This window comes from Acipenser ruthenus, chromosome 19 (genome assembly GCF_902713425.1).
Source record: "Acipenser ruthenus chromosome 19, fAciRut3.2 maternal haplotype, whole genome shotgun sequence".
In the NCBI taxonomy this organism is placed as follows: Eukaryota; Metazoa; Chordata; class Actinopteri; order Acipenseriformes; family Acipenseridae; genus Acipenser; species Acipenser ruthenus.
This window is the reverse complement of record NC_081207.1, coordinates 25,988,555-26,098,089: the sequence shown is the minus strand read 5'-3', so window position 1 is coordinate 26,098,089 and position 109,535 is coordinate 25,988,555. Positions and strand designations below refer to the sequence as shown.

General features: G+C 38.7%; 6 protein-coding genes and 1 non-coding gene across 10 annotated transcripts; 3 read left to right on the top strand and 4 right to left on the bottom strand.

Annotated features, from left to right (window-relative positions):
- Nucleotides 1-835: 835 nt before the first annotated feature.
- On the bottom strand, nucleotides 836-24,601 carry LOC117424666 (cytoplasmic dynein 1 light intermediate chain 2-like). Of its 2 annotated transcripts, none has more exons than XM_034041266.3 (13): nucleotides 24,430-24,601; nucleotides 23,640-23,713; nucleotides 22,544-22,660; nucleotides 19,610-19,840; nucleotides 11,574-11,743; nucleotides 9,015-9,108; nucleotides 8,762-8,897; nucleotides 8,522-8,633; nucleotides 8,352-8,411; nucleotides 7,373-7,414; nucleotides 6,365-6,482; nucleotides 5,063-5,179; nucleotides 836-4,173 (listed from the first exon to the last, which is right to left on the bottom strand). In XM_034041266.3, the coding sequence occupies exons 1-13, from the start codon at nucleotides 24,522-24,524 to the stop codon at nucleotides 4,157-4,159; spliced, it is 1,383 nt and encodes a 460-aa protein (XP_033897157.3). In that variant the 5' UTR covers nucleotides 24,525-24,601; the 3' UTR covers nucleotides 836-4,156. The 2 variants fall into 2 exon arrangements, with proteins under 2 accessions (XP_033897157.3, XP_033897156.3); XM_034041265.3 differs by having other exon boundaries at nucleotides 836-4,178; nucleotides 24,430-24,598.
- LOC117424858 (small nucleolar RNA SNORA84) lies at nucleotides 10,884-11,016 on the bottom strand. The gene has a single exon (XR_004547940.1). It is a non-coding gene; the product is annotated as a small nucleolar RNA SNORA84 (small nucleolar RNA).
- Nucleotides 24,602-29,605: 5,004 nt separating the features above from the next.
- Nucleotides 29,606-43,796, top strand: LOC117974077 (mucin-2-like). 2 transcript variants are annotated; one of them, XM_058992695.1, is made up of 3 exons: nucleotides 29,606-29,916; nucleotides 33,028-39,095; nucleotides 39,126-43,796. In XM_058992695.1, the coding sequence occupies exons 2-3, from the start codon at nucleotides 33,036-33,038 to the stop codon at nucleotides 42,432-42,434; spliced, it is 9,369 nt and encodes a 3,122-aa protein (XP_058848678.1). In that variant the 5' UTR covers nucleotides 29,606-29,916; nucleotides 33,028-33,035; the 3' UTR covers nucleotides 42,435-43,796. The 2 variants fall into 2 exon arrangements, with proteins under 2 accessions (XP_058848678.1, XP_058848677.1); XM_058992694.1 differs by having other exon boundaries at nucleotides 33,028-43,796.
- A 1,125-nt stretch (nucleotides 43,797-44,921) lies between these two features.
- Nucleotides 44,922-68,142, bottom strand: LOC117424480 (telomere repeats-binding bouquet formation protein 1-like). Of its 2 annotated transcripts, XM_058992696.1 has the most exons (21): nucleotides 68,089-68,142; nucleotides 66,807-66,890; nucleotides 66,239-66,349; nucleotides 64,523-64,651; nucleotides 64,077-64,205; nucleotides 63,859-63,919; nucleotides 63,339-63,454; nucleotides 62,740-62,862; nucleotides 62,074-62,226; nucleotides 61,597-61,728; nucleotides 60,579-60,704; nucleotides 59,904-60,058; nucleotides 59,095-59,445; nucleotides 57,749-58,113; nucleotides 54,724-54,800; nucleotides 52,118-52,216; nucleotides 51,515-51,697; nucleotides 48,633-48,716; nucleotides 48,444-48,542; nucleotides 45,736-45,830; nucleotides 44,922-45,472 (listed from the first exon to the last, which is right to left on the bottom strand). In XM_058992696.1, the coding sequence occupies exons 2-21, from the start codon at nucleotides 66,844-66,846 to the stop codon at nucleotides 45,239-45,241; spliced, it is 2,862 nt and encodes a 953-aa protein (XP_058848679.1). In that variant the 5' UTR covers nucleotides 66,847-66,890; nucleotides 68,089-68,142; the 3' UTR covers nucleotides 44,922-45,238. The 2 variants fall into 2 exon arrangements, with proteins under 2 accessions (XP_058848679.1, XP_058848681.1); XM_058992698.1 differs by lacking the exon at nucleotides 48,444-48,542.
- Nucleotides 68,143-72,593: 4,451 nt separating this feature from the next.
- On the bottom strand, nucleotides 72,594-80,557 carry LOC117424665 (NEDD8-activating enzyme E1 regulatory subunit-like). The gene is made up of 20 exons (XM_034041263.3): nucleotides 80,398-80,557; nucleotides 79,846-79,949; nucleotides 79,397-79,457; nucleotides 78,728-78,758; nucleotides 78,558-78,629; nucleotides 78,297-78,376; nucleotides 77,983-78,092; nucleotides 77,606-77,715; nucleotides 77,040-77,102; nucleotides 76,755-76,818; nucleotides 76,228-76,319; nucleotides 76,029-76,088; nucleotides 75,427-75,560; nucleotides 75,192-75,267; nucleotides 74,605-74,644; nucleotides 74,374-74,460; nucleotides 74,192-74,284; nucleotides 73,694-73,808; nucleotides 73,356-73,405; nucleotides 72,594-72,818 (listed from the first exon to the last, which is right to left on the bottom strand). The coding sequence occupies exons 1-20, from the start codon at nucleotides 80,454-80,456 to the stop codon at nucleotides 72,709-72,711; spliced, it is 1,611 nt and encodes a 536-aa protein (XP_033897154.1). The 5' UTR covers nucleotides 80,457-80,557; the 3' UTR covers nucleotides 72,594-72,708.
- A 3,109-nt stretch (nucleotides 80,558-83,666) lies between these two features.
- On the top strand, nucleotides 83,667-91,485 carry LOC117424670 (carbonic anhydrase 7-like). The gene is made up of 7 exons (XM_034041274.3): nucleotides 83,667-83,870; nucleotides 84,766-84,963; nucleotides 86,590-86,708; nucleotides 87,119-87,214; nucleotides 88,269-88,331; nucleotides 88,621-88,776; nucleotides 90,008-91,485. The coding sequence occupies exons 1-7, from the start codon at nucleotides 83,834-83,836 to the stop codon at nucleotides 90,125-90,127; spliced, it is 789 nt and encodes a 262-aa protein (XP_033897165.1). The 5' UTR covers nucleotides 83,667-83,833; the 3' UTR covers nucleotides 90,128-91,485.
- Nucleotides 91,486-100,659: 9,174 nt separating this feature from the next.
- On the top strand, nucleotides 100,660-105,715 carry LOC117424663 (pyruvate dehydrogenase [acetyl-transferring]-phosphatase 2, mitochondrial-like). The gene is made up of 2 exons (XM_034041262.3): nucleotides 100,660-100,750; nucleotides 102,100-105,715. Exon 2 carries the CDS (start codon nucleotides 102,171-102,173, stop codon nucleotides 103,785-103,787), a length of 1,617 nt encoding a protein of 538 aa, XP_033897153.3. The 5' UTR covers nucleotides 100,660-100,750; nucleotides 102,100-102,170; the 3' UTR covers nucleotides 103,788-105,715.
- Nucleotides 105,716-109,535: the final 3,820 nt, after the last annotated feature.

Below are 109,535 nucleotides of genomic sequence, written 5' to 3'. Positions count from 1 at the left end.
CCCCAACAACATAATCCTTCATAGAAAATAAATAAACCCGATATAAAAAGGCATATTGCTAGAAATACTTTTGGTATGCAAGTATTATTGCTCTCTAAAAATACATTTAAAAAATATCCTTTGTTAAAATAAGTTCTTAAATACAAAATACGTATTTTAAATCAAACCAAATAAAACAAGGTTTAAGAGAATGGGACCTAAAATCAATCTACTCCCTACCTATAAAAATAACTAGTTGTTAAATTCTTTACTGAAAACACATTACAAAAACAGAGAATCTCTTCCTACAGTGGAATGCCTAAAGTTATATTTTGCAAACATCTTCATCCATATTTTGTTTAACGGACCATTAAGTATGCCACCAATTACATCGTTGTGTCCAATACCTATTCACTCTATCAACGACCATCATATTTTGAAATCCTAATTGTTAATCATCTACCTGTATTTTGGCATGCAAACAAATTTGCACAATAGCTGCAAAAACTCGCCTTGTGCCAAGTCCACAAAAGGAAATCACGATACTGCCATCTAGTGAGAGCCAGAGAATATACATTTGTTGTAACACAAGACAAAGACAACACCACACAGCACGGTATGTAGTCCGGATTCATGTTTATTGAAGCCAGCACTTAAAGACACGTGTTCTTATTTTTGCCGGCACTAGAAGCGAGATTCCACATGACTGCATCTTGTTAAAGCCATACAATCAGACTTTTAATATGTTCAGGGTACATTTGCAGTCATAAATGCAATAGAAAAAACAACCAAAGAAAAAAAAAATCCTGCATATATATATATATATATATATAAAAAAAAAAAGACTAAGCTAAGCTTTATTTTTTCCTTTCCTTTTTATTTTTTTTGTTTTTTTACAAGCATGTATATTTTGTTAGTTATGATGTACAGAGCAGTCACTTTTAACTTAGTTAAATTAAATACAATTCTATACAAAAAGTCTTCATTTTGTACAATGCCAATTAAAAAAAAAAAATCAAGTGCAAATTTGAATTCAAGCAGCATTAAAAGTTATTTTTATTTGATGTTTATGCCAAATACACAGCTTCCTTTATTATAGCCAGATCTTCCTAATAGTAATCATCTTTCACTGGGAAAGATTATACTGTTCTTAAATAATAAAAAAATAATTAACTTAGAATGTACAGGTATCTTTACTTCAGGGCTAAGCAGAACTACTGTCTGCTATGCAATTACAACCCTGTAGATAAAATGACAATGTCCTAAATGAACTTGGAAAATTAAAAGGCCTTAAACATTTTTTTGCACTTTAGTTTCTAATGCTTCCAAATACTGGTAACCAAACTGTGCAGTGTTCCAAAGCTGGTGAGACGTTGGTAATGCATTATCATGGACTGATATATAAAAATTAGACAGTTTTAACCAGTGAATAACTAGGAGCATCCACTCATTAAGGGGTTTAAAAAATGGTGGGACAGCAGGACAATTAATTTCTTAATCTCCCTCCCCTTCAAACATAACATGTGGTCCCTTGAAATAGGATGGGGGGGGGGGGGGGGGGGGGGGGGAGAGAACAAATATTTTTAGGATTCCTTGGGACACGTGGAAATGAGCACGATTAACAAGACACATTCCAGTTTTTGTTTGGTTACAAATGAGTCAATTTTAACAAAATAACCTGTTATACATATCCAATTAAATACATTGATTGGAAAATGCCAGGATATTCCTGATAAATATTAAATGAAATAAATGTAAACAATTATTTGGGGTAACATTACAAGTGCTGGCTTGATAAATCAGGAGACTGCTCATTTAAAATGCAAGATAATACTCCTAGTTTTCTTGAGTATTGTGTTTTGACTTAAAGCCACAGCCTTTACACATTAGGCTAAGTTATGCCCAGCATCAGTGGTATACATTACTGCTTACATTTGCTAAATAACAGATCCAGACATATTTCTTTTTTAGTACAACAAATTCGTTCATGCAACAGAAAGCAGACTCTACACAACTTGACTTGTGGTTTTCCCTTAAGAGCAAAATTATTACACAGTGAATTCAACACTAGTAGTGTTTACACATTAAATGCATGTGCCATTTCAATAAACATAGAATCAGCTGTGGAATGATGGCTACTCCAGAGCTTGACCAGGGATATTTCTATTTGATGAAACGATGGGCCATTTCCACTCAGACGTCTTTGGTTCCAGGTTCCAATTTTCATTTTTTTAAGGAACTGTATTTGCTTTTATTGAAAAGCATTCAGCTGCTTTACCTGACTCAAGAATCCAGATTGGGCAAGGGTGGATGTACAACATAGAGCAGTTTGTGAAAGACTCCAAATCAAATACTTAATTATTCTTGCATCTAGCTACATTACAAGGGGAATTTGCCGAAAGTGATTTTTTCGGATGTTACAGATTTTTTTTGCAAACTACACACACATATACCCAAAGAGAAATCGGTATAAAAACAGCTTGACACCTTCACAACATGGTTATTTTTGTAATCCTAAACATTCTGATATTTTACATAGTGTCAGTAAAACCTAATACTTGGAATCCATAGCCAAAAAAAAAAAAAAAAAATCTAAAGTTATTTAGATTCACACAAATTGAGATTTACAACTAAACCCAACTGAGAAAGTGGGGAGGTTTAAAGGAGTGCCAAAAGCTGTATGGGGAACTTCTGTTTAACCAGTTTTAATTGACCTTAACACCTGGACAAAAATGTAGTCATCTCTGTTGATACCCATCTATATTCAGAAGAAAAAAAGGGTCAGGTTTTGAAGTACTGCACCAGACTCATCTAAAAATGGGAATGTTAGAATTAATGGCACACTACCATTACATGAATTGTCAGGAGAATGAATTTGTATGAAAAAATACTTAAATAATGACTAAAAGTTCAAATGACACTTTACAGGGAAAATATATACCCCCCAAATTTTCATGGGCCTAATATTCTGTTCTTTCCACTGTTACTGAGCTAAATCCTATTAGGTCAAGCTATGTTTCACCTAGTTCTATGCAAGCTAACTGTTTTACCACTCAACTTAGAATACTGGGTTAATACCCTAAAGAGCTGAAGACCCGATCAGCCCACAAAACTAATCTACAACAGTCCTTTCACAGGTGAATGACCTCATCTGAGTGTTTTATGGTTAACTCTTCACTTCATTTAAAAGAAGACACCACTGAAAAACCATTAAAATGATAGCCAACTTTTATAAAATAAAAAAATAAATGCATTGGATTGGTATAACAAAACAAAATAAATAAGGAAAAAAAGATCCAGTTTAAAAAAAAAAAAAAAAAGTGACCATCTGTACTACAGTGCACATTTGATTCAATCACCTACTATGACATTTACAGTAAACTGTGCCAGGCACTTGTAGCTATAGCAGGTAATTCCCTCCTGTCAACAGCAGACTGAATGTCCATCATACAATCTAATCGTTATAAACATTACAATGCATTTTTTTTTCTTTAATATATTTCTCATGATATTTGTGTTAATTGTTTTTTATTCCGAAGAAAATGAAGCTTACGTTAATTAATGTAATATCTTAATTATATTTACAGAAACTACTTCCCTGCTCTTTCAGTACAGCACAACCTCATATGCCATCAGTCAATGTTTGCCACATTAGTGTCATTAAGTTACTGGAGATTAATAGTGTAACTATATTCAATTTTTTTTTTCCTATAAAACATTTTAATGAAAAACAAATATTTTAGGCCAGTTTTCCTTTTTTTTTTTATGTATTTTCTTCCACAAGGGCCATTGCACCAACAAAACTGCATCCGTTTTCTGGTCACAGGGAGGGTAGAAAGAGCTTTCAGAAGCTATAACGGCATTCAGACACAGGGGATTTTGCTACCTTTCAGTGAGTGCACACATTGTATTACTTGATATGCCTTAATATATGTGATGCCCTTTAAAAACGTTGCCCTAACCTCCTCCCATACTTTCCGGGGGAAAAAAAAATGGCCATCTGCCATATTCGACAAAATCCTTGTCTGTTGTGGACTTGTATACAGTTACAATTTGGTCGTATGTTTTTAGTGGACAATGCGGCAGGTACACTCAGTCTTCATTCTCTGTTGGGGAAGTGTCGTTGGCCGACATGGAATCTGGTTTGCGAGTCATTCTATCCAATTCCGCCTGAACGTCAGTCAAAACTGGCTTCTGCCCTTGAAAAAAAGAAACAAGAAAATTAACAAAGAGTAACTTTATATAGCTGCTGAGGATTGGCACAAAATAAAGCTTGCCATTTTCTTAGCACTGTCAGTTTCAAGCTCCAACTGTAGGCATAGGCAGTTCATTAGCGCAATTATAATTTCAGTAGAGTATGGTGGGTATCATTTTTTTAAAACTAATTTCAATACAAAAAGAGCAATGCAGGTCAAATACTCATATAGGGAGAGAGGGAGTCGACAGTTGCTTAAGCTATCATTACTAAAACTATTTCACGGTCGTGTGTGGTACACTAGAAAGGAATTCTGCAAGCATCTGTTTTTCAGTTCGTAAAGTACTGTGCATGTTAAATGTCAACTGCTAAAGTGAACATAGATTAAGTTTCAATGAGGTTCCCAAGTCAAACGAAAGACAAAAAAATATATAAAAAAGCAGCCCAAATTAAACACACCCATTTAAAATACTAAAAACGAAAAGCGGGTCTGTGGTCAAATATGGTTAAATTTACTTCACCCAAAAAAACAAACAAAACAAAAAAAACAACACACAACTCCTCCTCAAAAGTATCTTCCATTTAAAACTAAACATACTTGTTTTGTATCAGGTGAAGTTAATACAAGTTAATACAATAAATAGGTATTTAATGTGGCCACAGCTGGGTCTGTCTTTTTCCCTTTTTTTTATTTAACAGCAAGCAATTATTTCACCAGCTGCTTTTGTCATTTTTCACATCCTCATTTTTCACAGCTGCCCTCTGACTTCATCCAAAGACCTTTTTGGCAGGGTGGTAAACGCTACCAGTAAATCTGCAGACTAGTGCTCAGTGCAAAGGAAACAACGAGCAGCCATTGGCAATGTGGGAGCCAGTTCTACCCCATACCTGCTTTCTTGGTAGAGCTCTGCACTCCTCCAGCACTGGGGCTCCCAGGAGAGCCTGTCTTTTTACTCAATAAGCTGTTGAAGAAGTTAGCCAGCACACCCTCATTCGCTGCAGCACCTGCAAAACAACCAGCACTTTAAAAGAAACACAAACACAAAAAAAAGACAAGGATGGCAGGTAACAAGTCAGCAATAAAGACTGAGAAATGCTGATTTAATAAAGGTACATCAAAAAGAAAATGACATGAACAAGGTCAGTCAATAGCAACATTAAGAAATGAAACAAAAAGTGCCAGTAACACTGCCACCATGTGGCCCTTAATTTAAAAACAAACAATGTACCAGACACATTCCTATAGCTTCCCATCTCTGTCTGTTAACAGGCTTAACCCTTTGCAGTCCATTTATTAAGTGCGCGTCAGGTCCAATTTATTTTCACACGCGCAGTTAATTTTAGACGCGCTGTTTAAAAGTATTTTTTTTTCACAGTCAAACGGGTTTAAAAGGCCCTGCATATCAACAAAGCACTCACTAGGCATCTCCAGCCCTGCCCCACCCTTTCGTTCGCTATCGCTTTCACATATGCTAAGAAATAAATAATAATAATAGTCGTACATACCGATCAATCATCTCCTGATCACTCGTTTTATCACCAAACTCCTCAATAATGCAATCCAAGTCATTATTTTATTACTATAACATCTCAGAAAAGCTCTGCAAATGTCAGTGATAGTCTCTGTGCGCTGATACAGTAACATCCAGCTTGCTTCCTTATGACCTCCCATATGGGATGCCAATGGCAAGTATGACTATTCATGAGATACGCCTTTTTTTTCTCTTTTTTTTTTTATCCGCTTGTCTCGGCTCCTGTCGCTCCCACTCAGCCATTGAATGGTTTTCTCGGCTTTTCCGGAGAAAAAACGACTAGAAACCCGTTTTTTTGCGTTTTTTTGATGATGTCGGACAGGGTCCAACAATGGACCGGACAGGAATAATTGCAATGTCGGACCAGGTCCGACAATGGACCGCAAAGGGTTAAGCTTACAAAATGTCAGGAATTGTTTTGCAAACTCCTCACCCTCCGAAATAAAGCTCATAAAAACCAGACAAAAATCTTAAGGGGATTAGAAAAGCTGCAGACTTCCTTAGAATGTTTCAAACACAACTATGAAGAGGTTTTATGCCAACAGTGTTATTTTTTGTTGTGTTTTGAAACTTGATATTGCCATTTGTCTTTTAATAGACAAAATCATATGTTCGAGAGATACAAATCCATTAACGTGCACTAATGGTGAATACCTACCTTTCATATTCGGATCTGGTTTTTTCACGGCCGTCATTGGAGACACACTGGCTACGTTGGCAGGTCCAGAGCGGCTTGAGGGTCGAGGAGAGCCAGTTGGAGCTCTTGCCGGAGAGTCCTTTGTGAACAGAAAACAAACATTTGGGTTTGACTTCACACAGATGGCATACAAAAAAGATTAATGCTGTTTGTTGTTTGTCCTTGTTGGCAAAAGCACACATGCAAAAGCCATTGATGCAGCACTGCATGATGCTTAAAAATAAATACAATTTAAAAGAAAGATTTACACACATACATGCCCTGTCGCCAAACTCCTTATGAGTGAAAGAGAACCACTTCAAAAGGAAAACACATAGGAGGTAGCACAACAGTTTTGGATGCATATGGACAGCTGCCGTAGATAAAGCAATCGATGCATTCAAACACACAAAAACATATTTAAGCAGATGCATGCAAGCAGATCTTAAAAGCATAGCAACAAAAATGTCACTGTTTAGAAATAAAATTGTTGTTCCAATGTATGCTTGGAGTAACAGACAGATCCACTCCAAGTTTATATGTAGGTCTCAAATACTGCCACCGAGACAGTTAATTTGAAAAATAAATTTATGAAAAAAATCACACATTTAAAAACAGTGAACAGCAGTCTCGGTGCACTTCTGTCTAAAAACATGCAAACTGCCTGAGAAGATCCTATTTATAAAGAAGTATCTGGCTGGAGACTTTGCTGTGGACCAACATGAAGGAGACTGCAAAAAGCTTTCAAAAAGGTGAAGAAATCTTTTAGAAATAAAACTGTTAAAGTTGAAGAATTTATTTTAAAACCTTAGGTTAATGCCAACTCCAGGCTATGTGTGATGGAAGTGGATAATGATTCTAAAAGAAACTACAATATAGTAAAGGGTCTGTGAATCATATGGAAAAATGCTATATTTCACCAAGCATTTTACCGGTATGTTACTGCAATAATACACACTAAAAACTAAAAGATGATAACACAGTACTTACATTTGCTCTTGTTGGTGTGGCAGGCTGCTTGGCTAACAAGGACTATGGAAAAGAAGAAAAACAAAATTAACTATCCATTTCCAAGACAACCGAGCCAAGCTTCCATCATAACCCCTGGAAGACACGACATCTGCAACAAACTGGCAATGGATTACAGACAATCTTAAAATAGAGCTTTCAAAAATTGATTTTATATTTTAAAAACAGAAAATTAGTACTCTGCCAATTTAAGTGCACCATCCTGCCTACCAGCTTTGGGGGGAGGGGGGTGTCACTCAATGAAACACACACGAGGATCACATAGTACCTACCATGCTTGTATCATACATGTGCAACTAGGGTGTAAACAACTTGGTCCGACATTGCAATTTTCCCTTTCCGGTCCAATATCGGACCCTGTCCGACATCATCAAAAAGACATAAAAAATGGGTTTCTAGGCTTTTTCCGGAGAAAAAACAACGAGAAAACCATTCAATGGCCGAGTGAGACCGATAGGAGCAGAGAAAAAAAAAAAAAAAAAAAGGGGGCATATCTCATGAATACAGATAGCCCCAGCACCACATAGATAACACGAACATAAACAAACAAGATAGCTGCTTCTGCATCCAGCGCTCAAAGAATATCACACACATTTGCAGAGCTTTTTATAGATGTTATAGTAATAAAATAATGACTTGGATCCCATTATTGAGGAGTTTGGTGATAAAAACAAGTGATCAGATGTATAGCGAACAAGGGGTGGGGCGGGGCTGGAGACGCAGTACTGAGTGTCCTGTTGATATGCAGTGCCTTTTAAACCTGTTTCTGTGAAAAAAACAATTTTAAAACAGCTCGTCTAAAATAAACTGCGCATGTGAAAATAAATTGGACCTAACTCGCCTGAGACGCGCTGAATAAATGGACCGCAAAGGGTTAAGCTTGGAAATACTGGAGTTAGATACAGCATCCAGCCTGCCCCCAGTTAAATCTCTACTTTACCTGTTGCTTCATAAGGAAAACCTGCTCATCTTCTGCAGCAACTTCTTTATCATGCACCAGCTATGTGAGAAAAAAAAAAAAAAAAGTAAAGAGGTACAAGTTAGCATGCATGCATTTTTCATAGTTACAAATATGACAAATACTTTTGTTTGCTTCTCACATGCATTTACCTTTCTTACAGGAGGCTTTACAATAAAGTCTTCAAAAGCATCTTCAGGTTTCACCGTTGTGAAATTTTCATGCAAGATAGCTATTTTCTTCTCATTGTCCCATCCAGATGGGCTAGAGTTGATAAAACAAAATACCTTAATTCATAAGACATGCAACTTAGTGGAAAAATCTGTAGTTTTCTGCACGCTGTGCATACTGGGCACAGCCAGGGTTCCAGTGCAGAGACCGATGCTACTTACATGAAAACTGCATCTTTCTCTACCACTAAGGCAGGTGTGGTAAACTGGAAATCATACATTTTGTGAACAATGTATTTATAAAGGAGGTCTAGGTTCTTTTCTTCTTTAACTGAAGTGTAAATCAATGCAGCTCCATCTGAGGGGATTTACTTAAGGAAAAAAAATGTTTCTATGAAAAAGAAAAATAGATCTAAAAAGAAAATCAGATTTGCTGTATAATTCAAAGGCCATTTAGGGACTGTGAAAAGGATACACTGTAAGCAAAACCGTCGGATGTGGGACTGGATGAAGTCAAAATGCTCCTCTCTGTAGTCATGCTCCTTTTCCAGCACGCTGACAGCATCACACTGTAAAGGGAAATCAGAAGCACTTCATTAGTCTGGGTGACATTACAAACCCTGCAAAACAGATACCTAACCTCAACTGGATCAAGGGCAGCAGATATAAAAGGCCCCTTTCAGTTTTAAATGGAAATGCACTTGCATTCAATTACCACAAGGTGTCAGTGTAAACAGGAAAGGCCTTGTTTAACTCTGGAAATGCAGTCATACTCCCTGCAATTAAGTCAACCAATTCACTAACAATAACAGCAGACACTTATATACAGATATATAATATTTGTAAGTAAGTTGTGAGCATGAGTACTGAAATCCTGTTACATCTTGCACATTCTGGTTTGCTTGAGTCTAGGCAGATCCTGTGCTGTATCAAGGGACATAGTACAATGGAGGCGACACACATTATTTATTTATTTCTTAGCAGACACCCTTACCCAGGGCGACTTACAGTTGTATACAAAAAATACATAAAGAATTACAGTACAATTAAGAGCAAGATATAAAATACAATGACTTCAGTCCTAATAAGAGCAAATACAAAACACAGTACAATTTGATATAGGGGCAGTCCTAGAGCAGGTAACAGTGTTGATCGTTACATCAGGGTTGGATACAAGTGCAAGTGAAATACAAGATACTACAGATTGGGTTAAGTGCAGGATTAAATACAGTAAAATAGGGCGCAGATAAGTGCAAGTTAAAGTGCATTAACCCTTGCCTAAATGTTATTATAAATTCTAAATGGCCAATCAGTATGCCTGGCCTTCTGTAGGCTTCAAATGCTTTCCTAATCATAAATGAACTGCCCCACACTACTGTAGAGTGAAACAATTTTCTATAAAGGCATCATTAAAAACATCTGTTGGACAAAATAACTACATTTTAATTATTGGCATAGAAACAAGTCCAAGGTTGGTTGACAGACTTGAGACCATTTCTGAATGGCATCTGGGTGAAGTGCCCTAGGCCAGAAACAAAGGTCAGTTGCTGCAACATTTTAATAATTCACATTGCTTAACACAACAGCACTTAACCTTTCATTTTTATGTTGACCCAGGTCTAGGTCAACTGACCTAGAAAACTGCCTTCAAGATCAGGTGATTTCTTATGAACCTCATTAAGCTTTCAGTCAGCCACAACTGTGCTCCATTAGCATGCCTATACTGTAAAGTTTAGGGCAAAGGTTAGCAGGAATCCAAAAGGAACAATGCTTCTGAAAGCTTTCTAGTAGGATTTGTCCATCAGTCAATAAAAAGCAGCACCGGTAACAAGTTTTACATTTTGGAACATGTGTTTAAATTACCACACATATACATCCCTTGTACCATTGCAAATACAAAATTAGAGGCGAGCCAAACCAGCAAAGCATGCACATGTAAAAATGTAAGCAAAACATACAGACTGACAATCACCCCAGGTTCCAATGTCATTCCCAGGTTTTATCAATTGTTAAAACGGTTCTCTAGATGCAAGTAAAAATGACAAACGATAAAGAAATTTTCTAACTAAGTTTTTGTTCAGAAGCCATCTGTTGAAGCAATTTTATGGCATCACATGAACCATAAGTGAGCCAAGATTTATTATAAAATAAAAGGCATTATAACGAGTTTCATTCATGGACTTCAAAATCTACCTCTTAAGCATAGGCAAAACCGACAACCAAAATCTCTAGATCTGGCAGCATAAAAGCAACAGAAGAGGGCACTTACCTAGGGCAACCCCTTTTCCAGATCACATTAAATTCTACCTTACCATTCTTCATCGTGATAACAAATGTAAAATATATTTGTTTCTGTAACCGGGCTATGGAGGCTGCTAAATAACAGATCCCATGCATACAAATACAGAGTTAATGTTTGCCCTTTTTAAATACCAGCAGTAATGCACAATGTTTGCATTCTCCAGGAACCACAGGGCACCACAAACTTTAGTTTATATATTTTTCTTGGACAGATGTTTCCCTCAACTTAAAATAAACTGGAATACTTAACCACAAAGCATATTTTCTACACTTATATCTTCTACAACGTGTCTACAAAGGCTGTAAACATACTGTGTAATAGAATAAACTTTTACAGTAGTTTTGTGTAGTTGGTTGATTACAATTAAAACTATAAATACTAAAATTAAAAAAGGAGCCTTTTACATTTTACCGTTTTATTTTAAACTCCATTCAGTTTTCATTTACAATGGTTTAACATACATCAATACTGTAAATGAAACTCTGAAAAAACAAATGTCAATGCAAGATCCTCAAAGGAAAGCACACATTACAGATACATATTTAGTAAACACAATGTTTGTTACAGAAGTGTCTTTTTGTTTGTTTGTTTAAAACAGCAATAATCTTTACAGCCTACTGAATGGCTGCTGTCTTTAGTAGACCTACTAAGTAATAGTACAAATATCACTACTAAAACGAGGGTAGCAGCTCATACAACCCTTAGTCCCAACATATTGTTAATTCAACCTACCTTTGTGCAAACTACTAGCACTGGAATGCCCAGGTTGTGCGTGAGTACGTTCTCTCCAAGTGGCAAGACAACTTCCTCATCTTCTGTCCCCGATACTGGGTGCCCTCGTCTCTGTGGAGACCCCTGCGATGCCTCCTCTAGTTCTACATACTCTTGGAAGTGCTTCACCACTGGGGACAACAATGACGCATATCATTATAACATTAGACACCACAGCTATGAACATTTCCCACACAAGCACTGTCGGACACTGCTATTAATTCTGTAACTCATACTGTTAATATTGTATTTATTAATAATGTATTGTTCCTAAAAAATATTTTATTTTGTAGCTGCAGTGACGTGAGCTTCTACCATGATAAAAACGTCATGCAGATTTCAAATAATCAGGACCTACATTATATTCCTGACGGCAGAGAAAATTGTCCAATTATTTTTCACTGCACCGACAAGGAAACTCAGCATGTTACAAGAGCTAAAGAGATTGGATAACTGTTTATGAAAGGCTATACTTATTTATTTATTTATGACCGGACAGGAAACTATGAGGCTCTATTTTTTAATTTCAAGGATAAACTACCAAGAGAGTTAAAGCCTTACCCCATCCTACATATTTTTTTCTGAGTGCGTAGGGACCTAAAATGTGTACGAAAAAAGGCCTTTTTGTATAACTCTGAAATGTACCTGGTTCCTTGATATTGGGTTTACATTTCCTACATGTCATTCGTAATCAGGCTTGCAGTGATGCAAGCCTGATTACGAATGACATGTAGGAAATGTAAACCCAATATCAAGGAACCAGGTACATTTCAGAGTTATACAAAAAGGCCTTTTTCAGGGAACAAGTAATGGATTAACAACTTACAGCTGTTCTGCAGCAATGGAAGTAAATTAAGCCTTGAAAGTTGATGCGAACAATTCCTACAGGTGTCCCAACTTTTGTTGATTACTTACAAACCCTCTGTCTGTATAAAGCAGTGTTGGAACAGACTGTGTTACTACACCCTCTTAAGCATTATTTGGACAGTATTGTACTGCAGGAAGTAGTATATTGCTCTCATAATGGCGAGAAAAAGGCAATTAACAAAGGAAGACAGACAGACCATTATAACCCTTAAAAGTGTAGGTCTTTCCTTTAGAGAAATTGCAAAGAAAGCCAAGGTGTCAGTGAGTACAGTTTCCTACACCATCAAAAGGCACTTGGAAACTGGAGGAAACTGACAGGAAGAGGTCTGGCAGACCCAAAGCCACAACAGAATCAGAAGACAAGTTTCTGAGAGTCAACAGCTTGCGTGATAGGCGGCCCACAGGACAACAGCTTCAAGCACAGCTTAACACTGGTCGAAGTAAGCAAGTCTCAGTTTCAACTGTGAAGAGAAGACTTCGAGCTGCAGGTTTGACAGGTCGAGTGGCAGTAAGAAAGCCATTGCTAAGATGGCAAAATAAGAAGAGGCTTGTCTGGGCCATGAAGCACCGCCCGTGGACTACTGAAGACTGGAAGAAGGTCTTATGGACCGATGAATCAAAATTTGAAATCTTCGGTTCATCACGCAGGGTTTTTGTACGCCGTCGAGTAGGCGAAAGGATGGTTCCTCGGTGTGTGACACAAACTGTCAAACATGGAGGAGGAAGCGTGATGGTCTGGGGCTCTTTTGCTGGATCCAGTCAGCAACTTGCACAGAGTGAGTGGCACCCTGAACCAAAACTGCTACCACAGCATTTTGCAGCGCCATGCAATACCCTCTGGTATACGCCTAGTTGGTCAGGGGTTCATCCTACAGCAAGATAATGACCCAAAACATACCTCCAGGCTATGTCAGAACTACCTTAGAAGAAAAGAACAAGACGGTAGGCTTCAAGTCATGGAATGGCCAGCACAGTCTCCAGACTTAAAGCCCATCGAGCTGGTTTGGGATGAACTGGACAGAAGGGTGAAAGCAAAGCAACCTACAAGTGCAACACATTTGTGGGAACTTCTGCAACAGTGTTGAGAAGAACTTTCTGAACAATATTTGATTTCCATTGTAGAAAGAATGCCACGAGTGTGTTCGGCTGTTATATCTGCAATAGGTGGCTACTTTGATGAGTCAAAAATTTAGATTAAATTTTATATATATTTTTTTTTTACATATTAAACAATATAGTTCTGGGTGCATCCTTTGGAGACCCAAGTCCTATTTTAAGTGACTCTGCAGCAGCAGTTGATGCATAGTTCACCCCCTAGTCTAAGTCGTTTTGGATAAAAGCGTCTGCTACATGACTAATTATCAAGAGATATAATAAATGTAGTCTTTACTGTACTTTGTGGAGAAAAGGTGATATTGAACTTTTGGGAGACAGTGTTAACTTTGATATAAGCCCTACATTAACTTCTGGAAATTACAAAAGTAAGACCCACTGGTTTGTGTGCCCATGGTTTACAGTTTTTGCTGCTGCACAAAACCTTCCTTGGGATATTATCAGTTCATTCACATTAGTAGAAGTCAGCTGCAGCACACATGTTCAAAGTCTGTAATGACCTATTTATTTTTTAAAGCCAGGAAACAGTTGCTCCATGGTTATCTGTGGCTTGACTTTTGAGGTCTAAACTTGGAAATACAAAAACACAGGTTTTAAGAACATTTAAGAAAAGGCTGTTCTATCCATAAAGTTTAGTTCCTTCCTAGCTCACCATTTGGTGCAAGATATTATTTTTAAGTATCTATATAACATCACATGACTGCTGCAAAACTGCTTCAGGCAAGGCATTAACACGACGTATAAATAATCTTATCATTTACAACTCACAGTTGGTCATGGAGAGGTACAATTCCCCCAACCTTTGGAACTACCTGACAGCAAATACATTGCAGAGTAAGTTTACTTAACCAAATTCAATTTAATACAGAACAGATGGTGTCAAATGCAATTACTATACACACAATTTCATGTGTTCACTTTACTTGGCTCCTAACAAAGAAATGCAAATGACTAGAACATTCTTAATTCCGATTCTACATTACCATGCACATCTGTCTATTCCCAATGCTCAATTAGTAGCTGTTTATTTGACTAATATATACAAATAACTTAAATAAACACCTACCTACTGTTTTAAATAGACCGAATATCCCAAACTATCACATAGTACGCTTATATTTAAATCTGAAAGTATTTATTGAAACCACCTTGTAATGGAACTAATGCAATTCCTTGTCAAAATGTATTTTGTTTTACCCTTAAGTTCTACAAGAATGCAACCATACTTATATAAGCATTTGATATGCCATCAGTACGGTTAACCAGGTTATGTTTCATCGGTGCAAATTAAGTGGTACGAAATAATCCTCATCTGTCTTCAGTTGTTGACTGAGATTTCGGTAACTAACAAATCATACAGACCTATAAAACGAAAAAACAAAACATTTGCCACATTATCGTTGAATCCTGCATTGTATGACTTTAAAAATTATAAGGTTACAACCAACCAAGCTGTTTTGAAAATGAAAGCCAATTCCAGCACGGTACTGCTACATTTAAAAGTTTCATGTTACACTAACTGGTTTGTTCATAAATATACTGTATATGCTCCAACCCTGTCTTTTTAAATATAGTACAATTTTTTTTTTTTTTTTTTTTTTTTTAAATTTAGTCGTTGCCAATTAGTTTTTATTATTTTCTCCCCAATTTGAAATGCCCAATTATTTTATTTTATTTATTTTTTTTAGGCTCAGCTCACCGCTACCACCCCTGCGCTGACTCGGGAGGGGCGAAGATGAACACACGCTGTCCTCCGAAGCGTGTGCCGTCAGCCGCCCGCTTCTTTACACACTGCGAACTCGCCGTGCAGCCGCCTCAGAGCTACAGCGTCGGAGGACAACGCAGCTCTGGGCAGCTTACAGGCAAGCCCGCAGGCGCCCGGCCAGACTACAGGGGTCGCTGGTGCGCGGTGAGCCGAGGACACCCTGGCCGACCTAACCCTCCCTCCCCCCGGGCGATGCTCGGCCAATTGAGCGCCGCCCCTGGAAGCTCCCATCCACGGTCGGCTGTGGAATAGCCTGGACTCGAACTCGCAACGTCCAGGCTATAGAGCACATCCTGCACTCTAGCGAGTGCTTTTACTGGATGCGCCACTCGGGAGCCCAATACAGTACAATTTTGAAGAAATTAACTAATAACAGAGTAAAGGGTATCAACCAAAGTTAAAGCACATGTTTCACTAGTTAAACAGGAGAAGTACACAAGGTAGTGATAATCCTATTAAAAAAAAAAAAAAAACACACACACACGATAGCTCAAATGAATGCACCTCAAGATTGTATTTCATCTATTCGTACTGATAAAACAAGGAAGCCATTACTTGGATCATGGTAACGTTATAGCTATTGGCGCCTGTGTGTTTTTTTTTTTTTTCAGTCAGAATTTTGATAAAGTAATAATTATACCTATATATTATGTGTTCATTTTTAGCGTGGGTGAAACCAGGGTTAACATAACAAAACCGGACCTGACATTCTTCATGACAGATTACATTAGCATTTTATACACTGAATAAACTTAATATCCTGTTAGGTCATTGTCTTATCTTTAAAAGAAAAAAGCAAAAAAAATTCTCAATGTTTTTACATTATTTAAATTTTACTCTTGGTCTATAAAATAACCTTCATACCTTGAAATTGTATCCACATTGTGATTAGTGACAGTATTTGTACTCCACTGTCCAATACTATTTGCATTGTGGGCCTCGTGTGTATCTACATGGGGTAGTACAAATCTGTGTCATCTACAAATCAGGAAGCTCTATTGGCAATGTTTTCCTGCTTTACGTAAGATAATGTACATGTTTAAAAAACTAATACCAGTACTTACGTACGTGTTCACTCAGGGTCTGTCATACAAACTGCAATGTAAAGTATCAGGTTAACTTCAAGCGTTGAGAGATTTTATATCTCTCCATCAAGCACATATAAAAGTTAACAATCCCGCAATCCGGTAAATGTGGCACATCAATTAAAGCTGACGACGTGTGGCCAGTGAAAGCAATTATTGTACAGAGATAAATGAGAACCTCTTATTGCAAGACAGAGTACTTTGGAATAAATATTACACTATTTAAAATATTACTTGAGATCACGAGAGAGAGAGAGAGACCACAGCAGTTACAGACACTTGCAAAGTCCTTGCATTTTGTCTTAAAGATTGACCGTCATTTCTTAAAGTAATTAAAGTCTTTTTTCTTTGCTTAACTGAGCATATTTTGCCATTTTCTGCTCCCTTACATTCAGGATATGACAAACTTGTGTGCCTATGCTACCTATATTTATAGTAATCATGGACTCTCACCTGTTAACAATAATTGGTGACAAAAGGTTAATTAGGTAACATGCTAGTTAACTCGGAGAACATCTAACAAAGACACTTTTATACTTAAGCCAGTGTTCTAACACTGTGTTAAACACATTTCAGACTTTTAACTGACTTGGGCTTCAGACTGAAATCCCCTTGCTTTGGGTGACCATTTCATTGAAATTGACAAGATTTACATTTTCATTTAAAAATAAAATTTTTGAATGCAATTCACTTATGATTATCAGATTATACAAGTACACGTATCATATACAACTGTATTAGCCATTGCCACTTTTAGAATTTAAGATGCAAAATAAGCAAATTATGCACAACTGAAATATATTTACCCAAGAGCACCAATTGAAACACTGTATCAAGACATGTTGCTGTCTCTTGCGCAGTACAGTATATCGCTGATTTTTTTTTTTTTTTTTTTTCTAAATCACACTTGTTCTCATTATTTAAAATCAACTGGAGCATGTAGCAGAAATACACACACACACACATTTACAGGGGTTAAAAAACTAGGAGAGCTAATCATTAAATCCTTGGCTGTGTACCATGATAAAAAGCTCCCTCTTCGTAACAGTTGCAATAGCAGTTCTCAGCGTACAGACTGCACCAGAAGCAGCGTGGTCGTAAGGGTAGATTTTTTTTATTTTTTTTTCTATAGCTGCAAACTCCCAAGAGTTCCAACTGTGTAAAGGCTTACTCAGTTAACCAGGGCTCCTTTTGCAAACAAAGCCATTATGTTAATTAACACTCAACAAATCAGTAGCATGTAATTTAACAGAAGACTGAACTGATACAAGACTGGTGGCTTATGATCTCATCGCCTGAACATGCAGTGACGTAATCTATGGTCTCAAGTAAAAAGTACCGACATCCCTCTGGCAGAACTGTAGACTGTGCTGCTTACAGAAAGTTTGGTGCCCCAGAGGATGAGACAATACTGTTAATTTGGATGCCTGGCTTCTGCTTTTTGTGAGCGGTCATCTGGTAGAGGAAAAATCCTCAGCCAAGTTTCAAACTCTGTCCCCGTTTGAATGCAGGATCTGCCTAACTTCTCTATTGCATCTCAGGAAGTGGAATATAAAATACAAATCATATGTGCTTTAATTTGGGAGCTCAAACTACAATAAATATAATTTGTATATATAGTGACCTTCACATGATAGGTCAAAGCACAAGTACTGTAGCACAAAATTCAAAGAAATGTTGAACAAAAAAGGAAGGGAAGTACCGTCAGATTTTTTCAGGCACAGGCTGAGATTTGTTACGACTAGTTTGATAACTTCTTATTCAGATTAGTTCAGAGCAGGTTTAGGAGGAGTCTGATTGCTGGCACCTGATCAACATTGCGAGGGGAAAAAAAAAAAAAAAAAAAAAAAACAATTGGGTGCTGGACAAGTGGATTCCCCATCTCTGGAGTGCTATTTCCATAATTTAATACATTGTAGATGTTTGTCTCAATCCATCATATAATGTACTTCAACTTTCGGTTCCTCGTGTTTTATTATGGATGTTTGCTTTGGCTCAACTGGTTCTTGCATTACCACACCCATTAGTTAAGTCACCATACGTGACGGCTGTTCTGACTAAAGTACTAAAGCCTTAACGAAAATACAGCAAACTTCAATGGCACCTTTGGCTTGCATGGAACTACATGAGAAACATTTCCTTTTAACTAGGCATTCACATTGATTAATGCAATCTTCAGACGTCCTAAATGCATTTTAGTAGATCTGAAAAGACTACACCAAACTTCAAAAAAATGAATCAACTTTGAAAACCAATTAAATTTGCTGGGCATTCGCACCAGTGGATGCAAATAATGTTTGCAAGAAAAAAAAAAAAAAATTAAGTAGACACCATCCAAATATCTCCACTACCAAGGAAATAACTATACGGTGCTGATACAGTTCTAACTGTTACAGCTCCTTCTTGACATTGAAAAATAACTTCGTCATTGAATTTGTTTTTTTATAATATTTCTAAATTTGAGGCTTGTTTACTATACAACAATAATTCCACAACCTTCCCACAAGTGCATCCAAACAATAAACACACTGTATAGATATTAAACAAAAACCAAAAGCCTACTATTACCTTTATTTTAATGCATGCATGTTCATGATAAAACAAAACACCTTACCTCAATAAAATACTTTGCCTTCCCAAAAACTCATTAACAGATTAATCCTTGAAACAAAAAAAACAAAATGTAGCCCCCCCCCCCCCCCCCCCCCCGGCAGACGCTTCAAAAGGTGTGTAAATGAAGAGCATAAAAGCATGATTTGAACAGCGTACAATCTTCCCTTGAAAACACAACACACAGTTTTAGCAGAACTTTTAATTCTTCACTGTAGCTACAGGGGTCATAGTTATATGCATAAGCAGTACAACCATCACATGAATCAATGCTATAAAATAAGCTAGTCAATAGCAATTGTCCGATCATCTACCCCAGCCCTTTGGCAATACAGCACCTAATCAAACTCAATTTCTTAAGGCATTAAAACTACAGTTCAAACATAAGCAGCTGGACAGAAGTTTTGTGATAAAGAAATTCATTTGAATTCTTAGTCCCGAGAAGGTTGCGTATTTCATAATAAATCAAGTGTATATTTTAGGATGAAGACAAAGTTACTATTAGACCAATTAGCTGGAAATGATATACTATGACTTTAGCTGCAGTTTATACTCACATTCCTGCTCCAGCCGCCTCATCTCCTCTGGCACGATCTTGAGTTTGTCAATGTGTTCACGCAGGACACTGGCCCACTTCTGTATCGATTCCATGATGGTCCATGGCCGCGACATGTCTGCCACGAAAATTGCCAGGGTGTCTGTCAGTGACTCAGCAGAGGCGGCAAACTTTAGCAGTCCTTTGTGATACAGGTCACCGTCCAGGATCCACACGTTACACCGGGTCTGATCTGTGCAGAGTAGAGCAGCGAATAATGCCAGTGCAAAGAAATAAAATGGGCACACAAGGTTTACAAATTTAAGATCAAATACATTTTGAAGGACTTAAAGCAGTACTTCCCTAATGTATTTTATTCACCATTAAGCTCACCCTGTATGGGGAGGAGGGCGTATTTCGTGCAAGATTAGTAGTTTGTGCAACATGACTCTTATAAGAAACTTGAGCCTATAAAACTTTTGATGCTCTACAGTTTGTTAACCTCGCACATTAAAACCAAAAACGCAAAATGTGAGACTTCCTCAAACAAAAATAGAAAATATAAATGGTTTGCACTAGCATTATCTAATCAAGGAGCAAATTATTGTAAGCAAGCGGACTCAAATTGAAAACAGATCAATTTATCAGTCCGCATAATAAATGGCACACAAAATACAAAGCTTTGCATGCCATACAGAAAAGGGTAAAACAGTTTAAACAATCCAGGTCCATTAAAACAATAGTACAATATGTTTAATATCCCTCTATGGTACAGACAGATAACACATACATAAGTGGGCTCTTGATAGCATTCACACTTTAAAATTATTTAACAATTAACATATAACTAGTAACGTGTGGCCTTTGCTGCACCTATCCCTAGGCCAACATTGCTTGTTGAGAATAAACAGCAGTACTTGGCCTGCAGGTCAAGTGTCCTGGGAAGATTTCAATGCACCATTTCCTGCCTGTGACGCGCTTGGCCTGGTTTAGTCAGTCATTTTTATCTTTATATATTCAAGAACAGAAAAAATAAATTCAAACCAAAGCAGGCATTAATGGCTAGGTGCGTGTGTGTGAGTGCGAGATAGCCTTTGAAACCTTTGATTACATCTGTGGCACTGCTCATGTAACACGGCCTTATTAGTGGTCTGATTTGGGGAATGTCTGATGGAATCAGGTAACAAACCCCCAGACTGCCACCATTTCATCCGAACAGACCACTATCTGTCACTACTCATCTTCCTCACAAGTACAACGTGTCTGTGGCATTTTAGCCCACTTAAAATCAATCCCAAAGAAAAAAACAAACAAAAAAAACTTCTACAAAATGTGTCATGTCAAAATTACTAAATTGCCATAAACTTAGAAAAATACATTTAGGCCCCTAAAATGTATTAAATTTATATTTAAGTTTCAAGCCAATCAGGTAGTTACACCGAAGGTGTACTGCGAAATAATATATTTGTGGTATCTAAAACCTTTTATTCTACTTAACCAAAGAACATGCCTTCACCTCAAAAGATACAGTACTATAAAAAAAAAAAAAAAAAACTAGAACAGCAATTTTGACACCAAGTCAGACAATTTCAACATATTAAAATGTATTAAAATGAATACTTTAAATATTAAAAACAAACCAGGCGCAAACCAATCTGACAGCTTTGCATAAAACATTGCATAGCTTCACTACAAACCATATTGGACTTTGTATTACGGTCCAATTAAACTCTTACATATGTGGGTCAATAAAGATAAAGCAATGTAAACTGAAAACACACACACAGCCTTGGCATTCTGATTTGTATAAAATCAATCTACATATAGGTAATGAATGAAACATGTAAGGCTGTTGACTGGTTTGAGGTTCCCTGCTAGGGTGCTAAGTCCAAAAAGCAAGATCATCCCAACTTTCATTTAAAATTTCCTAACCCATACTTTATATAAAAACAAGCATCCTAGATGAGTCAGTGATACCCTTTACAAGTTCCAGGGACAAATCACCATAAAGGTTGGTAATGATTACGAAAAACATTGCCGGATTTTATAAACTACTATTAAAAGTAGTAGCTATAGGGCTGCAAGCATCTGTGTGTTGGTTATATCGGCACTCGCAGTGTGTAAACAGACCTCGGATTTCAGCCTCAGTCCGTTCACTTCTACTTGTGTTGATATTACCCACATACCCAGATGTTCGCTGTCCTTTAACCCGATAATAATCTGATCTTGTAATGATAATTTGGAAGTGCCTTGCAATATTGAAATTCAAATAATGCAGTAAGACATCAGATTTTGTGCCATCTGTTGAATGGTTTCATTCAACATTCGAGTCTTGAATAAAAGGTACAAAACAGAGCCTGTACTAGAATGTAAATACTGAGAATATACCTCTTTAGCCAGGTCTTGCTGGTTTTACATTTTATTAAAACACTCACGTTTTGAACGATGTTAGACGTAACTTTCCTAGACCAGTTTGATACAATACTCTTCACTAAAGGCTTAACTAAAAGTGGATGAAAAAAGCAGCCTTAAAGTTTTTACTCAGCAGAACCATTAAGATTTCATGAGGTATAAGTCATAAAAGAACATCTGTCTCTGAACACAATGACAACCCATGCTGTTTGATACTTCCCACATGCTAGGCCTAATTGCTTTCAGAAATGCTGACTGTTAGTTGAATAAATTGTTCTCTTTGGGAATTTAAACTTTATTAATCCAATTGATTAAAAAGAAAGTTGTATTATGGCAAACCCAGGTCCACGTGGTAGCTACAGCCACAGTCCTGCCACTTGTTTATATATTTTTAATGTGGTTAACTGTTTTCTGTTACCAAGTCTATTTACCAGACTGCACCCCATGATTTGCATGGCGGCTACATTACATAACTAACTACAGTACAAAGCAGTTCATTTATCAAATAACTACAAATAAAAGCATTATAACTCATGTAACTTACCATCTCTGTCTTCGTCATGGACACTCAAATACAAAAACTCAAGTCCCCTCCCATTTTTGTTGTGTTCAGCTCCTTGGAGTTTTGCCATAATTGTTGTTTTTCCTGAGCCATCTTCTCCTGCAAAATGCATTACATATAAACCTCAAAATCAGGCAAAGGACAGACTGCTTGCAGGAGGTCAGGGACTGACATACATTAATGGAGCTTTAAGGGGGATGCATACCTGATTGTGACCAAAGCAAGTCACATAATACAATTCAACAATCACTAAACAAAACAAAAAAAGCCCCCCACCCCCCCACCCCCCCACCCCCACCCCCACCCCCACCCCCACCCCCACCCCACACCAGAGCTTACAACTCCATCAGTTCATAACACCAAGTGGCCATTATGGAGCAAACTTCCTACATAGGATTAAATAGGACATCCGGTCAGGCACCCTAGAGCAGGGGTAGGCAACCCTGGTCCTGGAGTGCCACAATCCTGCAGGTTTTGTAGGCATCTCATAATCATCAATTGCTAAATACCTGTAATTCTGAACAATTGGGTAAAACAAAAACCATAAGTGTCTGTGGCACTCCAGGACCAGGGTTGCCTACCCCTGTTTAGAGCATGTCCTTTTCTGTACAAATACGAGTCTACTAAAGAAATCTCTGTATCCGTAACATTTCGGTATATTGAACAGTACATCCTACGACAACACACACTCCTTTTGGAGCTTACCAAGTACAGTTGTATCAATCTGTAGCTTAAAAAACGTTAGCCTTCACATTTCAATTGTCTTATTACTTATTGAGTCACAATTTGCAGCTGAATTTGTTGCAGAGAAGGAGTTCCATTGCTACACAAGTTAACAATTGTTTTCACTGATACAACACAGCAATGGGTGACTTGGGTGTGACAGCACATACCGTTAATTAGAAAAATAGCACTGAATCAAATCAACTGTTTATTAAATCTCAGCTCAAGATACAAAATATGTCATTTTGAGTGACTAACTGTGGGGCAAGTGAAAGTACACTTTACATAACGTAATGCAAGTATCCGTCTCATACTGATGTAACACACCCGTGCAAAACTAAGACATGTCACTTACCAAAAACCAAGATGTTTTTTCCTGACGGTAGCTTGGACAAAGAACGAGTGGATACTTCGCTCAGAATGGAAGACCTATAGAAACACCACCAACACATTAATTATGTATCAATATTTATTCTAGTTTCACGCAACCTCCTACGTCTTGTAAGAATGGCGCTTTCTCTCTCAATGCCGCAAGACAATCAATTCTAGCGAAATAAATAAGTTTGCATAACATAATAAATCCCGTTTCCACAAAGCTATATTCAAACGCCACTATCCCTGGCAAGCAGTTCTAGCAATATGAACACACTCAAATATAAGAGGGCTTGGCTGCACCTCTACTGTCAAAACAATAACAAAATCAGAAATCCCACGAAAAGGGGAGAGTTTTTTTGAGGCAGTAAACTCCATGCGTCCGTTTTGTGTGTGGTTTTTTAATTTTAAAACTTTAAAAAGGCATGCATTTATTTTAGATTAATTTAATTATTTTAACGTTTGTTCTCTGCTTCGTTGGCAGGAACCTACTACGCTGAACGTAGCCTCACAAACAAAACCAAAAAACATGAATAAATGTTTGCATTGTTTTTATTTAAAGAGTAAAATGATAAAAGGTTGTGATAAAACACTCTGGGTATTTCTATCACACATAATACACCAAACCACTGTTACTCTGATTTGAACATCACCGCCCGGTGTTTTGATAGAAACTGCACCAGGGAATGACAAAGCAAATAGACACCAACAGCTTAAAAAATAAACGTTTCAGATTTTTTTTTTTTTTAATTGGAAGGGCTATTCAGACTTGCCATAGGTTCTGTCCCTCTTCATCTTCAATTGTGTTTTCAAGGGTGTCGGACGCCCCGGCGGCACCCAAGAGCTTCTTCTCCTGTACGGGAGCCATCTTGTTTATCAGCCACAAAGAGAGGCATCACCTGGGCGCCTCAGGACCCCGTAACAGTATAGCTCAACGCTTCAAGTTGAACCCTCCTGGCATTCAAGTGTCGTGTTCTATAACAAATAGAAAGGGGTTGCTGACTTAAAGTCACCCCATTGTTAAAATTAACAGTTTGACGTGTTGCTATTCTAATCAGGCAGTGTGGTGGTCAGCTCTATTGATTCACACCCCACCTCTCTGTGCATGATGTCACCTTCCTGTGGAGCCACCCTGGCTGTAGCCACATGGAGCAAATCTTAACTGGCGGAAGCGCTGCGGACATCTAGTGGAAATAAATAGGTAGATACTGCGCTGGCAGTATGCATGTACACATAAATCGTAATCCCACATTAAATTCCATCCCATGGTGCTGTTATTTTTATATTGTTAACCCGTATGTGAACGTTGGGCATTACTATTAAATAATATTTTTCTGGTTACTTGTAATGACAAAAGGTTTACCTTCTGGGTGGACATCAAATCAAAACAAATGTGTGTTAATGCAATATGTAAAACTACATTGCAGTGTTCAGACTTCTTTTAATAAACGTGGTGAATGAAAATCATTTACGTTATGGTTTTGTATTACATTGAGATGAAACAAAATGACATATTTTGTTGTTTTGGACAGCAACGTTAACATATAAAACAAAATCAAATAATTGCATTGTTAGAAACTGGAAGATACGTGTATTGGACGTCTGCCCGTGACTTTGTTACTATGCTTGGATTAAAGAGGCTGTAAACTGCATTTTGATACGGGATTGTTCACAAAATGAAGACTGGTCATCACGACTAATCACTATCCGTTTTTCTTTTTGAATGCTAAACTGGCGGGCTACAGGCCGCAATATATCCAGCAGCCACACCCTATCCAACAGAACAGAGGACTCGAAAAAGGAAATTCAACTCAATTGCTGCCTTCTGCAGAAAAGCGTTTGCTGAGCGTTTTGTGTACAATGTCGACATCTACCGATGATATTTATTATTCATTTGGACATGCCTTTGAATTCGTCGTTTTATAGCGCGCGGAACGGTTCATTGTTTAGTTTTTGCTCCATTCTGAAGTTGCACCCCTGGTTAAAACCCGTCCATATATATATATATATATATATATATATATATATATATATATATATATATATATATATATATATAAGGGCTCCTATACCTAAGTAGTTTCTTACTAGTTTTGCATTACTAAAGGTTTGAGATAATACAAGTATAAAATAAAATGTATAATTAATCCAGTATATTGTTTTATTTCTTAACTATCCTTCAGCACACTAAAGAACATTAAATAGAATAGTTTAATTATTTTTCTCCAGCGTGCACTCATGTGATGATCATGATCTGTGGAATACTGCATCAATTACACAAGGTGAAGGTCTACTTGGGTGAGGAGAGAATGTGATTACCCTTCAAGACCTTGACAATTTGACTGCTTTTATTGCAGCATTTGGAGCTATCGCAGAACTTTAAAATGTCATATTGCTGCTGCAGCACAACAGGTACAGATGCAATCAAAGATTAAGACAAAAACGAAAATAGATAGAGATTTCAGTTACTCCCAGATTGTGGAATAAACTACCATCTCATATAAGAGATGCAGAGTCACTTCATATTTTTAAATCAAGATTAAAAACTCACTTTTTTAGACTAGCATTTTATACAAAATGTTGTTGTTTTTTTCTTTTTATTTCTCTACTAATATTTGTTTTTTAAATTAATTTTACTGTAACTTTTTCATGTTCGGGTTCTTTTTTTCAGTTAATTTTATTGTATTTTTTGTTTTTATTGACTTACTTACAATACTAAGCAGGCAGCAGTGTGGAGTAGTGGTTAGGGCTCTGGACTCCAGACTGGAGGGTCATGGGTTCAATCCCCAGTGGGGGACACTGCTGTTGTACCCTTGAGCAAGGTACTTTACCTAAAAATTGCTCCAGTAAAAACCCAACTGTATAAATGGGTAATTGTATGTAAAAAAATAATGTGATATGTTGTAACAATTGTAAGTTGCCCTGGATAAGTGCGTCTGCTAAGAAATAAATAATAATAATAATACTAAGCAATGTAAATTAAATAATTTGGTGATATGATAGAGTCTCAGATTTCAGTTGCATGTATTGAGTAATTTCCAAGACCCAGGCTTCAGTTTTTACCTTATGAAAAGTTATTATAAAGACTTTAAAAACTGGTTCGGATTAAAAATACACCATCTGGAACACCTAATTCAATATGGACAGCAAGTTTAAAGTATAACCTTTCCTTCGTCTCTGAGTGACATTAGGAGCAAATCATTTAACAGTCCCAAACTTTCTGCATAACAACTGAGTTTGACCCCTGAGCTGAAAAAGCAAGGACCAGTCTTTCACACTTGTCCCTCTTCAACCTCCCTATGTTTCACAGAGTACCTACATATTCACAACTGGGATGATTGGGACAGGTGGTAAAGCATCTTGTGTCCATGCATCTACAAAAGAGCTTTTAAATGCTGCTCAGAAGAAAGAAAAAAACAATACAGCGGTAAATTTCAAACTATACTGAATCCACCCAAGGTTGGTAGTAATCCCCCAAATGAATGCCTTTTGGTTGTTGGGGGTTGGGAAGTATAAAATGTGCAATATAACATGGTCTCAACTGTGTCATAGTCAGCACTAATGTGCAGCTTCGTAGGAAGTCTCCTGGAAAAGCCAAGCAAAACAGCCCAAAAAATGACCGAGGGAATCAAAACCACACTTTTAGGCACTTACAATTCACCATGTGCGCATTACTTGTACCACATGCTGCTGTCTTGATCCAGAGACATGAGCAGCAGAAGTGTCCTTTGTTCTGAGCCCAGGAGGGTCTTACATTTGGCCGTGGGTTGCCACGGCTGCAGACTTAAGGTAGAAAACCAAGAATCCCTTGAGCCCTTAAAGTGACAAAACCCTGACTCAGGCACGTGTCCCTGAAACCTAAGCTTCCATATCTCAAAGTGCTTTACTCAATTGACTCACTATTTGTTGAAACATGCAGGGGGTGCAGTAACTGCATCTTATTTCATGTGGTCCAGCAGACATCACACCTATATTTACCCCTCTATGTGGCTACATTCAGTTCCAGGTACAGTGCTTCTGTGTCTACTGCTTTCTAGGGCTAAAGCTTTGTGGTCCAAGGCTCAAGCAGGTCATATCTCTTGCCCTTGCTTAGCCCATAAAGCAAGTCGCTGTCTGAGCTTTAGGATTTCAAGTTTTCATTACCTGTGGTTTGACTGCCGTGAACTGAACCTGAGGAAAAATGGGGTGTGCTGGCATTGCAATCTCATGGCAGTCAAGTACTGCAGGGATCTCACCTTCATTCAGGCATTTATGTGGATCTTGAAAAGTAAAAGGACCAAATGTTGTTCTAAATGTTACATTGTTAATGAAATGCGTAATGTGGGCCCATGAATTGTTTTATGTGGTAAATCTGCTTCTCATACACACCAGCAGTTTTTATGTCCCTTTATGTGTAATGTGATGCTCAATAATTCACCTGCTTTGACAAAAAGAAAAAAGTAAACTGTTCAGATTAGCATGTCCCATGTAGGTAGACTGTACTGTAATTTATAAACATCCTGTACGAATGAGTTGTAATACCTTTCTTGATGTTTTTAGATTACACATAAATCATAGACAGCATGTTGAGTTCTGTGCTACAATTCTGACTACCCTGTTGTGAGTTATGATTGCAGTGTGTTTGTTTGTGTATGTCTGTGTGTGTTTATGACAGAGAGAAATCAAAAGAAAGGATGCTCTGTGTCTCATGCTGTGTTTCAGATTGAGCAATACATCAGTTATTTGTTTATTGTGGACAGCTGACATGTGTCCATATTTAGAGGAATGGACTGTATGCCTTCAGTCAAATTGGAGTACTATCCGTGTTATAATTGTGCAAATTACACTGTGGAGTAAATTAAAAAAAAAATAAGATAAAAGCATTTTCATTCCGTAAGTGGCCTAGAAACATATACAACAGGTGCTTATTGACATTCTAGAATGTATATGGATTCTGTATCCTAAGGCACAACAGAGAAAACAGATTTAACTTTCCCTACATTTTTTTTTAAGAGTGCAATTAAGTTACTCAGTCACCAGGTGTCACTATTACCTAATTAAAAACCCCACTGATATACATTAATACATAACCACCTTAAGGAAAGGTTATTTTCTGCTTATTATTATTATTATTATTATTATTATTATTATTATAACAGTGTTCCTGGTGAATATTAGAAAAGGTTACATGTCATTTTCATCTCTCAGTAGAGGGTACAGGTGTTTGGGGAAACTGCAGGTTTCTGTATGGATTGTCAAATGCCCCAATACACCCTTCTAAGTGCTTCCACAATTTTCTTATGCCAGACCAATTTATATGTAGCATGTAGTATTGGTTTTAATGGATAAAGCAATTCATTTTTAAAAACTATAGTTCAATGTCAAATTAATGTTTAATCACAGGATTAAACATTAGGATTAAACATGTTTAATCACAGGATTAGAATGTAATATCCCTCCAAGGATAAAGAATAAAGGATGGAGAACATGTAGTTTAGAGACAGGAATTTTATTTTTGCTGTAACTTGATTCAGAGACACTGCAGTTCAGTGTACTTGTCAAAACCATACCCTATGTGAGATATTTCTGTTTGCCATGATTGGTAAAGAACTGTGTAAGTAATTTTAGGTCATCTTCTGTATCTTCTGTATATTGACAGTGAAGTTGGGAGACAAAATCATGTATAAATAAATCATTAACAACCCTTCATTTTACAAAACAAATTTAAGCATTTCTAGTTACTGATATACAGTATAATATATATATATATATATATATATATATATATATATATATATATATATATATATATATATATATATATATATATTATGAGGTAGAGTAGTGTGTTTCATATTGCTACAGGGGTTGGTCTCGAACTACCGATTATGCAAAAGACTCTTGGGATTGAAAACAAGTAAAACAGTTGCTATGACGATTGGTTAAGAAAAATAATTCAAAAACGAGGGTCGTTCTTCTCCAGCAGAATAATGCCCATTTAATCTAAAGCAATATGCACCGAGAGAGGGGGAGAGAGAGCTAGGAAGAGATTTTGATAACGACAGATGTCTAGGAAACAGTAAGCAAAAAGGAGGGGAAGTTTTACCAAAATCCTCACGGTCCCAGATTGTACCTCAGGTAGTGAGTGAATGAACTGGGTGCAGCTGTCAGTCGACTCCCAACTCAAGCTCAGTCTGTGCTAGGATTTGCTGTGGAACAGATCAAGCCTCTCTTTCTCCTCACTTTGTCCGGGCTTAGATCCCATCCAACCAACAAAGCAGGTGTGTATATAATTTAAAACTTTATATATATATATATATATATTTTAAACAGCTGAAGGACTTCCCCGAAACGTCCTGAAAATAAAATATTTTTTAATCTTTTAAACTTATTTTGTACAATTTTTAAAAAACATTATATTTCATATGCCTTCTATATTGTACACTGCAGTTTATATATATATATATATATATATATATATATATATATATATATATATATATATATATATATATATAATGACATACCTCCAAGGAGAGCATATCTTTTAAAATATTTTATTCTGTATTGCTTGCTGTTTTAGCTGAAAGAAAGAGCAGTACTTGGGGTTGCCTCAACCCTCCTTTATTCTGTCCATCCATGTGCACTTCGTTTTTAGTTAAGGGCCGGTCACATTTCTCTGATCAGCATTTATACACCGGGCAACAGCAACCCACAGTATTTATTATTTTACCTGCTCCTTTGCTACGATTTAATTTAATTAGTTAGTTTTAGTTGTTCTTTAATTTTCAACTTGGATGAAACTTTTTTTTTTTTAACAAAAATCGAAATATTCGCTAGATTTGGGAGTTTTAAATTTGAATTATTTATTTTTTACTGTGAGAAAGTGCCCTGACTTTAAATATAGAACGCTGCAAGACTGCCCGTTTTTCTTGATTTATGGTATGTGGCCTGAAGGAAATTGTGTTTGTAGTACAATAATCTAAATTGATTTGGGTTAATAACTACACAATTAATTAATTAATTACCCAATTATGCCAGATAAAACATAGTTAAGCAATTGCAACACACCGGTTGTTAAAGAGGGTGTTTTGAAATAGACAGCTGTGAACAGCACTGTAATGCTTGCAGTAAGCGAGAGTAATAATTTAATTATGAAGACATTTGAGATACACAACATCTTGCATCAAAATTCCGAATGATGCTTTCTTAGTAAATCGGCTGGTTCTCTTCTTTGTGATCCTCAACAAAAGGAATGTTTCTTAGGGGGCTCCCGAGTGGCGCATCCAGTAAAGGTTCCAGGGAGCGGCGCTCAATTGGCCAGGCGCCGCCCGGGGGACGGAGGGTGGGTTAGGTCGGCCAGGGTGTCCTCGGCTCACCGCGCACCAGTGACTCCCTGTACTCTGGCCGGGCGCCTGCGGGCTTGCCTGTAAGCTGCCCGAGAGCTTCGTTGTCCTCAGACGCTGTAGCTCTTGGGTGGCTGCATGGTCAGTCCGCAGTGTGAAAAAAGCGGTCGATTGACTGCACACGCTTCGGAGGACAGCGTGTGTTCGTCTTCGCCCTCCCGAGTCAGCACAGGGGTAGTAGCGGTGAGCTGAGCCTAAAAATAATTGGCCATTTCCCAATTGGGGAGAAAATAATAAAAATAATTGGCAACGACTAAATTTATATGAATAATAATTTGCTTACGGTTATACCAAGAATGTAGAATTTACAAGGTAGTCTTAAAAAGCTCACAGACTGACAGGCTATTGCACATCCCATTTAAAGAACAAGCAGATTGTGAATTTAAACCTGGGCCCAAAAGAGGACGGCCATTAGCCAAACTTTAAAGACCATTCGTGGGCTTTAATCTTCGTAAATGACGGGTGTCTGTTTTAGTGATAGTGTTTCAACGATTACAACGTGATGGAACTTGCAGATCCAAAATCTATTACTCTCAAATAATGTTATTAATTTCACGTTTATACAAGATAAGTGTTATTTAAATTTGCGCAGATTGATTTTATTTAATTAGGCCTAATTCGAGACTAATCTTAATTGGAATTAATTTGTGGCGTACAACTGAATAAAACATATTGCCAACGGTGGACATAAAGACACCGTTTCTTCGAAAGATGTAAGATGTTGCTCTGCAGTCCTTAAAACAGATCGGCGTTTTCAGTGAAATGCAAGATGAACACACTGCGCGACAGTGCGCACAGTACTAAGGACAGCTCCCACTAGAGAAGCCACACAGCTTGCTGCTGCAGTCTTATTGTGAAAATATTTTCTAATCTTCGAGGCTATTTTTTTATTTGATTAATACAGAAAATACATATTTTTATTTGAATTTTGAAATAAATAAATTAAAAAGATTTTGAAAAGACAAGATAAAAAAAGGCCAAATGGACGAATGGATACATCAATTTGGTTCCCTTTCCAAGCGTACATTATAGAGGGGACACCAGGGACAGTCGTAACATTTTTTACCTTTCTATCCATAACAACACCTTTCATTTAACTCAAGAATTGAATGTTTTATTGAATAAGATCAATTTTCACATGAAGCAAATGTGTTTGTTTTTATTTAAGTATGTTTATTGAAAAATAAAAATGTTCACATAAGGCAATTTTATTTTTTGTTGTCCTACTTTTAAAACTTTTTAACATGCCTACAATTATAGGTCTTATCAAGCAAGAATATGTCACTGAGTCACAATTGTGCAAGACTCATGTGCCCAAATATAGTTCAGCTAATGTTGTATGGGGTCAATTGTAACACGTGTTACAACTGGCCCCTCCCAGGGAGCCATGATTAAACATCATGTTCCAGCCAGAAACAACAAAACTAAGAGCAATCAATTGTTTCAATTATAAGTACAGAGATCAGGGACGAGAATGCTAAAAGCCTGGATCCATAAACTGGATAACACAGGGATATATCACAAGAAGAAAATTGGGGAAAAATTTACTCTACTAGGTCAAAAAATGATTTTTGTAGATAAAATCTCAGGGCTTTGGCACAGACTGCTCCTCTTCCACAGGCAGACAGAGACTTGAACTGAGCATGTGCCCAGTGATTGATGTTGATTGGAGAAATTCAAGGTGTTACAACCGTCCAGGGTTACAACTGTCGCCGGTCTCCCCTACAGTTATAAATGAAAATATAGAAATACATGTGTTTATTACTGTCCAATTTTGAGATGTATTCTATAATCTACATGTATTCCCATAATCCTTATGTTTTTATATTCTAAACTCAAACCTAAATCACATCACCCAGTGATAAATTGGTATATAATAATATTGTATATAATAATGACTTGGAAGCGTAAAACTGACTGTAAAGGCTATATACAGTAATCTTGCAAGAAATAAATCTTATTATGTTTCTTAATTAATGCCTACAGATAACTTCATGGGAGGCCAGCTGAGCAGGAAGGAGGAGGAAGAGTATAACGTCAGTGACCCAAAAAACAGCAAGGAAAGCCAAGAAGAGATGCAAAATAATGAGGCACCAGGGTCCCAGAATAAAGACAAAGCCAGTGATAGAGGTCATACTTCTGCAGAGCCTGCAATGGCGCAGACTGAGGTGCCTGTGCCTGCCCCAGTGAAATCTGAGGTTCCTGCACCCAAACCAGTGAAATCTGAGGATCCTGCACCCAAACGAATGAAAGCTGAGGTACCTATGCCTGCCCCAGTGAAATCTGAGGTTCCTGCACCCAAACCAGTGAAATCTGAGGTTTCTGCACCCAAACAAGTGAAATCTGAGGTTCCTGCACCCAAACCAGTGAAATCTGAGGTTGCTGCACCCAAACCAGTGAAAGCTGAAGTTCCTGCACCCAAAGCAGTGAAAGCAGAGGATCCTGTACCCAAACCAATGAAAGCTGGGGTGCCTGTGCCTGCCCCAGTGAAATCTGAGGTTCCTGCACCTAAACCAGTGAAAGCTGAGGTGCCTGTGCCTGACCCAGTGAAATCTGAGGTTCCTGCCCCAGTGAAATCTGAGAATCCTGCACCCAAACCAGTGAAACCTGAGGTTGCTGTGCCTGCCCCAGTGAAATCTGAGGTGCCTGTGCCTGCCCCAGTGAAATCTGAGGTTCCTGCACCCAAACCAGTGAAATCTGAGGTTCCTGCACCCAAACCAGTCCAAGTTGAGGATCCTGCACCCAAACCAGTGCAAGCTGAAGACCCTACACCCAAACCAGTGAAAACTGAGGTGGCTGTACCTGCCCCAGTGAAATCTGAGGTTCCTGCACCCAAACCAGTGAAAGCTGAGGTGCCTGCCCCCAAGCCAGTGCAAGCTGAGGATCCTGCACCCAAACCCATGAAAGTTAAGGTGCCTGTGCCTGCCCCAGTGAAATCTGAGGTTCCTTCACCCAAACCAGTGAAAGCTGAGGTGCCTGTGCCTGACCCAGTGAAATCTGAGGTTCCTGCCCCAGTGAAATCTGAGAATCCTGCACCCAAACCAGTGAAACCTGAGGTGGATGTGACTGCCCCAGTGAAATCTGAGGTGCCTGTGCCTGCCCCAGTGAAAGCTGAGGTTCCTGTTACCAAACCAGTTACAGCTGAGGATCCTGCAACCAAACCAGTGAAAGCTGAGAATCCTGCACTTACCCCAGTGAAAGCTGAGGTTCCTGCATCCAAACCAGTGAAAGCTGAGGATCCTGCACCGAAACCAGTGAAAGCTGAGCTGCCTGTGCCTGACCCAGTGAAATCTGAGGTTCCTGCATCCAAACCAGTGAAATCTGAGGTTCCTACACCCAAACCAGTGAAAGCTGAGGTCCCTGCACCCAAAGCAGTGCAAGCTGAGGATCTTGCACCCAAACCAGTGAAATCTGAGGTTCCTGCACCGAAACCAGTGAAATCTGACGTTCCTGCACCCAAACCAGTGCAAGCTGAGGTGCCTACACCCAAACCAGTGAAAGCTGAGGTGCCTGTGCCTGACCCAGTGAAATCTGAGGTTCCTGCACCCAAACCAGTGAAATCTGATGTTCCTACACCCAAACCAGTGAAAGCTGAGGTGGATGTGCCTGCCCCAGTGAAATCTGAGGTGCCTGTGCCTGCTCCAGTGAAAGCTGAGGTTCCTGCTACCAAACCAGTTAAAGCTGAGGATTCTGCAACCAAACCAGTTAAAGCTGAGGATCCTGCAACCAAACCAATTAAAGCTGAGGTTCCTGCATCCAAACCAGTGAAATCTGAGGTTCCTACACCCAAACCAGTGAAAGCTGAGGTCCCTGCACCCAAAGCAGTGAAAGCTGAGGATCTTGCACCCAAACCAGTGAAAGCTGAGGTGGCTGTGCCTGCCCCGGTGAAATCTGAGGATCCTGCACCCAAACCAGTGAAAGCTGAAGTTCCTGCGCCCAAACCAGTGCAAGCTGAGGACCCTACACCCAAACCAGTTAAAGCTGAGGATCCTGCAACCAAACCAGTGAAAGCTGAGAATCCTGCACTTACCCCAGTCAAAGCTGAGGTTCCTGCATCCAAACCAATGAAAGCTGAGGATCCTGCACCGAAACCAGTGAAAGCTGAGCTGCCTGTGCCTGCCCCAGTGAAATCTGAGGTTCCTGCATCCAAACCAGTGAAATCTGAGGTTCCTACACCCAAACCAGTGAAAGCTGAGGTCCCTGCACCCAAAGCAGTGCAAGCTGAGGATCTTGCACCCAAACCAGTGAAATCTGAGGTTCCTGTACCGAAACCAGTGAAATCTGACGTTCCTGCACCCAAACCAGTGCAAGCTGAGGTGCCTGTGCCTGCCCCAATGAAATCTGAGGTTCCTGCACCCATACCAGTGAAAACTGAGGTGCCTGCACCCAAACCAGTGCAAGCTGAGGATCCTGCACCCAAACCAGTGCAAGCTGAAGTGCCTGTGCCTGCCCCAGTGAAATCTGAGGATCCTGCACCCAAACCAGTGAAAGCTAAGGTGCCTCTGCCCGTCCCAGTGAAATCTGAGGTTCCTGCACCCAAACCAGTGAAAGCTGAGGTGCCTGTGCCTGACCCAGTGAAATCTGAGGTGCCTGTGCCTGCTCCAGTGAAAGCTGAGGTTCCTGCTACCAAACCAGTTAAAGCTGAGGATTCTGCAACCAAACCAGTTAAAGCTGAGGATCCTGCAACCAAACCAGTTGAAGCTGAGGTTCCTGCATCCAAACCAGTGAAATCTGAGGTTCCTACACCCAAACCAGTGAAAGCTGAGGTTCCTGCATCCAAACCAGTGAAAGCTGAGGATCCTGCACCGAAACCAATGAAAGCTGAGCTGCCTGTGCCTGACCCAGTGAAATCTGAGGTTCCTGCATCCAAACCAGTGAAATCTGAGGTTCCTACACCCAAACCAGTGAAAGCTGAGGTCCCTGCACCCAAAGCAGTGCAAGCTGAGGATCTTGCACCTAAACCAGTAAAAGGGGAGGTGGCTGTGCCTGCCCCGGTGAAATCTGAGGATCCTGCACCCAAACCAGTGAAAGCTGAAGTTCCTGCGCCCAAACCAGTGCAAGCTGAGGACCCTACACCCAAACCAGTTAAATCTGAGGTTCCTGCACCGAAACCAGTGAAACCTGAGGTGCCTGCACCCAAACCAGTGCAAGCTGAGGATCCTGCACCCAAACCAGTGAAACCTGAGGTGGCTGTGCCTGACCCAGTGAAATCTGAGGTTCCTGCACCCAAACCAGTGAAATCTGAGGTTCCTGCACTCATACCAGTGAAAGCTGAGGTCCCTGCACCCAAACCAGTGAAAGCTGAGGTGCCTGTGCCTGCCCCAGTGAAATCTGAGGTTCCTGCACCCATACCAGTGAAAGCTGAGGTGCCTGCCCCCAAGCCAGTGCAAGCTGAGGATCCTGCACCCAAACCCGTGAAAGTTAAGGTGGCTGTGCCTGCCCCGGTGAAATCTGAGGATCCTGCGCCCAAACCAGTGAAAGCTGAAGTTCCTGCGCCCAAACCAGTGCAAGCTGAGGACCCTACACCCAAACCAGTTAAATCTGAGGTTCCTGCACCGAAACCAGTGAAACCTGAGGTGCCTGCACCCAAACCAGTGCAAGCTGAGGATCCTGCACCCAAACCAGTGAAACCTGAGGTGGCTGTGCCTGACCCAGTGAAATCTGAGGTTCCTGCACCCAAACCAGTGAAATCTGAGGTTCCTGCACTCATACCAGTGAAAGCTGAGGTCCCTGCACACAAACCAGTGAAAGCTGAGGTGCCTGTGCCTGCCCCAGTGAAATCTGAGGTTCCTGCACCCATACCAGTGAAAGCTGAGGTGCCTGCCCCCAAGCCAGTGCAAGCTGAGGATCCTGCACCCAAACCCGTGAAAGCTGAGGTGCCTGTGCCTGACCCAGTGAAATCTGAGGTTCCTGCCCCAGTGAAATCTGAGAATCCTGCACCCAAACCAGTGAAACCTGAGGTGGATGTGCCTGCCCCAGTGAAATCTGAGGTGCCTGTGCCTGTTCCAGTGAAAGCTGAGGATCCTGCAACCAAACCAGTTAAAGCTGAGGTTCCTGCATCCAAACCAGTGAAATCTGAGGTTCCTACACCCAAACCAGTGAAAGCTGAGGTCCCTGCACCCAAAGCAGTGAAAGCTGAGGATCTTGCACCCAAACCAGTGAAATCTGAGGTTCCTGCACCGAAACCAGTGAAATCTGACGTCCCTGCACCCAAACCAGTGCAAGCTGAGGTGCCTGTGCCTTCTCCAGTGAAATCTGAGGATCCTGCACCCAAACCAGTGAAAGCTGAGGTGCCTGTGCCTGCCCCAGTGAAATCTGAGAATCCTGCACCCAAACCAGTGAAAGCTGAGGTGGCTCTGCCTGCCCCAGTGAAATCTGAGGTGCCTGCACCCAAACCAGTGAAATCTGAGGATCCTGCAACCAAACCAGTTAAAGCTGAGGATCCTGCACCCAAACCAGTGCAAGCTGAGGACCCTACACCCAGACCAGTGAAAACTGAGGTGGCTGTGCCTGCCCCAGTGAAATCTGAGGTTCCTGCACCCAAACCAGTGAAAGCTGAGGTGCCTGCCCCCAAGCCAGTGCAAGCTGAGGATCCTGCACCCAAACCAGTGAAAGCTGAGGTGCCTGTGCCTGCCCCAGTGAAATCTGAGGTTCCTTCACCCAAACCAGTAAAAGCTGAGGTGCCTGTGCCTGCCCCAGTGAAATCTGAGAATCCTGCACCCAAACCAGTGAAACCTGAGGTGGATGTGCCTGCCCCAGTGAAATCTGAGGTGCCTGTGCCTGCTCCAGTGAAAGCTGAGGTTCCTGCTACCAAACCAGTGAAATCTGAGGTTCCTGCACCCAAACCAGTGAAATCTGAGGTTCCTGCACTCATACCAGTGAAAGCTGAGGTCCCTGCACCCAAACCAGTGAAAGCTGAGGTGCCTGTGCCTGCCCCAGTGAAATCTGAGGTTCCTGCACCCATACCAGTGAAAGCTGAGGTGCCTGCCCCCAAGCCAGTGCAAGCTGAGGATCCTGCACCCAAACCCGTGAAAGTTAAGGTGGCTGTGCCTGCCCCGGTGAAATCTGAGGATCCTGCACCCAAACCAGTGAAAGCTGAAGTTCCTGCGCCCAAACCAGTGCAAGCTGAGGACCCTACACCCAAACCAGTTAAATCTGAGGTTCCTGCACCGAAACCAGTGAAACCTGAGGTGCCTGCACCCAAACCAGTGCAAGCTGAGGATCCTGCACCCAAACCAGTGAAACCTGAGGTGGCTGTGCCTGACCCAGTGAAATCTGAGGTTCCTGCACCCAAACCAGTGAAATCTGAGGTTCCTGCACTCATACCAGTGAAAGCTGAGGTCCCTGCACACAAACCAGTGAAAGCTGAGGTGCCTGTGCCTGCCCCAGTGAAATCTGAGGTTCTTGCACCCATACCAGTGAAAGCTGAGGTGCCTGCCCCCAAGCCAGTGCAAGCTGAGGATCCTGCACCCAAACCCGTGAAAGCTGAGGTGCCTGTGCCTGACCCAGTGAAATCTGAGGTTCCTGCCCCAGTGAAATCTGATGTTCCTACACCCAAACCAGTGAAAGCTGAGGTGGATGTGCCTGCCCCAGTGAAATCTGAGGTGCCTGTGCCTGTTCCAGTGAAAGCTGAGGTTCCTGCTACCAAACCAGTTAAAGCTGAGGATTCTGCAACCAAACCAGTTAAAGCTGAGGATCCTGCAACCAAACCAGTTAAAGCTGAGGTTCCTGCATCCAAACCAGTGAAATCTGAGGTTCCTACACCCAAACCAGTGAAAGCTGAGGTCCCTGCACCCAAAGTAGTGAAAGCTGAGGATCTTGCACCCAAACCAGTGAAATCTGAGGTTCCTGCACCGAAACCAGTGAAATCTGACGTTCCTGCACCCAAACCAGTGCAAGCTGAGGTGCCTGTGCCTTCTCCAGTGAAATCTGAGGATCCTGCACCCAAACCAGTGAAAGCTGAGGTGCCTGTGCCTGCCCCAGTGAAATCTGAGAATCCTGCACCCAAACCAGTGAAACCTGAGGTGGATGTGCCTGCCCCAGTGAAATCTGAGGTGCCTGTGCCTGCCCCAGTGAAAGCTGAGGTTCCTGTTACCAAACCAGTTACAGCTGAGGATCCTGCAACCAAACCAGTTAAAGCTGAGGTTCCTGCATCCAAACCAGTGAAAGCTGAGGATCCTGCACCGAAACCAGTGAAAGCTGAGGTGCCTGTGCTTGCCCCAGTGAAATCTGAGGTTCCTGCATCCAAACCAGTGAAATCTGAGGTTCCTACACCCAAACCAGTGAAAGCTGAGGATCTTGCACCCAAAGCAGTGAAAGCTGAGGTGCCTGTGCTTGCCCCAGTGAAATCTGAGGTTCCTGCATCCAAACCAGTGAAATCTGAGGTTCCTACACCCAAACCAGTGAAAGCTGAGGATCTTGCACCCAAAGCAGTGCAAGCTGAGGATCTTGCACCCAAACCAGTGAAAGCTGAGGTGGCTGTGCCTGACCCAGTGAAATCTGAGGTTCCTGCACCCAAACCAGTGAAATCTGAGGTTCCTGCACTCATACCAGTGAAAGCTGAGGTCCCTGCACCCAAACCAGTGAAAGCTGAGGTGCCTGTGCCTGCCCCAGTGAAATCTGAGGTTCCTGCACCCATACCAGTGAAAGCTGAGGTGCCTGCCCCCAAGCCAGTGCAAGCTGAGGATCCTGCACCCAAACCCGTGAAAGTTAAGGTGGCTGTGCCTGCCCCGGTGAAATCTGAGGATCCTGCGCCCAAACCAGTGAAAGCTGAAGTTCCTGCGCCCAAACCAGTGCAAGCTGAGGACCCTACACCCAAACCAGTTAAATCTGAGGTTCCTGCACCGAAACCAGTGAAACCTGAGGTGCCTGCACCCAAACCAGTGCAAGCTGAGGATCCTGCACCCAAACCAGTGAAACCTGAGGTGGATGTGCCTGCCCCAGTGAAATCTGAGGTGCCTGTGCTTGCCCCAGTGAAAGCTGAGGTTCCTGCTACCAAACCAGTTAAAGCTGTGGATCCTGCAACCAAACCAGTTAAAGCTGAGGATCCTGCAACCAAACCAGTGAAAGCTGAGAATCTTGCACTTACCCCAGTCAAAGCTGAGGTTCCTGCATCCAAACCAGTGAAAGCTGAGGATCCTGCACTGAAACCAGTGAAAGCTGAGGTGCCTGTGCCTGACCCAGTGAAATCTGAGGTTCCTGCACCCAAACCAGTGAAAGCTGATGTTCCTGCACCCAAACCAGTGAAAGCTGAGGTTCCTGCACCCAAACCAGTGAAATCTGAGGTTCCTGCACCCAAACCAGTGCAAGCTGAGGTGCCTGTGCCTGACCCAGTGAAATCTGAGGTTCCTGCACCGAAACCAGTGAAAGCTGAGGTGCCTGTGCCTGCCCCAGTGAAATCTGAGGATCCTGCACCGAAACCAGTGAAAGCTAAGGTGCCTATGCCTGTCCCAGTGGAATCTGAGGTTCCTTCACCCAAACCAGTAAAAGCTGAGGTGCCTGTGCCTGCCCCAGTGAAATCTGAGAATCCTGCACCCAAACCAGTGAAACCTGAGGTGGATGTGCCTGCCCCAGTGAAATCTGAGGTGCCTGTGCCTGCTCCAGTGAAAGCTGAGGTTCCTGCTACCAAACCAGTGAAATCTGAGGTTCCTGCACCCAAACCAGTGAAATCTGAGGTTCCTGCACTCATACCAGTGAAAGCTGAGGTCCCTGCACCCAAACCAGTGAAAGCTGAGGTGGCTGTGCCTGCCCCGGTGAAATCTGAGGATCCTGCATCCAAACCAGTGAAAGCTGAAGTTCCTGCGCCCAAACCAGTGCAAGCTGAGGACCCTACACCCAAACCAGTTAAATCTGAGGTTCCTGCACCGAAACCAGTGAAACCTGAGGTGCCTGCACCCAAACCAGTGCAAGCTGAGGATCCTGCACCCAAACCAGTGAAACCTGAGGTGGCTGTGCCTGACCCAGTGAAATCTGAGGTTCCTGCACCCAAACCAGTGAAATCTGAGGTTCCTGCACTCATACCAGTGAAAGCTGAGGTCCCTGCACCCAAACCAGTGAAAGCTGAGGTGCCTGTGCCTGCCCCAGTGAAATCTGAGGTTCCTGCACCCATACCAGTGAAAGCTGAGGTGCCTGCCCCCAAGCCAGTGCAAGCTGAGGATCCTGCACCCAAACCCGTGAAAGTTAAGGTGGCTGTGCCTGCCCCGGTGAAATCTGAGGATCCTGCGCCCAAACCAGTGAAAGCTGAAGTTCTTGCGCCCAAACCAGTGCAAGCTGAGGACCCTACACCCAAACCAGTTAAATCTGAGGTTCCTGCACCGAAACCAGTGAAACCTGAGGTGCCTGCACCCAAACCAGTGCAAGCTGAGGATCCTGCACCCAAACCAGTGAAACCTGAGGTGGATGTGCCTGCCCCAGTGAAATCTGAGGTGCCTGTGCTTGCCCCAGTGAAAGCTGAGGTTCCTGCTACCAAACCAGTTAAAGCTGTGGATCCTGCAACCAAACCAGTTAAAGCTGAGGATCCTGCAACCAAACCAGTGAAAGCTGAGAATCTTGCACTTACCCCAGTCAAAGCTGAGGTTCCTGCATCCAAACCAGTGAAAGCTGAGGATCCTGCACTGAAACCAGTGAAAGCTGAGGTGCCTGTGCCTGACCCAGTGAAATCTGAGGTTCCTGCACCCAAACCAGTGAAAGCTGATGTTCCTGCACCCAAACCAGTGAAAGCTGAGGTTCCTGCACCCAAACCAGTGAAATCTGAGGTTCCTGCACCCAAACCAGTGCAAGCTGAGGTGCCTGTGCCTGACCCAGTGAAATCTGAGGTTCCTGCACCGAAACCAGTGAAAGCTGAGGTGCCTGTGCCTGCCCCAGTGAAATCTGAGGATCCTGCACCGAAACCAGTGAAAGCTAAGGTGCCTATGCCTGTCCCAGTGGAATCTGAGGTTCCTGCACCCAAACCAGTGAAAGCTGAGGTCCCTGTGCCTGACCCAGTGAAATCTGAGGTTCCTGCCCCAGTGAAATCTGAGAATCCTGCTCCCAATCCAGTGAAAGCTGAGGTGGCTGTGCCTGCCCCAGTGAAATCTGAGGTGCCTGTGCCTGCCCCAGTGAAAGCTGAGCTTCCTGCACCCAAACCAGTGAAATCTGAGGTTCCTGCACCCAAACCAGTGAAAGCTGAGGTCCCTGTGCCTGACCCAGTGAAATCTGAGGTTCCTGCCCCAGTGAAATCTGAGAATCCTGCACCCAAACCAGTGAAAGCTGAGGTGGCTGTGCCTGCCCCAGTGAAATCTGAGGTGCCTGCATCCAAACCAGTGAAATCTGAGGTTTCTGCACCCAAACCAGTGAAATCTGAGGTTCCTTCACCCAAACCAGTGAAAGCTGCGGTCAGGAAAGTGTCCTTTTAACCTTTCCTTCTCCACCACCATCAGAGGCAGTACCTTCAGATGAAATCCTCAAGCAGCAGCCAGAAAATACTGAAATCAAAGAAAGATCTGGTGAAAAAGTAGAGAGCACTTGTAACAAAGACCAATAACTATCCACTTAATCCCCTAACATTACTGCTCATACCGGTGTTGAATCCCAGGCAGAAGAAACTTTGAACTCCCAAACCACTGCAAGGAAAAAAGACAAACGTTTAACCCAAGGTGAGGAAAATAACAAAGAGGTGATTACTCATTCAGAGCCAGAAAAAGATACAACAGTGCCCACAGATGACAAGGCTTTAACAAGCGAAAACACTCAGCAAATTCTGAAAATTGAGACTGTACCAAAAATAATTATTTCAGAATCTCATTCAACTAATGAATTCTTAGAAGATGAAACAGAAATGTGTGCAAGTGAGGCTGATAAGAGTGATAAGCCTGCAGATGGAGTTTCTGAAAGCAATGAAAATTAATCTGGTAAACAAAATCTACCTTCCCCGAAATCAGAGGATGCCATCAAAAAGGAAAGCACTGGTCCAAATAATACTCCTGCAAAGGGGCAATCTGGGGATATTTCTCCCAAATCAAAGCCTGAGGAACATGTAAACAGTGAGAAGAGTGAAGAACAATCCACCAAAGAGCAAAATGGTTGCGAATTATAAAATAATTTAAACCTGATGGAAAAAATGCAAGCCCCCGAAGATATCAGTGAAATACCTGAAGTAGTAAGTCAGGTTGTTGAATTAGTTTAAGGTAAAATAACATAGATATTAATAATGGCACATTAGGAAATGTTGAAGATTGATTAGAAAGACGTGCTTCCTGAACCTTAAACTGAAATGTCTATAATCTTTTAGCTTTAGCAAAGGAAGTGTTTGTTTCATTACTTACCAAAAAATAAATGAACTGAACAGACAGCATCTGGGAGAAAAGGGAAGTTTTGTATTCTTTTTGTTTGAAATGGTATATAATGCTTATGGTGAGAATGAGCTGAAGGTTGGTGAGAGAGACGATGAAATGTTTTCAGAGAATGAGACAAACTTAATCCTGGAACGATGATGTATGAATGTGTGAGTTTTTTGTTTTTTTTTGTGAAGCAAAATTTCTGCCTAATAATGTTAATAACATTGATTTATTTGGTAATGTATTTAAATAGTATCAAAACAGCGTAATTTAGACTTTCATATAACCTTAAAAGTTAACTTGGTTAAAAGGAAAAACAAAAGATTTTTTTAAACTTATTTTCATAGCGTGAAAAAAAAAAAAAAAAAAAAAACATTAGCATTGTTTAACTTGGGCGGGATCGGGGCTGGTGAAAAAAATAAAGATTGTTATACGTAGAAATGTTTCTGTGGTCATTTTTACATGCAAGTGCTGATAGATTTACTTTTCTCTGAAAATAAACATTTAGACTTCAAAAGTATTGCTATGCACCAGGTAATAAATTGAAATTTGGACTGATTTTAACCACAATTTCCATTTTCAATGTTTGACCAGTTCTTAAAGGATTGGTGCTAACCAAGGTTTATTTTATTATTTATTTTTCATTTTCTTACCTCTTATTTAGCACTAGCAATTGTATGACAGCCCCCCTCCCCTTCAATTTGGAATATGCAGCTATTTAAGAGAAACGCTATAGATGAAACACTGCTCAAACACCTCATCCCTAATTGCTTCATGTGTGGTAGTTCAAACTGACTACAATGGTCCAGCGACAATCACACCATGTGACCTTCAGCAAAGGTACCAGGATGTAGCAGTTTATTAATTACAAAAATAATTAATAAAAGTACAGAACCAAAATAGTCTTGGTACAATAAAAAGGCTGGTCAGTAATACTTTTAATTAAGGTAATAAGGGTACATGGATGTTAAAGAAAAGCTTGTTAGCACTTATTTAAGATATTGTTCATTGGACAGGCAGCTGTGTGGTAATATGCTGCAGAACCAGTCTGGCCTCACCTATGTTGCTGTAAAGGAGTTATCATTGAGCAGATTCATGGTTTGAAAAGAACATTGTGGCCAACAATAAGACTTGGCCCTGGTTCAATCAGAATATACATACAAAATATATATGCATAATGTCATGTCTTTTTGCAATATGCAATAAAACATAAAGCATAAAATAGACGTGGTACGGATATAAATATAAAAAAAGCTCATCTGTGATTGAAAGTGAGATGACATTTGAAAACCATTAAACACAGCAACTAACACGCTGGCTGAATATTTCCAATTACATTAGAACCAAGATAGTTTTATGGCTAAATTCAACCTTTTACAGTGGAGCAGACCTTTCACGGTGAACGATTTGCAGTATCCCACTTTAAGAATTTTATACATCACATATCAATAAATGATTCAGAATTTTATTCAATCTTTAAATCATTACATAAAGAGGCTTAACTGACATGTAACAATTTTAAGCTTTTTTTTTTTTTTTTCTATAGTTTACACATTTTTACAGGGAATGAAACACTTCTGTATCTGTGGCTAAATTACACAATGCAAAGTTCAACTGAGGCATCAATACTTCTGCAACATAAAATCAACAGCAGGGTAGCATAGTATTTAAATGAACATTGGAATCAAGAATAGATTTCCATTAATAAGTGTCTTATTCTAGTTAAGTACAGTATTATGAGTTGTCACAAACTACATAGAAAATAAAAAACTGCCAGAGTTGGTTTGTCAGGCTTTGAGCTCTCTGCAAACAAAAGGTACTGAGAGAAATGTACCTACAGGACTGTAAACATTGATACCCTTGACAGCTAACTATAAAATGCTTTATTTTTTAAAGAATTGTGAAGCACCTGCAAGTTTTTTGTACTTTTTTGCCAAGTCCACATCGGTCCTTCCCGTTTGAAAGGGGTAAGACCGCAAGATTGAATTCCAGCGAGTGCCCAGTTCCTTCACTCCATCGAGCAGATACTCCACTTCCTCCCTGCTGAAGTCTTTCCTTTCTCTCCTCTTTGGTTTCTGGTTCTGCGTTTCCATGCCATAGGGTGGGTCTCCAGTGTCCTGACAAGACAGCACACATCATAATATATTGCATGAGTCAGACAAAATGTTTAATCGCAGTTGACAATCATGCTTGTTTTTTTAATAAAAGTAAGTGATTGTACACAGTACCTAATGTAGCATGCTGATGTAGAAAAATAATAAAGTTTCTCTTAAACCATAAACGTTATGGTCTGCACTACCTAAGGAATGTATTAGATTTATTCAATAATCCTCTTGTCTGGTCAAATGAAGCAAACCAATTAACAATGCAACTTATTTACATTAAAGGAGAAAACATCTTTTTTTTCTGTCTCTTCTCTTTCTTGGTAATTATCAACGTTTGAGTGGTCCCTGTGGTCTGTCCTGCAACATGCACCTGAAGAGAAAGACAATAATTAGTAATGTTTTGGTAATTCACAGTAGCAACATCAACAGCTGTATGTTCACAGCTGCTCAGTCCACAAATACAACTGCATACAGCAGCAGGCAAAAGAAGCCTGGAAAGAATAAAAACTTCTCTTCATTTAATAAATTGGTTTTGTCTCTAATTGCAGAAATCTGTTTTAAAAGCACTGTAATCCCTCAGGCTTTCCCTTATCAAATTACTCAATTGGTCAATTTAAAGCAGAAGTTATTGAAGAATGGCTTTTCCAAATGTTGCAAAAAAGACCAAGAAGGATCAATGTTGCCTAAATAAGGAAATATTAGGAAATGTAATCAATACATTTCGAAGAATGTATTTGTTTATGCAAAATGTGTCAATTTGTCAAAACAGAACTTCAACTCTGTGGCCAGTGCTATCTGTGCAGTAGATTAAAGAGAGTAAAAATAGCATGCTTACATTATCAAAACCTAAATGCTTCTTTAAAAAAAAATGATGTTGCAAAAAATATATTACAATTGATTGTGTTTTTCTTCAAACAGTACCTTCTTAAATTTCACCTAGCACCACAGCTGGGGCAGAGTGACCACCTGCTCCCCTTGTAATCCCACTATTATTTGAGAGGCACACTTGTCTAAAATGCAGCACCCCATCCCCACATCAGTAAGTGAATGACTATCTACCCTCCGATAAGCATTTACAGACACAGACTTCTGATGGAAAAACAAAACCCTCTAATTTTCAAAGAGCTCAAAACCAATTGCTTCAACACAAATTATTTCATTTGTAAAATGAAAGGCACCGTTTTATTAATGGCAGATGCAGAGAATAGTAATTTTTTTTTTTTTTTTTTTTTTGCAGTAGCAGCAGCAGCAGCATGAGAGTCAAGTGTACATTTCCAACATTTTTATGAATATAAAACACTTGATGGGTTTAAAAATAAAATGTACCAAATACGGATTGATTTTTTTATTATTCTCACAGATGGAAGCAGAGCTGTCTTAGTTACATTTTACAAAAAGAGAGAGACCAATGTCAAATCGTGGCTTCATCTGCGTTAGTTTAGATATCTATTCATAATTACCTATCCCCTAATCTTAATTATGTGTGCCCTTACTGAGAGTTAGATAATTTGAGACAAATGTGTACTTTTAATTCAATGGTTGTTCTGTCTTCTTACAGATGATTTAAAGATTACACCCTCAAAAAAAAAAGGATCTTGCTCAGTCCTTAGTTCTCAGCACAGCAAGAGTGAAACTTCTGGATCTACTTAAAAGACTTGTCAGTAAATTATTTATAAAATGAAATAGGAGCTCTCTCTCTCTCTCCTGAGCTAATGTGTTGCTCTTTTTCTCTAAACAATCTGGATGTTTGAATCTCTCCTCTGACTGGCACGCAAATACCTCAACTTGAGATACCTGGCAATTTTCCACAGGTAACCGGGTACAGCTGGAGACAGGAATAGTTCTCAGTACCATAATTTTATTGGTAAAATATACAAATTATACATTATTGCAAGTCATCAAAAATCAAGAAACCCACTTTGCATGAGGCAATAATGAATTGCAGACTTCAGCATCTACACCTAAATTTTATTCCTACACATGTGCCCCAGCCCACAACAATAAATACAAATTACATGGAACACTGAAATGTTTTCTTTCCCTATCTGCAGATAAAATAGGATGCAGTAGTTCAGGAGAAACCCCACGACACAATGATTAGATAAACAAACTTTATTTTAGAGGTATGCGAAGCAAATGAACATAGAACAAACAATTTGGCATGACCTACTTGGATCAAAGATCCCCTACCTGGCCGTTGGACGAGGCAGGAGACCTCCCCCTAGAACTATACTTAGAAATTTAAAGTAGGAGATGGGGGCAGGTGGTGGGTTGCGAAAGAACAAATGCGAAAGGAAGGGTGAGTAAATATGTTACTTGTGCTGGCAGTAATTATTCAATGTGGATTCATTAGATGATATGATTCATTAGATGAGGTGATAAATGTGGGGGGGTTTGTCCCTTCTCTCGAAACCAAGTTGTAAACAATTTTTTTTTTTTTTATTATTTTTTTTTTTTTAGAATTTAGTCGTCGCCAATTTTTTTACTCCAGTTTTTCTCCCCAATTTAACATGCCCAATTATTATCTGTATCCCCGGCTCACTGCTCGCAACCACCCTGCCGACTCGGGAAACAGAGGCTGGAACACGCGTCCTCCGAAACGTGCTCCTGCCAAGCCGTCATTTTTCCACAGCAATGCCACCAGACCTATAGTGCCGGAGGACAACACAGATCTGGTGGCTCCGCTGCACAGCCACAGGCGCCCTATCGGCCACAGGGGTCGCTGATGCACAGTGAGCCATGGATTCCCCTGCCGACCTAAGCCCTCCCTACCGGGGCAGCGCTCAGCCAATTGTACGCCGCCCCCTAGGAAATCACGATCACGGTCGGCTGTGATATAGCCTGGATTCGAACCTGCGATCTCCAGGCTATAGGGCACATCCTGCACTCCGCGCGGAGCGCCTTTACTGGATGCGCCACTCGGGAGCCCCCCGTAAACTTAATTTTAAACATAATGCTACATTTAGGATTCTTTATACTTAACCACTTGACTTGTGAAATGCCATTCTGTGATCTGTCAGTGATCTGCCAGGTACCTCCAATGTGCTAATCTGAGGTTTCTTTCTTGGAGTCAAAATAAATCCTGAAAAAGCATGTAGAAATTACAAAAGTATCCCTAGCAAAAGGATCTCAATATAAATGCACACTTTACACAACCTGCATTTCCACTCACTCTCAGTTCTTTGGTATGAATCATATGTGCGGCTGGTGGAATTCTTGAACGATGATCCTTTTCGAACTGGTGTCAGCAGGATATCTGAAATATACATACAGTGCAGTGAAAAAGTTTGTGAACCCCTTAGGATTTTCACATATTTCACATATTTCAAACCTAAAATGTTATTAGATATTAATCTAAGTCCTAATAATAGATAAAGAAAAACTGATTAAACAAACGACACAAAAACATGATACTTTTTCATCATTTATTTATCCACACATGATTCAACATTCAATATCCATGTGTAAAAAAGTATGTGAACCTTTAGATTCAGTAACCGGTGGCACCCCATTGAGCAGCAATGACTTCAACTAAGTGTTTCCTGTAACTGTTGGTCAGTCTCTCACATCAGTTTTGTGGAATTTTGGCCCATTTCTCCTTACAGAACTTGTCCAACTTGGTTTAAGGGCTTCCTTGCATGGACAGCTCGCTTCAAGTTCTGAAACAACATTTCAATGGGGTTTAGGCCCGGACTAATTCTAAAACGCGGAATTTCTTCTTCTGCAGCCATTCTTTTGTAGATCTGCTTGTATGTTTAGGATCATTGTCTTGCTGCATGACCCACTTTCGGTTCAGCTTCAGCTCATGGACGGATGGCCTGACATTCTCCTCTAGAATCTTCTGATACAAAGCAGCCCCAAACCATCACACTCCCACCACCATGCTTGACGGTTGGGATGAGGTTCTTGTGCTCGAACGCAGTGTTTGGTTTTCACCAAACATAACGTTTCTCATTGAGGTCAAAAAGTTCTACCTTTGACTCATCTGTCCAGAGAACATTGTTCCAGAAGTCTTGTGGATCATCTATGTGCTCTTTGGTGAACTTCAGACGGGCAGCAATGTTCTTTTTAGAGAGCAGTGGTTTCCTCCTGGCTATCCTTCCATGAACACCATTCTTGTTCAGTCTTTTTTGGATAGTTGAGTCATGAACACTCACATTAGCCAAGGCGAGAGTGGCCTGCAGATCCTTGGATGTTATTCTGGGGATCTTTGTGACTTCCTTGATGATTTTCCGGTTTGTTCTTGGAGAGATTTTGGTAGGACGACTGCTCCTGGGTAGAGTGATTGTGGTCTTGAACTTTCTCCATTTGTAGACTATCTGTCTGACAGTGGATTGGTGGAGCCCCAAATCCTTAGAAATGGTTTTGTAACCCTTTCTAGACTGGTGAAGACCAAACTCACAAAGTTTCTTATCTTTATATAGGGTGGGGCCACCCAAACTTAATTACTCGTTGTTTGTCTAATTCATACATCATTTTGTTTCAAAAGAAATGGAATTGGTTAATATAAACCCTATTGGATAATTAAGAAAAACATTTTGATTCAAGAAGGCTATCATGGTAAAACTATGGAATTTCCATAATTATCATTGGGGTTCACAAGCTTTTTCTCGGCACTGTATATATAAATAAGGTTAAGTAGTGTAATAGTGCAAGTAAAGTTTTTTTTTTTTTTTTAAATAGCTTGCATTCCACTGAAAAGAGTTTATAAATTACAGACCTATAGTATGCACAGTAACCCAAGTATAACTGAACTGAATGACGTCAGTGTTTTGGAAACAAGCCAAGGGGGCTACAAACACCAGGATCTGATATCTTAGTGGTGAGGAGTCTCTGAAGAATTGCATTAATGGCTTTTCTGTGTTCAGGGAGCACTCAACAGCAAAATGGCCTCATATATGTTTGCCCCTCAACTTTCACACAAGGGTCTGTCTACACCACAGATCCCCAAGCTGACACCGGAAGGGAAAGGATATACTAAGCACTTTCAGAATTCAAATTATGAAAGGTATCTGTGGCTTACAGGTAGCTGCCACTTAAAAAAGGAGGGGGGGGGGGGGGGTGCGACGACTCTGCTATCCCAGTCCATTTTGTCACGGCACGCCACTGCTTGAAAAACATTTTAAAAAATGTATCAAATAGTGTCTGCCAAAATTCCCCAGGGTTTGGTATGGCACTACATATTATTAATATATATATATATATATATATATATATATATATATATATATATATATATATATATATATTATACTGTATCTGCTTAATATTTATGGCACTGTATAGAAACAAAGGCAATTCCAAAGCCTGTATAGGCTTATGCCCCATGCAGTGCCAGTCAGTTCGCAACCAGAGACAGTAAAGTGTTTTGCAGAGCTTCAAAAGGTGATGTCTGCTGCAGTTTTATGGCTGATAAGCTGCTGTTCATGTGTTTACATTTTGTCTGTATTTATATATATATATATATATATATATATATATATATATATATAAACACACATATCCCCTTCTCCACTTCCTATAAATAATGTCATCTTGCATTTTATGTTGCAAATATGTGCCGGTTTTGAAGCAAAAGTCCACAGTTTGCCCAATTTTGTCAGATGCCATGAAGCTATTAAGAAATTACTAAGTTGTTATTTTTTTATGTTAAAATGGTATTCAGATAAAATGTGGGCAAATCTTCCACTCTCTTCATGTGATTTGCGATTGTCTCAAATACAGTGCTTATTTCTTTCTCGATTATTTCTAAAATGTGTTCTTTAAGCTTTTACTGATAGGGCTGTTAAACCTTCACATGATCTGTCTATTTAGCTTGAAGTTTCCCACTGGATATTACTCTAAAGCAGATGACCTTCAAATACAATGTTACTACTAGGCGGGACCAACACCAGCATGAATAATCATTTCACAAAATTTTCCAAGCATGCTTAAAAGGGACTGCAACATACGGAGGCAATGACAGCTCACATGCCAGTCTCAGAAACCAGGGCCAGTAGCAGGACAAACACTGCCAAACCACCATAAAACAGAGGTGAAATAGAAAGTATTTACCTAAATTCTTACTTCTGTTGAAAGACAGGCCGTTTCTCTTATTATTTAGGGACTTCATAACCTCCATTTTAAATCTGTCCTCGGTTTCCAGAAGTACCCTGTGCCTGTCACATTTGTAAGGGCAAGAACGGAGGATATGGCTGAAATTCCTACTGTTCACAGGGGACACTCCTGTCACACATCCTGATAAAGAGCAATGAGAAGTCAAGATACCTATTAATAATTATGCCTCACTAATAAATATAAATGGGCTGGACAAATTCACATTACAAATTTCTTAAATTACTACCATCTGATTACTTATGAAAGAAATATCAACGAGAGTCCTAAAACCCAGGACTGGGTACTGGGAATGTCCACACATAGGGGATATGCTGGTTTAGACAAGCAAAACAGACCCTTGTTCATGTGCACTTCCTTTGACTAAATAAAGGGGGTTGTGTGTTGTGACACAAAACACTGAAGTGATGAACCAAAGAAAGAGGGTAACTGCTTATCCCTATTGACTGGACGATATGGATAAGTCTTTTGTAGCAGAGAAATCCATAATTTAAGTCTTAGCATCCATATACAATGGACATTCCCTTCATTTAATTAAATTACCTGAACATCTAAAGGCCTTTTGTTTAACTGATGAAGCGGGCGTGTTCAGAATGTTGTTGATTTCATCATCAAGGATCTTGGAACACACTGCCATGTCATCTGCAAGACAGCAAGAGTCAGTTTCAGTATTACTTATCACAAGGGGGGGTGGAATATTTAAACTGTTAAAAAATGAGGACAAAATAAAACATTTTAACTTGAAATGTTAACAAGCTATATGATTATATATGGAGACAGAATTCATTACTGGGCAATACCTCCAATGGTGCTACAGTTAAGGCTGTTACCCAACAGACACGATGCTGCAAGCGAAACTGTGCAGCAATGTGACAAAATAAATAGAACCTATACTTTTGACAAGTATCTTTCACACCACAAGCGATGTGAAAGGTGACGCGAGAGCGGCATCAGAGCAGCACTGGAGTGACGCAAAATAAATAGGACTGAATCCTATTTTTTGCGATTTGTCGTGCATTGAGCAATCAGAGAACAACTTCAATGCACGTGGTCCAGCAGGGTGAAGGGGCATCCAGAATGACAGAGGAAACTATAATACTTGCCGTTGAAAAAAAAAGAGCTTTATGACTAGGGTTATCACAACTATAAAGATACAGATTTGAAAGACAATATATGGGAGTCCATTTTGAAGAAACTGGATAAGCCTGGTATACAGACGTGCTCAAATTTGTTGGTACCCTTACAGCTCATTGAAATAATGCTTCATTCCTCCTGAAAAGTGATGAAATTAAAAGCTATTTTATCATGTATACTTGCATGCCTTTGGTATGACATAGAATAAAGCAAAGAAGCTGTGAAAATAGATGAATTATTGCTTATTCTACAAAGATATTCTAAAATGGCCTGGACACATTTGTTGGTACCCCTTAGAAAAGATAATAAATAATTGGATTATAGTGATATTTCAAACTAATTAGTTTCTTTAATTAGTATCACACATGTCTCCAATCTTGTAATCAGTCATTCAGCCTATTTAAATGGAGAAAAGTAGTCACTGTGCTGTTTGGTATCATTGTGTGCACCACACTGAACATGGACCAGAGAAAGCAAAGGAGAGAGTTGTCTGAGGAGATCAGAAAGAAAATAATAGACAAGCATGGTAAAGGTAAAGGCTACAAGACCATCTCCAAGCAGCTTGATGTTCCTGTGACAACAGTTGCAAATATTATTAAGAAGTTTAAGGTCCATGGAACTGTAGCCAACCTCCCTGGGCGCGACCGCAAGAGGAAAATCGACCCCAGACTGAACAGAAGGATAGTGCGAATGGTAGAAAAAGAACCAAGGATAACTGCCAAAGAGATACAAGCTGAACTCCAAGGTGAAGGTATGTCAGTTTCTGATCGCACCATCTGTCGCTTTTTGAGCAAAAGTGGGCTCCATGGAAGAAGACCCAGGAGGACTCCACTTTTGAAAAAAATCCATAAAAAAGCCAGACTGGAATTTGCTAAAATGCATATTGACAAGCCACAATCCTTCTAGGAGAATGTCCTTTGGATAGATGAGTCAAAACTGGAGCTTTTTGGCAAGTCACATCAGCTCTATGTTCACAGATGAAAAAATGAAGCTTTCAAAGAAAAGAACACCATACCTACAGTGAAACATGGAGGAGGCTCGCTTATGTTTTGGGGCTGCTTTGCTGCACCTGGCACAGGGTGCCTTGAATCTGTGCAGGGCACATTGAAATCTCAAGACTATCAAGGCATTCTGGAGCGAAATGTACTGCCCAGTGTCAGAAAGCTCTGTCTCAGTCGCAGGTCATGGGTCCTCCAACAGGATAATGACCCAAAACACACAGCTAAAAGCACCCAAGAATGGATAAGAACAAAACATTGGACTATTCTGAAGTGGCCTTCTATGAGTCCTGATCTGAATCCTATCGAACATCTATGGAAAGAGCTGAAACTTGCAGTCTAGAGAAGGCACCCATCAAACCTGAGACAGCTGGAGCAGTTTGCTCAGGAAGAGTGGGCCAAACTACCTGTTAACAGGTGCAGAAGTCTCATTGAGAGCTACAGAAAACGTTTGATTGCAGTGATTGCCTCTAAAGGTTGTGCAACAAAATATTAGGTTAGCGGTCCCATCATTTTTGTCCATGCCATTTTCATTTGTTTTATTATTTACAATATTATGTTGAATAAAAAATCAAAAGCAAAGTCTGATTTCTATTAAATATGGAATAAACAATGGTGGATGCCAATTACTTTTGTCAGTTTCAAGTTATTTCAGAGAAAATTGTGCATTCTTCATTTTTTGTGGAGGGGTACCAAGAAATTTGAGCACGTCTGTATATGATTTATTGCCATATATGTTGAAATACCGTCAGAGAAGACACTCACAATTTCCACATCATGTTGACGAATATGTACCAGGCTTGATCATAGTTTTGTCAATAGCAATTTGTAATAGTTGTATAGATCTGGCATCACCTCTGTGTCGCTTCTGGTGTGTATGGTCATGTCGCTTCGAAAGTATCTCATCGCCAATTAAAAAATTTCAGGGTTGTGAAATAATGCAACTGGGAACCAGTATAAACCACATACTCATATTTACTGTACAATATATAGGGTTATTGTTTAGGGTTTAAGTACCTCTTTTAGATGCAGCTAAATGATCCTGTTTTTTCTTGTTTGTGTTAACTGGGGCTGGACATTTGAAAACAACTGGCCTGAAAAGATAAGCAATACATTACATAGCAATGCTAATGTTCATTTAACAATCATTTTAAAGATAAGCCAACAACATTCTCACAGAAATTGCATCAAGAAAAACCACAAGGTTATCAATAAGTAAATGTGAAATGCCACCCTGCATTAGTTATTTAAAGAACAGCCTAGCTTAGGCTTAGCTAACCATGTGCTCCTATACTTCTAGGCTGTTCTTGAAGGCACATACACAGCCATAAACAAAACAAAAAAATGATCCTGTGCTGCAGTATAATGATTCCAACTGAAATCCAATAAAGACTCAGGGGATGGTGTCACGTCATTGGCTAAACAATTTGGATCCTTAGGCAACCAAAGCAAAACAAATAGAACAACATAACATTAATAATTAATTATTTATTACATATCGCATGTGAAGGGCTCAAAATTAAAGATACAGGAGATCACTTCACTCTTTATTCATTCAGATTTTCTGTCTTCAGATAATAGAAACAGCCTAAATGCTGTAGAACTGTCTTATTTTAGTACCGCAATTGCCTTTTTACAATTGCCCTTTAAATGCACTAATTCAGATGGATTCCTTGCAAGCTTGATTGGGTTGCTCCATCTGTTTTATCTCTCCACTTCTGCTGCTGAGAAATATGTGAATGATAGCAGCGGCACTAATCTGTTTAGACAAGCTGATGGACTACAATATAGCTGCAAGCTAACACTGCAATTTTAATTCCCTCAATTAGTACCATGCTTTTTTACATACATCAAGCTATGTAACTTAACGCAGGCACATGAAATAATTATTGTTTCTGTCCAAGTGTATGTACAACAAACCAAAGTGGACTAACTAGCCTGATAACATATTTCATATGGATTAATCAAGCAGCAACACCTGGTTACAGAGGAAATAACAAAGAGAAAATAATTCCAGAGGTTCCAGGTGATGCTGCTTTATTATTTCATTTATGCAATGCTTTCGATATTAAAGTTTACAGATCTTTTATCTGTGCAGCTTTAAAAAAATGTCAATAGCCGAGTGCCGTCAGCGCAGATAAAGCAGCCTACTCAGGTTGAACTTCAGTAACAAAACTGAGAAGTGCGGTATTGAAATGAACCATGGCACATAAAATGCATCCAACTCAATTGTGATGCAGGTTAGAACTATGCGTTTAGGAGTATAACTGCATGGATGAAGTATATTTACAGGGTTTAGGTTGGATTCTTGCTCTTTCGGTGTACAGTCAGCACTCACATATCCAACCCTAAAAAATCTTGACTTCAGTGATGGTTAAATGTGTGTGACGCATATCTGATTATTTCATTTTGGTCCGTTCCAACCTTTGTCTGTTTTTCAGGGAGCACAAAAAGGTACAATATAAAAAATACATATCTGAAAGGACTGTGTTTTAAATAAGTAGGCTTCCATTTAGATGTACTGTATTGGTTTTGTTTGTACAGTACTATATTTTCAACAGAAGTAGTATTTTAATTCAGAACGATATGATTCTGAAAATATCACTTACCAAAACTAAAGAGACGGTATGTTAACTGCAGTACATACTTTTAAATACGGTAGGTATTGTAGCAGTATGTAAAATTTCCCATTAACGACTTAACAGCAATGAAATCTAAATATTATCCATGCAAATAATAATGCACAGAACTGAGTAAAACATAAAAGGCAATGCAATTTAGCAAAACCAAAAGATTTAAAAAAACACACCACCACAGTTTCCAGAATTAAAACAGTATCCCAAGTCAGTATTTAAAATTGCAGAATATAGTGCAAAACGGTAAAACACGACTGATGTGTATCTGGGTAACGGATATCCGAGTGCTGACTCTATAACCCTTTTAGGGACTGAAGCCAGTTGTTTTAAATCACTAGTAAGTTACCAGCTGCCATTTTTAACTTAAGGTTACTGTTATGTATTTTATGAAGTTTGTGGTTCATCTCCTAGTGAAAATGCTGCAATCTGCTGTTTTGAAGCTTTTTTTTATAACCAAGGAAACCTTCCTTAAAATATAACTAAGCAGTTAGTACAATAACACTTACAGGTGTCAGCTACAAGGTAGTCCTAGAATTGTACCATCTATCATATGGTGTCTACAACGTTTCATTGTAGTGAATGTTTTTTCACCCAAATACCAGCAGCTTATTTACTTTACAAAATCCCCTTGATGGTAATACAGCCTTATATAACATCAAGTGTCACTATGTCCAGTGTCTTCTAGATCCACTAGGCTGAAATGACCATACTACCCTGCAGAGGCGACGTAAGTGGAGGGGTACACAGAGACCAAAAAGCCCAAGTATTTTTGAGTGCTAAAGCTGATTTTGATTTCATTCTAAGGTATTATGTAGCATCAGATGGGTGTTGTTTTAAAAGAGAACTAAACATGTGTATAAGAGGTTGGTCATATGATTCATACGTGCATTAAAAACAATTTTAAATAACAAACTTGTTCTTAATATATGCAACCGTTAATACTAATTCACAAACAGGTGGCTCTGACCGCGGGAATTATTTAAACATCTGGCGAGGGGGCACTTGTTTCCTTTTTCTGTAGCCACGAAATTAATATTTGTGAAACATACTGTAGTTTTCAGTTGCCGCAAAGAACAAAAGCCTCTCTCGGTCAATGCTGTTGTGCACTGTGATTAACACAGTCGATGTTGCAGTCAGTAGGGGAAAAAGGTGAAACAGTGCCAGATTCATCAACAAGGAAATTTACTTTGTGAAGCGAAGGGTCAAATGCACCCCTACGCTACGTCGTGGATGTTTGAGGCTTTTAAAGAAAACTACAAAGTCGTGCACCCACCTATTTTGAACCCCAACAGAAACGTTAAAGCTTGCTGTCGGTGCTAGGGAAATAATATTGTCAAAAATCTAGGGGGGCACATGCCACCCCCACGCACCGCTCTGGGTTATAAACCTCAGCACAAATACAGTACCTTTCTGCTACTGTATCAGGAAGGCTCAATTCTCCATCATTCTCTCTCTTTCTCTTGGTTCTTTCCGAAGACAAGCTTGAAGTCCGGCCTGCTGCAGGCAGTGAATTGGAAGGGTTCATGCTGCTCTTCGAGGCGGTATGCATGGTACCCTGCTGACCTGCAGGCTCTCTAAGACCTGCAGCTCCAACACGTGGCTCATCTGAGGCTATTTCTTCTGCTTGTTCTTCTTGTCGTGTCCAGGTCCTTTCATTCACTCGTCCGGTGTGTGCTATCTTTGCTTGCTGCTGTTGCACAGGTACTGCATGTTGTTCAATAGTGCCTTGCAGTTCATTGTTAACACTGAATATTTGCCTCCTTACTCTGTCCTGAATATACAGCATCAAAAAATATAATTATTTGATTTCAGTGATTTTTTTATGATTACTGGTATTATTTAGATGAAAGCAATAAGAAGCCATGAAGTGGGCCCTACCCTTTGGTAAGTCAAGGGCACTAAAAACAAAGAGCCTTTTTTTAACAACAGCTAACTATTCACTGGAATGCATAAGATTGTTTTTTCTTAGGTTTGAGTTGTTGTCCGACAGCAAATGTGATTAAAACTGTGAAAACAAGTTAATGCCAAGAGTTGGTCACTAGAATCACCTGACCAGCTGAACGTGCATCTGCTTTATACAAGGTGGTGCCTCTGAACTTTGCCTTGATACAGTACTTCTATAACTCTGCAACTACCATATATGCTCGATATTGCACTCTGTCTCCACTGTCCACCCATATTCATATTAGCGCCCAGTTTTACTGGCCAAAGGCTAATAAGCGCCTACTCTCTCTCTCTTTTTAACAGTCATTCAAACTAAACAGGTAAAACTGGTGCTGTGAAGTTCATTGTGAAGCATACAGCTCAACCTTTAATGAATGTACAAAAGCTGAGTCAGCAACAAAGTCTGATTTATCATGAAGTTTGGGTGTAGTCGTGATCATGTCACTTCAGGAATTTAGGCTAAAGGAAAATAGTTACTGATACATTTTTGGAACACAGGTTAACTTTTTATTGGGCAATTGTCGAGTAGCTTCACAACACACACACACACGCAATGAAGCAAAATGGTTCATCAGAAAACAATTTAAAACAAATACCAAACGAATGTTCCCCAAAAACCTAGTGGTGCTGCATCGATGTTTCCATAGTGGCCAATTAGAGAAAGAGAAAATAAGTGCCCGGGCACAATATCGAGCTTATACCGTAAAACAATAGTAATTATTATTATTATTATTATTATTATTATTATTATTATTATTATTAATGCTAGCAAGTTTTAAAAACAGTTTTGTCTCAAATGTCTCCTTACTGCAAGGACATTGTATCTGGTTCTGTCTGCCTGTTCATCAGTCTCTCTCCTGCTTCCCAGAATGGTCCCTTTATCTTCTAATATAGCTTTATTTGGGGTGTGTTCTGCATTCTCTATCCTTGTTCTGTCATCCTGAAAGAGCAGGTCTCTCTTAGCTCCCCCTCCTTTTACCTTCCTGACAGGTGGCTCGTCAGAGGACTCTCCACAAGAACTTTTAGAGAAGTCCTTCCTTATCACTTCCATCAATTGGATCAGTCTTTTGTTTACAAAGGAATTGGCCCTGCCGTGGGCATCTGCTTGAAAACTCTCTTTTGTATTATTAGGTTCATCTTCAACGCTTCTGTACATTTCCTGTTCAAAACAAAAGTATCTTAAAGAGCAAATTTGTACTAGTATAATATATCAGTTATCTTCACTGTTAGATTTGCTTCATATATCTTTCTTTTAAGTTTAAAGCACCCTGTGCCATACAGCTTGTAAAGAAGTCCAGCTGGTGCACTGGTATGTAACCATTAACCTGTCCCCCAACAATATTCTGCCCCCAGTGCATGTAAGAAATACCCAATTTGTTATATGTGGTATTGTTTACTTCCAAAACGGATACATATTCAAATACAATGAATATCTATAGGATCAATGACATGTGACATTAAATACTGAAGTGTATTTTTGTAGAGCAAGTTTGATGTTTCTTAGATAGTTGCGTTGCTGTTACACCACGATTTCCACTTTTGGATAACCATTTATTAACAATCTGCAAAATGTTTAACAGCTTGGTTTCAATAACATGTGATAGTCTAACATCTTACCTCAGTATCCTGCTTCTCTACCAAATCAATTTTCTTCAGCATTTCTTTTGCTGACCTCCAGTAGCTTTCCAAATTAGTGTGGGATGTGCCTTGTATTGAGAGTGTATTTCTCTTATCCCTTGAATGGTCACTCAGACCAAGTGACAGTTTTTCAGCTTCAAGATAAAATAAATGTAAAACATTTTACTTTGTTGCTTATGGTATCCTTAAGCTATGATGCAGTATATTATTGTATAAGAACAGTAAAGTTTATTGGAAGCATGGCAAAGAGAAGCTTAATAACTGAAAAGAACATGCACATCCATCATGGCAAACATGTATAAATGTGAAAGTCAGAATAGCAGTCTAGAAGCAAGAGCAAGTAAATGCAGTAGTTTCAAATGTTCATGGTGTTTGAACATTCCTCTTGTATGTTTGCAATAATTGTAGTTGTTCTAAGTTATGTTGCTCAAAAGCTCCAATCCCAAATGAGTTGTATGCATTTAAATATGATCTAGATTCTAGACACTATACTGTAGTATCACTTGTAAAACTAGCTACATGTGTTAATCACACACTATTTACATTCTGTCGCATCTTCTCACATGACTCCTCATGCCCATGCTTATTTTCTTTAAAGATGATTCATTATTATTTACGATTTTCTTTTTAAAACAACAGTTAGATTATGCTTACTGATTTGTTTGCAGTTTTGTAGCACAAAAGTGGCAGCTTTGTTTAATTCTTCATCTGGAGATTGTGAGAGAAACTGAATCATCTGTGGAAGACCACCATTCTCTAGTAATTGAAACTGGTGTGCCTCTTTAAAAAATAATTAACAAGTGAATACTGGGACAATTCGAGAACAAAGCAATGCATGCTTAGAAATGGCAAATTAGAAATCTACAGGGAAATGAAAATGATTGTTAGCCACAGTTCAATGTCCTTAACAAATTACTGAATTCAGGTGTTAGTATAACACCACAACCCAGCAGCTCTTAACAATTTTTTTTTAAAAAAACCAACAAACCATGAAGCAGGCAGTTATAACACTGTTTATTTTTTAATGAGCCACAGTTGTATTCATTTAATAGAAAGATTGGTAATTAAACACAATCAAAAACATGACAACACCAGTCAGCACAAAACATAATAGCTCACTGAGAGAAAATTGGATTTACTAGTGATGTCAAAAACATATAACAGGTGTTTAGAGCTTAAAAACTATTATTTTACATAATGTTTTATGTATACTTTAACTACAGTCCATATGGGACATAATTATCTATTAATCAATTGTTCTGATTAATCAATTAAAATAATGTGTCAAGATTAAAAGCCCTACTATACAAATTTAGCTTGCAGATTAACTAAATTTGCTTTCTAATGTAAACAGCCAACTTATTTTTTTTACTAGTTGGAGAAAGTCTACAAACCCAGTCATTTCAGCATAATAGTAAAACAAAAAAAATGTAAACTAGTTAGAAAATGTGTGTTTAAAGTTGAAATGACATAAAACAAATAAGAAAACAGAGACTAGCAATAATCCACTAGATTATGTTAGAAATGTATTGTCCAGTCTCTACACACTAGATCTCGGGTAGATTAGACTAATCAGGATTAGTCTAGGCATTTTCTGACCTTGAGTTCACTGTAGTTAATTTAATTTGCATGCCATATACAGCAGAGGGCAAAGAACCACAGTGAAACCCACCACAGGCCTCTGTGCAATGTCCTATAGTGAGTATGATGCATAACCTGCCACCCGAGTCCAGCCAACTGCATGACAGCAGTGTCAAAAGCTTTGGAACAATATGATATTTCCAAAGACCAGCTGCGAGGGGAACTGTGAAAAAAGAAATGGAAACACAGATTGTTTTTTTTTCTCCTTTGGCTTTGGCTTGTAGTAGCTGTAGTCTAAAATACAACTGCATATTCTGTTTTAAAACATTTAACATTTTGTTACAGCAGCTAGAAACCTATATATCTTTCTGTAACATTTTCTTTCACTGTGTCAAACTTACCTTTACACAATTGGTATTCATTTTTCACAATCAGGTTTATGACGACCTACTTTTGTCTGGCCTCAACCTAATTTTCATTGTATTGACACCTGCAATGTGGTATTTATGTTGTGTATGCATGTTACTGACATAGCTTATTTGTTTTATAGTTCTGTTTGCAAACTCACCATTATCAGCAATGCAGGCACACAGGGTCTTTGTCACCACCACTGCAAGCTCGCCAGACAGGGGGTTTCTGCTGGACTCATCGACCAGTTTAACAAAAACCTGAGCCAGGGTATCCAAACCACAGACTGTAGCAAAGCAGTCCTGAGAATAGGCTGCAGTGGTGGGCAGGGAAGGGAGAGGGGTAAAGAAGAGATGGATTAAAAAAAAATAGAAAATGGATTCCATTCTACTGTACTTTCCTTCCTGTTTTCTAATGATATATTACTGCGCCTTTTACAGATTCACTGTAGTGTTTCAGTATTAGGAACTGAGACTGATCCATAAAAATTGGATCTTTTTTCAAACATGCTCTGTTCTGGGAGATAAATGATCAGTGTTGAATAGATATCACACAGCTGGAGTATTTTATGATAAGGCCTGACTATTGAACAGAGAATGAAAAAAAAAAGCAAACACACAGACAACACATCTTAGTGGATTAGTGCTTGAAGATCACATGAATATAAAATACTGATTTCTGAATATGTATGATTCTTTAACTACAGACCATAAAAAGCAGGAGAACTAGTTCTAGCCCCTGGTGAATTTGCCTAGGAACCATTCCAGGTGATTACTGCAAGTACAGATAAAGGCATACATTGTCCGCCATACTGCTGCATACTTACAATTATTTGCAACCGTCAGTCCGACAAATGAACAAATAGGCTGTGTTATTTCTTTCCGAATGCATTTCTGCAGCCACTCTTTTAAAAATAGAAAGGCAGCTGTGCATATCCGTTGATTCTCTTCTGTAGGGGATAAACACAATGAGGAATGACAGTAAGGTGAATTGTAAAGTACTAAAAAGGTGTCACACTTGGTAACTAACCCATTTTTAGCAGAATTTACATATGGAGCAAGCCAGATCAGAGGTATTCAAGCCCCTAAATATGTGTGTTTAAAGTCGCCATTCCTTAACCTCGAAATATGTACTTTTACAGCCAGTATATGTTTAAAATGTATCTCTGGAGTGGTGGGAATAAAACAATAAAAGATCAAATAATAAGCTCAAATAAAAATGTCTAGCCATAGACCACATTTTGGCCTATATCCAGATTTAAAAGTAGCAACATCTATAACTGAATGCTTGCCTTGCTTTCTTCAAATAATATAAAAGTCACAGCCATATCCACTTTGTTTAAATAAACATAAAAATCGCAACCAGATTAGATTCACTTTCTGCTCGGATATTGTAATAATTTGGATTTTAAGAATCTCAGCGTACCATTTTGGGGGTTGTTGACACAAGCACAAAGAGCACTTGATACAGATGACCACAGCTGATAGCCCTGGGTAATATTTTCATTTCTCCCGTTCTCATCTGAGAATGGAAAACTGGTTCTAGAAAACAGCAGAAGGGAAGTCAACACATAATGTTTACAAACCACATAAATTTCTTATTTACAGAGGGCGATCAAAGTTTGAAATGTAGATACAGTTCCTATCCAGGTTAAATAAATACATTTGAAAAGTCCCAGACTTGCCAAACCATTGTGTCATGCATCTTTAAAATGGAAAACGTCCCAGAAAACAGGTTGGTCTACTTGCAATCAGAAGCTACTTGGAGAAAACAGTAGTGAGTGTGTCACAGTAGTGAGTGAGCTGTATCAACCACAGCAGTACACAAGGGGTTACCTTTTATTAGCATGTAGAGTTTGTGAACATCATGTTCCTAATGAGCTGACCACATCCTGTGAAAAAACAGACCTCATTGCTTCTTATTTCCTATTTGTACCATTTCTCACCTGAGTAAGTCAAGGAGAATGTCAATGCAACCTGTTGTTTTAACAAGGGATTGTCCATATTCTGAAAGAAAAAACAACTTAGTTAAAATCCATCTATAAAAAGGAACAATTTTAGCACAAAATATATCTATCCTAAATAAACTTGGGTAGCACTCCATCTTGGCGAGTTTTAATGAATAAGTAATACATACCTAAATAAACAATGGAAAGTTACTTACTGTTATTGGAGACCAGTACCAACACCACATACACTGCCACCCTTTTCAAATTCAGTGGCGAGTTCTGTGACAGTGACATGCCTACTTCTGTAAACAATTCTGAATTGCACAATACCTGCTGGCAAAAGACTACACAAAAGAGGAAACAATGTTTGATCAAATGTTTGCCATTTCCATGTTTCTACTCAAGATGTTTTTTAAAGGAATGTGTTTATAATTTGATCATATATTCGTCTATATGTTTTTTTTTTTTTTTCTTGGACAAATAGTGCCACTTCTGTAATTTATTAGGAAGTCAAACATTTTGTCAAGACTGGGATGTCTTTTTGTATTTAAATATTTTACGGCATGTATGCTAGACACAAACAACTCATAAAATGTCACCCAGTATGCACATTTACAAATAATACAAGATTCAAAATCCCTACTATAATATGAATGCATACCATTACTCTCAGCTAACGCTCCTAACGTGAAGAGGGCTGTCTCTTTCACTTCAGAATGCTGATTGGACTGGGCGAGGTTATAAACAAACAGCAGGCCACCAATCTCCCGAAAGTAATCACTGATATCACCTGTGAGAGTGGAATTGAAGTCAATCGCCTGTTTCCAACTTTCCAGAATTTCAGTAAAGAGCCTATTCATTGCTAACCAAACTAATATTTCATACGTCATTTAAAACCAGTTTTAGGCACATTTGAACCCTTTTTGCAGGAAAGTAAGAACAAAGGCATAGGGGGTTATATCAAAAAGAGAAATACAAAAATATAGAAAAAGCGTGTGTTGGTGGTTGGACAGGGTTCTCTAGGGCTGTGAGAAAAGTATGAAGTATAAGAGGAGGAAACTTAGGGAATAAAGGAGGCTGTGTGGTCCAGTGGTTAAAGAAAAGGGCTTGTAACCATGAGGTCCCTGATTCAAATCCCACCTCAGCCATGGACTCATTGTGTGACCCTGAGCAAGTCATTTAACCTCCTTGTGCTCCGTCTTTCGGGTGAGACGTAGTTATAAGTGACTCTGCAGCTGACGCATAGTTCACACACCCTAGTCTCTGTAAGTCGCCTTGGATAAAGGCGTCTGCTAAATAAACAAATAATAATAATATATTATTTGAGAAATGGGGTCTTCCGCAGCATAAGAGGTGCCACTATCATGGTAGGTCATAATATTTGGTTTTACTATTGAATACTAGTCACATTCATACAAGCACAACATCTGGTGTGGAATAGGTGCAGCTGTTTTGAGTTTTCAACTGCTTCTATGCTGCAAAGCCCTTGATGAAGGTTGCTGTGGCATTGTTATCCCACCAGAGCAGCACCAACATTCCTCACATTCTCATAGAACAGGCTTACAAAGATTATACACTCTGCTCCAGCGTCAGCCTTGTGATTGAATCTCCTGAAGTCTGAGCTCTCTTCTTTATACTGTATACCTGTCCTTAATCAAGTCCTTTATGAAGGTTTACTGCAGCATAACATAGCAAAGTTTAGTAAAGCAGTTATTTATATAAAAGAATGGAAAGGATGGCAAAATTGATAACTGCAAAATTACTGTGGTGTACTAAGCAATAACTGAGATCATTTTGTGTCTTTCTCCAACCAATGTGTAAAGTTTTGCCACACCAAATTATAAAATCTTCATCTTCAATGCTTGTCAGTTTCTTTTGGAATGACTAAATAGTATATTCCTACAGGCTCTGCATTACTGACAATGGAGGGCACACCCTGTACTGTGTATGACTTTCTGAAAAACACCCATGTGACTTCATTAGTTCCCATCACAAAATGAATGTTTGTGTATCTAAGTAACAAATAAAAAACAATATGTTAAAAAAAAAAAAACATGACACACTTTGTTTTAGCTGCTGTGGAAGAAAAACTATGGACTGCAGCACTTGGCAGCAAAATTCTAGGTAATTGAGGGCGCTGTAGCCAACACCTGTAAGTGTTGCTTTAACTGCTGAATATTGACACTATCCTCTGAATGGACAGTGTCCTTCAATTCAGGTAATAGGACAGATTTTTTTTCTGCAGCAGCAGCACCACACTTTTAACTTTTTAGATTCAGAAAAACACTGCCCCAAATCAACAACGTGCAGACCATGGACACTTATTTAAAAAAAAAAAGTTTTGACATGGAGAAGAGTGACATGGAGACAAGCTAACCGTTTTGTTGACAGATGGAACAGATGGTGACCAGGGCTTGTTTTTGGGATGCAGGGGAATCCATTTGATACTTAAGACATTCCAGAAGCAAATTCAAGTCAGTCTTCATTGCTGAAAATGAGAAATAATATTTCAAAAGAAAGATTTTGGTCCAAGTAGCTTGGATTAGGTCTTATTAATAAAAGTAGACAGCTTTCACCAAACTTCAAAAGGTATGCTGGAGAGGTCTACTTATTAGTAGAACAATTAAGGGCCCTATTCCATTAACTTTTAGTCAGGGGAGAAGGATGAGTTCACACAGATCCATCTTCATGATGTGTTATTGACTCAAAATAAAATAAAAAATCAACATTGGGTCTGTTTATTGCATGTATTTTTACAAATGCTAAAAGCTTTTTCCCCAGATAAAAATAAAAGTTTAAAAAACTTTAGTTCAATTGGACCCAAATCAGAATTATAACCACATTAGTAAACACATATCATACAATTCAATTTTAAATGTATTGTATCCTAATGGAATCTCTTTAAAACTAGTGTATTCAAATTAAAGCAAAACAAGCAAACTTACCACAATGTTGCCTGTTGCTATCCTCGTCTAACAAATCCATTTTTTGTCAGTGAAATCGTACTGTATAAAAAACACTTTATACACCTAAAACAAAGTTTTAAGATATATTGATGTAGTACAGTAATTTACTGTTAGTCTTTAATTGTGTCTTAAACGTTCCATGTTTAAACTTTAAAACAAATCAATTTTGAAAAACGACAAGGATTTACCACGGTTTTTAAGTTACCAAGACAACCACCAATGTCTAATGTATTTCCCTCCCGTCATGTAACTGACATGCAAGCTGTCATTATTTCCAAGTCTTCCCCTTCCCCATGCAGCAGTTCCTTACTCCAGGGAGGGATTGGAGGGGTGCTGCGTCAGCTTTGATTCCCCATGCTCTTGGCCTTTTGAGCTCACTTGTAAAGCCAAGGCTAAAGCTATTGTCTATGGTATTAGCAATGGGCCTCTTCAATTCCCAATTTGGTCAATTTTGGCTAATTGATATCTAAACAACTCCTATCCAATCTTATTGTCCCTAGTTCAGTATAACAGGTCTAATTTAGCCAGTTGGCCGCAATAATTATTTTGATTGGCTCAAGGCTTACAGGTTTTCATTTTCAATAAAACGATATTAAAACATATTATTTTGTTTTGGTGAGCTTTTACTTAATTTCCCATATAAAAGGATCCCCTAAGAGTTAAGTATAATGTAATATAATCAGTATATTATGTTGTAGATTTTTTTTACTTCATGAAATGGTAAATTGGCTATCTCAAGCTTAGTTCTAAATCTAAGGATTAGTTCTAAATCTCATGATTGATGAAGAAATGTCACATGAAACCTGGGTACAGTGAGCGGCGCGCATAGCGGAAGAGCTGTGGGTATTTGAAGTGCTGAGTCCACAAGATCCCGTGAACTCTATTACAGAATATTTACTGATGACACATTGAGATCCATAGGCCTACACCGTCTAGTTTTGGAACGTTTTATTTACTTGATTTTTCCGGCAAACAAACGTGTACTTCAAATAATACTGGGTAATTCTCCCTTCTATGTGTCTTGCTTGTAAATATTATGTTCCGTTGTGATATTACATTTTATACTGTGTTTCAGTCACCTGACTTCGTCACTGTTTTTCACGTTTTAATGGGGATTCGAAACTATCAAAACTACACACACACCTTCGATTTCATTACGTTTAAAAATTACAAAACATTTTTAGCTAATGCAATTGTACATAACAATAGATTTTTTTTTTTATTATTATTTTTTTTTTTATGTCTAAAATAAATAACTCACTTGACAGACACCAGAACGTCTGCGAAAGGCCACTTCCCGCCTGCTTCAGTGTCTGCGAGACAGGTAAGCAACGCCACGAGCAGGAACTTCTCCAATATGTACAGTACTGAATTCATCTCAATACTAGTATAGCCTACGTTTGTTATTAAGTTTAATGACGTGTCTCAATTTATAGATACAAAAATAAATAAATAAACTAATACATCTAAATGCAACTTATAATATTGGTTATGGTAAATACAATTTTATCTAAACAAACCTTTTGTTTTACAATATATGGAAAGTGACCAACATTTTGAAATATTTTCATACGATATATTTTTAAGAAATATATGGTGTGCTACACCTGTAATTGAGATTTAAGAGTGTTTTTTTAAAGCTTAATTTCGAAAAGATTAATTTGAGTTTGCCTGGGCTTGAAACCTGCTACTAAGAAAACAAACTACAAATGAAATAATTATTATTATTATTATTATTAATTATTTCTTAGCAGACGCCCTTATCCAGGGCGACTTACAATTGTTACAAGATATCACATTATTTTTACATACAATTACCCATTTATACAGTTGGGTTTTTACTGGAACAATCTAGGTAAAGTACCTTGCTCAAGGGTACAACAGCAGTGTCCCCCACTGGGGATTGAACCCACAACCCTCCGGTCAAGAGTCCAAAGCCCTAACCACTACTCCACACTGCTGCCCATAATACAAAGACAAGGTTTATAACATATGGAAAGCTGCCAATAGAATATAATTTTAAAAAAATCTAAGTTGACAACAATTCATAACATCGTTTTTTTTAAAAAATCTATTGAAAAGGTTAATTCCTGCCAGTCGAGTTTGCCTGGGCTTGAGAAACCTGCTACTAACAAAACAAAAGTGAAATAATACAAAGACAAGATTTATTACACATGGAAAGCTGCCAATAGAATTAAAAAAAAAAAAAACCTAAGTTGTCAACAGTTCATATACAACGTTTTTAAAAAATGTATCATATTGGACATTGTCTGGGCATTTTAAGATTTCAATCCCCCCAAACATGCTATCACTTCAGGCTGCTTTTGTGAAAAAATGCAAAGCAATGGAACAAGTCAAGTGGAGGCAACAACCAATGAGCAATGAGAATCCATACTGCTTTTGAGCTATCACTGAAACCGATAACCTAAATAAGCATCTTGGCTTTATTGGTCGATTCTAACATCCCAGTTTGTTATTGGTTGTTTTGTTCTTGACGTCATCAGTTTCTTTCCTCAGTTGTACCAGGCAACCCAGTGCACCATGAAGGCTGCAGCAAAGATAAAAATGTAAGATTGAAATTGGTTCTGAATCACACAGAGGGCCTAAGCGTTTTGATCTAGCTACACACAACAGATCTTGACGGAGGGTAGCAACCTTCATTTCGGTTTGTTTTCTTCCACAGCAGCAGTATGGCCAGCTGATATGGGAAACATCTATAGATCTGATATTTACAATATGGGCTTATGCGGTAACAAGAGTACAAACTCATTTAAAATTTCAAGAGGAGACAACACCTTTAATCGGTATGTTGCATCAAGTTTCAACATCACTGATTCATTGCTGTTCAACGCCTGAAAGGTCTTAAGAAATCTGTGAACAGGTTATTGTTTAATAACAGTGCAGTCTGTTTATAAGAATCACTGGTATAAGAATCAACCGCATATAGTGATCAAAACCACTGAGACCAAATCATTCCTATACTAACCATGCTAAAATACTCCTCTTGTAAGAATCAAGCAATCCGTTTATAAGAATCATTTCGGGACAAACTGACTGCATGTAATACGGTACTTGATCAAGTGCAATGACGTGTACAGCCAATAAAAGCTGTTTTTGAATTTGATCACATCTCACGCGATTAGGCACGTACGCAGTGTGGATAGTGCAGTGATGCAGGAAACACTGCATTGTTGGTAATCAAACATGACTGCGCCACTGCATTGTGAAGGTATGTTTTTTGTGTTCTCTGTTAGTAAAAATGTGTTTCAATAAAGTGAATACACATTCATTGAATACATACTGAGTACAGCAGTGTACAAACAAAATAAACCTAGCTCTCAGCTGGCGCACTAACTAAACAGTACTTTGTGTGGAACAAACACTAGATCTCTTCCTCGAGTTTTGGTTTATTTTTGTTACTTCTGCTTCCTTACGCCTCTGTACCCCATCACAAAGCTATCGGCGAAGCCATTTTTATTGAGGTGTCATTAACTTTAACAAGCAGTTAACCAATTGGCTATTATCCGTAATTCGTTAAGGAAAGCAGCGGTGGATTTTTCTTGGGCGTGCATACATGTGGGAACTCGTGACATGTAGTGGTCAACCCGTTACACTGCAGCCAGGGAACAAGCTCGTATCATTCTCATACTAAGTTTGATTGTGCACCACAATAATCATATCGGTCCGCTTTTAAGAATCATCCGCTTATAAGAATCAAAACACCCAGGACGGATGTGATTCTTATAAGCAGACTGCTCTGTATATGACACTGTTTATGTGCAGGTGTTGAGCAATTGAATGTTATAAATGGAACTTTCCAATATGCAAAAAGTAGTTCGCCAGGAGATATTTTCAGGATGGTAAATCATTCTGCAAAACAAAGTTAAGGTTGGTAATCTTTGGCACATATCTGGGTACAGTTCCCCATACAGTTTTAAGAATAGGTTTTGCTTATTTAAGAAGGTTCATATAGCATAAGCCTATGATGAAAAATGAGGCACGTTAGGTGTTTCCTTCAAATTATTGTGAGTATTGCCATAACACCATTAAAAAAAAGGACGATCCCTTTTTAAAGTTTGTTATTCTTAACAAAGCTTGAAGATGTTTTTGGAGTTCTTATTTGCTCCTTTAATGTACGCCATCAATGTTCTTTTTTGGGCGAGTACAGATACATGAGATTTAAACCACAGGTGAGGTTCTGTGCCCTGCAGCTTCGCCAAACCCATGTAAAATCTGTACAGGTCATAAAGTGACTGTCAATCAACAGTTGTGCAATGAATAATTATGTTTTTTTTGTTAGATAATAACCAAAGTTTAAAAACATTCCTCATGTTTAACCCATTTTTCCTGCCAGATTGGAAAAGGTTTTATGTGTTGCAGGTAATAGTCTAACACTGTTCTATGCTTTCCATAGGAAATTATGTATTATGTATTTTTTTTACCAGAGTATTAAGAGAAAATAAAGCCTGGGAAACAAACATCTCAGCAGCACAACGAGTGACTTGTGAGAATATTATTTTGCAAACAATACGTAAGATGTGTAATGCAGTATAATTCTAATGTGGACACAGAGACGAAGCCTTTTGTCCACGTTAAGCAGCTGTCCACAATAAACAAAAGTGCTAGAAAAAAAAAGACATTTATGAAAAATAAATGATGTCAAATTGAAATACAACAGCATACACAGAGTCTTTTTTAATCTGTTATAAACACACACACACTACAGGGTTGTCAGAACACAGATCTGTATATTTACATAAAGACTATGTAATCTAAATTGTTTTATTTATTTATTTTAATTCAATTGCATACAGAACATTAGCAATAATCAGAATCACACAACCCAAAAACTGCCGTAAAAACTTGTATGTACTAAAACTCGAATAGTCCACATAAAGCAGCTACAGAACTATGTCAAATGTACAAGATTTGGTCCTTTAACTTATTTTTTCAAATTAAGCAAATTACACATCACAGTACTGTACTTCTGTTATGATTTGTGTCTTCTGACAAGTCTACTGAAAAGTATTGCTTTCTCATTACATTTTATCTGGTTCTATTTCGCCTGTGTGTTCCAATGAAAATTGCAGAAATTTCTTCACTCTCAAAAAGGTGGAACTAGATTGGCTATCGTTTGTCAAGCATGCTATGAGGTATTCAAATTCTGTTCCTGCCCCACCCCACAAACAACTGCTTGCAGAACAGAGGCACAGGGTTTAATGTGTTCTTGGTGTGAGGAGTAAGGATGAAACTTCTATTAAGTGGTGGAAATTAACTATAAACCTTGTGGTTCTAAACTAAGCACTTTATAGCCAAAAAAACAAATTGCACCCGTTAACCCAGGGGGAAAAAATTAAAAATCAGATTTTTATCGTGAAACAGGGTGATATAAAAAATCTTCTACTGGACCTTGATCTACAAGGAAAGCAGGTAACTTCAGCTCACAGCAGGGTTTCAGTGCAATTGTTACAAATGGCAACATAGATAGGCAGCAGGACATACAACTCATAGATTTTATTATAGCAGTCTTCATTCCAAGATTTGATTAAAGTACTCTAAGGTGAAAGCTCCGCTGCAAGATAATTTAGCACTCTGTAATGGCTTTTACTTTCTGGTAAGTCAGCAGGCCAAATTATATATGGCTGTCATGGCTGGATTACACAGCAAACAAAGAGTATTGCACATCATTGTACTAAGATTTGATGTCCAGGAAATTATTGAAAAAGCTGAACAATATTCCAAGTAAAAAACACACAGGCACAAACATCACAAGGATCATTTATTATGTTTTTTTTTATTACAGCAACACTAAAAAGGTATGTTCTAATATCTTACAGGAGGTTAAACAACATGTACAGTGTTTTAGTGCAGCAGCTTCGCTCTATAACTGGAACGTGGCAGACGTCTGTGCCATTGCATTGTAAATAAAAGTGTTATTGAAGGGTACAAACTGATGTGTAATTATTTTGATGGCTTCCTGGGCAGCAGATCCTATGAAAATAAAAATTACGGTCATTAATCCACTATTTTAGGCATGCAAATCTACACAGAAAAATGCAGCTAAAACGAAAAAATCCAAACAAAAGCTTACCACGCCAAGAGAAAAACATGCTGGTTTACATACAAGCTCCTTAAGAAAAGTATTAACTAGACTATATACTGGGAAGCTGTATAAAAATATGTATGCATTAAATATAACCCTGTTTTCTGCACATTAGGAAAGTGATGAGAAAATACCAGTACTAGACCTCTATTTACTTTTGCGCCAAATCTCCTTAGATTGAGGTAGTTCCCTCCTCACACCTAAATGTACTGCAACACCTTAAATGCTCCATTTACATCAACTTAATTCAAAACTGACATCTGGTGGCTGAAGGACCACATAGCAGGCATGCACTTGCATATTTCAAACACAAGATGAAAAGCTGTCTCGTATTACTGATTTTAAATCAATTTACTGAATCCTTTAATCTAAAATGTCTGTCATTCCAGTCTGCCAAACTTTTGTTACACTGATTAGAATCTTACCTCCCACAAATGATGCAACTGTGTGTGGTTCCACAGCACCGTAACGACAGCTGCAATATAGGAAGAGAATAATCATTTATAGCACAGGACTGCCCCTGGAGAAAGAACAGGGTATTACAATAATACAGAAACACCCACCCTTCATAGAATATGCTTGTGTATGGGCTGATTATTGCTGTTGATATCACTTACAGACTCCCATCACTAGTGGTAATCAGTAAAGAAGTGTCACTGTGAAACACCTTGAATCTTGCTCCAAATGAAAATGTAAATGTAACTTAACAAATGAAAATACTGTAAAACCATGCATTTCAGGTTCCTTTGTAAAGGGAACTTACAATTCATGGATGTAATCGTCTTTTACATTTACAGCAAGGCCATTCTCTTGAAGGAGGCTGTTCACACAAGACTTGAGCTTTCCAATGTCTTCTTCAACTTGGTAGTCATAAACACCTTGAGAAATAAAATGTTATAAAATGTAAATGCTGCATATTTTGGAAAACAAAAAATAAAAAAACAAAGCAGTGGTTACAGTTCAGTAACAAAAAACAAAAAAAACCCTATATAGTTTTCTTTCTGGTGAGCAAATGGAAATGCACTTTCAAAACTGCACCAGTGAGACCTATATAGCAAATGAAAGTGTGCAAAAGATTAGTTGTAAGGAATTATTTTATTGCCTGAAGACCCTTTGCCATGCTAAAATATAGCTGGGCCCATTGCCCATTTTCTTGGCAAAGTTTTAGCAGAATGTAAGATCACATTTTAAGAGTTTTTCTCTTAAGATTTCCTTTTGGCACATCTGAAAATCTGCCAATAAACTTTTTTTTTTTTTCTACCTGGGTAGCGGCCATGTTGCTGGTAAAACTTGTCCACAGCCCGCAACATTAAATACAACACCATCTCACTGTCTGGATTGTCCATACAAGATGCTATAAAAAATAAAAGAGAATTAAAAGTTCCATTCAAAGTCACTTGCATTTATTTTTTTTTAATTTAAAAAGAAATATTGCTTGCTTACAGATTTCATCTTTATTAATAGTTTCAGTGCTGTATTCTTCAGCCAGTGACCTGCAGCGCACGACTCTCAAAAAAGCTGAACTTTTACCTGAAGAACGAAAACAAAAATATACTTTGTTAATTTAATTGATAAATACTCATTCAGCATGAAATACAAGTAGAGTAGACTTATGTGTGATGCACCAAGCATTCTGTTAAGATTCTGCTTTACATTTTCTGGACAGACACTTACAGAACAATCGGATTTCTTGCTCAGAAACACTCTCTGGGAGCTTCAAACAAGAGAGAAAAAAAGGTTATGTCAGTAATGTAGATAACCTGCACCAATGATATAAACCCCACATCAAAAGACCACCCTGACCTACTGAAGAGGTCATAATACCCTCAACAGTGTGTGTTAAGCAATGTCTGTAGCAGGTTTATTTTGACACAATTTGAGGACTTGCTACTCATGATATTTCTGAAAAAGTGCATCTGTACATGTGGGTCCACTTTGTCACTGAAGTTCATCCTACGCAGGATTAATGAACAGTTAAGACATCATAGACACATATTCTCAAAAACCATTCCTGGTAAAAGCAGTTACAGTGCAATAAAAAAACAGTTTGCATTTCATCACGTTTTAGCTTTAATTTACATCTGTAATTCCTATGATCAGAATCTTCAAAGATATTTCAAAATATAACCTGTCTGCAATAATTTTTGTACTCAAAGAATAATGTGTATATACTTTATTATATTTATTATTATAATAATTATTATTATTATAATTATAATTATTATTATTATTACAACGACAACATGAAAAACACTACTTACCCTTCCAACTGACTGCAGAAGGGCAGAAATGTGATTAGCCACAGCTGCAGCATCCTCTTTTGCTTTCTCCCGGTATCTGTAAATCATAACACATTTTAATCGGACTAGAGTGCCAACCGAAGGCACTCTACGGCAGACATTCAGAATTCATCAGTGGTGTATGAAGGAGTCACGCCTCACTTTCAAGTCTGCGTGATACAAAGAATTATAAACACTTAATAAGAGTTGCCCATACACATTCTGGAGCTTGACGAATTTATCAGAATCTGCGATCATGTCTGGGATGGTGCCTCTAACTGGCAGACTCCCTTGACCTTCCTTCTCCACAAACTCCTTCACAGCTCGAACAAGTAACCAAAACGAGGGGGTCTGGGCAAAGCAAAAGAAACAAAAAAGAGACCATTTGACACGGACAGTGGTTTCAACTCTGAATAGTCCAGGTTTTTTGTTTTTGAATAAGAGTTATATAAATGATTTGCTTATCAGTCTTTTGTTTGATATTACACTATTGCGATTTAACACATTATTTGCATATGATTTAAAGGTAATATATATGTATTATAAGTCGCCTTGGATAATAAATACATTATAATAAGAATGTATTGAATGAACAAATCATTATGTGAACCCTGTTGCATTTAACCTGGTAAAATCTGTCTATTTAAATATATATATATATATATATATATATATATATATATATAGATCTATCTATTTATCTATATATCTACATATAGATTTGGTCACAATCACATTAAAGAATTTTTAGTTCAAGTTTCTTGGCTCTTGGTCAATATTGCTAAGCATACAGGAGTTTGATCAATACTTTATCATCACCTGGGCTTTGATGTTTTTACTGTTCTCATCCTGCAAGAGTGCTTCAACTCCACTTGAAATCTAAAAAAGAAAAAAAAAAGAAATAAAACTGTAAGCAGTGCTGCAGGCTGTGGATGACAGTGATGTGGGAACCAAATCCCAAAACTTAATTCGCATAGCCCTTCTGATTCATTAAATACAAACAAAAGTGTTCTCCCACCTTTGTAGGGTTCAAGGCAGTGTTGACATTTTTTATGGCTTCGTCAAAATTCTCTTCATCCTCTGGAACTCCGTTCTCATTTTTACGGATTCCTATTTTATTATTAAAAATAAAATAAAAAGAATTACAAGATGCTTCATAAAACACTTCTTTACAAACGCTGAACAAGTATTTACAGTAACTAAATAACTTGTGTCTTCTACGGAAATAAGTCATACAAAATTTACAGATGGGCATGTCCACAACCGGGACATGTGAACTGGTCTAATGTGTTGAGAGTTTGTTTCTTCCTAGTCTTCTTTAGAAAGAGTTAAGCTACGATTGCAAGTACTTAAGTCCCACCAATAAAAATGCATTTGACGGTTGATGGGCTGTGCTCAATACCTTGAGATATCAGTTCTATGCTCACTGTTTAACCTACTTACCAGGACAACTTGCATAACTCAAGATGACTTGTATTTGAACTGCGATGGCGTCAAAATTACTGATAAAACAGCTACTGTAAAAATGGCACGGAGAAATCTTACCTTGTCGAATAAGTTCTCGAAAAGCTTCTTTCTCTTTATAGTTCTTAGGCATCTGCCTATTGTGCTGTAATAGCAAACAGAACACACGACTTTACTATTTAGACAAATGCAGTTTTATATATAATAATATCCGCACCAGTTAGCTGGTTCTAGGACTGCCTCAATTTAACATGCCTGCCTTCTTCATTATATAAACTCATGTAAGGCTTGTGGCAACAGTTTTCTCATTTTAATAAATAATGATGAAACCCAAAATGTTTCCAAGCACTTCAGGGCTCAGTTTACCTCACTACGCCATTTTTCCAGATACTTCGCCATCACAATGATCCAGGGCGTATGGCTATGATCCTGCAGAAGAGTTCACATTTTAAAAGAGAAAATTATATTTACATAGAAGGCGGCAAGAGTGTTTAGTAGATAGACTAAACATAATAAAGCAAGTCTACTTGGATTCATATTAGCATGTATTCTTAAAACATTTATAAAATGGTTACCTGCAACCCAATTTGGTCTTGCAATTAGTCAGTGTTCAATTTTCATGATTGACTGAAGCAAAGTTACTGTCACTTTTGTATTACTGCAGCAAAACCTAAAAGCCTCTCACCTGAAAGTATCTGTTTCCAGTCACACTGAGTACAATAGACTTGAATAAGAAAGGATGACATGATATACGATATCGATTGTACAAATTTGATCTGGGGGATGGGAGGCTGAAGAGCCTCAGACATGGACAATTATTCCACCTGTCCCATGCCATTGCTAGGCCAAAACAAAACAGAACCCAACTTGGAATTATGCACTGTATAAAAAGCTAGTATGGACAGTGTCATTGAGGGTTTTTTCAAACATACCCTTTTTTCCATATTTTCCAAGTCGTAAGACTGAATGTGCTTTTTGAGTTCTGGAAATGGATGATCCAGCCTTAGATCCTCAAGTGCATTGTCTGGGTGGGATTCTACAACTGATTAGGGGTAAAGAAAATATAAAAAATAAATCATAACATAGGTTTATGAAACTTGCAGACATTCGTATTACTTTGAACTGCGAAAATGTTTTTTTTTTGGTAAAATACAAATTCATGAGTACACGTGGTTCAATTTTTACTCCACTTCATCTGATGATGCATTAATCGAATACAAATACAAAAAATACTCCACTGTTTACTGCATTTTCCTAAAATTCCTTTTCCCAGCTAAAAATGATTGGACTGGGACCCAAGGTTACTAACCTGTGTGCTCTTTCACCACCAGTCTCATATACCCAATGAGCCCATATGTCCTGCAGACCAGAAGTGGCACTCCAGCACCCCATACAAAAGCAGCTAAACGTAATAATGTACTGCAGATGCAAATAAGAAAGAAAGCTATTGCAATTATCACTAAAGTTTGATCATTAACAGATTCACTATTGTCAAAGCCCCCACCACCAATTTTGACATTTCACCGTTATCCCAGTAGCTTTTTTGACAGAAAATGGCCTTGATAAGAGTGAATTAATATTAAAAGTAAGAAGACAAAGAATAAATAGAATGATTTTGCATACCTTTCAGGTAAGTGAACTGCAATCACTAAGCTAAACCTATGGAAAAAGTCAGGGTCGTTGTCCAAGAGCTGCTCCGGACTCTATAAACAATCAAACATGACAAAACTTATGCCTAGAGCTAAACTGAGAAGCTGCAGTGACATTTAATATGAGCGTTATATCAAATATTCTTCAGCACTATGTCTTACTGTAAACTGGGTATATATTTACATGTACCTGTAAGTTTAAGATACCAGGTGATAAGCCTTTTGAAATACTAACCTCCTCCACAAAATTTCCAGACACATCGTTGTTGAGCTCCTGTAATAGTTCTGTGGCAGCCTGAGCCCGATTCTACAGGGACAATTAAAATAAATTAATTTTTAACCTACTGCATGCAGTACAATGTCTGAAATATTGATGAAGGAGATGCATAATTTACCAGGGCTTACCCTGCCAATGCTGCTCTTAGTAAGAAAGAAGCTGCAGACACAAATTGACATAAAACAAGTCAGTGAGTGATTAGTTATGCATCTATACCCTTATTTCCAGTTCACTGTATTCTACAATATGTGTTATATAGAAACCCATATGTAGTCCAACAAGAACATGCAAGGATATATCTTTAAACAAAAATCTTTATATTAAGGTTACTTAGACAAGTAGTAATGTCAACTCCCTGGGTCGGACCTTCTCCTTTGTTAGCCGCCTCTTATTTTTTCATAGATTCAGTGACATTTTGCTTGTGGGAAGGGGGTTTGGTGCCCTTATTGGTTTTGTAGGGTGATGTTCCCAAATAAAAGAATGGGGCTGGATCATACAGTAACATTTATTTATTTATGTGAATAAGAACCTGACTATATGTCACTGTTTCGTTGTATAGTCAGTCATTAAGGTGTTTTGCAAAACTGTATAAATTACTAGCATAAATACTTAGTATTTCTTTCCTTGCAGCAGAAGTGTTGATCAGACCAAAGTATACATTTTCCAGCGCTTCCTGGCCACTGTCGCCCTGTAATCTTCATTGCAATGGAAAGATTTACGATGCAAAATAAATAAATAAATAAAAATCAACAGCACAAAGGGTGGTTTCCAGCTATAAATTAATAAGGAAAGCTCACTTATTTCCAACATCGTCTCCACTGACTTTATGACCATCCACAATGGTGAACGCTCCAATACCTAAATGGAAAAAAAAAAAAAACATTACAGTTAAACTGTGGGGTACCTTCATATTTATTAAATACCTCATCAGCTGTCATTTAACTATTTCTAGATAACAAAAGTCTTTATTTAGTGCTGAAACACAGACATAAAGATCCAGCACATGGCACGTACATTACCTACCGCTGAAGCAGGTATGAAAGCAAATGACACAGTGCAAACCACTAAGCTTGTAGAGACGTGTACCTGCTATGCGACATTATTTTTAGTACAGTCCTACACTGCACTTTCATTTAGTTGTATTTCCTGGAAGAAGCCCAGACACTGGTTCTGAATCCTGGTATGTACGAGTCCAGATGTTAACCTTTCAACTAGTGTTTTGTTGTGTACTGTAGAATCCATTTACCTGGAAGTACCAGATTCTTCAGTATTTCTGTCCCTGTTGCAGAAGCGTTGATCAGACAAACGTGGGCATTTTCCAGAGCATCCTGGCCATGATCACCCCACAATCTTCATCATGCAGAGGAAAATAATAACACCAATTAATCAACAGCGCACGGGGTGGTTAGCTATACATTAGAATTAACTGCAAATGTAGCGGCTTGACTTTTTTTATGCAAGAAATAATTTGAATAAAGCCCCACATTTATTAAAACTGAATAGAGTTCACACATAATGCATAAGATATTTTCTACCAATAACGACAATAATGTCTTTTTGCATTATTGTATTTCAAAAAATCACAAGCATAAAAAAACATTATTTCACTACGGTATCAACTTTTTAAAATATCAATTATTGTTTACCTTTTGGTTAAAAAGCACCCAGGGCCTACCGGTAGAAATAGATAACAACAACATTTACACTGCTGTAAATGCAAAAACAAATCTCAAAAATCATGCAGCGGTTTAAAAACCCTGTTTGTTGATCTGTACTGTATCTGTCGTGCTTTCAGTACCTGAGCTGTCTGTCGTATTTCTGTTCTTTAGTTGTTTTTCCTTTGTCGACGCTTGCCATGGCTACGCTACCCGATTTAAACTCATTCCTCTTCTTCTTGCAGAGAAGGCTCGCGCAGATTCGCCAAATATCTGCTGGCCCTTGGAGGAAAGTAAATGTGCAACCATGTACATCGATTGCACTTTCGCTAATAACAATATAAATCTTGCCGGCAGCGGGCGTCAAGAAAATGACAGAAGATGATGGAGGATATAGAATTGTCTTTCCTAATTAACGTTTTATTGACATTACAAAGTTTTCTATCCAAAATTCAAGTTCGTACTCACCCCTCCTATATTTACTTCTTTCAGATCCTATAATCTTCTAATTTTAAGTCTCTACAAATAAACACAAATACATGCGCTAAAAAAAAAAAAACTTTTAAGAATAATTGTGTTTTATAAAATAACTCGACTGATGTAAAAATGATTATGCAAAGGTATTTATATTTCTTACTTCTGTGTGCTTTAACTCTTTAGCTTTTTTTTACATTGTTGTTTACCTCTACTGTACTGTATCTAATCGTTTAAATAAAGTATACTATTTCACCTTTTATCTAATGTACCGTATACCTGCGTCATAATCCAGAACAATACCCTTTGCTATTTATGTTTTATTCCCTTGAGAATATTACCCTCCCGGCACCAAGAGACCGTGGGAAAATCCACACACAAGTAAAGGAAGGTGGTGATTTACCGATATAGTATATTCGTGTCTATTAAGAAGGTTCAGTACTAATATGCAATAAATTACAGCTACCATTCAGCAAAAATGCAGACAATAATTTACAGCAGAGTTGAACAGAGGCGAGGAGAAATGGAAGCATCACGCATAATGAATAATGAAATGAGTGTAAATTACTCTATATAAAATCCTTTGGTGTTGATTAAATAGCAGTGGTTCTTACTAGAGGAGTTCTCATACGGTATACAAAAAGCACTAATCTATCAACTGACAATAATCCCCATGGGAGAGGCACCTTGAATGCTTTTTTTTTTTTCTTCAGGCCTCACTGTAGTTTATTTGATAATGTGTCATTATCATATGTTATTATTATTGTATGATTTATTTATTTTATTAATGGCATGTATGTTTTTAACTATATCTTTTAAGTATATGCTGTGCTTAGTATTTTACTAGATAACTGGACAATCAAAAACAAATATTAAACATGGTTTTATAAACATGATAATAAGACATGTCGCACCCCAGCCCCACTATTTCCCGATCCCCTGATTAGAATGGTTGGCCCATTGGCATGCTCTTAAAATAACACTATTTATTGCACGCAGTATGTCCCTGTTTTCTAACCAAATGACAGGTCTCTGTAGGAATTTTTTCCTTTTCCACATTACTGTGACCTTACTTAGCTCTTATCAATCGTGCGGCCTATTTTATAAACTGCTATGTATAGACTGCCTAGGGGCGCGTATAAATAGGTGTCCGTGAACTACTTGTAAATGTATAATCTTTCATTATCAAGATTTTATAGTTACATCCAGATAACCATGAGAACGGAATGTTTATGGTCTTTTTTTTATCAGTACAGTGATGGGAACGATTTAAAAAAAAATGTTATGAGCATTCGATCAAATGCAATTGCTAGGTTTTGTAGGCTATCGTTGTGTGATACATTTTGAGATAAAAGCTGAACCTGGTAGATTTACTGATTGACTGACTGACTCACATTTACACAAAATAATGGAATAAAACACACAGGTGAACATGTGTCAGCATAACAGGTGTGCAAAACAGTGTTGCACAATTGTAATAATAAAGTAATAATGTGCAATATATTGTGTAACCGTATTGATTATATATATATATATATATATATATATATATATATATATATATATATATATATATATATATTTATTGTTTTACATTCTTTGTTTTTGAAGATCAGAGAACACAATTAGTGCATTCACTGCAGCGGACCAAAATACTGTTTCCGTTTACCTTTTATGTGTGCGCAGTGGATGCAAAAATAGTTGATACTTTTAAAAAATATATATTTATATTAAAAAAAAAGAATGCGTAGTATAGTAGACCTAAAGTTAAGATATATGAAGGCTGAGATACTCAGCAACAGGTTCTTACAAGAATTAAAGATGTACTGTATATGTTCAGAGTATATATTTTATTTAAACAGCAGTGTCTTCAAATATCTTAAATGTTAATTTGTATCTGGTTACTACATCCTTCAAAAGTATAGCCTTCAGTACACACTACTGTCCAGAGAAGCCGCGTCTTTCGTTATTACATTCCAACACAAAACCATTGAAATACGACACTTTTTTGCAGACAAGTTTTAAACATGGTAGAAAAAATAAGCTATGCATGCACAAATTAATTCGCATGCGCCCTGACTTCAATTGCGACATTTCTTACGATGACATAACACCGGTCCCACTGAGTCTATATCTGACTGTAACCATAAGCAGGTCATCATTACAAGGATTATCATGATGTTGAAATATAATAATAACAAAATCCTTGAACAAGTGATATCCCGGTCTTTCTAATACCATTTGGATTATCAACTCTAGGTGGAGTAAAAAGAGCCCCATTTGTTGTTTAAAGTGTATTAAAGTAATACGTTTTCCTGTGTCGGGGCAGGCAAAGATGGCTTTATTTCAAGACAAAGAAAATCAAACGAACTAAATCATACTGTCTAAAGCCGTTATAAATGTGTACAACAGCCAGCGCTGGTGAAGGTTGCAGCGTGGAGCCGCTGCTTGGTTCAACCTGCCACGGCAAGCATGAGACTTCAGCCTCAGGCTATGCTAGGCATGCTGGTTCAAGAATGTGTATCAATGAACACTAACCACGGTAACTTTCAAACAGACCAACAAAACAAGTCATGTTTTGCGTACCTCTACTATCAACTAGAAAGTTAAAGGCAAACAGTTTTGGTTGAACTGTTTAAGATTTACTATATATAATGAAGAAGAAAAGTAAATGATAAACTGATAACTAGCTATTTTAATAATTAGCTACAAGGTTTCGTCTAGTTGATTATTAAAATAGCGAGTTATCGATTACATTACTTCTTCATTAAGTATTTCTAGTGATTCATATATGTTGTAAAGCAACCTAAAATTGTGCAACTTCCTTAGTTCTATCATGCAAATTGTACCAGCAGCTCCTTGCTCCTTGCTTTTCAAGAATAACTGTTGCTTTCCGCTCCAAAAGGGGCGGTGTTTAATGGATACTGTAGCACCCATTCGCCGACGCACTTATTTCCCTCGTCTCAGAATTCGGAAGGGCTGTGCCTTAAGCCTTTATAAAAGAGAAACCGAGATAAGACAAGTTAACTGCATCGTGTAACGTCGCCAGAAAACATCACGTGGAGATTATTTTATTCGTCCTTCTAGTACAAAGACCCATTCAGAATGACTGGAAACAATTGGGGATACGGAGACGAAAATGGTAAGGGCAATTGCAGCATTTGTTTCTTTTATGTGCAGAATAGACTATCTAGATGGTGAGCATTTTTTTGAATGGGCTCATGGACTTGCTATTTCCCGTACTGCCGGTTGATACGGGAAACGCGCTCATTAACACCAGCAACAGCACGACCCCACCGCGAGCTGTCAAACGGAATGCAATTCCAACAGTACCTCCACACAGTTGTGATATGAGAATGTAATGCCGACCCTCTGGGTGCGGTGCTTGGATACATGTATCATCTCAGGTGGGCATTACGTTCTCACATCACACATTACCGCTTGCTTTATTCTCTATTTATTATACAGTTAGTGGATTTATATTCTCTTATGTACATGAACCGCGATACCTGTAAAAACATAGAAGACTGGCAAACATATTTTAATAAACTGGTCGTTGTGGGAAAATGCACTCAATTGTCTGGCAAACAATGCATTTGTATTGCTAATGCAATAACTTTGGAGTTACATCTCTTCTGGGCAGCAGTGCTAAGAAAAGAGTTAATTCTAGATTAGCCCAGTTCCTGCTAAAGCTGGGGAGTTATTTTCCGTCACATCATATGCAATAAAATGAGGGAGGCTGAAATATTTCTGAGTTTTTAAACTGCCTTTGATTTATTTAAATTCATATATTTTAAGAAATGGTGTACATTTCCCAGGAGGCACAAGGAGGTCCAGTTACTAATCTTAAGTTTCTAATGAAAATTAGCCAATGGTCTAGCTTCATAATGGGGCACACCAAGTTTTCAATCTGAGAAACTAAGTGAAGCAATAGATACAAAACTGATATTCTTTTTAATGGTTTTCAGATTCATTACAAACGTTCCCAAAAAACACTTAAATGTTTTTTTTTTTTGTTTTTTCTATATCTCTCTAAGGTCCCGATGAATGGCACAAGGATTATCCCATTGCCCAGGGAAGCCGACAGTCTCCCATAGACATTGTCCCTTCCCAGGCTGTGTACGAGGCCAGCCTCTCTTCTCTGAACATCTCCTACAACTGCTGCACATCTATCAACATTTCTAACAATGGATACTCTGTCGGGGTGGAGTTTGCTGACTTTGACGACAAGACAGGTGAGCCTCCAACCTCAAACTTTTGGGAGAGGATGCTAAGTGTATGTAGGTGTAATTGACTAGGGGATGTCGTCACTTCTGCCAGACCTGTATTAAAATGTTATCTAACCGTCTGAATTGGGTGTAAATATGGATCGCAATTGATTCCAGCAGTCTCTCTACTCCATTGAGGCAACTTGAATTTAATAGTTTCAGAAAAGATTTGGTTTGAATGCCACATGGAATAAAATTAGTACGTCATTTCTACAATGTAAATGTTTGTTCAAGGAGCTGAAAAAAACACTGTACAAAAACACGGTAGAGTACATACACACACTATCTTTACACGGAATGTTATGTCTAAATAACACACAACTCCAATTGGCCCACCTCCGTTGGTGATGTCTGTATGTTAATCTATGACATTGACAATAGGTCTTTCACCAGGTGTTGGTGGCTGGATGTAAAGGAAGAATTTGCCTAGGGCAGTTTTCATGGTCTTGGTGGTTTAAATCTCATTGTCAAAACCTATGGCTTTGTGATGGTTCTGCTGCTTACCAAAACCAAATGAGCTATCCCAGAGTGGTGGAGTGTTGGGGCTGTGAGGGCAGGTCACAACTTTACAAGCAGACCATTTTGCTAGGTCCATCGTCTGTCATGTTGACACAAGGGTCCTCACAAACTATCTTAAATGACTAAAGCTATGTGTCTTCAAAGAATTCGTCTCCAACCCACAGCTGACAAAGTGATAAAATATATCCAGGTGATGTTTATTCTGAAACTTAAATGTAAATACTTATATAAATACTTTGTTCTGTATCTGAAATAACTTCAATGCAGTTAACAGAGATGGTATTTTGTCTAATCTGGCACTAGCCCAATTGCAGGATCAGAAAAAAAAAACTCTGCAATTAGAATAAAGAACCTAGCTTGCCTTTAATCCTCGACAGCAACATGTCAAACCAGTATGACAAGGGAGTATGCTCAACCTACAGTGCCTGCAGAGCAAAGTGGAGGCTGTTGAGGATTTTATTATTCTTAGTACCCTTACTGCACTTTCATTTATTATTATTTAGGTCTCACGTGTGTAGTGTTAAAAGAAACACGTTATCCCAAACTTAAATAGGAAAAAAAAACAAGCACCAAAAAACTGTGTTTCAGGCCTGGACATGTAATAAGTGGTATAATGGAATGCAAATGGTCTAGTCTTCCCACAAGGTCCTCATTCTTGGGAGACAGATATGCTTAAGCACTTTCCACTGTCCTAGGAAAATATTTACAAAACATGCTCCCGGGAGGAGTGTGTATCAGTGTTAGAGTTTGAACCATAGTGTAATCATTTAGTGAGGGAGCAAATGTTACACATCAAATTTCTCTGAGTGGTTGAGAAGTGTAGATACACATAGAACCTCCCAATGTGACACCAGAGTGACTGAATGTACTGGTTTTAATTGGAAATCTAACCTAATCTAATTCAGGGGTTGGGGTTTGACTGGATAGTTTTTGTGGTATTTCCATTAACTCTTTGTGTTAACTTCTAATAACATGTTTGCATAGTACACAGTGCCATCCAGTGGATGGAGATTGTTATTGCAAAAATTATCTTCAGCGCAGAAATCTCTAATGAAAGTCTTTGTGCTTGGGCAGTGATCCGAGATGGCCCCCTGGAAGTCCCCTATAGGTTGAAACAGTTCCACTTCCACTGGGGAGGGAAGAACAGTCATGGCTCAGAGCACACAGTCAATGGGAAGTCCTACGTCTCTGAGGTAGGAGCAGAATTTCGGATTGATCCACGGGAAGAAGCTCTGGGACATCAGAGAGATTGCCAGGCTTAGGTCTATTTAAATAAGCCCATATCCTTTCATGTGACATTAAACCAGATATTCAATTGCAACTTCTTTCTCCCAAACATTATTCTTGTGTCTACTTGGACCTGAGAACATTGTTTACTAAAGTGGCAATATTTGGGAGAAAGAAGTCATTATTTTGGAATAAGAGTGTCATGAATGGCCTTCATGAATAGATTCCAAGATTTTTGTCCAATCCTTACTTATTTTCATAGCCACTGAGAATGTGTAGATGCAGGACGCACTAGTCTGAAAGATAGTGAGTTGAAAGGTGGAAAGCTGTGGAGCTGAACACTGCATTTCCCTTTTCTCTGGTCTCTTGTCTGCAGCTTCATCTGGTCCACTGGAATGCTACAAAGTACAAGACCATCCAGGAGGCTTCAGCGGCCCCTGATGGCTTGGCTGTCCTCGGCATTTTCATTGAGGTGAGAGAAGGGGTTGGAGGCATTAGCATTTCCCCATGGCTTTATACAATCAAGTTGACTACACTTTATTAGCTTCAGTACTAGGTTCACTGCAATTGACCCTTTGCTGTAAAACTATTTTGAAAAGTCTTCAAAGGTACTATGGCATAGAACAGTGCTTTTTATCATGATGGTCTTCCTTAGTAATTCCTGCTTACTTTTCTGGACAAACTCTTTTGTTAAAACTCCACTTAAAACATACAATGCCATGGGGGATCCCGAGTGGTGCATCCAGTAAAGGCGCTCCACGTGAGTGCAGGATGCGCTCTATAGCCTGCAAGTCGCGAGTTAGAATCCAGGCTATTCCTTTGCCGATCGAGGACGGGAGCTCCCAAGGGGCGGCGCACTATTGGCCGAGCGTCGCCTGGGGGGAGGGAGGGTTAGGTTGGCCAGGGTGTCCTCAGCTCACCGCGCACCAGCGACCCCTGTAGTCTGGCCGGGCGCCTGCGGGCTTGCCTGTAGCTGCCCGAGAGCTGCGTTGTCCTCCGACACTGTAGCTCTTGGGTGGCTGCATGGTGAGTCTACAGTGTGAAAAAAAGCGGTTGGCTTGACGGCACACGCTTTGGAGGACAGCGTGTGTTCGTCTTCACCCTCCCGAGTCAGCGCAGGGGTAGTAGTGGTGAGCCGACCGTAATAAATAATTGGCCATTCCAAATTGGGAGAAAATAATAAAAATAATTGGCAACGACTAAATTTAAAAAAAAAAAAAAAAACATACAATGCCAGCCGCCTTTACTGAAACTGCAGAACAGGTGAATGATGGGAAATAGTTTTTCTGCTACATAAAAGCAACAGTAAGATGTAGCTGACCTTTATTGAAGGTAATTCTCGGATTTCCAAAGTAGCAATTGTAGGTTGGCTACCTAGAGTTTTAATGTCTAGGATTTCAGTTTTGGTATCTCAGAGCAACTGAAATCAAATCAATTTGGTATTTTCATGAGCTGGTGCTAGAAGAATCTTTCAGTAGGCCAGTACCTTCATAATTAACATTTGCATTTCTCCAAATCTTCTTTAGATTGGGGATGAGCACCCAGGTTTGCACAAACTAACAGATGCCCTATACATGGTCAAGTTTAAGGTAAGTTTGCTCATCTCGTTTAATGATTTCCAAAAATCTAATGTGAAAAAAAAAAAAATCCCTATGTCCAGTCTGAGGTATGAACTTGAAAATAATAATGAACTCCTAACCCTCCCTTAAACATCGGAATGAGGTTTCATGAACTGCAAACTTAATTAAATGGATTTAATTGGGCTTTAAAACAAACATTCCTTAAATATTAGGAACATAGTATAATATATAGTCTGGGAATAGGTATTTATCCTCTGTTTTGCAACTATGCTAATTCTTTTTTTTTTTTGGTTATTAGGAAACAAAGGCAGACTTTAAGGGCTTCAACCCCAAGTGTCTCCTCCCCAATAACCTGAGTTACTGGACGTACCCCGGCTCCCTCACCACGCCCCCCCTGCTCGAGAGTGTCACATGGATCGTCCTCAAGGAGCCAATCAGGGTTTCAGAGAAACAGGTGGGCACGTCCAAGCATGCAAACCCAGTCTCCCTACCCCTTTATCAAATAGTATATGACTAAACAAGACTGTGGATATTGTTACAGGCTGGTCAATGAGACTGTCGTCTCTAAATCCTGTTTTTTGTTTTTAATTCCTTAAGCTGTGCTGAGATGGTTCGACATGATGGTTCAGCACAATGTCCATGCTTGTTGAGGGAATCATCAGAACAAAATGTAAATAGTTATTTATACCATTAACACTGCAAAACTGCCATAATATACAAACAATGAATATTTTATCAGCCGTGGATGAGTCATCGCGTCCCTCAGTCTGTGCATACTTTTAGTGGTCAGTATAGTATAGCTAAAATACCAGCCACTTTATTCTCTATTAGGCAGCACAAGCAGATTAGAACACTATAAGATGAACCCCCCCCCCACACACCTCCCAACAGTAATAACTGGCTAATTTAATAATAAAAGGATCTTAAATGCGGCAGAGTCATTGATTTTACTTTGAAGATCAATCCTTTATTTCTGAGTGCATGTACTTCTAAAAATATGTATGGGAGTGCATTAATGAATGAGAATTCAGCTGACTCCTTTAAACATTAGATTTCTGATATTGTATGTTAAATCAGGCCCGAATCATTTTATACACTTTATTAACAGCCCGTAGAGGTAAGCTGTAGGTAAATGTTGATGGAGAGGGTTTTTCTTTGTGCGAGTATCCTGTCAGTTTTTCTACATTTCATGCTTACTTTCTGAAAGTGGGGAGACAATCTTTGCGTGGATGTTCCAGTTTGATAAACATCGATCGACAGGAAATGGTGTGCATTTCTCTCAGACAAATTGAGACCATTGAATGGATTTGCAGTCCTGTTGGCTGCCAAAAAAGTAATGTTCATTTTAAAGCATTATTTTTGTCTTTGGACAGGGCCCAAGTGATTACAACACTCTGTGTTACTTAAGAAACTTCTTGCTAGTTGTGCAATTGCCCGCTATCTACGAGAAATCAATTTGCTGAGGAAGATTTATGGCAGCTGCAGTGTCTTAAAATAAAGCCGCTGTGGAGGATCACTAATCAAACTGCATGGGAATCTGCCACTGAAATCTGCCTGAGTTGTTTTTTAAACCTTAAAAACTACAATTATTTGTACAGTAATCAGGGATGTATTGGAAAGACACCCACAATTGCTTTTTCCTATTAAATTTGATGCATATTATTTTTCTTTCTGCCTCTCAACAGATGGAGAAGTTCCGAATGCTTCTGTTCACGGGTGAAGAGGAGGACCGGCTCTGCATGGTAAATAACTTCCGCCCCCCACAACCCCTCAAGGGCAGGAAAGTCCGGGCCTCCTTCAAGTAATAAAGTTCTTGGAGAGTGGCACAGGGACCCCACTGAGACACTGCTCACAGCCCCAGAACCAACAGCACTGCATTCTCATCACATCCAACCAAGCCTCCCATTGCAGCCAACAGAAGAAACACCTCCTGTGCTAAGCTGCATTTCCAAGAAAAATGGTTCCCCTGTGCAGCAATGGAGCCAATGTGCTCATGAAGAGGGATGTTTTTGATGGGGGGTGGGAAGTGGCTCCTAATTCTGGTTCTCGGACCAATACCTAAATTCAGACAGGTAGTTTTGTTTATTTTTCATCTGTATTGTATCGATGCGCACTTTATAAACACAACACTATGTGTATAGATGTTGCACACTGAAACCTGAGCAGTGGAGCTGGGAACCACCACATTAATCTAGTCTTGAAATCTGGGCTATTTTGCAATTTATTACAGGACATAATTCTCTTCCAAGATATGCAGAATCTGCTTCCCTCTCATTATTGCTTATAACAACTATAACAACTTTCTTTGTTTCATTTGAATAGATACTGAGCATGTCATCAGTGGTTTTGCTTCCTTTCCTCACAACATAACATGACTTTGATTGTAAAAGTTTGCAAACAGACACTTCAGCAACGAAGGCATTATTTGAAATGTTAGTCTACATTTTAATTTCTTAAAGTAGTCAGTCGATTATAATAGCCTTAGTAGTTGTAGTCAATGATGCCTACATATGCATAACATTTTGTATCTGGATTTGACATACCACCAGCAATGAATTGACTTTGCATGCACCAGTACTCAGGTGGAATCATTAGTGGTTAAGATTACAGGAGAAAAGTTACAGTGACGGCGGCATGGGTCAAATTCTAGATCTAAGGAGAATTTGCATTGCCACAAATGACAAAGGGAACATGCTGGAACTAATGGCCTGAAACCATGAATTATTTTCTGTTTCTATTGCCAGTCTTGTTGTGCATGCATTTCACACAGTGGTTTTTAGAATGGTCAATGTTTGAAGGTCAAGGAGTTTAAACTGTATACCAGGCAAAATGTATTGTTTTTCAGGAAATGTTATGTATCAGTATGTACAGCCATTCATAGTGTACAGAACTAGAAATAATAATCGTGTTTCATTCTCTATGTGCAATGCAATGCGATTATGTGTAACCTTCTATATAAGTTAATGGTTTATAAGCAGCATGATGCAATTATAGCTAGAAGTGGGTCAAAGAATTCCCAGCTGTCAATGATTGACTTGTCTTAAGTGCAAGATTGGGTTTTACATAAAACTGTTTTATGGAAAGGTGTGAATGTATTTAACTACGAAATTGAATTGTTTTATTCTTGAAATCCAGTTCTAATAAAGTTATTGAGTGAATGAGAGTTTTGCCCGTGCATTCCGTTTTATTTTATGTACAATCCTTAAAATTAACGTGTGATTTATCAGCAGTGTAATTATGTGTTGATTTATATTAAGATAGATTATTTATATATATATATATATATATATATATATATATATATATATATATATATATATATATTAAATCTATCTTAGTATCCGTTTTTTACTGCTAAAATGATCCTCTAAAATTTGTATTATTAAATATTAAAAGTACACATACCTATATCATAAGCTTTGTTGATAGCTCACATGTTGTGCATTGCCCACATTGCTGTCATGCAAGGAGTTGGAATACATTGATCTATCCAAAATGTGAAATGTTAATTCCACAAAGTCTCCAATGCTAGCAAACTACCATGATTAACAGACAGGTACTGTATATGTAACTGTAATGTAATCAATGTCAACCCTAATCTAACAACGATTCTTGAAAGAGCATAGCCAAAATTACAGGAATAAAGACAGCACTAAGATGTGCAGAGATGCTGGTGAATGCTTTTAATTGGATCTTTTTAGTTTTATTTTGCACGCTTTGCTGCTAGTGATTTTAAAAGCCAATAAGAGTGTATGTGGTGGGGGGCATCATCCCCTACTAATCTCGGGTTCTTTCTATTTATTATATTATCCGGCTCAGATTAGCAACAGGCTTTATTGAAATTGAGCATGCAAACAACTCATTGAGTTGACCTAGAAGGGGGGTACTGATGCAACATGGTTTGGGTTTCTATGTATAATCAGGTGTAAATATTTCAGTTGGAATTAAACCTGAATAGATCTTGATTTGGGGGCTCTGTCACATCTAGGGTCTTTTGAAATCCTTCTTCCAGATCACTGAATACAGAACCTGCAAGAGGTGATTAATCTCCTTAAAGGCTTATCCCAGAAACAAACTAACAAAGACAAAAAGGTGCTAGCATCGCTTGCCTTAATCACGTCCCAGTTATGTCATGTAGGCTATTAATACCTGGTTCTAGATCATTTTAGTAGTACTCAGGACCAGAGTTGTTTCCTATTGAGGACAAACTTTTAGAGCATGTGAAGCAGGGGAATGTTTGGCCAAACACTGCCAAAAAATGCTTTTCTTATTAAGAAAAGGTTTTCTCAAATGATAACTTTATATTATTTGAGAAAATTATTTTAAATTAAAATAAGAAACATTTTAAAAAAATGTTGCCAGTGTATATTCTGCCTCTCACCAATAACAGATTGATTTGATTGACCTCAGGGATCACAAGCATTGAAAAACTAAAATGAATCTCATGCTAAATATCACTTCTCTGATTATAAGCAACATACACACTGATTACCTTTGTGTGTGAATTGTAGAATGTGAGAGTTATCCAGCAAATGGCAAAGGCACAAAGGTAATACCTTTTGTTTGTGTTCTGTCTTATAATGAGATTACTAGGCTAGAGTAATGGCATTATGGGACACTTGCCTTATAACCTTACTGTTAAAAGCAGTATTAAAATGTGCATATCTCAACCTCAGCTGGGTAGCCAGGTGGTGCAGTTTATCCACTACTGTAGCTTTTCACCTGTATCATAAAGACCAGCATTTGAATATTTATTAAGGCATTTGAAATGAATTACCCAAACCTGGGTTGTACTCCACATGATCCAGCTTGCAAACTGCATGTGTGCTATCCATGTTCTGCCAATCCAGCACAAAAATACAGAAAACCCATAGCCCTAAAATAATCAAAACATTCATAATGAGCCCAAATAAGATAAAAGGAAAGTGTACTGGGTTTGTTCATTTGGGAATCTCTCTTGAAGTGAAAGTGCTTTGCTAAGCACTCAGTTGCTCCTGGCACAGTTATGTTAAACACGTGAGTCTCTGAAGAGAACTGCTCTAATCCATTTCAACAACTTAATCCTATTTCAGTTTCCAATTAGCATATTCAATCTGTTGTGAAAATGGAATACAGAATACAGTACAGGGGAGTGTGATTGTAAAATGAAACTGCATTCCCTTTTGTAAGCCTGTGAAATCCACTATAGTAGAATAGTGTTCTTCAAAACGGCAGAAAAAAGAATAATACAGATTTTAAAAGTGTAAGAGTGAGTTATCTCAAGCTAATGGTATAATAGTGTTATTAACTTGTCTGCCATGAATGTATGTTTTGACTGAATTGCATATGAGTCTTCATTCTAAAGTGGGGTTTATTGTTTTATTTTTGCCGGTGAAGACCGTTATCTTTTTAAATGTCGGTTTTACTTTCTGAGTAACAATGACTTGAGGATTTCATATATAACCCCCTGCTGCTGTAAATGTAAAGCAGCGAGTTTATTTGGCTCAGTGGAATGTAGGCTCCAAAGAAGGGGGAAAAACTGTGTTTCTAAAACTAAAACGACTTTATCTATTATAAATGAGAGATGAAATAGTCATGGAAGGAATTTACAAACAGGCTCCACGTACATTGCGTGCTTGTGTCGCCACCTTGTGGGACACATATGTAACAACTCGGATTTAATCTCATACAGACTGCACAATCAAATTAGATGTTGATATGATGCAGCTATTGTATCACAATCAGAATGTTTAATATTTTGACGCTAAAAATAAAGTAAGGTCATGAAGATGTACCAGTTGGTGTGGGTTCATATTAATAAATACGGCAAACTCAAAGAAAGTAAGTACTGTTCTGAAAAATCAATAGAATTTAAACTTACAGTATAAGCAGCCAACCAACATTAAGTTTTGCTCAGTATAAACTGATAGAATCTGGATACAGGTTGTTATGCAGTGTAAGGTGCAGCTATCCCTTTCTCTTTCGGGAACCTGACACAACAATCACACTGAAAGGTTTGGCCAGGCACTCGTTTAAAAATGAATAAGCTCCTCGTGATCTGCGGAACATGCGCACAGCAGCGCCTACTGCACTGGGCTTGGCAAACAGCCAGACGTCCGGTGAGGAGCGGCGGTGCAAAGTCTACATTCTGTTTCTGAGCTGCAGGTTCTCACGTCAGTGCTCACAGGTGTTTGTTGATGTCTATACCTAGTTGTTGTCATTCGCAACCATCTTTATTCCAGAAGGGTTGACGAGGGGCAAACATCTTCTACGTGTGAGATTCATCTCAATGCAGCCTTGTCAATAACCATACGAATAACAACAGCACTAAGAGGACTGTTTACTTATCAAAGAACTTTGTTTAAAATCAGTGAACGTGGGGGTATTCAACAACAAAATCCTCGTGATGAACTGTGATATAGCCTATTATTATTATTATTATTATTATTATTATTATTATTATTATTATTATTATTATTATTTATTTCTTAGCAGACGCCCTTATCCAGGGCGACTTACAATTGTTACAAGATATCACATTATACATTATTTCACATTATACAGATATCACATACCATCTCTGTGTTGTTGCAGGTGGGGAAGGCTGGACTGTGTGGTCCTCATGCATATTGTTCAATTTAGAAATACTAAAAGAGACTGAAATTCATTGACAAACTTTACAATGATCTAAACTTGCCTGTGAAATACTAATCCGAATGCAGTTAACTCGTTAGTGTCCCACTGTTCTTTACCTCGCTTGTATGAGTTCTACATGATGTCTAAAAGTCTGTCAGCCAATACATGTAGGTTAAAATACTTTTTTTTTTTTGACATACTAAGTGATTAGAGTTCAGCAAGTTGTAATATTAAAAGTATTCACAGCAGGAGTTTGACATTTAGAACCAGGAGATCGAGCACAGCAAACCTTGACTATAGGGGGCGCCACCGTAACATCTTAGTTCCAGTTGAACGGCATCTTACAGGCCTGTTTTAGACACGTCATGACCGATTACCACTTGTTAATTAGCACATTTGTATCTGAGCCAGCCATATTACAAATGCTGTCTCATATGTTGATGATACAAATATCTTGCTGATTACTTTCTTTCATTAGTAAATTATTAATCAGGAAAATGTACCAGTTGGTATGGGTACCTATTAACAGAAAGGGCAAACCAACACTCGGTTTTGCTCAGTACAAACTGAAGGAATTAGGACAAAGGTTACACTTGATTTTAAAAAATCACAAAAATCCTACTGCCATTATAATTGATAGTGTGCTGAGGTTTGGATTTAGTTAAGTGTAACTATAAGAAATACAAACCCCGAACTCCATGAACACGAGTCATTTATTAATATTGTTATCAAGAGTTTACAGCAGCGTGTTTAATTATATATTCTGTAATATTATAGAGTTATAAACTGCAATAATAACTGTAAGATGAGTCCTGTATCCATTAAGCCACAGACTCAGAGCTTGTTGATTTGAATAATTAAGCACGGATTGACTGAGATTGTCCTGTGACAGTGCTTTATAACATGAGAAGTGGATAACTGAGTGTTCTTTCTGCAACTTTTCAGATGGCCTTCTTTGCCAAAACAAGTGTTGCACAATAATGCTGAATTTGCTGCACCCAACTGAGCATTACTAATAGGGAGCTGCATAAAATCACGCTGGAAGAAATTGAGCGCACCCTGTACCATTATGTGCATAATGTCCAACCATTTTCAATTTACCTTTGGACATCCTGACATGTAGCTAGATGAGTAATAGGATTTGGAACCATTAGTGAAGCACTTTATTCCTCTACAGGGATACACAGAGGTACTGTAATTGCTTCATTTTGTCTTGCCAAGCTGTCATTATCAAGCAAAACAACTTATTGGGGAGAGAGAGAGAGAGAGAGAGAGAGAGAGAGAGAGAGAGAGAGAGAGAGAGAGAGAGAGAGAGAGAGAGACAGAGAGAATAATAGATGGGCTTCAGTGACTATCAGGAAAATAATTCCATCTAGGGTTTCTGTGACGTCATAAATTACGAGACTGAAGGATATTATTACTATTGTAGGACAGTACTGTTGTCACAATAGGGATTACAGTATAGTACTGTCGTCAGTAGTAGCCTGTAATCATAGAATTAAGAATAGGGTTTTATAGGGAACTATCAGTTACACTGGTATTATATAGTGCACAGCCTTCTTCAACTCATACCAAAGATTCTCAATCAGATTTAGATCAGGACTTGGACTAGGCCATTCCAGAGCCTTGATTTGATTCTTCTTTAGCCATTCTCAAGTAGATTTTGATGTGTGCTTTGGATCGTTGTCGTGTTGGAATGTTCAGTTGCACTTTAAACCAAGTTTTGTAGCGGAGGGTTTCAGATGATTAGCCAAAATCTTTTGGTATGCTATGGAATCCATTTTACCATATATTGGACCTACATTTCCTGTGCCATCAGAGGAAAAACAGCCCCATAGAAGGATATTACCACCTCCATGCTTGACAGTAGGTGTGGTGTTCTTTTCTTTGTACGCCTCACCAGACTTTCTCCAAACGTAACAACTATCAGTGTGATCAAATGGCTTGATGTTTGTTTCATCAATCCACAAAACCTTTCACCAGAACTCATATCCATCATTCAAATGCCATTTTGCAAACTTTAAGTCTACCTGTGACATTTTTCTAAGAGTGTCTTTTTCCTTGGCCTGCGACCATTGAGACCATCACCATGCAATACTTGACCTATGGTTGAAATGGAAACCCCAGTCCCACTTGCAGCCAATTCACTTTGAATATCTTTGGCAGTCAATCTCGGATTGCTATTAACCTTCCTCACAATTATTCTACTAGTTCTTGGTGAAAGAATCTTCTTTCTTCCAGACCGAGTGAGCGTTGTGACAGTACCATGAGTCCTGTACTTCTTGACAATAGAAACAATAGTTGAAATTGGGACGTAAATAACATTTTAAATGCGGGTGATTTCACACAGTATTCTGTTTATTCTGCAAACCCCTCCTAGATATCAAGTTCAAAATCGAGTGCAGGTTCTGCAACGTCTCAAACTTGTAAATGTCTGTAACATTAATGTGAACTTTTCTCCAGTAAAAATTTTCATTTCAAGCTTTCCATGTTACAGTATTAAACATAGACTGAACCTGTGATGTTTGCAATGTGACCTTGATGGCTCTGCTGGTATTCAGTAATTGACTGTACTTCAGGACTGAAGGGCTGTTTTACTGTTTGCTGTAAATATACATAAACCACAGGAGACCTACAGACATATTTGGAATACAGTGCACAATGGGTTTGCTTATTTATTTCAGTAGCCTAATATGTTATTATTGCAAACATTTAGGAGGTAATATCCAAGGTAATATTAACACGCTTTTATATGCAAGACTTCACAGATGCCAAGGGTTGGCTGTCCTAAAGAGTGAGATTCACAGCCCCAAAGAGTTAGGTCACTGCGTAAGACTCATCTTTGGTCCTTGGTGACATACATTTTAAAACAAACTTAATAGTTTTAAAATGTGCACTGCTTAAAACTGCATATGAAACACGCCAATCAGGTAAATCAAATTATATTTAACCCTCAGTAATACAGTAACACAGTACAGTTTGCAGGCACATGCTACGTAAAAACAGAATTTGATTTATATTTTCCCAGGACAACTGGCAGCTTTAACTTAAATAATATACATAATAAGAAACTTTTGTACTTACTGTTCATAAGCTACTTCTCTCACGCGATTTTTAAGAACATATTGTGTGGTAGAAAGGTATACTCCTTATGCAGCTGTATTTTCTTTATGATGCAGTAGCAATATTACGATTTTGGCAAAACCGGACATGCAACGCAATTGTTTTGTTTAGCATTGGGACAAATACGCAGCTTCAATTAAAATGTATGTTCTATTCACGTCAGATAATAGAAAAAATTATAGAAACTTCCATGCAAATGACACCACTGCACTAATGAGGTGTGGAATAAATAAAAACACGCATTATACTTTCTTCAAATTTGTGTTCAAACTATTTTCTTGTAGGGATCAGCTGTTTGCACAAAATTCACCCGGTGTTTACTTCGACCTAGAGTTTATGCACATGTGCGATTGTTTTAAATGTACCTTTAAAGTTTGATAGTTGAAAACAAGAACGCCCGCCATTGCACATTATTGCTTAGTGCCAATTGGCTGAAACGCTAAATGACAGCACCCGCACTGCAATACAATTGGCTGAACAGTTGTTCCTCTTGCGGGCATGCAGTATCCATGGTTACCACAGTCCACAAGCTTGGTTAAGTCCCGTGCCTGAGGCCCCGGATCTTTATTGTTGTCTCTTGAAGAGCCTGAGTAAAAATATTTTAAATCTGTATATTATTATTATTATTATTATTATTATTATTATTATTATTATTATTATTATTATTATTATTATTATTAATTAGCAGACGACCTTATCCAGGGCGACTTACAATTGTTACATGATATATACTGTACTTGCACTGACAATGCGTGAGATAAGCTTAGGAATTCGTGTGGGCGTGAGATAGCATGCTAATGTATGAGTCTCACGTCCAATGCGGGAGACTTGACATGTCGGTGAACATACAAATCAACTTACTTTCTACCTTCACTAGCACTGTTCTATCTTTTTCTCTTCTTTCTACAAACTGTCTGTTTCATGAAATAAAAGGACTACCCTCAAACAGTAAGCAGTTATAAATGTGTAGCTCCGTCTACTGGCCCAGGCAAAAATAATAATAATAATAATAATAATAATAATAATAATAATAATAATAATAATAATAATAATAATAATAATAATATAAAGAGGACCTATGGCAGACGAACCAGTGAAACCGCTGCTGAAAAAAAAAAAAAATACTGTCTACTTTCGCTCCTTTTGTGGACACGAAATAAAATAAATAAAACAAAGAAATAGTCTGGTTACACCACACTAAAAAGATGACATTTAACAGTGAATGTTTATATGTGATCTGGTTTAACTTGTACATTATTCAAAAAGAATACATCTACATATATTTCTTTGTAAATACTGAGAATTAGTTTAATAAACTTTTTTATTATTATTATTGATTTTCAGTTTTAATAAAATAGTTAGTGTGTGAATGTGATTATTATTATTGGTCAACATTATTAAAACAAAGAAGCGTCATTTTACAGAATGGGTGGGTTTGCGTAGCAGCTACAGGATGGTAATGTACACCTCTTCATGGTATTGGATTTCGCAACCTCGCAAACAATAACAAACTCATGCACAAACGTGAGAATCCATTGCACGGCCGTGAGACTCTCAAAATTATGAAAAACCGTGAGGTTCACGGGTAAACCTTAGACTTGACATCCATGCTATGGATCAGCCTACTGCTGGCTCTCCTCTCAGCACTCACATTAGATGCTAAATCACTGATTCTGCAAATTGTTGCTAACAGGATCAAGAATATCTGCCACAGCATGAGGAATATCATTTACTAACATTTCATTCGCACAACGGTCACGATTCCCAAGTTGAAGTTGATGACGATGGTCGAGAAGGGCCGGGGTTTTAACACATTTTGTTTATTTGATTTATCCATCTTTCTAACGGGAGTGCAGACCTACCAATTTTGACGTCGTTGCCTTTTTTTGATCTGTCAACACATGTGTTATTCATGTAGTAAGGCTTTCTAAGTCTTTTCTGTTTGATTAATCTACACGTACACAATAGAGAAAGCAACAAAAAAAGACTGACAGATGGCCAGTCCGGGCCTACAGGGAAGCATGATAAAACATAAAACAAACGTTCAACCAAGCAAATAATGTATTTAACCAGTTCGCACTTGGAACACATTCTCATTTATGTAGCTTATATTTCAAGATTTTGCCAGGGTAGGGTAAATAGGCAACATCAGACATGTGTGTTGATTTTACAGAAAACTCGGGTCGCGTCTTAAAACCATGGCAAAGATGCGCTTTAAATGCCAAGTTACACATGAAGATACACATGAAGCCGTCTGATATAGAATAGCCTTATATCCTGTTCATACCATCTTCTCCTCATAGATTCCTAAAGGGTTTTTTTTTTTCAGAAAGAAAATGACAAATGCTTAAACTATGTCGTTTTTTTAAAAATCTTTATCTTATATTGCATTTTCACTTTTGCGACACTTTCATTTTTGGACTTATCACACCAGATCAGATGTCTGGTTTGCAAAACTTCATTGCAAAATTTCTGTAACACACGGTTACATTTGGTTGAGAGAAATGAATAAAATGTTATAGATGACACTGCTTCCGACCAATCACAGAGAAAGGAAACAGAGCGTACTATGTCAACCAATCAGGGTAAAGTCGGTGGGTGGTGCTTTTTGGTGTGTCAAAAATTTTGAGGGAGGAAGTGGTTCAATAGAAAATAGGAAGAGTCGTAGACAGGCTTGGACGTAGAAGCAGGTTGGGAGATTTTTTTTATTACATTAAATAATTGGGGAAAAAATCAGTTATGAGCTTTTATGAAACTGCAAGGATTACATTTAGATAATGAAATACAAGTCTCTCTATTTAAATACGTTCTTTTTGTGTGTTCTGTAACTTGGAACACTTGATTTACTTTACTGGTTTCGTCTAATTTTCTACTGATTCTTTTCTGCCGGTGAAAAGTGCAAATTTTAAACTAATTCTGTGATTATTTGACCGCGTAGATAGTAGTACATTGTTTTTCGATACAGTACTGTTTATTTGTGTACATCAGGATAACTGAACTCCCTACCGCCGATCATACATAACATGTACAGCAGGTTTATAACTTAAAAAATGCAAATCTTATATTTAATGTCAAATTAAAACAACGACTGTTAAGTGGAAACTACATTTATATTGCATAATCTGTTATTCAACATTTTGGAACTTACAAAATTATTTTAGACCGTGTACCATTCCGTGGTGTCAAAAAAGTATTGACACCACGTGAAATCAGATTCTCAATCGGATCATTTATCTGTCTGGATGTATAGCTGATCAAAAACTTAAATCGTCATGGTCTAACAACAATACATTTCCATTCGTCCAAAAACAATGAACAATTAATGTAAAAGCCTCTAAACCTTGTCATATTAGCCCTGCTGTACAAACATTTTGCACAAGTCGGGTGAATAAAAAATAATGTAATGTATAAAAAGGGGTGGAAAACGAATTTATTTTTCCACATTGTTTTTTTTTTATATAGAGAGTCTGCTGTTGATGACATGGTGAAAATTGTCTTCTTTGCATTGAATAGAAGTTTATCAATACAACTTTTGTCATTTGCATAAGGGAGATTTAAGCAAAGTACAATGCGTTTTTGTGTCTGAACTGCTAGTAGTTTTACAGCTGCAGTAACTTTTACGTTGTTCAGACCTAGGTTAATAATTAATTTTTAAAAAAATTACACACGTATAGGTAGGTTTTATTTTTAGGGTTACGTTTTTTAATGGATTTCTTTATTGTTGTTTTAATATCAGAATTTTGTTTTGTTTTGTTGCATGAAAATACAAACTACACTGTTCACTGTAGCTTTGTTACATAACCCAGGGTTAATGAGAGACTTTCAGAGCTTAACAAGGAGCTTTAAATAGATTCAGAGATATCCAGATGTTGCAGTGTTTTTATAGACATGTAGTCTGTCTGGTCTGAACCCTGCATGTCATTGAATGTGGAAGAATTAGAGGGAATAAACAAGAAATAATGTTATGAAAAGGAGCATAATTAACCCACTGGTGACTTGACTTGAGGAATAATCTTTTTCTTTTTTGTTTTTCTTTTAGGTGTGCTGATATAAAAGAATCCAAACTGTCAAGGAATTCACTCTGCTGTCGGCACAGTTGACATTTCGAAGATGTCAAGCACTGTGTTGTGCCGGATTTTGCACTGTGTAAAGAATGAAGTTGTTTGCTTGCGAGGCCAGCACAGACTGTACTCCATGTGTCTCGGCCCAAACAGCAGCAGCAGTAGCAGTGTGAAACGGAAGAGAACGAAGCTGCTGAGCTCTTCCTCGCTGACCGGTCTCAGCTGGACCAATAACAGCGTCTTCAGCATGCAGAACATATTCAGACACTCGTCACTTCAGTTCCAGCTCGCGCCAGTGGAGATCAACAGGATTCTCCGAGCCAATGAGCAGTCGGTCAAGATCCCGGAATTTGACGGCAAGAACCTCAACCCGGTGCTCAAGTTCGAGAGCAACCAGCTTCCGGCCAATTCCCCAAACGAAGACCGCAGGAGTGCAGCCACCTGCCTGCAGACCAAAGGAATGATGTTTGGGGTGTTTGATGGGCATGCAGGGTATGCCTGCGCCCAAGCAGTGAGCGAGCGGCTCTTTTATTACATCGCTGTGGCCCTCATGTCTCAGAAGAATCTGGAGGAGATCGAATTCGCCATGGAGCACATGAAACCAGTGCTGCCTATCCTGCAGTGGTACAAGCCCCCCAACCATTACATCTACAGGGAGTCTGCTTCTCTCTACCTGGACCACCTTCGGGTTTTCTGGCAGGAGCTGATAGACCATGACAATGCAGAGGGCATGAGCACGGGTGATTCCCTGGCTTATGCCTTCAAGAGACTGGACTCTGATATCTCCCTGGAAGCCCAGGTTCCCCTGGACAACGACATCATGAGGAACATGGCCATTCAGGTGGCGTTTGCTGGCTCCACAGCCTGCGTGACCCATGTGGACAATATTGACTTACATGTGGCCAACTCGGGGGACTGTCGGGCAATCCTGGGGGTGCAGGAAGAGGACGGGAGTTGGTCTTCTTTGCCTCTCACACATGATCACAATGCACTCAACCCATCAGAGCTGGCACGAGTCAGATCTGAACACCCTAAATCGGAGGAAAACACAGTTGTAACCGGGGACAGATTACTGGGTCTCCTGATGCCTCTTCGGGCTTTCGGGGATGTATGCTTCAAATGGAGCAAGGAGCTTCAGCAGAGCATCTTAGAAAATGGTTTTGATTTGGAAACCCTTGACATCTACCACTACGCCCCGCCTAACTACCTCACTCCGCCCTACTTGAATGTGGACCCAGAGCTTACCTACCACAAGCTGAGGCCCCAGGATAAGTTCCTTATCCTGGCTACTGATGGTCTTTGGGACATGCTGAGCAATGATGAAGCAGTAAGACTGGTGGCTGAGCATTTAACTGGCATCCACTTAGAGGAGCCTGTGGCTGCCAGTGAGAGGCAGGTGAAGCTTGGGCAGATGCACAGCCTGCTGCTGAAGCGGAGGGCCAGAGCAGTGCCCTCACGCGATCCTAACGTGGCCACACACCTGATCCGCCACTCCATCGGTACCAACGAGTACGGGGAGATTGAGCAAGTGCAGCTGGCCGCCATGATGAGCCTCCCTGAGGACCTGACCAGGATGTACCGGGATGACATCACTGTCACTGTGGTCTATTTCAACTCAGACCTAATCAAAGCACACTATAAGGAGAACAATTTACGTTTCCTGTAGCACACTGCAAAGATGTGTTCCTGAGTTGACTGTGGACTGCCATATAATACATATTAACTGTCCCTTGAGAAGCAGCATTGTGTGTATTCAGGGATGTCCCTTATTAACAGGGATTTGAAAAAATGAAGACAAGTCAGGATGGGGAAAATTTATCCATTCAAAGATTATGACATTTAATGTTAACACCCCCTGAATCGGGGGGGAGGGGGGGGAGCACCCCCCTACAGAGCCACAAATATGCAGATGTAAGTTACAGGCATAACATTACATCTTATCCTGTGTACCGATGCCATCCTGTGCATAGAACACCACACCAAATTCCAATGTTCAAAAATCAAAACAACAACAAACAAACACATACCTGGTACCTTTTGTAAAATGGATCATCCTATTAAGGTCATTTTCTCTTTAAATTTTGTTGAACGTGACAGTAGATTCTCCGGCTTTTGATTTTAGTAAATAGTCTCACTGAGACACAGCCCCTGTAGGCCTACACCCATTATTGTTCATGCTTTGATGTTTATTTTTATTTTGGGTAATGTTTTGTTGATTTTCAGTCACATTGTTTCCCAGTGAATATTTTGGGGTTGTCAGTGATTTTATCATAGTCGCTGTCATCTTGCTAAAGGCAGTGTTATCTGTAAAGATACAGTGGCCAGCCCCTTTGTTCCTTTTCACGTGCATAGTCCAGTTCTGGTCTGTACAGTTTCCTCACTACCTTCTGCGTGCATTCTTTTATGTTTTTGTGAGTCTAGATTAAGACCTTTTAAAGTGCCACCGTCCTCAGCAGCTGTCTCTTTCCTTGCCCTTTTAAAAGTTGCTTCAGATCTACAGTACCCGTCATTTTCTTTGGAGACATTTGCCATTCTTTAAGCTTAACTACTTACACCTGTGCTTGATTAGACAAACCTGAAAGAGAAAAAGCTCTGTTGTTGCAACTTAGGTGCACAGTAAAAAGTCTCATTTTGATCCCTGTTAAAAATATATTGACTCTCCGGTCATTGATTCTTGATGGTAGTAATAATACAGATGCTAGTAATAATCTTTTTAGAGGCCCAAAAAACTCTGATTGTGCCAATCTTGCACTGATTTAACTGTTCGTAACGTGCAGCTCCTTCGCAGAAGACACTTTATCTGTTGAAAGTTTCTTTGTATAGGGGGCTTCCGAGTGGCGCATCCAGTAAAGGTGCGCCACGTGGAGTGCAGGAAGTGCCCTATAGTCTGGACGTCGCGAGTTAGAGTCCAGGCTATTACTTTGCCGACCGAGGACGGGAGCTTCCAGGGGGCAGCTCTCAATTGTCCGAGCGCCGCTCGGAAGGTTAGGTCGGCCAGGGTGTCGGCTCACCGCGCTTCAGCGACCCCTGTAGTCTGGCCGGGCGCCTGCGGGCTTGCCTGTAAGCTGCCCGAGAGCTGCATTGTCCTCCAACGCTGTAGCTCTTGGGTGGCTGCATGGTGAGTCCGCAGTGTGAAAAAAAGCGGTCGGCTGACGACACACGCTTCGGAGGACAGCATGTGTTCGTCTTCGCCCTTCCGAGTCAGCGCAGGAGTGGTAGCGGTGAGCTGAGCCTAAAAAATAATTGGCCATTCCAAATTGGGAGAAAATAATAAAAAAATAATTGGCAATGACTAAATTAAAAAAAAAAAGTTTCTTTGTATTATAGCGTAAGAAGTTTCCAGTTCTTTATGTTGTCTCCACCATTTCAGCCATTTTGTCTGATTCTGTAAAAGTATTATAATAAATATATAGTATTCACAATGTTATGTGAATTGTGTATATATACTGTGTTTTATAAATGGCTTAAACTAATGCTCACATGTTTGTTTTGTATTCTCTTCAAATATCGTGTTGTTACTGCATCTTGTAAAGCGTTTTGTGCTGGTGGTCCACTGTAAAAGGCGCTATATAAAATAAAGATTGATTGATTGATTGTTTTGTATTCTCTTCAAATATCTGGCAAGACATAAAGAAATCTGTTACAGTAAGTCACCACTTGGCGGAGCTGTTGTCAAGGAAATGCTGTCAGTGTAATTAAATAAATCTCAGCAGTGACACATTCTGTTATAGATATGTAGGGTTATAGATATGTCTGTTAAATACCACCCAATAAAGAGTTGTGTGAGAACAGGTGGGATATCCGAATGTCCAATTGTCAAATTCAAGTAGTCTTTACTCCAAAGTGCAAATTGCATATATTTTTGGCACCGGGAAATTCATATGTTAATACTGTACAACAAAAGTAGTAACAAATACTTCACACTTAAATTAACTCCAGACAAATTGAGCAATAGTATACTGAATAAAAAAGAAAGAAATGCAAATAAATAAAATAACCCAAAAAAACAGAGATTTGTGGGAAAACAAATATGTCAAATGCTAAAGTGAATCAGTTCCATTGCTTATTTTTAAACTGACATGGTTTTGGAGTCAGCTGCTCGTAATATTTGTGTAACCTTTGGCAGCAGCGTCCTATGGAGGCACTGCTGTGAGTTATTTTACGATTTTCCATTTTTGCGGACTGTTGTAACTGAAGAGCCGCATTGATTGTTTGTGTAGCTGGTGAGGCTTTTCCATTTTTGTGTCTGCTTGGATCAGCGGAACACTAAACCTCACCTGTGCCAAAAGCTTCGCTGTGCAGCCTGGTATTTCCATTGTTTTATTTTAGGGTCTCATGAAAAATAAATAAGCATGACATATTTGTTTTCCATGGGTTCGGCATCAGCAGCACTCAATTAATGCTGTGTGTGTCCGTTTTTCATACTGTTTTGTTGAGTCAAACCTATCTCACTTCTTAGAGTTACATTAAACCTTATATTGGCTATCGATTTCTACATCTGCGAAACAGGCTTCTTTAAATAGCATCTGGGAGCCTCTGAAAACACAGGACATTGGAGCATGTAGGTCATTAATGACACCAAACCATCACGTCATGGATCCTGTAACATAAAATTCATTATGATTTGGCTATTTCGCTGTTTTGATGTTTTAATGAGGATGTTGCAAAAACAGGCAATGACATTTAATCCATTATATTCAGTAGAAAAAAACAACCAATAGAATTCATGTCTGAGTGAATTTAAAAAATACAACACAGTTGTCTTATTGGCACCATTAATTTCTGGTATAACAAAAAATAAAGCACACAAACCAATAAGAATCATTATACAGTGCACACAACAGCTTGCGAGAACAGTCCCTACAGCAGTTGATACCATATCTCTTGAGTGAGGATTAATTTGTCATTCTGAATATGGTCCCTCCAATCCAGGACTATGTTCCTATCATGTGATTTAACTGATCCACATAAACCTTCAAACTGTCCTAAAGCAGATACATATTTAATTATACCTATTACATGTGGAATGGTCCTTCAGGTCCAGAATTGCTCTTCCATGATTCAGGCACTAATCCCATATATATACTTTTCCTTTTTTATTTATGCTGTGCTTTCTCTTTCAGAGGTGTATTCATGCATGCTTCACTTGGAGATGACATTGCTGTGCACAGTGCTGAAAAGATTCAAAGCATAGCAACATTTGCTTAAAGGTACTGCTAATGCATTTCCCAGTCTTTTAATAATGAAGCAGTACCACAAGCAGAATTATTATAATTATTAGAAATACAATAATATTGTCTGGCTGGCTGAATAAAAACAACTACATGAATACTGAAATACGCTGTTTTTAATTATAGGAACACCAGCACTGGGATGCCATAATAAAAGTGCCCTGGGGTGGAATGTGATAGAATTAGGGGCTTAATGCTACAACATGTGAGGTACTTTATGGGCATTCCTTAGCACACAGTCTTAAGGGTATCAGAGTAGGTTACAGTGACCAATGTTGGCATGGGAAGGCCTGCTTTTAGTAAGGCCAATAAAGGCTGTATTTTCAGAGATGCTTTTGCAAATTTGGTAACGCATAGCATTCACTGTTATAAAGCCCCATAACATTCAGCCACACAAGCAAATCTTACTCCAAGCCTGATTTGACAACCCCCTGTGTATATATATATATATATATATATATATATATATATATATACACTACTGGTCAAAAGTTTTAAACACCCCAATTTTTCCAGTTTTTATTGAAATTTAAGCAGTTCAAGTCCAGTGAATAACCTGAAATGGTACAAAGGTAAGCGGTAAACTGCCAGAGGTTTAAAAAAAAAGTTTAGGTTACCAAAAACTGAAAAATAATGTACATTTCAGAGTTATACAAAAAGGCCTTTTTCAGGGAACAAGTAATGGGTTAACAACTTACAGCTGTTCTGCAGCAATGGAAGTAAATTAAGCCTTGAAAGTTGATGCTAACAATTCCTACAGGTGTCCCAACTTTTGTTGATTACTTACAAACCCTCTGTCTGTATAAAAGCAGTGTTGGAACAGACTGTGTTACTACACCCTCTTAAGCATTATTTGGACAGTATTGTACTGCAGGAAGTAGTATATTGCTCTCATAATGGCGAGAAAAAGGCAATTAACAAAGGAAGACAGACAGACCATTATAACCCTTAAAAGTGTAGGTCTTTCCTTTAGAGAAATTGCAAAGAAAGCCAAGGTGTCAGTGAGTACAGTTTCCTACACCATCAAAAGGCACTTGGAAACTGGAGGAAACTGACAGGAAGAGGTCTGGCAGACCCAAAGCCACAACAGAATAAGAAGACAAGTTTCTGAGAGTCAACAGCTTGCGTGATAGGCGGCTCACAGGACAACAGCTTCAAGCACAGCTTAACACTGGTCGAAGTCTCAGTTTCAACTGTGAAGAGAAGACTTCGAGCTGCAGGCTTGACAGGTCGAGTGGCAGTAAGAAAGCCATTGCTAAGATGGCAAAATAAGAAAAAGAGGCTTGCCTGGGCCATGAAGCACCGCCAGTGGACTACTGAAGACTGGAAGAAGGTCTTATGGACCGATGAATCAAAATTTGAAATCTTCGGTTCATCACGCAGGGTTTTTGTACGCCGTCGAGTAGGCGAAAGGATGGTTCCTCGGTGTGTGACACCAACTGTCAAACATGGAGGAGGAAGCGTGATGGTCTGGGGCTCTTTTGCTGGATCCAGAGTCAGCGACTTGCACAGAGTGAGTGGCACCCTGAACCAAAACTGCTACCACAGCATTTTGCAGCGCCATGCAATACCCTCTGGTATACGCCTAGTTGGTCAGGGGTTCATCATACAGCAAGATAATGACCCAAAACATACCTCCAGGCTATGTCAGAACTACCTTAGAAGAAAAGAACAAGACGGTAGGCTTCAAATCATGGAATGGCCAGCACGGTCTCCAGACTTAAACCCCATCGAGCTGGTTTGGGATGAACTGGACTGGACAGAAGGGTGAAAGCAAAGCAACCTACAAGTGCAACACATTTGTGGGAACTTCTGCAACAGTGTTGGGAAGAACTTTCAAACAATATTTGATTTCCATTGTAGAAAGAATGCCACGAGTGTGTTCGGCTGTTATATCTGCAAAAGGTGACTACTTTGATGAGTCAAAAATTTAGATTAAATTTTGTTAAACAAAACGATTCCATGATTTCTTTTTTTATCTCCAATTGTTTATTTGTTCTATGCTTTATTTTCAGACTACATTGAGACATTAAACTGCGTAAATTTCAATAAAAACTGGAAAAATGGAGGTGTTCTAAAACTTTTGACCGGTAGTGTATATATATATATAAACGAGAGATGAAGAGAATAAAAACCCTTTCAATATCAAGTTGAAGCATACATTGACTGAATCACTTCCATAT

Coding starts and splice junctions, on each gene's coding strand:
- LOC117424666 (XM_034041265.3), bottom strand. CDS start 24,524: ATGGCTCCCGTACAGGAGAAGAAGCTCTTGGGTGCCGCCGGGGCGTCC. Junction 8,634..8,761: donor GAGAAAGATGCAGTTTTCAT/GTAAGTAGCATC, acceptor TATCAACTCTAG/CCCATCTGGATGGGACAATG. Junction 5,180..6,364: donor ACCAGATCCGAATATGAAAG/GTAGGTATTCAC, acceptor GTTGTTTTGCAG/GTGCTGCAGCGAATGAGGGT.
- LOC117974077 (XM_058992694.1), top strand. CDS start 33,036: ATGGGAGGCCAGCTGAGCAGGAAGGAGGAGGAAGAGTATAACGTCAGT.
- LOC117424480 (XM_058992696.1), bottom strand. CDS start 66,846: ATGGATTTGTTAGACGAGGATAGCAACAGGCAACATTGTG. Junction 62,863..63,338: donor TGTCAACAACCCCCAAAATG/GTACGCTGAGAT, acceptor TATCCCCTACAG/AAGAGAATCAACGGATATGC. Junction 60,059..60,578: donor ACAAAACTGCAAACAAATCA/GTAAGCATAATC, acceptor TTTATCTTGAAG/CTGAAAAACTGTCACTTGGT.
- LOC117424665 (XM_034041263.3), bottom strand. CDS start 80,456: ATGGCAAGCGTCGACAAAGGAAAAACAACTAAAGAACAGAAATACGAC. Junction 77,716..77,982: donor GGTGGTGAAAGAGCACACAG/GTTAGTAACCTT, acceptor ACCCCTAATCAG/TTGTAGAATCCCACCCAGAC. Junction 76,320..76,754: donor TCGAGAACTTATTCGACAAG/GTAAGATTTCTC, acceptor ATAATAAAATAG/GAATCCGTAAAAATGAGAAC.
- LOC117424670 (XM_034041274.3), top strand. CDS start 83,834: ATGACTGGAAACAATTGGGGATACGGAGACGAAAATG. Junction 86,709..87,118: donor GGAAGTCCTACGTCTCTGAG/GTAGGAGCAGAA, acceptor TCTTGTCTGCAG/CTTCATCTGGTCCACTGGAA. Junction 87,215..88,268: donor TCCTCGGCATTTTCATTGAG/GTGAGAGAAGGG, acceptor AATCTTCTTTAG/ATTGGGGATGAGCACCCAGG.
- LOC117424663 (XM_034041262.3), top strand. CDS start 102,171: ATGTCAAGCACTGTGTTGTGCCGGATTTTGCACTGTGTAAAGAATGAA.